This window comes from Histomonas meleagridis, assembly GCF_020186115.1.
Source record: "Histomonas meleagridis strain 2922-C6/04-10x chromosome Unknown contig_9, whole genome shotgun sequence".
NCBI classification, from domain to species: domain Eukaryota; phylum Parabasalia; order Tritrichomonadida; family Dientamoebidae; genus Histomonas; species Histomonas meleagridis.
This window is the reverse complement of record NW_027150923.1, coordinates 584,913-703,412: the sequence shown is the minus strand read 5'-3', so window position 1 is coordinate 703,412 and position 118,500 is coordinate 584,913. Positions and strand designations below refer to the sequence as shown.

General features: G+C 29.2%; 41 protein-coding genes across 41 annotated transcripts; 17 read left to right on the top strand and 24 right to left on the bottom strand.

Moving 5' to 3' along the window:
• Nucleotides 1–3,555: 3,555 nt before the first annotated feature.
• On the top strand, nucleotides 3,556–4,272 carry GO595_009436 (Myb-like DNA-binding domain containing protein; the record flags this gene model as incomplete). The annotated part of the gene is made up of 1 exon (XM_067923121.1): nucleotides 3,556–4,272. The coding sequence occupies one exon, from the start codon at nucleotides 3,556–3,558 to the stop codon at nucleotides 4,270–4,272; it is 717 nt and encodes a 238-aa protein (XP_067770438.1).
• A 1,069-nt stretch (nucleotides 4,273–5,341) lies between these two features.
• Nucleotides 5,342–5,776, top strand: GO595_009435 (uncharacterized protein; the record flags this gene model as incomplete). The annotated part of the gene is made up of 1 exon (XM_067923120.1): nucleotides 5,342–5,776. One exon carries the CDS (start codon nucleotides 5,342–5,344, stop codon nucleotides 5,774–5,776), a length of 435 nt encoding a protein of 144 aa, XP_067770437.1.
• Nucleotides 5,777–10,744: 4,968 nt separating this feature from the next.
• On the bottom strand, nucleotides 10,745–12,664 carry GO595_009434 (Leucine Rich Repeat family protein; the record flags this gene model as incomplete). The annotated part of the gene is made up of 1 exon (XM_067923119.1): nucleotides 10,745–12,664. The coding sequence occupies one exon, from the start codon at nucleotides 12,662–12,664 to the stop codon at nucleotides 10,745–10,747; it is 1,920 nt and encodes a 639-aa protein (XP_067770436.1).
• A 3,491-nt stretch (nucleotides 12,665–16,155) lies between these two features.
• GO595_009433 (proteasome subunit beta type-2) lies at nucleotides 16,156–16,731 on the bottom strand (the record flags this gene model as incomplete). The annotated part of the gene is made up of 1 exon (XM_067923118.1): nucleotides 16,156–16,731. One exon carries the CDS (start codon nucleotides 16,729–16,731, stop codon nucleotides 16,156–16,158), a length of 576 nt encoding a protein of 191 aa, XP_067770435.1.
• A 372-nt stretch (nucleotides 16,732–17,103) lies between these two features.
• GO595_009432 (YjbQ family protein) lies at nucleotides 17,104–17,526 on the bottom strand (the record flags this gene model as incomplete). Its single annotated transcript, XM_067923117.1, has 1 exon — nucleotides 17,104–17,526. One exon carries the CDS (start codon nucleotides 17,524–17,526, stop codon nucleotides 17,104–17,106), a length of 423 nt encoding a protein of 140 aa, XP_067770434.1.
• Nucleotides 17,527–17,594: 68 nt separating this feature from the next.
• Nucleotides 17,595–18,332, top strand: GO595_009431 (uncharacterized protein; the record flags this gene model as incomplete). Its single annotated transcript, XM_067923116.1, has 1 exon — nucleotides 17,595–18,332. The coding sequence occupies one exon, from the start codon at nucleotides 17,595–17,597 to the stop codon at nucleotides 18,330–18,332; it is 738 nt and encodes a 245-aa protein (XP_067770433.1).
• Nucleotides 18,333–19,771: 1,439 nt separating this feature from the next.
• Nucleotides 19,772–20,128, top strand: GO595_009430 (uncharacterized protein; the record flags this gene model as incomplete). Its single annotated transcript, XM_067923115.1, has 1 exon — nucleotides 19,772–20,128. One exon carries the CDS (start codon nucleotides 19,772–19,774, stop codon nucleotides 20,126–20,128), a length of 357 nt encoding a protein of 118 aa, XP_067770432.1.
• Nucleotides 20,129–20,365: 237 nt separating this feature from the next.
• GO595_009429 (cytoplasmic protein) lies at nucleotides 20,366–20,824 on the bottom strand (the record flags this gene model as incomplete). The annotated part of the gene is made up of 1 exon (XM_067923114.1): nucleotides 20,366–20,824. The coding sequence occupies one exon, from the start codon at nucleotides 20,822–20,824 to the stop codon at nucleotides 20,366–20,368; it is 459 nt and encodes a 152-aa protein (XP_067770431.1).
• Nucleotides 20,825–26,483: 5,659 nt separating this feature from the next.
• Nucleotides 26,484–27,467, bottom strand: GO595_009428 (putative serine/threonine protein phosphatase type 5; the record flags this gene model as incomplete). Its single annotated transcript, XM_067923113.1, has 1 exon — nucleotides 26,484–27,467. One exon carries the CDS (start codon nucleotides 27,465–27,467, stop codon nucleotides 26,484–26,486), a length of 984 nt encoding a protein of 327 aa, XP_067770430.1.
• Nucleotides 27,468–27,503: 36 nt separating this feature from the next.
• Nucleotides 27,504–28,301, bottom strand: GO595_009427 (serine/threonine protein phosphatase PPT1; the record flags this gene model as incomplete). Its single annotated transcript, XM_067923111.1, has 1 exon — nucleotides 27,504–28,301. One exon carries the CDS (start codon nucleotides 28,299–28,301, stop codon nucleotides 27,504–27,506), a length of 798 nt encoding a protein of 265 aa, XP_067770429.1.
• Nucleotides 28,302–28,459: 158 nt separating this feature from the next.
• On the top strand, nucleotides 28,460–28,822 carry GO595_009426 (proteasome maturation protein; the record flags this gene model as incomplete). Its single annotated transcript, XM_067923110.1, has 1 exon — nucleotides 28,460–28,822. One exon carries the CDS (start codon nucleotides 28,460–28,462, stop codon nucleotides 28,820–28,822), a length of 363 nt encoding a protein of 120 aa, XP_067770428.1.
• A 1,886-nt stretch (nucleotides 28,823–30,708) lies between these two features.
• Nucleotides 30,709–31,278, top strand: GO595_009425 (uncharacterized protein; the record flags this gene model as incomplete). Its single annotated transcript, XM_067923109.1, has 1 exon — nucleotides 30,709–31,278. One exon carries the CDS (start codon nucleotides 30,709–30,711, stop codon nucleotides 31,276–31,278), a length of 570 nt encoding a protein of 189 aa, XP_067770427.1.
• A 5,640-nt stretch (nucleotides 31,279–36,918) lies between these two features.
• GO595_009424 (uncharacterized protein) lies at nucleotides 36,919–38,055 on the top strand (the record flags this gene model as incomplete). The annotated part of the gene is made up of 1 exon (XM_067923108.1): nucleotides 36,919–38,055. The coding sequence occupies one exon, from the start codon at nucleotides 36,919–36,921 to the stop codon at nucleotides 38,053–38,055; it is 1,137 nt and encodes a 378-aa protein (XP_067770426.1).
• Nucleotides 38,056–40,474: 2,419 nt separating this feature from the next.
• GO595_009423 (Histone H2A) lies at nucleotides 40,475–40,876 on the bottom strand (the record flags this gene model as incomplete). The annotated part of the gene is made up of 1 exon (XM_067923107.1): nucleotides 40,475–40,876. One exon carries the CDS (start codon nucleotides 40,874–40,876, stop codon nucleotides 40,475–40,477), a length of 402 nt encoding a protein of 133 aa, XP_067770425.1.
• Nucleotides 40,877–41,180: 304 nt separating this feature from the next.
• Nucleotides 41,181–41,567, top strand: GO595_009422 (Histone H2B; the record flags this gene model as incomplete). The annotated part of the gene is made up of 1 exon (XM_067923106.1): nucleotides 41,181–41,567. One exon carries the CDS (start codon nucleotides 41,181–41,183, stop codon nucleotides 41,565–41,567), a length of 387 nt encoding a protein of 128 aa, XP_067770424.1.
• A 306-nt stretch (nucleotides 41,568–41,873) lies between these two features.
• On the bottom strand, nucleotides 41,874–42,491 carry GO595_009421 (uncharacterized protein; the record flags this gene model as incomplete). Its single annotated transcript, XM_067923105.1, has 1 exon — nucleotides 41,874–42,491. The coding sequence occupies one exon, from the start codon at nucleotides 42,489–42,491 to the stop codon at nucleotides 41,874–41,876; it is 618 nt and encodes a 205-aa protein (XP_067770423.1).
• Nucleotides 42,492–42,744: 253 nt separating this feature from the next.
• On the bottom strand, nucleotides 42,745–43,872 carry GO595_009420 (Developmentally-regulated GTP-binding protein 1; the record flags this gene model as incomplete). The annotated part of the gene is made up of 1 exon (XM_067923104.1): nucleotides 42,745–43,872. One exon carries the CDS (start codon nucleotides 43,870–43,872, stop codon nucleotides 42,745–42,747), a length of 1,128 nt encoding a protein of 375 aa, XP_067770422.1.
• A 246-nt stretch (nucleotides 43,873–44,118) lies between these two features.
• On the bottom strand, nucleotides 44,119–45,822 carry GO595_009419 (F5/8 type C domain containing protein; the record flags this gene model as incomplete). Its single annotated transcript, XM_067923103.1, has 1 exon — nucleotides 44,119–45,822. One exon carries the CDS (start codon nucleotides 45,820–45,822, stop codon nucleotides 44,119–44,121), a length of 1,704 nt encoding a protein of 567 aa, XP_067770421.1.
• Nucleotides 45,823–46,240: 418 nt separating this feature from the next.
• Nucleotides 46,241–47,134, top strand: GO595_009418 (KH domain containing protein; the record flags this gene model as incomplete). The annotated part of the gene is made up of 1 exon (XM_067923102.1): nucleotides 46,241–47,134. The coding sequence occupies one exon, from the start codon at nucleotides 46,241–46,243 to the stop codon at nucleotides 47,132–47,134; it is 894 nt and encodes a 297-aa protein (XP_067770420.1).
• Nucleotides 47,135–48,612: 1,478 nt separating this feature from the next.
• GO595_009417 (60S ribosomal protein L30) lies at nucleotides 48,613–48,951 on the bottom strand (the record flags this gene model as incomplete). The annotated part of the gene is made up of 1 exon (XM_067923100.1): nucleotides 48,613–48,951. One exon carries the CDS (start codon nucleotides 48,949–48,951, stop codon nucleotides 48,613–48,615), a length of 339 nt encoding a protein of 112 aa, XP_067770419.1.
• Nucleotides 48,952–50,292: 1,341 nt separating this feature from the next.
• Nucleotides 50,293–50,871, bottom strand: GO595_009416 (small GTP-binding protein; the record flags this gene model as incomplete). Its single annotated transcript, XM_067923099.1, has 1 exon — nucleotides 50,293–50,871. One exon carries the CDS (start codon nucleotides 50,869–50,871, stop codon nucleotides 50,293–50,295), a length of 579 nt encoding a protein of 192 aa, XP_067770418.1.
• A 9,728-nt stretch (nucleotides 50,872–60,599) lies between these two features.
• On the top strand, nucleotides 60,600–63,596 carry GO595_009415 (XRN 5'-3' exonuclease N-terminus family protein; the record flags this gene model as incomplete). The annotated part of the gene is made up of 1 exon (XM_067923098.1): nucleotides 60,600–63,596. The coding sequence occupies one exon, from the start codon at nucleotides 60,600–60,602 to the stop codon at nucleotides 63,594–63,596; it is 2,997 nt and encodes a 998-aa protein (XP_067770417.1).
• A 2,457-nt stretch (nucleotides 63,597–66,053) lies between these two features.
• GO595_009414 (WD40 repeat-like protein) lies at nucleotides 66,054–66,746 on the top strand (the record flags this gene model as incomplete). The annotated part of the gene is made up of 1 exon (XM_067923097.1): nucleotides 66,054–66,746. One exon carries the CDS (start codon nucleotides 66,054–66,056, stop codon nucleotides 66,744–66,746), a length of 693 nt encoding a protein of 230 aa, XP_067770416.1.
• Nucleotides 66,747–67,055: 309 nt separating this feature from the next.
• On the top strand, nucleotides 67,056–67,625 carry GO595_009413 (ribosomal protein L6; the record flags this gene model as incomplete). Its single annotated transcript, XM_067923096.1, has 1 exon — nucleotides 67,056–67,625. The coding sequence occupies one exon, from the start codon at nucleotides 67,056–67,058 to the stop codon at nucleotides 67,623–67,625; it is 570 nt and encodes a 189-aa protein (XP_067770415.1).
• A 1,283-nt stretch (nucleotides 67,626–68,908) lies between these two features.
• GO595_009412 (CMGC family protein kinase) lies at nucleotides 68,909–69,946 on the bottom strand (the record flags this gene model as incomplete). Its single annotated transcript, XM_067923095.1, has 1 exon — nucleotides 68,909–69,946. The coding sequence occupies one exon, from the start codon at nucleotides 69,944–69,946 to the stop codon at nucleotides 68,909–68,911; it is 1,038 nt and encodes a 345-aa protein (XP_067770414.1).
• An 80-nt stretch (nucleotides 69,947–70,026) lies between these two features.
• Nucleotides 70,027–72,291, bottom strand: GO595_009411 (Leucine Rich Repeat family protein; the record flags this gene model as incomplete). Its single annotated transcript, XM_067923094.1, has 1 exon — nucleotides 70,027–72,291. One exon carries the CDS (start codon nucleotides 72,289–72,291, stop codon nucleotides 70,027–70,029), a length of 2,265 nt encoding a protein of 754 aa, XP_067770413.1.
• Nucleotides 72,292–72,479: 188 nt separating this feature from the next.
• On the top strand, nucleotides 72,480–73,061 carry GO595_009410 (ras-related protein Rab-22A; the record flags this gene model as incomplete). Its single annotated transcript, XM_067923093.1, has 1 exon — nucleotides 72,480–73,061. One exon carries the CDS (start codon nucleotides 72,480–72,482, stop codon nucleotides 73,059–73,061), a length of 582 nt encoding a protein of 193 aa, XP_067770412.1.
• A 1,088-nt stretch (nucleotides 73,062–74,149) lies between these two features.
• Nucleotides 74,150–74,437, top strand: GO595_009409 (uncharacterized protein; the record flags this gene model as incomplete). Its single annotated transcript, XM_067923092.1, has 1 exon — nucleotides 74,150–74,437. The coding sequence occupies one exon, from the start codon at nucleotides 74,150–74,152 to the stop codon at nucleotides 74,435–74,437; it is 288 nt and encodes a 95-aa protein (XP_067770411.1).
• A 5,586-nt stretch (nucleotides 74,438–80,023) lies between these two features.
• GO595_009408 (bacterial Ig-like domain protein) lies at nucleotides 80,024–81,355 on the bottom strand (the record flags this gene model as incomplete). Its single annotated transcript, XM_067923091.1, has 1 exon — nucleotides 80,024–81,355. The coding sequence occupies one exon, from the start codon at nucleotides 81,353–81,355 to the stop codon at nucleotides 80,024–80,026; it is 1,332 nt and encodes a 443-aa protein (XP_067770410.1).
• A 1,985-nt stretch (nucleotides 81,356–83,340) lies between these two features.
• On the top strand, nucleotides 83,341–83,958 carry GO595_009407 (uncharacterized protein; the record flags this gene model as incomplete). Its single annotated transcript, XM_067923089.1, has 1 exon — nucleotides 83,341–83,958. The coding sequence occupies one exon, from the start codon at nucleotides 83,341–83,343 to the stop codon at nucleotides 83,956–83,958; it is 618 nt and encodes a 205-aa protein (XP_067770409.1).
• Nucleotides 83,959–87,255: 3,297 nt separating this feature from the next.
• Nucleotides 87,256–87,543, bottom strand: GO595_009406 (uncharacterized protein; the record flags this gene model as incomplete). The annotated part of the gene is made up of 1 exon (XM_067923088.1): nucleotides 87,256–87,543. One exon carries the CDS (start codon nucleotides 87,541–87,543, stop codon nucleotides 87,256–87,258), a length of 288 nt encoding a protein of 95 aa, XP_067770408.1.
• Nucleotides 87,544–89,326: 1,783 nt separating this feature from the next.
• GO595_009405 (molecular chaperone Hsp70) lies at nucleotides 89,327–90,871 on the top strand (the record flags this gene model as incomplete). Its single annotated transcript, XM_067923087.1, has 1 exon — nucleotides 89,327–90,871. One exon carries the CDS (start codon nucleotides 89,327–89,329, stop codon nucleotides 90,869–90,871), a length of 1,545 nt encoding a protein of 514 aa, XP_067770407.1.
• A 576-nt stretch (nucleotides 90,872–91,447) lies between these two features.
• GO595_009404 (Adaptin N terminal region family protein) lies at nucleotides 91,448–92,935 on the bottom strand (the record flags this gene model as incomplete). Its single annotated transcript, XM_067923086.1, has 1 exon — nucleotides 91,448–92,935. One exon carries the CDS (start codon nucleotides 92,933–92,935, stop codon nucleotides 91,448–91,450), a length of 1,488 nt encoding a protein of 495 aa, XP_067770406.1.
• A 573-nt stretch (nucleotides 92,936–93,508) lies between these two features.
• Nucleotides 93,509–95,932, bottom strand: GO595_009403 (AAA family ATPase; the record flags this gene model as incomplete). Its single annotated transcript, XM_067923085.1, has 1 exon — nucleotides 93,509–95,932. The coding sequence occupies one exon, from the start codon at nucleotides 95,930–95,932 to the stop codon at nucleotides 93,509–93,511; it is 2,424 nt and encodes an 807-aa protein (XP_067770405.1).
• Nucleotides 95,933–97,302: 1,370 nt separating this feature from the next.
• GO595_009402 (uncharacterized protein) lies at nucleotides 97,303–98,022 on the top strand (the record flags this gene model as incomplete). Its single annotated transcript, XM_067923084.1, has 1 exon — nucleotides 97,303–98,022. The coding sequence occupies one exon, from the start codon at nucleotides 97,303–97,305 to the stop codon at nucleotides 98,020–98,022; it is 720 nt and encodes a 239-aa protein (XP_067770404.1).
• A 232-nt stretch (nucleotides 98,023–98,254) lies between these two features.
• Nucleotides 98,255–98,722, bottom strand: GO595_009401 (RWD domain-containing protein 1; the record flags this gene model as incomplete). The annotated part of the gene is made up of 1 exon (XM_067923083.1): nucleotides 98,255–98,722. One exon carries the CDS (start codon nucleotides 98,720–98,722, stop codon nucleotides 98,255–98,257), a length of 468 nt encoding a protein of 155 aa, XP_067770403.1.
• Nucleotides 98,723–103,985: 5,263 nt separating this feature from the next.
• GO595_009400 (WD40 repeat domain-containing protein) lies at nucleotides 103,986–105,854 on the bottom strand (the record flags this gene model as incomplete). Its single annotated transcript, XM_067923082.1, has 1 exon — nucleotides 103,986–105,854. One exon carries the CDS (start codon nucleotides 105,852–105,854, stop codon nucleotides 103,986–103,988), a length of 1,869 nt encoding a protein of 622 aa, XP_067770402.1.
• A 304-nt stretch (nucleotides 105,855–106,158) lies between these two features.
• Nucleotides 106,159–107,205, bottom strand: GO595_009399 (Thioredoxin family protein; the record flags this gene model as incomplete). Its single annotated transcript, XM_067923081.1, has 1 exon — nucleotides 106,159–107,205. The coding sequence occupies one exon, from the start codon at nucleotides 107,203–107,205 to the stop codon at nucleotides 106,159–106,161; it is 1,047 nt and encodes a 348-aa protein (XP_067770401.1).
• A 198-nt stretch (nucleotides 107,206–107,403) lies between these two features.
• Nucleotides 107,404–108,102, bottom strand: GO595_009398 (HAD family hydrolase; the record flags this gene model as incomplete). The annotated part of the gene is made up of 1 exon (XM_067923080.1): nucleotides 107,404–108,102. One exon carries the CDS (start codon nucleotides 108,100–108,102, stop codon nucleotides 107,404–107,406), a length of 699 nt encoding a protein of 232 aa, XP_067770400.1.
• Nucleotides 108,103–108,302: 200 nt separating this feature from the next.
• GO595_009397 (HAD family hydrolase) lies at nucleotides 108,303–109,139 on the bottom strand (the record flags this gene model as incomplete). Its single annotated transcript, XM_067923078.1, has 1 exon — nucleotides 108,303–109,139. The coding sequence occupies one exon, from the start codon at nucleotides 109,137–109,139 to the stop codon at nucleotides 108,303–108,305; it is 837 nt and encodes a 278-aa protein (XP_067770399.1).
• A 181-nt stretch (nucleotides 109,140–109,320) lies between these two features.
• On the bottom strand, nucleotides 109,321–111,255 carry GO595_009396 (ubiquitin ligase; the record flags this gene model as incomplete). The annotated part of the gene is made up of 1 exon (XM_067923077.1): nucleotides 109,321–111,255. One exon carries the CDS (start codon nucleotides 111,253–111,255, stop codon nucleotides 109,321–109,323), a length of 1,935 nt encoding a protein of 644 aa, XP_067770398.1.
• Nucleotides 111,256–118,500: the final 7,245 nt, after the last annotated feature.

Below are 118,500 nucleotides of genomic sequence, written 5' to 3'. Positions count from 1 at the left end.
AATTTAAATGATATTTCCTTTATAAAAGGATTATATTTCATAACATTTTCATATATAATACAAAATCAGAATGAAAACAATGAAAGTTTATATCAAATTATTATAAATCTTTGTTCGAATATACAAATTTTATCGATTTATATAAAACTTTTAATATATTCATTAACAAAAATATCAAATTCTTTAAAAGATATATTATTTAATAACTTATTAATGAATCTTGAACAGATATTTCTTAAAATAGATTCTGATTCAGCAATTTATTTATTCACAGAAACAATTAATAAGAAAATTAAATTACCAAAAAATTTCATAAATAAATTTTATCCATTAATCCAAAACTTATTTAATAGTAAATATAATGAAGATAAAACATTATTAAGTCGTATTAATGAATCAGGTACATTTGAAGACTTTTTATATTATCAAGAAATTAATTTCGATAAAATTGAAGCATTAAATAATATCAAAAAAGAAATCCAACAATTTAATATCATTGATAAAGAACAACAATTATTAACAACATATTTTTATAATTTAACATTTTCGATATTTGAAATCTCGATTAATTCATCACTTAAATGTTCATATTTCTTACAACAATATTATAATATGGCGAATATTCATTTACGAGAAAATGAACAACGATTTTGTATAATATATCAATATCATTCTAAATATAAAAGTTTTCGAAACAAAGAAATTAATTCATATCGAATATATAAATTAAATCAATTCCAATCAATACCTAATAACATTGTATTTCCGACAACATTTAAACTTCATTCACCTAATGATATAACGTCACCTAAATTAAAGAAATTGGTATATAACACATATAATTTACGAACTAATTCAGTATTACAAAAAGATAAATTTATACCAAATGAATATCCAAATGATTTATTTTATTATTCGACTTTATTACAATGTAATTCTGTTCTTGAGTTATTTAATCATTTATATAATGATTATGATACATATTATAATTGTAATTTCATAAAAATGGAATTAAATGTTCCATCGATATTCTTTAAGAAAGGTTTTAATATCAAAATATTATTAAATTGTAAAATGAATGACAAGAATGAAATTGAATTTCTTGAAGAAGATAATAATAAATTTAATAACTTATTAATCGAATCAATATTATTAAATGAATATGGAAAATATTCAATGTTTTGTGGACATTTTGTTCTTATTATTAAATCAGATGAATTTCTATGTTCACGTCGTTATATATATGCGAATAATCCAAATAGTTATTATATCCAAACATCTAATTCAGGTTCTTTTATACTTGAGTTCTTTACAAATGAAATCATATTACAAAAAACGAATTTCATAAATGAAAACCAACAAATTAATTTCCAATTTAATTGGGTCAATGGTAAATATTCGAATTTCAAATATTTATCTTTAATTAACATATTAGCAAATCGTTCATATGATGACTTAAGTTCATATCCAATATTTCCTCGTTTAATCATCAATTATAAAAAAGAGAAATTCGAATTAAATGAAAATAATATTCGGAACTTAAATAAGCCAATTTTCATGATAGAACAAAATGAGAAATCTTTGGACATATTTAAACAACGATTTCAAATTAATAAATTCCATCAATCTGAAAACATATCAAACCCTTTAAGTGTTTGTACTTTCTTATGTTACTTACCGCCTTTCTGTAATTATTATTGGGCTTTAAATAATGGTTGGGATAAAGGAGAACGAATATTCAAATCAATCCCAAATAACTTTAGTATATATAACGTGACAACATCCGAATTCTCGCCTGAAATGTATTCTTTCCCCGAAATCTTCTTAAACTTAAATAAATTCGATGTGTTGGATGTTAATGGTATGGAATTCCCAAAATGGTCAAAAGATTCTTTCAGGTTTATCGAGTTACAAAGATATGTACTTGAATCTGATGAAATTCGTAATAACTTAAACAAATGGATCGATTTAATATTCGGTGTTAATCAAAAAGGTGTGAATTCAATTGAACATTTTAACGTTTTTAACCCGTTATCTTATTATGAACCTAATGTAAACAACGATACCGACTTTTTGAATCAAAAACACCACTGGATGATTCAATGCGGTCAGGTACCATTACAGGTGTTTACAAATAGCCACCAACCGTCAAACATAATTCAAAAAATTGAAATGAACCAATACAAAATTGTGTTGAATCAAAAAGCCGGTAAAGTAATGAAAATTCAATTCAAACCGTTGTTGTATCAGTCCGCAATTTTATTGGAGTCAACTCAAAATAATAACCAGGCAAAAGTTAGTTCTCCTTATTTCATGTTTATAAAACATTACAAATTCTCGGAGAACTATTCATTTTTGGTGTTGACGACTTCGATTTCCGACGTTTTGGTTTTGAGTATTTTCAGAAATGATAATTCAACATTTAGTGTGAAACTGAAATCAAAGGCTTCTTTCGAATTCCCGAAGTTTTCGATCCTATATGAACGCCATTTACTTTGTTTAACAGCTTGCGTGGACAAAGTTATAATTTGGTCATATGCAAATGAAATGAAAATTTCAACAATCGAAATCCCAAACGTCGGAGATATGGTAATTGATAATGATAACGATGCGCTGTTTATGTTTTCGAATAAGACATTATATCAATATACTTTGAGTGGATTTTTTGTTCGCAAAATTTTAGTTGATTCGAAGATAACTTCAATTGGTTTAACCGGATGTGGATACTCTGTGTTTGATAAGGTAATTGTTGTGGGTTGTGAAGATGGAACTGTGAAATTAATTAAAATTAGTGTCGAAAAAGGAGAATTTGAAATTGCGAAAAATAGAGAAATTAGTCCTTTGGCAATAATAAAAATAGATGCTAATGACAGAAATAATATAATTAATGTATACGATTTCAATTATGATCAGTTGAAATCATGTCAAATTAATAAAACTTAATTATTAGAAAAAAATTTTATTAAAAATCAAAATAATAGAGAAATCAAATCGAATTTCGATGTGAATTAATGAAAAATGAGAGCGACCAAATTATAATGAAAAAGTTACTTGTGTCATATTTTTATAACCATATTTTTATACAAAAAATGTCAGGACTTGACATTATTTTGAATACAACCGCCAAATGAGAAAAATGAATTTTTTTGAGGTTTTTCTCACTATAAGTATGAATATTTTCAGTTACCTGATAATCTCAATCACTCTAGTATCCAAAGTTTTGTCTTTTATCAATTTTACATTCTAAAAATTAAAGTTAATTTCTGATATTGCTTGATTCTTTATTAAAAAAAATATCTTATTTCAATATAGTATACTTGTTTTTTCTAAAAATTGGTCATTCTACTTTAAAAAAGACGTGGAAGCAAAATTTTCCTGCACGCAGACTGAGGATTTTGTAAACGCTTTTTGAATTAACGATAAAACCTGCTTTGCGAAATTGAACTGTTGTCTTCTCAAATTTGAGCTGTAGTCACAAAAAGCACGAAATTGATTGAAATTTTGAATTGTGTGAGGCCGGTTTATCTTCTGGCAACCACGCTTGAATTCAAAAAAATGAAAAGAGAAAGAAACACGTGGAATATTGACATAGGGCCAGAAATACAATTCGTAAATGTTGATGACATATCAAATAAAGTTGTTTGCTGTCGAAGAAGAGTTTTTTCAAATGATGAAGATAGATTATTAATAGAACTCCTCAAAACAAGAGAATACAAGACATGGTATGAAATTGCAAAAATGATGCCTGGGAAGTCACCAAGACAATGTCGAGACAGATGGATAAATTACTTATCACCATCAAATAGATTCGATCCTTGGACAATCGAAGAAGACTCAAAAATTGTTCAGCACGTAAACAACCTTGGAACAAAATGGGGAACGATATCAAAATTAATGGATGGAAGAAGTGAAAATTCCGTGAAAAATAGATGGTATTCCTCATTAAGAGCAAGGTGCTTAGTAGCCTCTGATGGGTCTCTATACCTTCCAGAACAAGGTGCTACACAAGAATCACATGATGAAAAAGAGCTAGAGATTAAAGAAAATAAAACTATTGAGAAAGAAGATAAAATCGAAAAAATAGAGGAAGATCATGCACTTCAACAAGAGTTTCCAACCGATTTAGAAAACACCAAATATGGAAATTCCAAATTTTATAGTTTCGATGATGACTTTTGGACTTATAAAATTGATAGTCAAATGAAAGAAATTGATGAAGACCCTTTTTTAAAAACTCCTCAATTATTTGACGATTGGTTCATAACGTTTTGAAATCTTGAAAAAAACTTAATATAAAAACTCCTTTCCCTATGATTCTTGGAGAGTTGAGGGTGAAATATTTCTTAGAGGAATCAAAACAAAATAAATATCATTTTTGAATATTTATCTTGTAAGTTGGTTGTTATTTACATCTTTAATACAAATATAGGAAACATGTATCTAAATCATAACAATTTGTTGTCTTCCATATTTTCATTTGGATATTAAAACCAAAGAATTAGATGATTTCATATCATTTGATTGTCATGAAGATGTACCTAAAAAAGCTTTGCTTTGAAAATAGAAACAAATAAATTTTTGTTTGGACTGAAACCGCAAATTCATGTAACATGTCATCAAATTCAAAGGGAAAATATTGAAGACTGTACGTTAAAAAAATGGAAGAACTTACAGAAGAGCAACTTGATGAATTATATCAATGGGTTGATACAATACCATTGTCTAGGAGAAAACGAAACTTAGTAAGAGATTTTAGTGATGGAGTTTTAATGGCTGAAGTCGTTTCACATTTTTATCCAAAAATGGTCGATTTATTTAATTATAGTCAAGCCCTCAGAGTTGACTCAAAAATATACAATTGGAAAACTTTAAATACTAAAGTATTAAAAAAAATTTCGATGGGTCTTGATACAGAAACAATTACTAATCTTGCAAATTCAAGACCTGGTGTTATAGAAAAAGTTCTCTGGAAGTTTAAGTTAATAGTTGAATCGGATTATCGCAAAGAAAATAATTATTTTGATGATTTTAATCAAAATGATTCGTACGATCAAAACTTGGCTCCTATTCAAACTATAAAATTACATCAAGCAGAAGATGATAGAAAACTTCTCATTGAAAAAATTAAAGAATGTGAAGAGCAAGAAGAATACATAAAAGCACTCGAAAAAAAAATTTTAAAGCTTGAGCAATTAATGCGCTTAAAAGATGCAAAAATAGCTAAGCTAACAGAAAAACTCAAAAGATAATAGTAAGACGAAATCATCATGATTTGTAATTTTTGTGATTCTTGGGGTGCCCGAATATTTGGGGCACTTCAACGGTTTCGCCGACCAACAAAATGTCTGAAAATACTGAAGGAAGTTCCCAACTTTTAGAGCAGGCAATCAGAAGTGGTGATCAATCACTGATGTCATTTGTTCTTAAAAAACCACAGGAAGAAATTCCTCTTTTGGTCAATCAAATGCAACCAAATTTAATTTCACCATTTCTAAAAACTTTTACACACCAAATACAAAGTTATCCAAACACACTAGAATCTGCTTTATCATGGATTGATGCGTTTATTGATCGTTGGAAAGATGAAATCTCGGCATCTGCAGAATATCAAAGGAAGGTCAGTGATTTACAGAAAGTCCTAAAGGATAGGACCCAACAAATTGGTATTTTGATTGAGATCGATGCATTATCAAATTTTGTTGCACATGAAAAAGAAGGTGCTGGAATTGGTCTACCAATTAATGACCTTCAAGCGCAAACACTCTCTGAAGAATAAATTTATGAATGGAAAATAATAAAATTATTTTTGAAAGTACGTTTATTTTTCGGGTACCCCAAATCCAAAACATTTTGAGCAATTCAGACTCAAATATTTCGATCAACGAAAGTGTAAATTCACTCAAGGAGAGTGATTTTTGCACCTCCGAGTTTGTTCGAAGTATTTCACAATCAATTCCAAATCCAGTCACATCACAAATATCAAAATTAATTTCACCATTTTTAATTTTCCGTCCACTTCCACCAAATGTTAATGTTCCAGGAATAGATTGTAGAAAAAATTCAATCCCAAGATGTATTACTTGTAAGTCATATCTTTCTCCTTTTGTTATAGTTAATTCTCAATTCAAATCCTGGGAATGTCCACTTTGTCACACCACCAATTCCATTATTCACTTTACTCCACCTTATGACATGACCATTAAATATGACAGACCAGAACTTCATCACATTGTTTATGATATAATTCCTCCTCGTTCCAACCATGCTTCCAATGGGAAGCCTCGTTGTTTTCTTTTTGTTGTTGATGAAAACCTTCTTCTTAATAACACCAATTCATCTAAAACATTAATTTCCAACATTACTGAATCTCTTAATAATTCCCGTCCAACCGACGAAATTGGCCTTATTCTTTTTTCTTCCACTGTTTCGGTTGTCAATCTTCGTACCTGTTCAATACAAAGCTTTGTTGAATATGAGTTCACATTGATGCATATCACTGCCGACACTTTTTTTGTAAACTCCTCTGAAGCTAAGTCATCAATTATTCGAGTTCTCTCACATATTCATATAAATAATGAAAGACCCTCATATCCACTTGAATCCTTGAATCTAATAAATGATATATGTAAAGGTATAGGTGGGAGAGTCATATTTTTCACATCTGAATTATGTAATGATTCAAAGTTAAAAAACATTTTTTTCAAAAAACTTCTTCTTGGACGCTCGATTTCACTTAGTGTTTTTAAGCGAGCTCCTGTTCGTGAACTTGAAGAACTTTCCTTAAGCACAAGTGGTGTTATAGCTCCATTTGGTCAATTATTTACATTAATTTCATTATTTAATGAAGATACTGCATGGGATACTACATCATATCTTCGCGTATCCAATGAATTTACAATTGGAAATGTAATGGGCCCATGTACACAACTCGAGAATAATGTTATTGAATATCCGATATTAAACTCATCTCAAAGTGTTATATATGAAATTAAAGGGAAAAACGAAATGATACAAAACGAATATTTTTTCTATCAATTAGCTACTCGATTTTATGATGATGATGGCAATCGAAAAATTCGAATTATAAATGGGAAATTACAAATTACTGATATTATCAAATTACCTATTGATGAATCTGCTTTAGCATTATATTTATTACGGAAAAGAATTAACGAAAAAAACGAATTAATCTTTTATAAAAGAATAGTAATGTTTCGAAATATTTTGCCGAATTTGAGGTTTTTGCCAATTTTATTGCATTGTGGTACATTTAAAGATAAATCTTTTATTAATATGATGTGCGTAGAAAGATTTGCATTGTCTGTGTTTCCTTCTATGATGACAATAAATAAAAAAATGTTTAAAATTATTTGGGCAAAAGAAATGACAATTGTTTTCCCAATGCCATCAAATGAAGAAATCGAAATAATAAATATAGAAATGAAAAAATTGGGTCTGCATTTAATGAAAATATATACACCGCAAACGGAAATTGAATTTGACTCAATGATAGATAACGAAGAAGAAGCGAAAAGATGGTACAATGAAATTAAAGTAATAGAATGATAATAAATATTATTATTGTTAGATATTTTTTAAATTTTATTTGATAAGAATTTTAAATCATTTTTTTTTATATATATCAAAAAAATAAAAAATTATTTATATATAAAATGAGGGGGGGGGGGGGAAAAAAAATTATATTTACTTTCATATGAATATGGTGTATTTTATGATAATTCTTATACATAAAAGAATAAAGAAAAATGAGGTTTACTCTTAAATATCAAAAATTTCATCACTATTATCATTTACAGGTTCCTGATTTTTTGTTTCATTTTTTTGATTGTTTTGAATTGCAGCAAGTGCCTTCTTTCGATTTCTGAAGAATGTTAATAATATTACAGCTACACAGCTTAGTACAATTGTGATGGTTATAACAATAATAACAATTTCTGTTGTGCCGATTTTAACATTTGATTTATTATTATTATTTTGATTAGGTGCGAATGAATATTCATAGAACGTCATTGTAACAAATGTTTCGCCAAAAGTATAATAATACATTTGAGTTTCAATTGGCATATAAGTTTGTTGATTATTTGTATATAAAAAACTAATTGTTTGGGTAGTATATGAACCTATAATTTCAGAATATTTTGTAAGTACAACAGATGTATAAGGAATAGCAGTAAGTTCCCAATTGACTGGTGCTGATGCTGTAAATGGATCAGATGGAGCAAATGTATTTGAATATGAAAATGTTCCAGTTGCAGGAATACATTCCGTCAATGATCCAAAATGAACATTAAATCCGCAAAAAGTATTACTTGTATATTCATTTAAACATTGAATTGTTGAATTTACTAGTTGTGTTACATGTCCAAAAGGATCTTTACCATAAGTTGGTTCTTTTGTACCATAATAAAATAAACATCTTAGAGCTGTACAATAATTAAATGCATAATCACCAATGCTTTGAAGTTTTGAACCTATATATAGTGTATTCATATAATTACAATTTTCAAATGCGTGAGCACCAATGGTTACAATTGAATCAGGAAGTGTAATATTAATGAATCTTGCATTTCTAAAAGCATAATTTTCAATAGTTTTCAAATTTTTACCTCCCGATAATTGTGTCACCCCTTTATTTCCATGAAATGCATGATTTTTAATAATTTTTATTGAATCTGGTATAATACATTCCCCTTGTTTTGATCCAGGATAAGCAATCAATTCTGTTAGTTTTTGATTATATAGTACACCATCATTTAAATAATTACAATAGTATTGGTTAAATGAATCAACTACAATAGATTGCAATGATTCTGTATTAGAAAATGACATATTTCCTATTGACGTTGTTGTACTTGGAATATGAATAGTCGTTAAAGATATGCAATTTTGGAATACACATTCTCCAATTGTTGCAAGTGAATTTCCAATTACACATGTTTTTAATGCTAAACAACAAGAAAATGCATTCTTTGAAATTGTTTTAATATTTGAAATATCAATAGTTGTTAATGATTCACAATGCTCAAACACATTTTCTCCAAGTTGTTCAACATTTTTTACATCTGTTATTGTTATAAGTCCGGCTGAACTAAAAGCATAATTACCAATTTTTTTGACTGTGTTAGGTAATGTAATCTGCGTAAGCTTTTTGCAATTCATAAAAGAATAACCTCGAATTTCATTTATAGAATTTCCTAATGTAACAGAATATAGACTCACGCAATCATAAAATAAACTTGCGGAAATTATTTTAACATCTCCAAGAACTATTTTACTTAAATTTGAACAACTTTCAAATGCATTATCTGAAATAGATGTAAGAGATTTTGGAAATATGATTTCAGTTATTCCTGTATGTGAAAATGCATATTCTCCAACTGATGTTAATTTACTATTTTCTGTGATTGTAAATGTTGAAAGCTCTGAACAAGAACTAAATGCATATTTGCCTATAGATGTTGTTGCTGAAGGAATATTAAATGATTTGATTGCACAATATCGAAATGCATAATTTGATATAGATGTAACTCCTGTTCCAACAGTTATATTTGTTAAAGATGTACATCCATCAAATGCATTTTCTTGAATTGTTTGAATTAAATTCGGAATATTAATGGTTTTTAGTGATGTACAGGAACAAAATAAAGATTGAGCTATTGATGTTAAATTTTCATTCATTATTATTTCATTTAATTTCATACAATGAGAGAAAACAGATGATCCTATTTGAGTCAAATATTTTGGGATATTAAATGAGGTAATGCCAGACCTTGAAAATGCTTGATTTCCGATTTCGGTTACTTCTTCGGGTAATGTAATAGTTTGTAAACTTGAACATGAATAAAACGCTTGACTTCCTATTGATGTTACTTTTGAAGGTATATTAATAGTTGTTAAATTTCCACAACCATAAAAGCAGCTATCTGGTATCGATGTAAGATTTATTTTTTCTTCAAATGTTACGCTTTTTAAACTTATACAAGAACCAAAAGCTGTTCCATCTAATGAAAAAAGACTTGAAGGAATTGTAACATTTGTTAAAGAATAACATTCATTAAATGCATTTGAACCAATCGTGAGATTTTTTTTAGGCAAATCGATGAATTGAAGAGAGTAACATGATTGAAACGCACATGTTAAAATTTCACATAAACCTGTACCAAATTTAATGTTTGTTAAATTTTGGCAATTTCGAAAAGCATTTTCTTGAATTGTTTTTACAGAATCAGATAAATTAATATGTTGAAGTGCTTCAGCATCAGTAAATTGACCACTTGGAATATATGTAACATTATTTCCTTCAATTTCAAGATATTTTATTTGATCCTTAATAGATGTAATATTTGCAAAATCGCTTTGATTGTTTATAGTAAGTTTCTTGGTTCGATTATCCCATTCAAATGCTTGAACATAGTTATGTAATAATATTAGAAATAAAGATATCATGCAAAAGTGCAAATGATTAAAAAAACTTAACAGAAAATTTCTGACTCTTTCGATATTGTAAAAAACAAACGATTCAAATAATATTCTATATGTGTTGAAATACTGAACAAAAAGTTTCAGAATCATAAGTTTTTCATCGCTTAACGTTAAAATTTCGGATCGTTATTCATATCATTTATAGACAAAAATTTTCAGAACGGATATTCATCATAAAATTACAAATAAAGTGATATAATAAAAATTCATTCTCTAAAACTTTATTAACAAATTAAATTAATTACACTCTTTTTCTTGTTCCTAATGAAGTTTTTGGTCTTACTATAGATCTATTATTTACTGGCCTATTTGTTATATATGGCGTTGTAAGCGCGCTGACATTTTCCTTTTTCTTTGTTTTTGTCCCTTTTTTCTTTTTTCTTTTCTTTTTATTTTCCTTTTCCAAAGCCTTTGCCTCTTCCAATTCTCTTTTTTCCTTTTCGATATAAAACTCCTTTGCAGACAGTGCATCTTCTATTTGAGCTCTTAATTGATCTCTTGCGTCATTTAATTTTGCTTTTAATTCATCAATTTTTTGAGCGTTTTCAATTTCTTTTGCTTTTTGTTCACTTTTTAATTGTTTTAATTTATCACTTAAAGCGATTTTTTTAGAAGAAATTTTTTTATATTCAAGAGCTTCTTTTTGATATACGTTCTCAAGTTCCAATTTTTGCGAATTATATTCGTCTTGTTTAACGTTTCTTTCGTTTGTAATCATTTTATATTTTTCTGTAATTTCATCAAGATCATGTTTACATTGTTCTATTTCATTTTCTTTCTTCTTTTTTAATTCTGTGAAATCAATTTTCTTTGAATCTTTTTCATTAATTAATGAGTTAACATTTTCTGTTTGTTTTTGTATTTCGTTTCTAAAATCGAACAATTTCTTTTCTTCTTCTTTTAAGTAATTTATATGTTTCTTAGCAATTTCTTCAACATTTGACTTTAATGAATGTCGATGTTCTTCAATAGATTGTGTTAATTTAACATAACATCGATAACTAAAATCATTATAACTTACATCAATATCAGTAACAGAAGGATTTTGTTGAAGTACTTTTAATAGTTCATTACCTGTTTCATCTTTTAATTCGTTATTTTTTAATGAAATCGATATTAACGTATTATTAACGCCTAAAGATTTAACAATTGGTACTCCGCCAAGATCAGTGATTTTATTGGAACTTAAATAAATTCTTTGTAATGATAAATGCGTTGAAATTGCTCCACTAAGTGCACATGCTCCATCATCACAACAATCAGTACGACTAAGATCTAATGAAATTATTGTATTGTTTCGCTTAAGAGCATCAGATAATTGTATAATCGTATTGTCCTTTAATGAATTCGATGATAAATTCAAATTTTTAATTGAACGAAAATCGCGAATTATGATGTGAAACAAATCGGAACATTCGGGTCCAAACCGATTATTAGAAAGATTAAGAGACTGTACTTGGGTACCTGCTTGAAAGGCAGAATAAAGTCGTGTTAAAAAAGGTTTTCCAAGATCATTTTCACTTAGATCAATAGTCATCAAAGTATTGCTAATTTCAAGTTGATGACAGATACTTTGTGAAGCTTTATTCCCAATTCCGTTTCGTGAAAGATTTAAAGTGGAAAGACATCCGAAAGAACCATCTAAGGCAAATAAATTGTTAGCACCGATCGAGCCAAAACGATTAGAAGAAAGATCTAAAACCATTAAAGATGTGTTTTGAACAAGAGAAGGTCCAATAAAATTGCATCCTTCAGGTGTAATGCCACATGTTGAAAGATTCAAATTAGATAAGGTTTGACTTGATGCAATGACTTCACTAAGTGCTTTGCAACTTTCTGTGCCAACTCTATTAGGATCTATACCATTAACAGCTGATATGTCAAGATGCGTTATATGATAATTTTGTCGAAGTCCAAGAAATAAGTTGGTACAACCAGTAACACCAATACTATTTGATCTAAGATCTAAGTAAATAAGAGATGGGTTGGTCATTAAGTATTGTCCAATTATGTTTGCACCTTCGTTGCCAAATTTATTTAATGATAAATCAATAAATACAATTTTGGGATTTGAATAAAGAATTTCAACAAGACCAGAAATGCATCTTGGACCTAATCCAAGTCCAGTTAAATGAAGAGATTTTTTGGAAATTGAATTCATGAATTGTTCAATAAAACGTTTCTCTCCAGCTTCATTTGGAGCTAACTTTAAATCCACACATTTTTTCTTATATAGATTTAATGCATCATTTTCTGTAATATTTGATATTTCGGAATCAATAGAAAGATTTCCACGTAATTTTTCCTCGCCCCTTTGATTTATTTTATAATTTAATATTAAACTATCAATTTTTTGATCTATTTGTTGTCGATATGAATCAGAAAGAAACCTTTTTATATTCATTTATCTTGTTAACGAACTCACATTCTGTACGTTATAGTAAACGTTTTTTTATTGGGAAAAAGCTCTATAAAAAAATGAAGAATGAAGATTCAAATTACTTTATTGTCACATCCAAAATTTCAAAAATCGAGTATCCTCCTAATAGTGCAAAGCAAAGCAAATTTCATGAGAGATTGATTAAAGTGGAAATTACAAGAAAAGATCAAATACCTTTTAGTCAAACATTTGGAAGTCTACAAAAAGATAGAACTCAAAAAGATGGTGCATCTGATGTAAATCAAAAACTATTAAAAAAATCAATTAATTTAACATCTTCATTTGAGATTCCACAGAAAAAAGATCAAACACAAGATGAACCATACACAAAAATGCAAGTTCACATGAAAAGTAATTTTTACACAAATAACAATTCCCAAAATACAATTAATAAGAAAAAAGTCATTCAAAGTCCAAAAATTAAAAGACAATTGAAACCAGTTGAAGAAATACAAAATAAATCAGAAATTTATGACGAACAAATTTTACCAGTTAATGAATCACCAAAAATCATTTTTCGAAGGAGCCCCAAAAAAGACAACAAATTTCTTCAAAATCGGCCATATTTTTCAACTTCACAAGAAACAGTTGAATCTAATTTTCAAAAAATGAATGAGTATTATCTTCATCTTTCAGGATTGCAATCATCTTCCTCATCATCAGAAGATCCATTACACTCTGATATTGATGAAGAAGAAGAAATTGAAGATTTTGATCAGGATTTAAAGTCAAGTTATTACCAATCAAAATACAATTCACAGTTTTCAAATACTAAAAATAAATATACATTTAGCTCAAGTCAACTTGATACGAATGTGAGTCCTAACAAAAACAAACAAAATAGTTATTATGAAAATAGAAAAAGAAATAAAGCAAAAGAAGAAACAAGAATAAATCAAACAAATAAAGTTTCAAACAATACGCAAAAATATGGAAACAATAAACAAACAAAATCAAATCCACAAGTCAATAAAATAAACAAAACACAGTACATAGAAATCGATTCTACAACAGATAATGAAATTTATTCTTCAGATAACTTCATAAGTAAGACTCCAAATTCAGCACGAAAGAAAATTAATAATCACGAAAAATCATATAAAAATGACACAAAGCAAAATACAAAACAAATAAATAAAAATGTTTATTCACCAGATAATGAAAATTATTCCTCAGATATTATTATTGAAAATAAAGTAATTAACAAACGACAAAATTTACAAATTAGTCCAAGACATTATAAAAGAGATACTAAACAACTGGAAAAAATTGATTCTTCATCAAATGTTTATATAAATAAAACTCCAGATTCAAAACAAAGGAAGATTAATAATAGGGAAAATTTGCAAACAAATATTACAAAGATAAATAAAAAACAATTTTATAAAATTGTTTCTTCATCAGACAATGAAAATTATTCTTCAGATAATATTAATCTAAATAAAGTAAATAATACTCATCAAAGTTCTCATCCAAACACAAAGTATAATATAAAAGAAAACAAACAATTAGAAAAATTTCTTTCTTCTTCGGATAACGAAAATTATTCATCAGATAATTTTACAAATACAAATTCAAATCAAAAGAAAACAAAAAATCGACAAAGTTCACAAAATATTACAAAACCAGCAAAAGAAATTTCATCAGATAACAAAAATTATACATCAGATAACTTCATTCTAAATCTTAGCGATGAACAACAAACTAATACAAAACATAATGAACAATCAGAAAAAAATGATTCTTCTTCAGATGTTTTTATAAATTCAACACAACAGAAAATCATTAATCACCAAAATTTACAAATTCGTCCAAAGCATAAAGAAAGAAATACTAATCAATCAGAGAAAATTGATTCATCATCAGATAATGAAAATTATTCCTCAAATCCAAATTTGAACCAAAAGAAAATAAATATTCAACAAAATTCATATAATGGTAATGATAAACAAGTAAAGCAAATCCTTTCATCAGATAATGAAAATTATTCATCAAATAATTTTATTCCAAAACATAACGAAAATAAAATAATTAAGAATCAACAAAATCCGCAAAAAAATGGTACAAAATTTAAAGAAATACAATTAAATCAAAATGATTATTCATCAGACAATAACAAAGAATATCCAAGTGCCATAACTTTAACTATTGATAATTCAATAAATAAAAATAATAAAAACGAACAACATTTAAATTTAACAGAAAGTGACTTTAATGAACAAGCAACAACAAAGAAAACCAAAAAGAATTATCAATTTAATTCAAACATAGAAAAAAATGAACAAAAAATCGAAAATTCTATAAATCAAAGAACCGAAATAAAAATTAATTCTCCGACAAAACAAGAAAATACATTAACTATATCACCAATTAAACAAATTTATGATGATTATGAAGATGATACACTTGCAGAATTCATTGAATTAGAAGAAAGTGTTAAAAATGAAAGTAAATTAATGTTTATTCCATTCGAAAATGTTAAACCAAGTACGATAAAGAAAGAAAAAAGCATTAGCATATCACCCAATTTCTCTAAAATAATGATTATTATACGATCGTTTATAAAAAAGACAGAAGAAATCAGAGAAATCTCAATGATTTTAACCAAGTACAAACGTAATCATTTTGTGGCACTTTTGGATAAAATTCAGAAACCAAATAATTTGATTGGAATATACACAATGAAAGAAAATAAAAATTTATTGAAATTAATATGGGGAAACACACAAAAACAGATTTTGAAGGATGAAATTGATGGATCCTATTGTTACAATATTGCGAAAGGTCAATATATAGATCTGAAAAATCAATTTGATCAAAAAATTGATGTTGTTACACTAAAATAAATGTTTTTTATTATATTTTTTATGTTAAAATTTCAGTTTCATTCTCATTCATGAAAAATAAAATTTTTGTTTTTTATCTCAGTCTAAAATCTTTGCTGGGAGCACAATTTATTAAAACAAAATATGTGTATATCAACTCAAACAAAACATTAATGGGAATGCATCTTTGGCTTTACAGCTTTTTGGCATCAAAATAATCAATATCAAAAATTTTTTTACATACATAGATATCATAATTTTGTACTTTTATTAAATTTTTATAAAGAAACTTATAGAGACATAGATGGATGAAGCTTTACAAACATTATTTTTTAACAAAGAAAATCGTTGATGTTTAATTTGTCAAAAATTAAAAATCAGTTTTACTCAATTGATTGTAATCTTTTGGATTCCATTCGCATCGATTTGTTTAACAATGAAACCATGTGGGGCGATTGTGAATCTCTGTTTAATTTGATCTAATGCTTTTTTCATAAGTTCTTTTCCTTCATCAAGTGTCATACCCGGTTTATAATACTTGTCGAAAACAGAAAGAACAAAATATGAGCAATAGCCTTGGGCACCAAATGGGATCTTTTGAAGAGTTCCAAGATAATCCATATAATAAAGTGAAGGCTTTCCATCGTATCCTCCAAGAAGCATGTTGACTTCATATGGATTCTTTCTAATGGCTTCTGCCATGATGCTTCGGATATAATGGCTCATTGCTTCTGTACTGAGTTCAATACCATTTCGATATTTGTAAAGTGCTACATTTCCTTGGATATATTCTGATAACTGAAGAGAATCACCTGTTTCTCCTGCCATAGCAAGAGCATTTCGTTTGTCTACTTCGACAATACGATCATATTCTTCGCTCATACAAATGATTGATGATGAAACTGAAGAATCAGCAGCAATTAATACCCAGTCTGGTCCGCAAAGTCCAACAATACTTAGCATACTGTTAAAAGTGACATTTTTCCAAACTGACCAACTATAGATGTCACTTTTGATGTAATTTTTAGCTTAAACAAGAATGATATCCTTAATGACATGAATATATCTTTTATTTAAAAACAAATTTTAATTCCTCTGATGTTATTTTATTTTAATATATGATTTTATTTCAAATCACATCAAGATATCTTTTTGACATATATGTTTCTTGCATAAATAAACATTTTAATTTGAGAAACACAAGCTTTGCTAAACCTAGAAAAAATTTCAAATTTAATATTTTTCACAGTAATGAACATATCAAAAAGCTTACAGAAAAAGACAGTTGGTACTAATACCAAAAAATGTTAAAGACGACAACACTTATAAAAACCTTTATTTAGGTTGGCCTGTTATAGTTATGACAATGCTTCGTGATCCTCCATGATTGCGGTGCTCGTTTAAATAAATTCCTTGCCAAGTACCTAAATTTAATGCACCATCTGTAATGGGAATGCTAAGCGAAACACCCATCATTGAAGATTTTGCGTGTGCTGGCATATCATCTGCTCCTTCAAATCGATGTTCCCAATGATTTCCTTCTGGGACAACGCGATTCATCCACGATTCTAAGTCCGTTCTTACTTCATCGCAACAATTTTCGTTAATTGTTAATGAAGCACTTGTATGTTGGATGAAAAGATTCATTAAACCGACCTTGAACTTTGATATTTCTGGAATATTTTTAATCAAAAGATCAGTGATCAAATGGCATCCTCTTGGGAACTGTGGTAATGAAACTGTTTTTTGGACAAACATTTCCAAGAATTGTCAAAACTTCCTTAACGTCATGAAACCGATAATAATGTTTGGCGGGAAAATAATCAATGCACGCATACAAGAAGATAATTTCACCATATGTTCTTCAAAGTCGACTTTCTGATCTTGAAACAAGCATTCGTGTTGCAGATAATGCTCTTTTTTATTATAAAAATTTACAAAGAGATTTTCCTAATGTTTTACACCCAGGCGCCTGCGTCGGACTTGCACTTTATAAAGAGAATCAAGCTACAGAAGAAAGGCTTCAACGCCTTGCAAATATGTCTGGATTGAGGCTTGATGGATTTATGTCTAAAATTTCAAACATAAGACAACTTTTAAATGTTGAATTCAATCTCACATTTGAACAAATTTCATTAATGGCAAACATTCCTATCCGTTATGCTCATACAGCTTCAAAGATATTTGAGGATATTAAGAATGAATTTCCAAATGATCAAACTTTAAATCGTGCCGCACTTGTCGCTGCTATTTTACTTGTAGTAGCAGTCAAACGCGGTATGAACAAAATCGCCGTATTAGAAAATTTGACAAAGATCACTGTAACAAACCAACAAGATGTTCTCTCAGTTGAGGCCATTGTTCGCGCCACGATTGGAAATCGGTATGGGAAATGCCGTCAAGCACCAATACATCCACATACTTCCACACAGAGTATTGATCCACAACTTAAGCAATCAATTCAAGCAGAAGTTGAACAACTACAGTCAAAGCCAATGAAAAAACAAAAACAAATGATGCTGGATTTTGCCATCATCCCAAAGAAACAGGAAATTAAAGCTTAAGTAATATTTATTCAATAAACATATTTTCATACATTAATTTTCCAATATCAAATTAAGTTAATAAAACTCAAGAAAAATACTTTGAAACAGTTTTAATTAAATTAGAAAGTCATCAAACATTTATTTACATAAATTTTTCAAATCATAAGCCTTCAGGCTCAAACTGTTTATAGAGTTCTTCTGTAGTAAATTCTCCTTGGAAAGTGTTCAGGTCTCCATAAATCTTGAAGCAAAATGAAAATATGACTTCAACAAATTTATCCATGGGTTGCTCCATAAGTATAAATCGTTGATCCCAAAGTACGTTCATTTCACTCTTGAAAGATTCCGTTTGTCTATCCATTATTTTCGAATATTCATCATATTTCATTTGATATTTTTGGATTTCTTCCTCTGGCGAATTAGCTCTAACTTTATTGGCAAGTTTGTCACGGTACGAATAACAGAGGAGCTGTGACTGTCTTTGAGCATCCTTTAATTCTGAAAGTTTATCCAGTCGATTTGAGATTTCTTTAATACTGTCTAAAATTTTTTCTTGCCCTGAACCAACAAAATAATCTTCAGTTAGCTTTTTAAGATCAGTAAAAAATGTTTGATGTGATGCGACAATCTTTGAAGATTGACATCCACTAAGTTTATCAACATTATCAAAAGATTTTGTCATATCTTCTGTGATATAGCAAATACCCTGAAGGGTTTTGACTATCGTGTGCGTGTAATCCTTGAATTTATCAAATCTTTCTTGTAAGATTTTTAATTTTTTAATAGCATTTTCAAACTCTGGATCATCCCATGTTTTTGCTGCTCCTGTTTTCTCCTTAATGAGTTGCATTCCAATTTTTGCACCATTTTTAATGAGTTGAAACACGCCTGACATTTTAATACTTTTATAAAAGTCTTTATTTCAATTCACATGTTTCAAAAATCATGAAAGAATGATTATCACAGAAATAAGTTTATTTCTCCTATTAATAGGATTGGAAAAAAATAAAGAGACGCACACACTTTTCATCTTGTTCAGAAACTAATTTGGTGAAAATAAAATTTGGAAATTTATTCAAAACCAAAGGTGTAAATTTAAAGGAATCCCACTAGATCCACTGGAAATAGCAATTTACTTATTAAATTGGAAAACGATCTAAAATCAAAAATAAAAGTGATTACAGAAAACTTTTTGATTCAAGCTTTATAAAGAATAAAAAGGTACAATGTATTAGATGGTAGTATTGCCCTGGTAGGTTGTAAATGTGGGCTAAACCACAAGAAAGAGGGAATCACCGTTTTTTGTGTAACCTTTTGAAATTTCGTTTAAGACAAACTAAGAACAAAATTTTGTTATTTCTGAGGTTTTCAACACCTAATTGAAAGAGTTGACTGGTTGCACATTCAAATAAACCACTAAAACATGACAGTTGATTTCAATTTGCGTAAAAAAATTTATGTTTGCCTTCTTCTTTTTTTCAATAACTAGTTCACGTACACCAACTGAAACGCTTGACATGAGTTCAGTTGCTGAGCAAGTATTTACAACAATAAAACTTGTTTTTCTGATTGTTGGCATTATTATTGCTGTGGGTATTATAATCACAATTATTGTAGTAATTGTTTTATGCTACTGCGCAGCGAAGCAGCAGGAGGAAAGATCAAGTTCATCTTCTTCAAGTAAAAATGGAAAACAAGAATATATACAATACTCTCCTCCACCAAATACTGGTTATGCTCCATATCCAACCACTCAACAGAACCAAAGCATACCACCTGTTTATCAGGCTCCACCACCACAATATGCAGTATAAACTTATACTTACTAGTAAATATCAACTCTCTACCTATAAAAAATTTTTTCGGCATCGGAGAAATGAAATATTTATGCTTTCTCCATATTAAACTTAAAACTTGATTAATTAATTGATCTGATCAGACATTATAAACTTATTACTTCTGGTACATAAAAAATTAATTTTGTCCAAGATAAAATAAATCGCTGATAACTTTAAATAAAAGTAAAATCAAAAACATATTTGAGAAAGATTTTAGCATTTGAAGTTGTCACATGCCAATTCGAGGAAGTAGAAGACCATCTTACCTTCCTCTTCTCTGGCAAACATTAAGTAGTCATCAGGATCACCAGATTGACCCATGTAAACTTCGAAATCTGCAAAATGTTTGGCAATGAAAGAAACAAATTTCTTAGCGTTTGCCATGAATGTGTCAACAGCTCCTGGGTTTGATTGTTCAAGTTGCTTCTTACGCATTGGCATGAATTGCTTAGCCCAACCCATGAATGCAGCCTTCTTCATGTCATATGGTTGAAGGTTGAAGTTTTCTACAATATCAATAACTTGGTATTTTGAGTTTGGATCTTCTTCATCAGCAAGTTTGTCGATGTAACGAGATTCAAAAACTAAGCATCCAGCTTCTTCGTTTGGCTTTGATGGATAGGCATCATTGATCATTTCATCATGGTTAACTGGTGATTCGTAGAGCCTCATTTATAAAGGTGAAGAGTTCAATGACCACTGCATTCAAAGATCAAATAAATAACGATCGATTTTTCTGTAGCTTGGTTGTCAAAATCCTCACAAAAATTGGAACAAGAAAATGTCACTTTTAAGATCACCAAAACTGTTGAAATAACAATAGACCATGATTTCTTTTCCATAACAGGTTTGTGTCTTTCAACCGGGGGCATGATTGCCATTTTCAAAATCTCTTGCCCTGCCAACAATCATTTTTCATATCAAAATTCCCTCAGAAATACAAAAGTGCTACTTTTGAATGAGTTCTTAAGAATATTCATTTTCTGAATTTTTAAATTATAAAAATTTTAAAAATGCACCACAATCACATTTGGGTGATTGACGCTTTGTTGCTTTGTTTTGGCCACCGAATGTACATGTATATGTTATATGATATCTATAAATTCCTGTTTGAGAAAGGCATACAAAAATTTCTTGTAATTTCATGAACACATGTTCATCATATGATTAATCATATGTTATTTTCAAATCCCATTTAAGGAAAAACTTTCCTTAAAGATAATAAATGGTTTTGTTCCAAGGCTAAAAAACGCAAAATTGACTACTTTACACCTATCATTGTCAGAGAAAACGATTTTTTAAAAATAACATTCTGCTTGAATGATGTGTGTGTGCAGGTGTTTGAAATGAAATTTTGTTCTATCATTTTATCAATTAAACAAAATGCTTCTTGAGATCCAATTTGCATATGTTAAAAATAAATGTATATGGAAAATTTGAATCAAATAATTTCATTGTTTGTTGAACTGATGATTCTAAATTCTTTTCTGTTAAATATAACTATAATTGTTCAATTGTCAAAAGTAATTTCATATAAGCATTTTGACAATTAGGTTCTTCTACCAAAGAATCTGTTGTAGTAATGACTTTATTGGGTTCCTTTTGTTTTTCTTCTGGCTTTCCGCTTGGTCCGCTATCGTTCATATATAGAGTAGTAAAGCTAAGATTAATAAAATTCCTGTAACATTTTGATAATAGTAATTACTAGTTTTCGTATAAGGAGCAACAAGTACATTTATCTTTTCGAGTTTTTGATAAAATATCTTTTTTTACAATGTTATAACTATGTTGTTAATCTGACGAATGTTTTTATTTGTTATATTTTTTCAAATTATATATTTGAAATAAAACATAAATATTTTCATATAAAGATGGAATAACAAAAAAATTTTCATGTAAAAAGAAAAAAAATTTTTATTATTCTGTATAAATTTAGAGCATGAATAAATTTTATCAGGAAATGCGAGTCTTATGGATTTTCTCTACATTGACAAACACCGTGTGCTCTTGCCCCTTACCCTAAAAAGATTTCGGTTTACTGGTACATAAAAATTGGAGTGCGTGACATTAAATAGATAAGGTTAACAAATGCTCGTTAGAATAAGAAACCATTATATAGTTAATGTTAACTTTTATGAATAATTAATGGTTTCAATATTTTATAAAATATTTTTAGCATTAATATCAATTTATTCTTGTTCAAGAAGTAATTTAACTATTTCTGTATGACCATTTGAAGATGCCCAAATAAGTGCTGTTCTAAATAATTTAAATAATTTCCAAATATTATTATGAAATAATAAATTATATAAGTAAATATTATCTTTAGCATTAATATCAATTCCTTTTTGTTCAAGAAGTAATTTAACTATTTCTATATAACCATTTTCAGATGCTAACATAAGTGCTGTTTGAAATAATATAAATAATTTCCAAATATTATTTTGAAATCCCAAATTATTAAAATAAATATTAAATAAAACAAATAAATATCTTTAGCATTAACATCAATTCCTTCTTGTTCAAGAAGTAATTTAACTGTTTCTGTATGACCTTTCCAAGATGCTAAAATAAGTGCTGTCCAAAATAATTTAAATAATTTCCAAATATTATTTTGAAATATTAAATTATTAAAATAAATATATATATTTTTAGCATTAATATCAATTCCTTCTTGTTCAAGAAGTAATTTAACTATTTCTGTATGACCATTTGAAGATGCCCAAATAAGTGCTGTTTTAAATAATTTAAATAATTTCCAAATATTATTTTGAAATCCCAAATTATTAAAATAAATATTAAATAAAACAAATAAATATCTTTAGCATTAACATCAATTCCTTCTTGTTCAAGAAGTAATTTAACTGTTTCTGTATGACCTTTCCAAGATGCTAAAATAAGTGCTGTTTTAAATAATTTAAATAATTTCCAAATATTATTTTGAAATCCCAAATTATTAAAATAAATATTAAATAAAACAAATAAATATCTTTAGCATTAACATCAATTCCTTCTTGTTCAAGAAGTAATTTAACTGTTTCTGTATGACCTTTCCAAGATGCTAAAATAAGTGCTGTTTTAAATAATTTAAATAATTTCCAAATATTATTTTGAAATCCCAAATTATTAAAATAAATATTAAATAAAACAAATAAATATCTTTAGCATTAACATCAATTCCTTCTTGTTCAAGAAGTAATTTAACTATTTCTATATGACCTTCTTTAGATGCCCACATAAGTGCTGTTCTAAATAATTTAAATAATTTCCAAATATTATTATGAAATAATAAATTATATAAGTAAATATTATCTTTAGCATTAATATCAATTCCTTTTTGTTCAAGAAGTAATTTAACTATTTCTGTATGACCATTTGAAGATGCTAATATAAGTGCTGTATTAAATAATTTAAATAATTTCCAAATATTATTATGAAATAATAAATTATATAAGTAAATATTATCTTTAGCATTAATATCAATTCCTTTTTGTTTTAAAACGTATTCAACAAGTTCAATATTTCCTGATCCAGATGAATATACCAATATATCATGCGGAATTGAATGGTTTTTAAGAAAATATTCAACTAAAAAAATATTTCCAATAATTACTGCTTCATTAATAATATCATTATTGATTTCCATTCCTTCATTAAGTAAAAATGAGAATATTTCATAGTTATGATATAAAATACAGAGATTTCCTAATCTTTTTAAACCATTAATTTCTTTTAATTTATTATAATAAAGATATTTAAAGATATCATTTTTATAAAACATAATAGATGTTTCATATGCTTTATCAAATGATGAATGATTTTGTTCACATAAATGAATAATTTCTTCATTTCCACTTACAATTGCATATTTACCTGTATTTTCTACTTTTGCATTGTTCATAAGTAAATATTTGAAACATTTTACTGATCCAAAGAATGCTGCATAATCAATTAATGTAACATTATATTTATTAATAAATGAACATCTTTCATAAACTGATGGTTTAATTTTTTGATTAAAATCAAAATTTGTTTGTGATGATATTTCTTGAAGTTTTTCGATTTCATCATTTCGAATAATTTTCGAAATTTCGTTTGGATTATGTCCTTCTTTAATTAATTTCTTATGTAATTCCCAATCATTCTTTGATAGTTCTTCATAATTTACAGAATCATGTTCCCTGAAATAGTTTGCTAATTTATCTTTAGACATATAATGCGCAAAATAAGCACTCTGGTTGTTTTTTACAATGTTCGGTTCAAGAAAATTATGTTCAATCATAGCTTCAAGAAGATAATATGATTCATTTGTATGATCATTATTAAGAAACCGCCCAAATATTTCAAATATATTGGATTTGATTTTATTACTCTCTTCAAATTCTCTTATATCTTTTATGATATTCAAAAATAAATCTGCATTATTATTTTTAATTACAAAGGAATAATAAATTATTTGAATAATAATTAATTCATAAGAAAAAGGATGATTTTCATCAAAATTATTGATTATTAAAGCTAAAGTTCTAGAGAAATTTTCTTCATTCAAACCAAAAATTGCTTGATTTATTGACAGAAGTGTTTCCCAGTTGCAATGTCCCTTTGGATCCAAATTCATAAGTAAAAATGATCGGTTATTCCATCTCAACTGCTTGTTCAATAAGAACGATACAGTAAACTTTTCTAATTAGGTTCTATCCTATCTTTATTACTGGATTCAGTGTACAATCATCATATCTTTCTTTGCGCATGGAAAGTAAAAACATCATATGATGAAGACTGTGATCCCACCACGAAATATTTCGAACAAAAAATTATCAATCACTTAATGGTGAAGATAAGAAACTTGATGTTACCTTGATAAAGTCGTTACTACAAATAAAGTCAAAATAATTAAAAAAGGTTATAATTTATCCAAAATTAAATTTGTAAATTCGTATTAAGAAGATCTTTGAACTATTTTCGAACCAGCTAGGGTTTATTGCGTTTTCGCAAAATGGTTCAAAGAGCAAATTGTGATCTACATCGAGTCAGTTCTGATGATGTTCAAGGCTACAGGTTACAATTTCTCATCTTATCCGATAATGAAATATTCTATCAAGTATCAAGCTGTTTGGAGAATTAGATTGTTTTAGATCGAGTAAGTACAACAAAAGGCGAAACAGCTTTGTTTGTTGTGAGAACACCACTTAAGTACATAAGATTCTTTAATAAAAATGTGTTAGAAGAAAAGAAGTTGCGATTTAGGATTTCAGTAGGTTATGTGCATCTTTGTGGTGAATACTTTGATAATTAATCATTAATTAACTTTGGATCGTTTTCAAAAGAAGTTCAAATGCGACTTAAGACGATCGCCATGTGCATTACGTTCTATCCGAACATTATCCACATCCACATCTCTTGTTTGTGATTTAATGAAGGCCACAACTTTATGAACAACATTTCGCGTGCAATGCTCGAGAACTTAAATGATGAATTCTTCATATCGACAAAGACTCCAGTTGCACAAGTATTAAGTGGTGCGAACATCCAAGTCAGAGATCTGATATAGTTTTCGTCGGAGGTTCATCACGCTTTCAACAATTATGAATGCTTCAGCCTTGCCGTGGCGTTGATCCGGATGAAGCAGTTGCACATGGCGCAGCAGTACAAGCATCAATTATCAAAGGCGATGCCTCAGACACATGGAAAGATATTTTATTGTTAGATGTTACACCACTTTCATTAGGTATCGAAACAGCCGGCAAATTAATTATAATATTCATGATATATATATATATATATATACTGAATTTACACACATTTCTAAGATAAATTTATCTATAGTGTCTGTATACACTTATAGCAACACATTTAAATAATTAACAAAAAATATTATCTTTTTCATGTTTTTCTACCATGATCAATAACTTTCATTTGTATTCATATGAATTTTTAATTTCATTGTAAAATATATAAATTCCTCAGTTAATGATTCGATCTATTGCATTAAATCAGATGTACCTATAAATTTGTTGGGTCAATATGTTTTGGGAACTCGTAAGTTTATATTTATTTTTTTGAAGCAAAATAAGTTTTTTGCAATACCAAATAAAAATTTTTTAACCACTGACAAGAAAAATCATAAGCATTAACTTATTCAAATAAATTATGTTAAAATCATTATCTAGATTCAAGTTTTTTTGATATGCCAAATTGATAATTTCAACTTTTCTCAGTGCATATAAGATCCAACAGCAACCATTTGGAGGTTAATTTCCTCAATAAAATGTCTCCTTATTTTATCGAAACATCAAATGTAAAATTTCAAATGTTTCACTAATTGAACCATTTACTGAAGTGTTCCAAAGAAGTCAATGTGATTTAAGCATAAGTTCCAGTTCCCTCTGTGGTTCTTCTCGTGTTGTAGAAGGATCAACATCTTATACGGCTTAGGGTCCTTCACTTTGAATGTTGCTGTGGCCAGTGGTCCGTTTAACTCGTTGACATTTGATCGCTCATCGATTACTTCCAATGTTTTCCCGTCATTTGTACCCAACAACTTCCATGTTTTCATGTGGTCATTTCCTTTGTTTAGTGGTGCGCTTTCAATTGTATAAGCTTCGACTGTGATTAATCCTTTAAAGATAAATGCAATGTGCGAATTTCCAGGTGTTGGATATGTCATAAAACCAAAGCTATAAGTAGATGAAACAACTGTTTCGACTGGTGGTATATCTTCAATTGGCGATGAAGATTTTACATAAAATAGATTAAGATCCATTGGATTTTCAATGTCGAAATCGTGGCGTAACTTATAAAATATTCCAGTTAGTCCTGGTGAATCAGTTTCAGCATGAACAGTTATCGGAAACCTTGGGTTGAGGTCATAGGAATTAGGGGTAACCCCATCACCAGTGATAACCGCTACTCCACTTTTGTGGACTCGGGTACCCCCGCGGCCGCTTGAAATATTCAATACTTTCCCATCGTACTCGTATTGAAAACCATCGGCTTTCTTTTGACCAGACCTTATCAAAAGTTCGAATTTGTTGGCAGAAAGGAAATCATTAACAACATCTGGACCAAACGTATAATAAGAAACAGGCGCTTTTCTTTGAATTCCCAAAGTATTCGACGTTTCTCCCCAATATGATTCAGGTGATGCAACAACATTAATATCATTTGATACAGGGATTCCACCATTAATAACAAAATATTTATCATTCACAATCGTACAGAATGGGAAAGAATCAATCGCTTTGTCAAGAGCATCTGCTACTTCTTGTCCATACCATCCTAATGCAGCTGATCTAAATCCAAATATTTTTCTCATGTTAGGTGATTCACTGGGCGTTAGAAAAAAAATATACTATGCCCCTTGGTTGAAGAAAATACAATCTTTTTCAATAAACTTAAAAAGTAGAAGAGATATAACAAGTGGAAGAGAATTGGAATTTTGACCAATGATGTTTCCATTAAAAAGATATTTGTTTTCTGAGCTTGGCCATCCGTTTTGTTCAAATATCTTTGTTAAGTGTCCAACTTTTCCTTCGATTCCACCAACGATATTGATTTTTGGTGTATTTATTTTGGCAATTTTGGTTTCGGTACCAATATTAACAATGGCTCCATTGATGATTTCAAGAATCTTTTTTGGGTTACATTTGATGCCTTCTGTTTCATCTAACATAAATGATTTGACATCTTCAAGTTTCATGGATTGTAGTTCAATATCTCGATTGATAAGTTTCTCGCAGTCAAGAGGTGGACAATTAGTAAGGAGGTTCTTCTTATAATCAATTCTTTTAATTAGATAAAGAATTTGTTTTTCAGATGATATTTGGGAAAGCTCTAAAAGAACATCTTTGGACTCATCAAGGTTTCCACAGTTCTCAAGAATTTTGCTTTTCCATGATAAGCATTGAAGTTCTTGAGGATCAAGTTCGAGGCCTTGGCATGCATCACAATATGAATTATAGTTCATACCCATGTCAGCATATAGTGATGAACGGATTGATAATATTTGTGGCTTTCGAGATGCTGGTAAATCTGATGAATTAATCACATTTGTGAAAGCTTCAAGAGCCAACTCATAATTGCCATCATCTTTTGCATCAAATCCCTTAATAAGTTCTCCTTTGATTGTGTCAGGAAACTCTCCACTCATTTCCTTGTGATGTGACAAATTTTTTTTTACATTCAAAATTTTTGACTTTGTAGTTCCAACTTTTTGCGTATTTTGATATATCTCATAGAAAATATTCAATTAATGATTTGAATAAAGTTTAAATCGACCAATTATAAAAAAGTGCCTAATAGAGAAGAATGTATGAAGAAATGATTCCCCCAATGCCAATTGATGTTATGCGCGAAGGACTTCCAAACCTTCGCCATGGTAAAATTAACGAGCATCCACTCGAAGTTCACTTAAAAAAAATTGCTTCAAATTCAGAAGATCAGGATTTTAAGTCAACAGCTGCTCTCTTTGGCATTGGTTTTGCAAACCATTTGAAAATGGAGCGAAAAATTGTTACATCAACACAGGCTGCATATAATGGATGTAACCTAGGACTTGAACTCCAAACAGGTGACATTGATGATATTGATTTTGCAGATGTTTTCGAACCTCAACAGTCAGCAACAATCAACTATGAACCTCATGAATTCCAAGAAATCAGATTTTTCTAAATAAACGTTTTTTTAGCAATAACATTATCATATATAAATATTTTATTTTATGTCTCTATTATAGGAAACACTTATGCTAATTGTTAAAGTTGGTTGACAGTTAAATTTTATCTATTTAAAAATAAAATTTGAAAAAAAATTCATGATACCTATTATAAAAAACTTAGAGAAACAACCAGTGAGCATTATGCAATTAAACATTTACCTTGTTCACAAATTATGATAATTTACATTTCGAATTATGGATTTAATAATCTATTTTATTTGCTTTTAAAACATGCTAAAAACTTCTTTTAAGTTCGCTTCTTTTGGTTTTATTCATATCTACATATTTAAAATAATTAATTTCTAACAAATCGGTTTACTTCAAGTTAAGTTTCTGTAAGAAAGGAAGCACTGACAGTTTCTTTTTTGTTGCGTACTGCAGCAGGGACTGATTTTCTATTTGTAAATTAAAGTCTGCATTTGCTCGTAGTAGAAGTTCTAGTGCCTGTAAATTCTGGTTCTTTACAGCGCAAACAACAGGAGGATTTTCAGGGAAGTCTACATTTGCACCGTGATGAATTAAAATTTTAATGGCATCGATATAATTATTTTCGATTGCAGTACAAAGTATAGGTGTTTTAGTTTGATGAATGTTTGGGTCTGCTCCAAAGTTTAGAAGAAGTTGTAACGATCTCGTATCATTCTTTTGCAAAGCTATATCGAGTGGATATAAAAAAACATAAAACAAACATTGAAAAAGTGAAAATTAACTTTGGAAATAATTGACAAACTTTGTTCGCTATGTTTGGGTTTGCACCTGCTTGTAGAATAGAAGCTGCTAAATGAATACAACCTGTAGATATAGCAATCTCAAGAGCTGTGGAACCTTCGTTAAAAATTATAAATAAACGTTTTGTAAATTAACATCTGGATGTTTCGATAAGGTAGCTAATAAAAATCTATAGTTGCACCGTAGAGCACACAAGTGAAGGGTGGAATTAAAAATATGTAAAGAACACCAAAAAATTGAAAAAAACATCAAAAAATAAAATTGTACATTATCAACCATATCAATTTTGTCAAAGCTAGAAATTGCATTTGTGAAACCATCGTGATCATCCTGAACTAGAAATTCTTGGAGTTTCTGAAGGATTGATTTGGCATCACTCATTTGGTAGAAATGATATGTGAAAAACGAAATGTGATGTGAAATTTTTTTGATTTTTATTTATATTAGTTTTCAAGGATAAATTGAACAATTCCATTAGTTCCAATAAATTCTTGCTATTATTCAAACGAATGTTTTAATTATAATATTTATTAATTTAGGAACTTACAAAAAATCAGAAATTAATTCAACATTGGAAAATCTCATGAATGAATTTTTGATAGACAACCCATAAATAGAGCCACTTTAAAACAGTTTAATCATATATTGTTTCTTTACCTCAGGAGAACGAAGTTCGATAGTTTTGGTACGTCACTTTTTAGATTTGTGCGCTATTGTATTTATCGTTTATCTTATTGTTTCAGTTAATAAAAGTGACTCCCCAAAAATGGTATCTGAATTCGTTTGCAAATATGCTATGCCAGGAATTGGCTGTAACATACCTGAAATGCTGATACTTGGGATCCTTTTTATCCTTACCTCATTTGTTTGCATATTCTTTCTATGGAAGCAAATCCGTCAGAAGCAAGCTAACAACAAAACTACGGTTTATCATCTCAATATCTGGTTCTGGGTTTTTATGTTTATTTGGATGATGTACCGTGGTCTCATTTTCATCATACCCTTTAATTATACACCACAGTTACTCAGGTTTTTCAATCTTGGTATTAACAATCTCCTCTGTCTTATCCCTGTATCAATCCTAGTTCTTCTCGTTTGTGAACTTTTATTTATGTATACCAATCCCGAGATTCGATCGATATCATTATTCCGAGTTGTCTTTATTATATTCATTTCTGTCTTTCTAGTTGTTGCCATTGCACTTTCCGTTGTTGATACCGATGATGGAGATGATCCAGGCTCTGTTCTTTATCTTTGGCATTCTTGTGCAGATTTAATTGTCTCACTTTTTGTGCTTTTCCCATCACTTAAACTCATCAAAGCCATTTCGTATCCCGTTATACAGCCAGAAGATGCTACTTGCATCCGTTGGTCGAAAGTTGGCGTTTGGTCATTTTGCATCATCTATTTCATCAGGTGTTTATACAACGCGTTGCACTTCTTCGAAGCGAATCCGATCGGGGAATGGATCGATGTTGAGCTTCAAAAGCCTGGAAAGACGCCATCTGCTGGTGTAAGGGCGTATTCGTTCATGTTCTTCATTATTTTCGACTATGCAACAGCGCTGATGTCGATTGCGGGCGTGTTCACATTGTATCAGCACGATTTGAAGTTCGCTGATGACCCATTCTACGCTAAGATACAAAAGATTAACTCTGGGCCAGAGTCATATGAACAATAAAATGTATTTTGTAAGCGAAACAGTTAGTGAACGAATAAATATTTGTTAATTAAAATTGGTATTTCACTTGTATAAATTGTTGTTGTTGTATCAGTGTTTTCCTATTTGATTTAACATTAATTTGTATAGGTGTATATAATAAGTACCGGGAAACTCAGTAAAAATCATACCCATTAATGTATGGGAAAAATAACTAAAATAATTTAAAAATTATACCCATTAATATATGGGGAAAAATAAAATATAACCTTTAGTATAAAGGTGTATTATTTATATAAAAACAAGCACATAAGCAGCCTTACAGACTGCATTATGTACCTACCTAATTGTAATGACAGTTAATGAAAATCAAATTTTATACTGAACACCATAGAATAAAATCTAAGTATGGTAATCATACTCTTAAAGGCGATGGATTATCCAATTCTTCAATTGTTACAGAATTAATTGAACAAAATATTTTTGCATTGATTGAATCTGAAGCACCTTCAATATGGACCAGACTCCAAGGAAGTGACATAAACAGCCATTTCGACTCATTGGAAGATACAGATATCACCATTCAGGACGAGTGAGTTCTTTGAGGTAACGATATCTGAATTTAAAACATTCCAACAATTTGCACTTGAACATTTGATCTATCGTTGGAAATCTGCATCCAGTTTATTAAAAATATCCTAATGCTAAAATGTACATTCTTTTTTTTTACGTCCAATATTATTTTACTATTATTTTTTCAACAGATATGTGAATTTAAATCTTTTATAATGATTTATTTATTATTCACAAATCTTTTATTCTCTTTCTTTTTCAGCATATGATTGTGTAATATTTTTTCATCAAAATCTGACGTTTTGCTCCATCTATTTTTTATCTAACAAATTTAATTACAGCAAAATGACATCTAAAATCTTTTTTTGATATTAAAATTGACAAGGTTTGTCTGTAGCAAAAAACGATTGACAAGAAATTGTCAACAAAAACAATTCATGACCCGCTTAAAATTCCATCGCATTGCAATGTGCTTTGCCCTCGTTTGCACGGTTGCACTTGTTATATTATTTTCTTATTTAAATTTCAATACACTTTCTAAAAATTGTATTAATGGAGCATCTTTATCTTTAGAGAAATTTCTTCAATACTCAGGACTCCCAGTTTTAATCATTGGATTGTTTTCATTAATAGGTATATTTCGAGAATCAATTTACTTTGCCTATGGGACTCTTATTTCGAATATCTTAATTGGCTGTTTTTGTCTCTTCTTGATCTTTTCCATTTTTGCCATGAAGCCGTCCGTAATTGATAGCTTCCAAGATGTATTTTTAGGAGAAGATGTGAGAATTGGAATTAATTTTGGAAATCTTCATGACTGTTGCGGATGGGACAATATTTCGGAACCACTTACACCCACATGCCAATTTCAATTGTCTTGCAAAGATGCTTTGATTAATATATACAATGATTGCATTGGCAGAAATATTGCTATCACTTTAGTTGCATTCGGTCTTACTGTCTTCTTGGTTGTTGAGTCATTTTTCCTTATTAAAGGCATCAAGTTAATGAGTTTGAGAAGATGGGAGTTATTGGACTCACGTAATTAACTCCCAGTATATATACATTTGTGAAATTATGAATTTTCTCATTAAAAATTATAAGTACTTATTATTTTTGGTTTGAAAGCACATTCTTATCTCAACTTGATGAAACATTGAATGTACTTATTGATTAGAATAAAATCATTTTTATTATTTGAATTACATAAATACATAATAATGGTTTTTCTTGTTGAAGCAAACGAATGCATAAATTCATAACGAATGCTTCTTTAATGCACTCAATCCAAGTCTACAGTATACCATCATATGATTCATGAACTTAAAATCCAACATTAACAATTATACAAGCAGAATGTTAAAACCTTCATTTACAAGGCAAAAAGAAGTTGATCAACTAAATTCTTATCTTGAATACTATATCTTAAATATAATTATTTCCACAACTTCAAACTCCTTCTTAAAAAGATAACAATTCAAACAATATTATTTATTAATTAAACAAAATTTTATATTCCTCCTTAAATTTCATTATAGCTTCATTACTACAACATTTCAAAGCATTTTGTAATATTTCATCATAATTTTTTTGTTCTATTGGTGATTTCCATTCCATCTCAAACGATAGAGCCGATAGCTCCACGGGGTACCCCATTTCATCAAACCGTTTTTGCCTTTGAACGAAATTCATTTGCGACAAAATTTTTTCTTCGCTAATTAGTTTTAGTGCTAATGCAACAAACATATCAGCAGACTGCGGAACATTTATAGCCAATTTTAAGAACAGAAAAGCGAACAAATGTTTTTGTGACATTCGAAAGAAGTAATTATTTAAATTTATCATCATTTGAATCAGATTGAAATCAATTTGTAGTAAATCATTCAAATAAATTGCCGCAATAAATTGTAAAGTACACAATTTCAAAGGGAGTTCACTTTCCTCCAAGTTTAAAATTGTAAAAGAAACATTTAAAATCAAATCCAAATTTAAGTTTTTATCGATTAGCAGCAACCACAATATCAAGTCCGAGACATTAAACAAATTATCGGAATATTTTGGGTCAATGAAAAGTTCGATGGCGTATTGAAAAATTATATTTGAAATTCCAAATTTTAAAAAATCGATTGGGAACAAAGAGACAAATACAAAGATTGGCCTACTAATTTTATCGAAATTTTCGGAAAACAAATTTTTATTTTTTTGGAGTGCCTTTAAATATATTTTAAAAAACTCATTAATTAATTGGAAATTTCCACTTTTAATGAAAGAAATGGACAATGGGATTATACATTGAAGTATTTCGATGTCATCCTGATTATAAAAGTATTGTATTAATTCCAATAACAAATGATTATTCACTATAAGAGTTGGAGCGTTATCAATTATTTGAGATATTAATTGAAGATTTTGTTCAATTGCGTTTTGTTTTTGTTGAGAAGTATCCAAATCATCATCACAACTTAAATATTTAATATCATTTATAACTTTCATAATCAAATTATCCAAAACAATATTAATCTCAGGGATAACAATATTCGGATATATTTTTAACATTAAACTTAATGTCTTTGAAACATGTTCTGTTGGACATTCATTTAATAAGGTAATTAAAATCGGAATAATATTAACATTCGGTATAACATTATAATGTAATAATCGTTTGATTAGTCGTGTCGCAAATAATGTGATAACTATCGAATTCGTCACTAAAAAGTTTTGTGCAAATGTTAATATCGAAATTCGTTTTTCATTGTCATAATATTCAACACAACTTCGTAAAATGTCAAGTTTAACTACAACCAAATCAGGAGTTGAGTTTAATGGTAATGAGCGTTCAACATATTCAAGTAATTGTGGAATAAGTTCATATTCGACATATGATCGAATTGAAAATGAGATGCATCGTAAGATATGTTCTTCTGGTGGTAATGTTAACATGTAAAGTGCGAAGTCACGTGACCTCTCGATGAATTTGGAAATGAGTGAACGTGATTGGAGTCGAGGATATGAGTTACAATAAAATTCTTTCGAATAAATTTCTATGTAATAAAGTAACGGATTCTCTGAAAAATTGGCTAGGTCTGTTTGAGTTAACTTTGACGCTGATAAAATTAACTGAAATATATTCAAATCAACGTTAACGTGCTTCTCTATAAGTAAAAAAGTGGCAAGAATGGAACTGATGACATATGAATCTTCTGGGAAATGAGTAATGATGATGGAGAGAAGACGTAAAAGTGTTTGAAAGATAATCGGAATTTGTCCTGATAATAAAATTAAACATTCCTTCTTTTGGATGAATTTTTTGAAGAAATTACAACAATAACCAAGAAAACAAATATCAGAAATTGGAATTTGTTGATTCATATAAGAAACAAGAACATTTTGCACAAAGGATAATGGTGTAATTGCAATATCAAATGATGGTTTGTATCTGAAAAAAATATTGGTAAAAGAAGAGAGAGCCATTTTGATTACTGAGCACCCTTCATTGGTTGTTAGCAGAGCTGAGTCATTGAAAAATGGAAATGTAATATCAACAATTTTCCTGAAAAGTAATGAAACTTCTAATGTTTCAACATCTTTTTTAAACCTATAACGCTTTGCTAAAAATTTAATAATATTCATCATGGAATATAAAGTACATATTGAGTTGGTATTCTGAACATATTTGAAAAATTCAAAAATAATTGGTTCAAATATGAAAGCATCATCACTTTCTCTGAAAGCTACGGTGACGAATATGTTTGAAATGTCTATAGAAGATCGATGATCTTTAAGAATAAAAGTTTTTAATTGTTGGAAAAAAAACGTTTTTTCTTGAATGGAAAATTTGTTCCAATTTTGCATTGCCCATTCTTTTAAAAAACCACAACATATGATAAGAAATTGATCTGAAAGAGTTGATAGTGATAAAGCCTCAAATAAAAGAGGTCCAAAATCAGGAGTTTGCATTTTCTCTGAAATATAATGGAAGATTTGGGTTTGAGTTTCTTGGTTTGAATTTTGTGCTTGAGCAAGGCAGCCAAGAAACTCTTCCATAGGGAAATAGGAAGAAGAATTCCTTGTTTAAAATATACGGGGTGGCCTAAACGCGTGACAAAAGTGCCAGGGGAAAGTGTAAAATTAATTTACAATAATATAAAATTCTTGATTTAATTCGTAACATTTCACCAACTATATTGAAAGCCGAATTGATATTCCGTGATTTAACTTCTCATTCACATTTAGCTGTTCGATTATTTGTATAATTGGTTTTATGCAGAGTTTGAAAAATGTGATGAAATTTAGAAGATACACAATTTCATGGAATTCCAACATATGTTTTTATTATTTGAATTTAATTGCCAATAATGGAGAAGTTGGAATTTCCTACATTAGATAAAATTTCATTGTTTATCCAATTTTTTATAATATTTGATCAATTAATGTTATAATTACCATTAATAATGTTATTTTAAAAAATATTCAATATTTTTAGTCAGATTTTTCTAAGCTAATGGTTCATAACAAAGACAAATTGAATGATCGGGAAACTGTTTTCCACCGAAAAAAATTATCGTCCACAGATATTTTGAACAAAACGGCATTGGAAACAATAACATACACATTACATATTGCGACTAGTCACATTCATATGATACATCGACAATACCACTCACAACACTAAATTTGACAATCACTGTTTACTTTTTTTGAGTGAAATAAACGTTCTCGAATACCAGCAAGGTGATTAATCACAGGCGTCCAAAATTCTATTTGTTTTTCATTGTCTTATATCCTTTAGCATTTATTAAGTTACATCCACCAACAGTGTCACCATTTGTTTCACGGGTTAGGCAAAAAATAGCATATTGCAAAGAAAAGAATCCAACATGTTCAATGTCTATATCTGTTGACATGACTTCTCCAATTAATGTTAATAGCTATGAAGATTTTGATCAAAATATGTGTGATATCCAAAGTAATTTTTTAGCAATTCATAATTCTTCAATATCAAAAGAAAAATTCACTCAAAATGTCATTTATTCTGATTTTCCAGATTCTGGTTATATCCCATTAATTGCGTCATTATACACGCTCACCATGCCCGATTATATTTTTTACGCCAATACATCACAATTCAACTACATGCCCACCACCGAATGGCTTGAAGAAGCCACCTCACACTTATGTGATAATGATTTCGACATTCTATTTGGTGGCAAATCCTCATATCATAATGTTGATGTTGGAATAGGCTTTGCAATAATCCGTTCTACTCTTGTCCGAGAACTTCTTTATTACACCAATTCCACATTTGATTCCATCCCACCACTTTTATCTCTATCGTTACTCAAATCCCGAAACCCTAAAATCCGAAGCTTTTACTATCTCTTTGAAGGCATTAAACCCGATGCAAACTATGATTATTTGGATGCCAAACCCCTCCAAGTTCCGCAACCACAAAAGTGCCCAACTGTTAACGTCCTCTCGCCAACGATAGGGTTATTATTACCACAATTTAAGCGTAAACATATCTACAAGTTCATCACTGATTATGAAAAGCAAACGTTATTACCCGAATTCTATTGTATCCTTCAATGTGAAAATCGGATTACATTAAACATTGACAAAATACGATCGAAATCAACTCGGCCAATTTACCATATTTGGGGTTACAATTGGAGTCCGTTGTTTTTGTTTCCTGTTTATATCTCCGGGTTTTTCCCTGTCGACTTTGTCATGCGGTGGGATGATGACCAATCCCCCATAGACATCAACACGCACTTAAACATGATGAACGAGATCAAAGACATCGACGCGTTAATTGGTATGGGCGGGTTTATATACAACAAAACGAATCGAGTCTGCGGCATTGACCACGTTTCGGTACCATTAATGTACAGGCCGTTCCACGCGAAGTTAACTGCACGACTGAGACCTTACACATTGGCGCAGGGCGAAGATATAACACTCAGCCTGTCGTCGTCTTTGGTGTGTAACTCGACGAAAAAGGCAAAGAAGTTCAAGCACAAGTCGTACCAAAACGATTTGAACAAGCAGGCGTTCGACTTGAAGCTGAATCGACTTGCAGAAAACAGAGACGGAAACTTGTTTAATAATATATATAACTATTTCATGAAGGTCGGCGGGTACGTGCCGACGTGCTACGGAAATATAAGCAAAGACGCATACAAAAATATCGAGTTCGAACATTCTGATTTTTATGGTATTAACTGATTTGGAAATAAATGTGAAGCGATAAACGATAGATAAATGAAACGACCAGAAAAAACTATCGTCGTTTTGAAATTTCTGGCAAAATTTAGAAGTAAAACAATTGTTGGTTTGTGATATGCGGAATTTTTAACGTTTTACGTATGTAATACGACGTAATGCAGACATTGATATCCTTTAAGAGAAGAAAAAACAACTATAAAACATAATTTCATAATGAGATTCAAAAAGATGAAATCAATTAAATACTAACCAGAGTAAAAAAATTATATAGAGTTATATTGATATTTGTTTCAACATTTTCGAGATGCTTCTATATCCAGTTTATATCCCTTAATTCGATAGTTACTTTAATATATATTTCAAATTTGCTTTACCAATTTTAGCTCAATATCGATTCCTTCCTTCATTACATGTGCTTTCGACGTGTTGTATAACATTTCTTTATATCAGTTATACATTTTAGCTTTCTTTGTTTTCATCAACTTCTGGAACATGGCTGATAGTTACTAAATTCACGCGCATGCATTAAACACATTATTTAACATTAACTTTTAGAAATATAAGGCTCAAAACTCAACATTAAATCATTGATGAAGTTTTTCTTCTTCAGATATCCAATGAATTTTCATTTGATATGATTTAATTCATGTTTGAACATTTTAATTTGTTTTAAATCTTATTTGAAGAATTTCGTTTCTATTTTGAGAAAATTTATTAATCATTTTTATTTTCTTTTATTAAAATTTATTAATTTCAGCTATCTAAACATTTATTATACACCCGTCATAAATTTGGTAATATTCTTTTCCTGCAATTTCCTCATCGAAATCATACACATAAACATTTGTTATATCATTATCATTTCCCGTATAAAACAAAAACTTATTTTCTTTAACAACAAACTTATGCAATTCCTTTTGCTCATGTTCTCTCTCAATTAAATATGGAAGTATCACATTTTTAGGAGTACTTAATGCACGCGTTTCAATAAAGTCTTTAGCTATTTTCATTTGCTCAAATAAATACCAAACTTTTGATGTCTTTAAAAAGGTAAACTCAAAATATTTAAACAAAAAAAGAGTTGAAACAAAATTTGTTATACGTGAGTCACAAATGATATATACAAAGAGATGAAATGTTTCATCAGCACCTCCCATGAATCCGTTGATATTGGAAATGATGGAATTTAAAAGATCTGATACACGAATAATAAACATCATCTTAAGTGATAGAGATGAATGGCACGCGACTTTACGAAATTCCATAACAATATGATCAAGACCACTGATTTCATTTCCAAATTTGGTGTTATCGAAAAATTCCAATTTTTTTACATTTTGTGGAGTAAACGGTCGAAGTGGTAAACAATTATTTGAATTTTGTGGTGATGGAAACAATGAAATAGTGTTAGGAGAAATGGAAAGAGATTGAAAGTCTCTGGACATGATGATACGACATCGTTCGTGAAAAAGAAAGTCATCAAAATTATTGATTTTGGAAAAATGGAAATAAGATAGAATTATCTCTGATATAATAATAAATGTGTACTTTTCCGATTGGAATTTGCCAAAAAGTGAAAATATTTTTTTGGTAATTAATTTGTGATCTTGTGGCTTGTAATCTGATATTATTCCCATAAACTGTGAACAAAAATTATAATCTAAAAGCATAGGCAATACTATCTCAAAAGGAAAAAAATTGTGGATTGATTTCAAAATTTTTTCTGCTGAACCTTCATTATTATATAAAGACGAGTTTGTGAGTTCAGAAAGTGCATTCTGATGACCTGCAATTTCGAAAAGAAAAGAATTTATAGATGTTGCTTCAAGTGAAGATATGTGATTCAAAATTGCTTTCTTCAATGACATATTTTTTGAGTACGTTTTCATTAGGTTCGCATAATATATAGAAAGATATTTATGTTTAACATAATCAATATTATATTCTAATAGGTAAGAATTAACATCTAATTCTGATAATCCTGGTGTCACTTCGATTATTGGCAGCTGGCCTTTGATAATATTCATTTCTGTTTCAAGTTGAATAATTAGATTTTCAGCTGCATGCAAAAACAGCTCCATGCAAAGGTTGAACGATAAAATTTTGCTTGGAAACAAAAACACAATTTTTCGTATGCTTCTAAATGGAAAACCAAATAATAACGCTAATAAAATGATCAAGTTTTGGAATCAACTCTTTGTAAGCACGCAAAGTTTATAATTTTTTTGTGTTATTTGAAGAAATTTCTTTCTAAATTATCAAATGAATACGAATATCTCAATCTATAGTTATATATAAAGAAATTTCATAAAAAAAAATCGAAAGTTATTTAAAGTAAATTTATTAATAAAATGTTTTACTAAAACATGCTGTATTTTAATCAAGACTTACGGGATAATTTTACACAATTGTGTATTGCTTATTCTTCCTTCTTCTTTGTTTGACCAAGAAGAACTTTATGAATATGTGGAACAACACCTGCAGATGCAATTGTAATATTAGAAAGAAGTTGGTTCAATTCTTCATCATTACGGATTGCAAGCATGATATGACGTGGTGAAATTCTTGTTTTCTTGTTATCACGAGCTGCATTCCCTGCAAGTTCAAGAACTTCAACTGTAAGATATTCAAGAACTGCTGCCATGAAAACTGGGGCGCCTGCTCCAACACGATCTCCGTAACGACCTTCACGAAGGAAACGATGAAGACGTCCAACTGGGAATTGAAGTCCTGCACGACTTGATCTTGTTTTTGGATGAGCACGTACTCCATCAACTGCTGTCTTTGTAGCTGTTTTCTTAACACCTTTCTTAGCTGGCATATAAAAAAATGATTTTTGGTTTCATCTGAAAATAGGCGCTTTTATTTATCACAAATATTCATGGAACAAAACGACATTTAATCAAGGCGGGATTATTTCAAAAGTATTCATTAGAAATCAATGGATGCAAAACGGCAAAAATATTGTGAGAGAGTTATTCAAAAAAAACAATTTAAAATTATTGGGGTGCAAATCGACAAATTGTATCCTTCAATTTTTTATATTTAAATATTTGAGATGTAAAACGACATCTTCGTTTCTTGAACCTTTTTGGAGGGATTTTTTACACTTTCATTTTAGAAGAATGTCAACAAAGAAACCAGCCTCAAAGACCCCAACAGAAAAGAAGCCAGCTGTTGAAGGAGAAGCTACAGCTGAAACTGAAAAGGAAAAGAAGCAACGCCATAAGAAGAGGAATGAATCTTTCTCATCTTACATTTTCAAAGTTCTCAAACAAGTTCATCCAGATATTGGTATTTCAAACAAGGCAATGTTAGTTATGAACAACTTTGTTACAGATATTTTTGAACGTATTGCAAGAGAAGGTGCTAGACTCGTTGATATGAATGACCGTAACACACTCGGCTCTCGTGAAATTCAAACAGCTGTTCGTCTCGTTCTTCCAGGAGATCTTGCCAAACATGCAGTTTCAGAAGGTGGTAAAGCAGTAGCTAAGTTCAACGCTGAGTAAATATATTAAATATTTATAAATATTCATTAAATTTCACCTTAATATCAATTTTTTTTGTTTGAGAAGTAAATTAGTATTTCAATATGACAACACAATTGCTGCCCATAATTATTTAAATAATCACAAGTAAATTATATGCTTAAGTGTTATAATAAGTTATATAGGGAAATTATTTTTAATTTTGCAAAATTATTATTAAATATTAATATTGATGTTTTATACTGTGTCACAATCATTCCGGTAAGGCACTTATTGACTCATTGCGAATTAGAAAGTTCAAAAAGGAAGTCTAATAATTAATAACATTTATTCATTAAGTTTGCTTCTTAGCTCGTGAACCTCTTTGTTTAACTCCTTTAGCTTTTCCATCGCTGCTTTCATTTCTGGGTATTCTCGAATCGGTAATGTTAATTGCTGTTTTAATCTCTCATTTTCAGCACGGATATATTCAACATCTTTTGAGCTTTTTGGCTCTGGTATACCAGGAGATGCTTCTTCTTTGTTCGCAGTATTCTTCTTGATTGCTTTAGATTCAATAGTTTCTCTATTTGATAAAACAGTTCCACAAAAAGCATTGGCATCATCTGTAACTTCTTCACTGTCGATTTCTGGCACATTCATTTGGATTAACAATCCAGATTGTTGTGCCTGAACAAGAATGTTTTTTAATAAAACAGCAGTAATATCGCGATGCCTCTCAAGCTCACTATCTACTGTCTTATTCAAAAGCTCAGGTAAATTTGATAATGTTTCAAGTATATCTTTTCCACTATAAATTGTCTCTGATTCTATGGATGAATCAAGTAAGTCAGAAAGTTCGCCTGAGATTTCTGTTTTTGTTTCTCGTCTCTTTTGCTGCTCGAAGACAAGATAATCAACAAATTGAGCTAATTGTTCTTGAGTAAACTCTTTCAAACCAGACATTTGTAATTTTATGAAATGTTATGTGAAATTCATATTGTTTGATGAAAATTCTAATTTCAAAAATATAATTTCTGTTTAATTAAGCTATTTCTTTATTATCAACATTACTTTGATTTCTATTTCATAGACAACATATTGTGAATTTCTGAAATTTAATTAATTAAATTTTCAAACGATCTTAAAAGCGACATATGAACAAAAAAAAAACATGGAAATAAATTTTTCTTTTACATATTTTGTTCTGTTAATACTTTTATCCCTTGCAAATAAGCGTTACAATATCCCCATCATGAAGTATATGATTTAATCCACACTTCGCAGGGTAATGATTCACAGACGTACCCGTTACCCATGCAAACTTAAAAGACTCAACCATACTCGTATGAATTTTCTCACACATATCTCGGATCGTACATCTATTTGCAGACAAAACAAGTGGCTCTGGATCAATTTCTTCGCCTCTTGGTTGCGTAAAGACTCTTATTAAGTCCAAATAATCCCAAATTCGTGTGACCAAATTATCGAGATTAATATTATCTTTTGCAGAAACGCACATTGTGTCAGGCATCTTTGAGAACTCTGCGATCTGTTCTGGTGATAATTGATCACATTTGTTAATAACGTAGATCGCAGGAATGTATACACGATTATCCTCAAGAACATCAATAAAATCATCAATGGTGGCGGGTTCATCAAAGTGTATAACTGCGTGGTTGATTCGGTATTGGTTTCGAAGAATTTGAAGAATTACATCATTATCAAGTTCTGGTTGTGGGCATGATGAAGTAATAGCAATTCCATTGCGATCTCTGACATCTATACGGATCTTTGGAGGAGTTTTGTTGAGTTTAATACCATAACCACTTAATTCGGTTTCGAGAATTTTCAGGAGATTGAGAGATTGCATGCCATCAAGAACCATAAGAATAAGTGAACAAGTTCTAGCAACTGCAATAACTTGTTTACCACGACCAACACCATCAGCTGCTCCTTCCAAAATTCCTGGTAAATCTAAAATTTGAATTTTAGCTCCATTGATTGAAATGATTCCAGGGACTGGAGTAAGGGTTGTGAATTCGTAAGCAGCAACTTTTGAACTTGCACCTGTTAATGCGTTCAATAATGTTGATTTACCAACAGATGGAAAACCAAATAAACCAATTCGTGCATCACCACTACGTCTTACTTCAAATCCTGGTCCAGAACTTCCACTTTTCCGTGCAACAATTTCAATTGCTTCTCTTTTTAATCTGGCCAAACGAGCCTTGAGAAGACAAATATGATGCATTGTTGCTTTGTTAATTTGAGTTCTTGAGAGTTCTTCTTCAATTTGAGCAATTTTTTCGGAGACCTTTGCGGTGCCTGGCTCCTTAGCAGCCATTGTGAAAAGTGGAAACTGTGGTCGAATTTTTGTGGCTTTTTTTTTTTTTGTTTAAAAGCGGATTTTAAAGATATTTTTGATAAGAAACCAAGCGCCTTTAAACAACCTTATTTGTATGTTCCAAAAAATTTTATTCAAAGAATTTGATGATCAAAAATTTAATTAATAATGGAAATATGAAACCCAAATATTTGTTTATAAAACATATGTATTATATATAGTTCGATATTTTATTAGATTTTAATTTTATAGATCTTTCTCATTTGGAAGTACTCTTCCAAACAATTCAAAGCTAGCTATCCTAAAGTTATTGTAGCCCATTGTGTTAGACCCTGTTTGTGTTATTTTTATGTACTTATAGAACTCTGTTGGAGGGAATGTAGTTGTAAAAATTGCACCGTAATCGGACAAAGCAGTTGAATTAGTCATTTCATGTATTTTTATCCAATCGTTACCATTGTTAGATCCCGAAACTTCCCAAGATCTTGTATGACCATTTCCGTTAATAGAATGAGTTTTATATGAGTATCCGCTTATACTTACTTGATGGAAATTAAATGTGAATTTAATCCATTGGTTAGGGAAATCTCTTGAAGAAAAGTATGTATTTGAATTATAATTAATAATATCGGCCAAATTCCCGACTTGATTCGATGAAGCCTCAATCGAGACATAACCGTTGGTTTGGGGGTTAGCCTGATAAACCTCTGTCAAATAATTGAATATGCCTTTGAATGGCGAGCCCGCGAAGTTGATGACGATGTACGGGAGCTTATGAGTATGGTTACGATATGCTTGAATGAAGTTTTGCTTGATGGCATTAAGATCTACATGTTTGTCATTCAATAATAATCGGACTTGGATAATGTCAAGATTTTGAAGTTCTGCAAGTTGAACAAAACATGTTTTATCTTCGTCAGATGTAATAAGTGGAATGAGCGCACAAATTTCATCTGAATTCATATCTGCTGCACTTGCAACTTTCATCAATATTGAAATTGGAAGTAATCCAAGTCGTCCATCTTTCCATAACTGTTCAAAGAACCTTACAATGAAGTTAGTGAGAACATTGTTCATTGGTGCTTGATCATCGATATCTTTCATTTGATTTGCCATAATAATTACATTGTTCATATTGATAAAAGACTCAATGTTACAAGCGTTTCGGAGAGACTCCATATCCAAAAATTTACCAACTTTATAGCAAAAGATGACATTTGCCTCATTTATAACAATTTCACCTTGATCAATAAATGTAGCTATTTCACTAAAATCACCTTGAAAAGGAGGTATTTGGCATCCGAAGCCATCATCTATAAGGTTTTTACATAGAATTTCTGCATTAGCTCGATTGCAAATATATCTTTGATTGTTATGGATAAAGACAATTTCGGTTGTAATGTCAACAATACCGAATGTTCTTGTTGTGTGCTTTGTTTCCAATTCTAAAGAAATTGTTTTTTCTGGTATTTCCGGTGGTGGATATAATCTAATAGTGGTTCCAAACTTTGGATGAATTTTTATTGCTGCTAGGTCACGGTGTCTCACTTTATCAAATTCTAAAATTGCTGCTGAGTATTCTTTTGATTCTGATAATATGATTTTTACATTCTTTACACGAAAGCGTTCAAGAGATTGCTTTAAATCCCATTTGTTAGTATTTTTTGGGAGTCCTAAAATGATTAACTTTTTAAGACTTGATTTATCATCATTAACATAAATTGTTTTGTAAGGTTTTACATTGTTTCTAGACTCTACGATAAAATTAGTTGCAGATGAGCTTTGTTGAAATGTGAGATATGCTGAATTTAAATAATAAAATTGATTTTGAAAGTTTAATTTTGGAATTTCTAATTCATAACTTGCGACTGTAAATCTTTTTACTTCATTTTCGAGATTGCTAAGTCCAAAATCAGGCTCTATATCTTGAATGTGGATGATATTGGACATTTTTGTGCCTTAAAATGACAAATTTATTTTCTTTCAATTTTTTGTGTTGCAAAAAAATTATTCCAACAAGAAAATTCATCATTTTCTTATTTTCTTTCATTAGAAAAAGAATTAAGATTTTTCTATGAATTTGATATATCGATTATATAAGGTCTAATCAAATTTTTGCATCATTCAATTTCACAAAAATTTCATTATCGACTTAGTAATCAAAAAATACCTCATAATGGTAATAGTTCACTCATTAAGATTGAAATTAAAATCCGTTTCATCTAATATTTATGAGTTTGAAGAAAATTTGAGACTTATGGCATTTTTTTTTAATATTTATGTGAAAAGTGACATTTATATTCAAACAAATTTTGTCAAGATTTGCACTCAAAATGTGGAGTCCGACTTTTGACTTCACAAAAATTATATGACGAGAAAACTTGATCCTTTATTCGATGACTTCCCCGAAGAAGAAGAAATAGAGCCCGAAGTTTTTACGAACGTTATTGAATTTCCTCGTGTTTTTTCTGATAAAGTACTTGGGGAAAATAATTCAAATATAAAGGATATCCAATCCAAAACTGGTTGTTCAATCACGGTCGAGCAAGACGAAAGCCAGGTATATCTTAAACTTTCATGTCTAATCCAATATAAAGTATTTTCTGCAACAAAGCAAATTGATCAACTTCTCCAAAAGTCTAGAAAAGGTATTGAATGGAACTACTTCATTGCCGTTAATTGTTCTACAGACCCTAATTTTAACAAAGGAATCAAAAAATATCTTGATATGATGAATAGCACAGCACAACTTGAAGAACTTGCATATGACAACATATATCGTCTTCACGTAACGCTTATGGAATTAGTTCTCAGTAATGACAAAGAAATAGAGAAAGTTGGAAATATTCTCAAGAAGACAGTTTCCGAATTTAACTGGCGTGGTGGCGATCATTTTGATGTTACTGGCATCAAAACCTTTGCTGATTTTAAAACTCCTTATCCTAGAATTTATTATGGCGAACCCAAAAAATGTGATACCATGGAAATATTACGTTTTCTCCAAAACGAGCTTGCCAAAAACATGAAGAAGGAACACATCTATATCCATGATGTCACAAATGAGTTCCACATCACTGTTTGCAGAAACACATGGTTCAAAGTAAGAAACAGTTGGGGCACCCCGGAGCAACTTAGAAAAGCAGAAAGTTTTCCTCTTCCTCCTGCGCCAATTAAGACCATTACTTTATGTAAGAGATATGTTTGGAAGCCAAAGCATTATTGGTTTGTTCCTGCTTCACAAGATCTCAATTGCTTATCTTAAAACTCTAATTCTATTTTGGCTTCTCTAAAAAATAAAATAAATGGAAAATATGAACATATTTTTTTTTTTAACAAATAGAAATTAAAAAATATTTTTGTCTTTTTATTTAACTTCAATTATTGATATAAGGATTCTCATCAATATTTTCCAAATCAAATTCTTTCTGTAACAAATCATCAAGTTTTTTGGTTTTATTTTTAGATATTTTGGTTGCAATTATCGTGAATATAATGAAAACTAATAAAACCATTACAATTAAAACAGGAAGTGATTCTGTATGATCTTTTCCCAAATTATTATCTACTAATTCAGAATAAATACAAAAACTTGTAATAGTTATTTCCAATATGGTATTTTTACTATCATCAGGTAATACAAGATTATTCAAATCTTTGATTGTTGGAACTATTAAAGTTTCAACTTGTGATACATCTATTGATAAAATATTTGTAAATATGTTATTTGAAAGATATAAATTTTTTACATTTATACTTGTAGATGCACCGAAAAATAAACAAGCATTTATGATTGAAAGATTATATACATTTATAAATGTTTTAGAATTAATATAAAAATTAATTTCTTTTCTATATGAACTATTATAATAAATTATAGCACTTGAATTATCTATGAAAGTTTTACGAAGTAATCTAATGAAAGAATAGAATTATCAAAAACAAAAAGATATATTGGTTGATATGAAGTATCTGTGATTTCTGTTGTTGCATAGTGATATTTAAATTCATATCCATATTTTTCAAATTGAAATGGTCGATCATTTATAAATTTGGTCTTAAATCCATATGTATTTTCTCCTGTTGTATTAAATGTGTAATCATCATTAAAATATATGGAATGATTATCTATATAATTGGTATCAGTTGTTACATTATCTAATGAAATTTGAGTAAGTTGAAGTGGGAAATATCCCTTTTTGAATGAAAATGTGCAAGGATTTGTTGAAGACACATCTATGTAATACTCATTATTAGGATCTGATAGAGAATTATCTACTCAAGGTAAAGATGGAAATACTTTAGAAACTGTTTTTTCAATAGCACTTTATAATTTCAATAATTTGAATTTTTGTGATTTTTTACTTCAAAAGGTTCAAACATTAATATTTTAGATCCCGAAGGAAATACACAATTAATTATTAAATTATGTGCAGCATAACCATTTCAAAGGGATAAATTTGATTTATTAATCGAACATAAATGTGATATAAATATTAAAAATGAAGGAAAAATTCCGATTTCAATTTTATTACAAAGGAAATTATATAATGAAGCAACAGTTTTATTTGACATGAATTGTATAATTAATTATCCAAATTTAAAATTAAGTGAAATTTAAAATTAAACTTCATTGATTATATGAAAGTACGTTCAGACTTACAATTGGAAATGTCTTTAAAATGAATCTATTTGTGTTGAGGTTAATTAAAAATTTGGAAATTCATTTTTATTTAATGTCATTTACTCATTCTTTTCCTTGATCATTTTAAGTATTTCAGATTCACCTGCATCAATGATTGTGATAACTGATGAACGGAAATACTTACCACAAGCTGTTCCAAGATCGACATTATCGCCATCAAAAGGAAGAATATCGCATTGGCTAAGCATGGCATAGTATTCGATGAGGGATTTTTGTGATGGAGCAATGTTTGATGCGAAGATAACAAGTTTGGCTTGACCTGAACGGAGTGTTCTTAATGTCTGTTCAATGCCAAGGCTGTATTTTCCGGATTTAGTAACGAGACTGAGGCTGCTAATGATTGATTCACGAGCTTTGGTTATATTCTTCCGTCCCATTTTCAGAAAGGTAAGACCATGTCATAACCGTTGTTGAAGATTAAATATTCTACACAAAAGTGACTGATAGGGTAAAATTTACTAAACGATACCTATCGTCAACTTGGTGTGGACAATTCCAATGCTAAATTTTTTGCTTTTTCTTCAGATAAATCCCAATAAAACAATATCAAACACCACGTTACCTATTCTCTCTCTATTCTTCAGTAGCAGCCACACAATAAACAATGATATATTTAATGCTTGGAATAATATTTCGGATCAATATAAAGATATTCCTGAAATATTAATCACCAAAATTGATTGTGATACAAATACAGATTTATGTAATAAATACAATATCCAGTCTTTACCATCCATATTTAAAATAAATAATATTTCAACCACACAAATTAATATTAGCGAAATAAGTTTTCCTCTTCTTAAAATGGAAGCTGAAAATTTGATTTATTTTAACAAAACAAAATGTAAATATTTTTCACCTGAAAATACGAAAATTGATTTCCCTGTTTATGTAATAAATTGGGATAAAAGGCTTTGTAATTACATTGACAACCTACGCATCCAGTTTCCAGGTATGAGAGCACGTTTTTACAGAGGTCAATATTCAAAAAATTTTTCGATGTACGTATATCTTAACCCAAAAACAAAAGTTCGTTACAATGGAGATTCCAACACACGTTTTATGGCTAGGTTTATTTTCGAGTATTCATTTGTAATGTTTGGGAATTGGAATCCAATCGAATATTTGAAAACAATTCATCGCAATATTATTTTTATTGCATACAAAAATGAAAGCATTCTTAATGATTTACGTGATTATCTTTTTGAATTCGAGTCAAACATTGCTTTTGGAAAAATTCACATTGACAAACTCAATGCCGAATTTCCATATTTAAACTTAAACTCGGACTCAATCGGCGTAATAAGTAGAAACAGAGAAAAGTTTAATATTTTCCCATATCAGTCACCTCAAGATTTTGTTGATTTGGTTAATAAGATAAAATTCAATTCTTATCGTGACTTCAAATATAATGTCAAACAAAAAGAAATGGACTATGAGTTAAGGAGATCATTGAATTATCTTGCATTCGCTTGTTTTGTTATTATAATAACATTTTTTGCGATATATGTTGAAGCATCGAAATGTATTAATTATGAATACAAACATCCATATGCGCTTTCATCATTGTAATTTTAAATATATGAATTATGTAAATAAAAATTGTATTTTAAGTTTGTTTTAATCAATTAGAAAAGTATTTATTTCAATTCACATGTCATGTTTTTGAATAGAGACGATTAAAATGAATTGGAAAAAATATTTTTTTAGATTTTGATTTAACAGCACTTAGTTGTGTTCGTTTCTGTTTGGCTTTCTTCAATGGCAATCTCATCTTCAAGTTCACTTTCAAAATGAAGACCTGGAATCATGGCTGCACGTGTAAATAAATCAGTTATACCCATTCCTGTTTTAGCCGAAACCTCAATGTAGAAATCAGCTTCTATTTCCAGAGCGTATCTCTCTCCTTCTTCTTCGGAAACAGCTCTTTCGCTTGTAAGATCTGATTTATTTCCGATAAGAATAAACTTTACATAATCTGGTGCTCGATCTTGAAGGAGCTTAACAAAATTTCCAATCTGTTTTAAGGATTCTTCGCTAGTTATATCAAATACAAGGAAGGCGAGAGCAGCACCTGCAAAATACATTGGAGCCAGCGAGCGGTATCTTTCTTGTCCAGCTGTATCCCATACATTAAAATCAACTTTACCTTCTCCTGTATCAATTTCAATTCTGCAATTGGCAGCACCAACTGTTGCCTCCTCACCCTCAATAAAAGTATCGTCTACAATTCGAGAAATAATACTTGTTTTACCTACGCCTGCGTCACCAGCAAAAACTGCCTTTACTTTCCTCATTTGGATTTTTCTGTTCACATTTTGAATGATAAAAACGGTTTAAATTTAGCCGAACATTTGAAAAAAATGCATTTTATAAAAAAATAAAGTCTTCTTCCAATTTACCTAACTGTATAAAATTTTAAATCTGTATCAGTGTTTCTGGGTATAAAAATTTATCTATGTAGTTAGCATACATTTTTTAGAAAAATTAATTTATGCATTTGATTTCAAAAATATTGTTCAAAAATTAGATAATTTTTATGAAACATATAAAGGAATACCAAAACAAAAATTTATTGAAAATAGCACCAAAAAAATTCGTATTATATAAACATTTATTTTCAAGAACCGATTTGTATGTACATATTTTCTTTACCTTTTCGATACATATGTAAAGAGAAAGCTAAACATGCTAAATAAATATAGTTTCGCAAAAAAATTTGAGTTTCTGAATAAATATATTCTCCGCTAAATAAACAAAATACACCTGAATACATTGTAGCATAAAAAGTAAAAACAACTTCTATCCCCAAAAAAACCAATAACCTAACTTCTTGTTCTTTGCAAAATTCGGGAATTTCTCTGATGAAGACCGTTAAGATAACGATGGAATAAAAAGTGTCAAAAAGAAAGAGGAAAAATTCTGAAACCAGAAATGGTGTTTCGAAATCAGTTGTTCTCATATATGAAGATCTTTTATGAGATGAGTCAAACAGGGCTAAGCCGTATAAAAAGAAAAACGTATAAATAATAATCTTAATCGATTTCGAAAAATACTTCTTTTTAAAAAGAGAAATAAGCTCACTCAGTACGAGCAAACGAAAGCCAGTCAGGAAAGCACTGTTTGCAAGTTCGTTTAAAGCATGTATTTTTGAAATATCATTCCATGGAATCAAAGAAAGAACTCCACAAACGCCCAAAGCAAACAAAAAAGGCTGGGATTTTATCTTGAAGTTGTATGAAATTAAAAAACTAAAAAACGAATATAATGTCACAATTAATACTAATATTCTACAGGATGAATAGTGTGTTTCAGAGTCTAAGTTGACGTGGTACGAAAAGAATTCGATTTCCGAAATTTTTTTCAATGGGCCATTAATTTTGATGTCGAGATTAATTGATTGAATGTCTTTTTCATTTGTATAAAATATTGTAAATGGTGTTGTTTTATCAAAGAAATTAAATTCTTTGCTGAACTTTATGATTTCCTTTTTATTTTCATTATTAGTTGATGATATAGAAAATAGAAATTTTAAAGATTCGATCGTTTTGTAAATATCGGCTTTAGCTAAAACACATTTTGTATAGATAAAGCGATGACCTTGAACATATACATAAGATAGATTTAATACAATATTATTTTTGTTAAATGAAGGTTCAATTTCAAAAAAATCCTTCTCTCGAGAGACTGTTGATGGAGTAGTATAATATGAAAAAATATGGAAAGAGACTAATAAAAAGAATTGAAATAATGTTGAAACATAATTGCAAGTAGAAGTCGTATCCATTAGAAAATTGTGTGTTTCTGTTTGAGTATTTCTGATTCTTAATAATCCTTTCCTTGAAAACATAAAGAATTTGCAGAACCAGAAATGAATTTAAAACCGTTTTATTTCTGATGTTAGCAAAAAGTGTCAGGTGGATTCACAACATTTTTTATTAAACGAAACCATGGAAAACAGTTCTAATGAAGAAAACTCGACAAATACCGAAAAAGAAGTTGATAGCTTTAATTCCGCATATACAAAATTACTTATTTCACTTGAACAAATCATATTTAAATTATCTGAAGAAAATCTTGAAACTTCAATTCAAGAAATATTGAATTTATATGATACGAATTTTCCATGTTCATTTAATATTGTCATTGTTCATATGGTTTACACTGCATTTTATTCACAAAAGAATGTAAATAATTTTTATATAAATTTTTTAGAAATTATTCAATCCAAAGAAGAAGAAATTGACAAAAACAATGTAAATATATTTAAGATATTTGAGAAATTCTTATATCGAAACACAACGCAAGAAGCATATTATTTAATATTTAAAATGCTTCAACATAATTTAATTAGTCCTGATATTATTAAAAACAATGAATCGTTATATTTTGCATATTTAAAACCTAATTTAAATATTAATCGAATGTATTATACCTTAATAGTGAATGACTTTCAAAAGAACTATGAAGAACTTAAAAAGAATGATTGGGAACTCCATAAAAAACTCATTGAAGAAGGAGTTAATCCGAATGAAATTGCGACAATAATTCGAAATGATGACATCGAAAAACTTCAAGAAATATCAACACAACATGATTTTAATTTTAATCAAACAATTGCACCATCACTTTATGAAAGATATTCTTTTATTCAATATGATACTACACTAATTAATTATGCAGCATTTTTTTCTTCAATAAAATGTTTTAAATATTTACTTATGAATAATTCAAATGTAAATAATACGGGTAAATATGCTATCGCAGGTGGAAACATTGAAATCATTCATTTATGTGAACAAAATCATTCATCATTTGATGGTACATATGAAACAGCAATTAAATTCCATCGAAATGATATCTTTAAATATCTTTATGAAAATAAAATCGTTGAAATTGACGATTTAGAAAATTTCGGAAAGAAATGTATCTCATTTTATAACTATGAAATCTTTATATATTTACTCGAAAAAGGTATGAAAATCAATGATAATATCATTAACTATTCAGCAAAAATCGGAAATTTATATCTTGTTAAACATTTCCTACAAAATCATAAAATACCAAAAGATTTATTATTAAATTCTGTGCAATTTGATAATTTCGAACTTACTAAATACGTTCTAAAACAAGATGGAATTGATATTAATGCTAAAGATATCTTTTTGTTATATATAATATTTAATTTAATGATTTTATATTTTAAGTTTTTGTTTGGAAATCTTTTTAAGTATTTGAAACAGCACTTATTTGTGCATCTAGAAATAATAACATGAAAGTTGTTCAATTACTTCTTAAACAAGATGGAATTGATATTAATGCTAAGTCTATTTATTTATTTTGTTTAATATTTATAGTAATGATTTAATAATTCAAAATAATATTTAAAAATTATTTATATTATTTGAAACACCATTAATTGTTGCATCTGAAAATGGTCATTTGGAAATAGTTAAAATACTTCTCGAGCAAAAAGGAATTAACATTAATGCTAAAGGTATTGTTTATTTGGAATATAATTTGGAGATAATTTATATTATTTAGAACTGCATTAATATTAGCAACTGATAATAATCATCTAAATGTAGTTAAGTTACTTCTTGAACAAGAAGGAATTAATGTTAATGATAAAGCAGCTTTTTTATATAATTTAATTTTGGTTAATAATATTTGGAAATCATTTTTTTTATTATTTTCAGCACTTATAATTGCAATTAGAAATAAAAACATTAATATAGTTAAATTACTTCTTGAACATAAAGGAATTAAAGTTAATAGTAAAGATATATGTTCTGATTCATTTCTTGTTTATTTTAATTATTTTGGGTTTTGAAATGATATTTGGAAATTCTTTAAATCATTTAATCCAATAATTTCTCTTGCAGCTGAGAGTGGAAAAATCGAAATATTTAAGTTAATTCTTAATTATCCTGGAATTAATATTAATATTAGAGGTGTTTATTTGTTTTATTTCGTGATTTTTTAGATAAATTGAAGTTTTATTGTAATATTTGGAAATTATTTTAATTATTTTATACAACGCTTATGTATGTAACAAATATTGAAGTATTAAATTTACTTCTTGAACAAAAAGGTATTGATATAAATGCTAAAAATGTATATATATTTTGTATAAAATTTGTTTAAATATTTTGAAATTTCATAGTAATATATGGAAATTATTTAAAGTATTTGATACAGCACTTATGAGATTTATTAATTATGGAAGAATTAATTTCGTTAAAATACTTCTTCAACAAGAAGGAATTGATGTTAATATTAAAAACATTTATTTATTTTATACAAAATTTATTTAAATATTTTAAAATTTAAAAATAAAATTTGGAAATTATTTTATTTGTTTGCAACAGCACTTATATTTGCCGTTAAATTGAAGCGATTGGATGTAATTGAGTTACTTCTTAATAAAGAAGGAATTGATGTTAATGCTAAAACTATTTATTTGTTATATATAAAATTTATTCAAAAGTTTTGGAATACCAAAATAAAATTTGGAAATTATTTACATTATTTAAAACTGCACTTATGTTTGCAGCTGAAGAAAATTTGGTTGAAATCTTCAAACTACTTCTTGAACAAGAAAGTATTTCTATTAATTCTAAATCAGTTTATTTATTATATAAATTATTTATATTAATTATTTCATATTTCAAAAAAATATTTGGAAATTACTTTAAATATTTAACACAGCACTTATTTATGCATCAGAAAAAGGTAACATAGAAATAGTCAAATTACTTCTCGAAAGAGAAAGAATTAATATCAATGCAAAAGGTGTTTGTTTTAACTGTTTGAAAGCATTTCAATATAACATTTGGAATTTGTATAAATTATTGTATACAGCACTTATTTTAGCAGCGAAAAATGGTCATAATGAAATAGTTAAAATGCTTCTTGAAAAAGAAGGAATTGAAGTTAATGCAAAAGATATTTATATGTTTTACATAAAATTTGTTATAATGATTTTATATTTCAAAATAATATTCGGAAATTACTTCAAATATTTGATACAGCACTTATTTATGCAACTGAAAATTCGAATGTTGAAGTTGTTGATTTACTTCTTAAACAAAAAGGAATTGATGTTAATATAAAAGATATTTATATATTACATATGAAATTTATTTTAATGTTTTGAAGTTTTAATTTAATATTTGGAATTGATTTAATGTATTTAACACAGCATTTTTGTGCGCTGTTGAAAAAGGTAATACAGAAATAATCAAATTACTTGCTGAACAAGGAGGAATTGATGAGATTTCGAATGAAATATATTAAAATAATTTAAAATTTATTTTGATAATTTATTATTTCAAAATAATAATTAAAGTATTTAAAAATTATTTGAAGCTGAATTTATATATGAATCTTCAAAAGGTCATCTTGACAAAGTTAAATCAATTCTTGAAAGCGAAAGTATTAATATCAATGCAAAAGGAGTAAATTCATCAAATTTAAAATTAAATTTAATAATTTGATATTTCAACTTAATATTTGGAAATTATATAAATTATTTAAAACAGCACTTATGTTAGCATCAAGAAATAATAGAAAAGAAATTGTTAAATTACTTCTTGAACAAGAAGGAATTGAAATTAATGCTATAGATGTTTAAATGTTTTGTTTAATATTTATTTTGATATTTTGGAATTAATATAAAATATTTGGAATTAATTAAATTGATTTCGAACTGCACTTATGTATGCAGCTGAAAATGGTGGGAAAGAAATAGTAAATATATTACTTGAACAAGAAGGAATTGATATTAATGCACAAGATATTTATATATTTTATACGATATATATTTCATTGATATAATATTTCGAAATAATATTTGGAAATTATTTATATTATTTTATACAGCACTTATAAATGCATCTGAAAAGAGTTATATTGATATAGTTAAATTACTTCTTGAACAAGAAGGAATTGATATTAATGCTAAAGATGTTTAAATGTTTTGTTTAATGTTTGTTTTGATAATTTGATATTTATATTAAAAATTTGGAATTTTTTTCGATTATTTTATACAGCACTTATGTGGGCAATTGAAAGTAACAATGATAATTTAGTTAAATTACTTCTTGGACAAGAAGAAATTGATGTTAATGCGAAAGATAAAATTTATTTATATCATTTGAAATTTATGAAAAACATTTGGAAATCATTTAAAATATTTAACACTGCACTTATTATAGCATGTATATATAGATTTTATTCTATTGCTGAATTACTTGTTGAAAAAGAAGGAATTGATATTAACGCACAAAATTTTTGTTGTTTTTGTTTAAAATTTATTTTAAGAATTCAAAATTTCAAAACATAATTTGGTGATTATTAAATATATTTAAAACAGCACTTATGATCGCATCAGAAAATAGCTATTCTGATATTATAGATTTACTTCTTAAACAAAAAGATATCGATGTAAATATTAAAGATATTTATTAGTTTTGTTTAAAATTTATTATTGTTATTTTGGGTTTAATTTAAACATTTGGAATTTATTTAAATTATTTAATGTTGCAATTATATCCATATATGAAAATTAGTAATGAGGATTAATTAATGAAAAATCCCAAAAAGTTAATGATAAACCTTAATAAAAAATAAATATTAATTTTGTTTTTATTTAAACTAAATTCAATGATAGCAATTCATTTATTCAGCACATTTAAAAAAAAACAACATATAGAGTAATGTCTAAAAGAACTTGAATAACCCATAAGATAAAATTGAGAGATTAGTTCATTATTTATGAGTCAAATATAATGTTTTTTATAGATGCTAAATTTTATCAGATTTTGAAAAATATTATATATGCCAATGAAAAAATATTATAAATGCTGGTATTGACGCCATATGTCCTTTTGACATAAGAATTGCAATAAATTAAATTTCAATTTACTATAATATAAACATTTTTAATATATAATTTCTTAGAATACATCTCAAAATTCGCTTTTCGCAAAGAAAGTGGTAAAACTGATGTAGGTGCAGTAATTTCACACCATTGCCTCAAGATAAAAAGAAAATGATGGTAAGAAAAATCCTGCTGTGTTAACATATTCTTCAATTCTTCCATAATCATTAACAATAACATCATCTGTTGGTTCAAAAGAAAAATCACAAGATGAATCATCACCAATAGTTAACTCACCATCATCATCAAAGTAATCAGATATGAAAATTTTGGAAAAAAATCTTTTCAATTAATGATCGTTTTCTATTCAAAAAAAATCACTTTTAATAAAAACTTTTATTACTCTTTCTTCTTGATTAATGTTCATTAAGATTAATAAATTATTAAATCCCAATCTTTTTTTAGTGTATTGATATCTTTGATGTGATGCAAAAAGTTAAATTTTCTAAATTGATAATATAATGTTAAAAACTTTTTTATTTGAAATAATGTCACACATTAACCAATTGATGCAGATTACACATATGTTGAGTATTTATATGTTCTCAATCAATACATGAATGGAATTTATTTTGATTTTTGAACACATTGTCAATCTCAAGTAAATAGTTTGAATTCTTTGTTATTGAAGATATCCATGAACGAAAAATTTGATGATAAGATTTCTATTAGAAGTAACATCGTTTTTAATGCATTTTCATCACCAAAGTGTGTATTTGATATTTACTTAAATTTTTTAAAAACACTTCAAACGAAACGATCGTTAAACTCATACCAATTTTTAATTTTTAATCTTACGAGAAAATTTTAACATTTTCAACATGTCTATGCAGTGATGCAATTGCAAGTGTTGTTTCACCAAAAATTTTCTTCTAAGAAAATAAATGGATGTGATTTTAAAAAAAATGTTGCTTTATGCCAAAGGATTTTTTTCAAAAAAAACTATCTAAAAGTTTTCTTATAAAAATTATGCTGGTTATAGAATTAAATCACTTGTTAATAAAAGCACCAAAATTTTTATTGATAACTTATTTGATTACTTGGAACTGTGAAGAAATCAAACATATTTTTGATGCAGAACAAAAATGTAGTTACAAGCCATAATCAGGAGCATGCAATGCGATTGGAGGGCAACTTCCATAAGCTTCACCTTTAAATACAGTTATTCCAGCAAATGTATCTCCTTGGTATGATTTCAATGTGATTATTTTTAGAAATGAGCTTCTATAAAATATGTCTCTTTCTATAATTGGCTCAATATCTCCATAATACATTATACATCTTATTGAAATACATTCAGAAAAAGCGAATTCTTCAATCATATTAAGATTTCTCCCAATAAAAACTAATTTTAATTTTGTGCATCTTAAAAAAGCGTATCCAGAAATAAAATTTAATGAATTTGGAAGTAACAATTCCAGTAAACCATTGCAACATTGAAAAGAATAACGACAAATTGATAATAACTTTTGATTCATATGAAAGTATTTGATGTGTTTACAATTAGTAAAAGCATTTTCCCAAACAACAGATATATTTGGAGGGAAAACATATTCATTGATAACTTTTCTGGACAACATACTATTATTGTTATTTGTTTACTGTATACAATTCCATCGTTATAATAATTGGAAAAATATTTATTATTTGGATCAATAGTAATATTTTCTAATGAATAACATGCACTAACTGCTAAAGTTGTTAAAAAAGACAATGCATCTCAAAAATAATCTTTTTTAAATTTATGCAATTGGAGAAAGAATAATATGAAACAATGTGTACGTATTTAAGTTCAATTTCTACTAATCCATGACAATGAACAAATGCATGTATAGGAATCGTTCGAAGATTCTTTCCAAATGTAATTGTTTCTAACCTTTCGCAGCCTATGAAAGAACCATCACCTATATGAATTAGAGAATTTGGAAAAACTAAGCTTTTAAATGATTTACAAAAACAAAATGCAGTGTTATCTATTCTTATTATTCCTTCACCTAAATTAATTATTTTTGCACTAGAAGAACTACCAAATGCACTTGCACCAATAGATTTTAATGAATTAGGAAGAATAATACTTTCAAGTGAATTACATTTTGAAAATGCATGATGTCCAATTTCTGTGACATTGTTTCCAAAAAATACTTTTCGAAGTTGACTGCAACTTTCAAATGCAGAATTCCCAATATAAGAAGTTGAATGCCAAATTATAACTTCTTTTAGTGATTCCCATGAGTTAAAAGTACTTTCTCCTATTTTATAGACACCATCCCAAAAAATTATTTTTTCTATTTTGGTATCATAAGGTATATAATGTACAACTTCTACATGAGAAATATTAAGCTCTATTGAATAGGAATTTGGCAATGTAAAATAAAATACAAAATAAGGAAACATTGCTTTAAAATAAATGATATAATAAAAAACTATTATTACATATTTAAAAAGCTAAATCATTCCTGAAATTATAACAAAAGTAATTACTTTTAATTTTTTTCATATCCAATAATTTTATTTATCTTAAGATATATCATGATTATAACAAACTTTCTTTTAAAAAAAATTCTTGAGTATATTTTAATGTTTAAGTAATAATATTTAGATTCATCTGTTGATATGAGTTTTGATTTTTAAAAAAGTTAAATTTCGTAGAATAATGAATTTTTATATATTTAAAATTGAATTATATATGTATCAAAGTTTCATCATATACATGATTTATTAAATATTTCATATAATAATATTTTTCAAAATTGAATATTATATAATAACCTCAAACAATTGTTTTAGTTATCGTTTAATCATAAAGTGTATTGCCTTAAACATAAACTATGTTATCAAAAATGAATGTAAAAATGATATTTATTTTAAGGTGCTTTCTATTTAGTAATTAGATAATACAATTAATCATTTTTCACAAATTTTTAAAATAAATCAAGTAAACTGAATAATAATATTTTTGTAACTCTCACATGTAGTTTGGACTAAGAAAACTATGTATTGTTAGCTTATTTTCAAAGTTTGCTCATGTGGCATCATTTTGTCGTCAAAAGTGCCACTCCAAACGTAATTTCATAAGCAAATATGGGAGTTCCAGGTTTATATAGATGGCTTGTTCAAAGGTACCCACTAATCCGCAGAAAAGCCAGTGATCCATGCAAACCAGTTTTTACTCATTTTTATATTGATTTCAATTGTATCATATATAATGCTTTTCCACTAGTTAAAGTTTATGAAGGGAAATATGACGCGCTTTTCCATGAAGTGTGCCGTTACTTAGATGTTCTTGTCCAAGTAATTCGTCCACAAGAAGTTTTATACATTGCTGTAGATGGACCAGCTCCATTTGCTAAATGTGCACAACAAAGATCTCGCCGATTCGTTTCAGCTCGTGACCACAAACCAGAAGAATTTGACAAGACAGCAATTTCCGTTGGTACCGAATTTATGGAAGAACTTCACAACTTTCTCCTCGATTTTTTCAAAACAAAAACACAATCAGACCCAGTCTGGCAGAAGCCTCAACTCATATATAGCTCACACCGTGTTCCTGGAGAAGGTGAACACAAATTCTTTAATTTCATGCGTGAAGCTAGAAAGCTTGAATATCTCAACCATGACAAAGTTCACTGTGTATATTCACCAGACGCTGATTTAATTTTCTTATGCTTACAAACTCGCGAACCTAATTTCTACATCATGAAAGAATATGATTCTTGGGTTGGACCGAATGAAAACGTCGGTAATGGAAAGATCAACAAACTTCGTTCATCAGCATCTGATTACGAACTTCTTTCGTTTTCATTAGCTCGCGAATATTTGAAAATCGATTTTAAAATTAAGGATGTTGATCGACTTGTTGATGAATTTTCAACCATTTCATTTCTCCTTGGTAATGATTTCATTCCACATTTTCCTGATGTAATTATTGCCGATGGCGATTTTGAAATTATTGTAAGAACTTACCAAGAAACGATGATGACCAAGAAGCTTTTTCTTGTAGAAAATAGGAAAATCAATAAGAGCAACCTCCAGTACTTCCTTCAAAACATTATCATATCTATGCAGAAGCACAAAAGCAGCAAAAAAGGACAAGAATTTGACTTCTCTCAAAATCCAAACGCACCCTCTCAATATTTGGCAAAGAAATACGGTGACACTTTTCTCAAGAATCCTGCTGAATTCGAAAAAGAACTTGCTTATGCAGTTTTAGATAGCTTTGATTGGGTTTTCGAATATTACACAAATGGTTGTTGTTCATGGAATTGGTGCTTTAAGTACTTTTTCGCTCCTCCTTTATCAATTGTAGCAAAATATTGTCCTGAACATACATCTCATTTCGATTTAGATCGTCCTCCATATCCTCTTGAACAACTTTTATGTATTTTACCTCCACAAAGTAGTAAATTATTACCTGATCAAGTCTCACAATTAATGTTTGAACCATCTCCACTTGCCAAGTATTATCCTCTAAAGTTTGAAATCGACCTAAATGGACGTCGTTTTGAACATGAAGGTGTTGTTAAAGTTCCAATAATTAATATCAATGAAGTTCGAGAAGAATTCGCAAAAGTAGCACCTTTAATTTCGGAACAAGAAAAAATCAGAAACCAAATTGATGAATGTGTTACTTTTCATAATGGTGAAATCACTCGCTTCGACATCAAAACCGGTTACATTCAAAAAACCTCCGCCAAACCGTTAGGGGTACCCTCATTTTATTCAATTCCAATCCCATTCACATCAAACATCGAGAACATTCATGTTTATCTTTTCTCTCGCCCATCATTTTTTAACTCTATTGCCATCAAGCCATCCATCAAACCAGAACTTCTTCTCCCACCTGAAAAGCTTCAGAAACTTGTTGGCACTGTTTTGATGGTCAATTGGCCATATCTCATTCCTGCATATGTTTGTAGTGTCATTAATCCGAAAGAATTTCCACTTGACATCATCAAAGAATACAAACAACGTTATGGAATCATTTTGACCCCAGACAAGAATCAAGTTTTTCTTAAAGTAAATCCATTAGGTTACACAAACAGTAACGAAACACGTTACCGCTTTCACTCAAACACAATTATCGTCCCTTATATCCTTTCTTCTTCAGTAAGTCACGTTCCAATGTTTACGAAATTTGACAAAACGATATGTTATCGTATTCAAAAACCTCAAAAAGTTATCGTAAAAACAGATGACGGTTATTCTATTGGAAAAGTGGTATCGTTGGACGATGAAAATGTAACAGTTCAATTATCTAAGTTCAGTGAGATACCTTCGCTAAATGAAATTTTCGAAGATGAAGACATCCAATGGGTTACGAACAGGTACCTGGAAAGGAAGCTACAAGTAATTTGGGGTGCTTTGAGTATGCTTTTGTCGAAATTTTCTGTTGATGATCAATGCGTTGCTTTTACTGCATTCAATAGTGACCCATCTAACAAAGAGTATGACCGTGTTTTAGATGGAAGCTGTAAGAAAAACGCGCAAGGCAAATACATCTTCACCAAAGATTTCTGCCATAAATTTTTGGAATATCTTGATTCGCCACTTGTTTCAAATCTTCTTGAATTCGCTCAGAACTACGATGATGAGTCAATGCGCTTTTCAATTATCGGGAAAGAGCTTTGGGGAAAGGATGCATTTCAATCCAAACAGAAGCTCGCCCAATACTTTAGCAAGGAAGCCTACTGCCACAAGTACTTCCTCATCGACAAGAACATTGACATTATCTCGCAGCACTCGCTTGAGATGATCGAGTCGAAACTTGTGGAGTTAAAACCGCTGGAAACCGAAACCGCCGAGACCGTTAATGTTCAGATTCAACAAGTGATATTCCCAGGAATGGGGAAGCCCAAATGGGAAAACATAGCGATAGGAAATCGAGTTGCAGTGATATCTTCGTCAGGAGCAATACCATTTGGTGAAACAGGTACAGTTGTTGGTGTTGATGAAACAACGTATCAAGCGCATGTTATATTAGACAGAGAACAGGAATACGCCAACAGCCTAAGGAACAGACTGAGCACAAATCGTGGAATTGTTGCGATGTATGATGACTTACTCGTTTTGGATAAGTGAATAAACTCATATTAATTTTGGAATTTTTTATTTGTTTAAGGGAAATCACCGCAACGTCTGAAGTGCGAAATCGCATCTGATCCAAATTTGAAGTTTTAATGATTGGAGAAATCGCTGATGAAGCAAGAAATGTAAAGTGAATAAATTTATGGATTAAAGAAACACAATTGTAACGGCATCTCATTTTCCTTAAAGCTGTTTTAAATGGAAATGATATGAATATGTACTAATTTAAAAAAAATTGATTTTCATGTATGGATGAATTAATAAAAAACATCAGAAGAATATAAAATTATATTTGTTGCATTTTAAGATAAAATAGTTTTTTTTAGATTTAGTGTAAGATATTGGTTTTTTTATAAAATTGCAATTCATAATGTTTAAAAAGAAATATATCAAAACAAAAATAATACTTGAAAATGTAAGATTAGAGCATATGGCTCCTTCCTTTAATAGAGTTTTTTTAAAGTTAAAGCAAGGCAAAAATTCATGTACTTCAAAATCATATCCAGTTTCTCATGGTCAAGTTAACTTCATCGAATCAATTAACTTTGAATATAAAATTGGAATGAAAAGACAAAATTTAATGTATCTTTTTATTCGAATTGAAAAGAATTCAGGTTATTCTAAATATGGTGAATTAAAAATCGATGTGTATAAATTAATGAGAGAAAGAACACATTTTATTAAAGCTTTACTTGCAAGATGTAAATACAACACATATTTATCATGTACCATAATGTATGAAGATGATGAAGATGAGTCAAGCATGTCAGAGACATCAATAAGCGAAAGCACAATGGAACAAACATCTGAAATGGAAACACGTTTCATACCACAACCTCGAAATAAAAGACCAATATTTAAAAAGAAATTTCAACAAACCTCACCCTGTCAATTTCAAGTAAAAATTAGTCCTAAAAGACTTCGTGAACTTGAAGAGCAAATAAATTACCTTATCGAAAGTGTGAAATATGATATAATTTTAAATGGAGAACTTTTATAAAATATGTTTTCATTATTTTTGTTCTTAATTATAATGCAGATATTTGGGGCGGTGCATTAAGAACGTTTAAAAAAAACGTTATTGAGATGGAGAGTTTTCCCCTTGAGCGTGAAACAGGGGAATGCAGCATGTCAATCCAAAAATCTGTATACCTTACAATTGGGAAACATCCATCCAGTCAAAAGATAAATGCATTTAATGCAACTGCTTTTGTTCCACCAAATTTTATTGTAGCAGGATCTAACTCTGGAACAATTTACCGATGGATCATTCCAGAAAAAATCACAGACGCTGTTTTATATCCTTCCTTTAAAATTACTAAACATAGTGGAGCTGTTCAAACATTAGTTTGGTCTGATACTCATCAACTCTTATTTTCAGGGAGTTCTGATTGTACTATTTTAGTTTGGCACATTGATTCCAGGGCGCCACCACAAGAACCCATTCAAACTATTCGATGTTTTGAAAGCACACCAATCCAAATCATCACATACATGAAATATGTTTTTGTCTTAGAAAAGCGTGGAATTACAATTCTCCTTCAACAGACAATTAAGAAGTCACTCAAGAAGCATATAATTTTTCGAAAAGTTCATTTCATATCAAATGACAAAATCACCAAAAACGAGTTTACATCCATTTGTTTTTCACCTAATCCAACTGTTGACAATAGTGGCCATCTTTATGCAGGGTTTCAAAACGGGAGTATTTTACAAATTGATGTTCAACTTAATGAGAAGCCGACACTTTCCACATCAAATCCACTTAAAAAGCTCAGCGACAATGCTATTTTTAATATGTTTTATGTACCGAAAGAAAGCTTTATCTTAATATTTTCTTATGACCATAATATACGAGTATTTAATTTACGTAATTATCGAATTTTATGTACATTTAATAATCCCCAAAATGGGTATTTTTTATCATCATGTTATGATCCTGACACGATGCAATATTTATTAGCTGATACTAATGGATATTTATATGTTTGTGAAATCCAAGAAACAGCACGAGTATTATTTCAAACACGAATTCATAAACAATGTATTGGATTAAGTCAAGGTCCAAATGATTCATTTTTATTTTTACAAAACGAAGGTGTATCACTTGTAAAAATCAACAGAGGGAATGTTAAAACATCATATCGAGTTCATAATGGAAATATCTTTTATATATCATCGATTGTTGATAATGGCAAACGACTTATTGTTACAGCGGCAGATGATAAATATATTCGTTTTTGGGATACTGTAAATTTTGGAATGAGAATTGAACATAAATGTGAAACGCATTTATCAATATTATCTGTTTATGTTGATATTAAAGAAAGATATCCAACAAATATAATATATATTATCACTGGTCATGATGAAGGGAAAATATTTTTTTATAATATAACAGAGAATAAACATATCGAATTACCTTCGAAACATAAAAACTCAATTTCCACTATGAGTGTTATAAAAGTTGAGGCTAAAATCATTTTGTTGTCTTGTGATTATGATGGCGTTGTAGCACTTTGGTCAATTGATTCCATTCTTGAAAATATTTCATACGCACAATTTTCTTTGATTAAAACTTGGAAAGCAAGTGAAAAAGAAATTTTAACTTCTTCTTCTCAATGGGTTTTACATGAGCCGATTTATGCTACTGGTGGAAATGATAATATAATTCATCTTTGGCATGAAGTTAATGGAAATTATATCGATGAACCTTTAAAAGGTCATAACGATTCTATAACAGCAATTGTCTTCGATGGTTTGTTCTTAATTAGTGGAAGTGAAGATTTAACAATTAGAATTTGGGATATTGTTAATAAGGTACAATTGTTGGTTATCACAAATTTACATACAAAAGCAATTAGATCAATTTCTTTGTTTCATAATGAATCAAAATTCGCTTCATGCGACGCAAGTGGTGTTATCGCTATTTATGATTACATAAAGAAAAAAGAAATTTGGAAAGTGAAACATTTGTCGGATTGCAGATGCATTTGGGTAGACCCTGATAACCCGAAAAGAATGTACGCGTGCATAAAGTTCGAACTTGTGCCGCATGATATACCGGATGAATCACCTAAAGGTTTACCGCCTCTTGTCGGAATTAGATCTGGAAATATACCGACGATTCGGAAAACTGTTTGATAATTTAATAAATTTAGAAATAGTGAAAATGTTTATTCATTTTTTAATGAAGAAGAGAAATAATATTTTTTATTTTCGAAAAAAGTCATTGCAATTGGAAGTTAAGCAGCAAAATATAATATTTTTCAATATTTTAAAAAGATCTGATAAATGTGATTAGAATTTAAAACTTTATGAAATTCAATAAATTTTGGAAGAAAATTATAACGGAATAGAACAATATATTTCCAATTAGAAATAGTATAAATTTTTTATTTTAAGAGAAATAGAAGAAAAAAAAATTTTTTGGCGGTTTTGGTCGGCCTCTCGATGCCACGCCCAGTTCTCCATCAAGATCACCTCAAAATTGAGGATGATGTTACAATCACAATTAAATCTGGTGTTGTAACAGTTACAGGACCACGCGGAACCTTAACTCGCGATCTTTCTCATCTTAAACTCGACATTGAATATAATGCTGAAGAAAAGACTGTTTTAGCTCGCTGCTGGTTTGGAAACCGTAAGCTTGTTGCTCGCATTGGCACACTTTTTGGTCATATTAAGAATATGGTTACAGGTGTTACAAAAGGATATCGCTACAAGATGAGATTTGTAACAGCTCACTTCCCAATCAAACACTCCATTGGTGACAATAAAGACTCATTCAGCTTCACTCACTTCATGGGTCAACGTGAAAAGAAATCTGTAATAGCTCCAGAAGGTGTCAAGATCATGGACAGCCCTAACCAAAAAGAAGAAATTTGGATCGAAGGCAATGATATTGATAAGGTTTCATTAGTATGCGCCCAAATCCACCAACACACACATATCCACAACAAAGATCTTCGTAAGTTCCTTGATGGTATCTACATTTCTGAAAAGACACACATCGTTGAGTAAAAGAGAATTACATTTTTAATCTATTTGGTTGTATAATTGATCTATTAATACTACAAAGTATGCTTCTTAAAATCAAAAAAAGAAGCAATGATAAGCATCATCTTGTTTTTGTTTTTTAAAGTTCTTTATCTTTTATTGATTTAATATATTAAATAAAATAATTTATTTTTTTAACACATGTTTATTTATGTCTGACTTATAAATTTGTCTTCTTTAAAATAGTCTGTGAATGTTTCTTATTCAATATTTGAATAATTAATTCCTATTGAAAAAATATATTCTGTTTCATTTATATTACTTTCATCACAAACTTTCAGTTTCTGATTCATTTTGTTTTCGCATATTATCATGAAATTTAATTATAACAATTAATTTCCTTTTAAACACCATAAATACTATTACAATAGTTATTATATAATGATAATGAGTGTATTATTATTATCAAGGTTTATTTTTTCTTTATTCTATATAAGAAATACAGGAAAAATTTGAATAATAAGTAAAAATAATTACATAACTAAAATGCATGTTATCAAAATAAATATACTTGCTTTCAGATTCAAAAAATGTAATCTAATATGACCTAATAATTGCAAAGTGATAATGTTTGCATAAATGATAAAGAATAAGTTAACATATACGATTTAATATATGCAAAACTATTCAAAAATGTGTCATCATAAGTATTTGAACCCAGATTACTTTTTGATTTAGTAAATGAATTGCTATGTGTGAAGGTGATAGATTTAGAAAATGCATTAGAATCAGTAAATGTGTGTGTTAATTAAAGACATTTTTCGGGTGTAGTTCCTTTGGTTATAGTCATATTTCCAAATGTTTCATTTTGATATGTTGCTAATGTCTTAACTAATGTAAAATTTACATCATCAAATGCATAATTTCGCAATTCAGGTGAAATTTCTCCATTATAATGAATGCATTTGAGAGAAGTACAAATACTAAATGCATTGATTTTGAATAAAAAAATATTTTTTATTATAAAAATAACACCATTCCACAGAGTCTGTCTCTTATTACTATATTCAACCTTATCAAAAAACGAGCTATTACCAAATCTTTTTTAAAGTTTCCATCTTTTTTTTTTTATAAGCATTGATCAAGTTTGATAATGATAAAACAATTGACTCATCTTGCGAATTTGTTTCATTTATAACCTATGAACATTTTGCACTTGGAAATGGATACACTTTAATAAATAAATAAAAGACGAAATAACGATATTTATTTACAAAACAAATACAATATTTTATCATATAACATAGTCACATATCTCTAACAGAGTCGAAGAATGGATGCGCCAAAGTTTCTTCTGCAGTCAATCTCTTCTTGTGATCTGCTACGAGAAGCTTATACACCAAATCCATTCCGTCGGGATCCATAAACTCTTTTCTGCTCTTCGGGAACAATGATTCGAATGGAACCTTCTTCATCGAAGATATTCTGTCGACTTTTCTCATGCTAATTTTCACGTTATATTTTGCTCCCCAATCCAAAATTTCTTTTCCGCCCAAAATATTTGCGATTGAATCGAATACATCGTTTGAACTTTCTTCAAACACATGGATGCGACCTGAAAGTGCTTCTAATAATGAGACTCCGACTGCCCACATATCAATTGAATAATCATATAAAGGATATCCTAAGCATACTTCAGGCGCTTTATAATAAACTGTGCCTACATGGTAACTATATTTATGTAATGGATGATAGAATTCAGCAAGTCCCCAATCTGCCAACTTAACGGTCCTCGTTTTCATATCACATAACACATTCAGCGGTTTTACATCACGGTGCATAACACCAACGCTGTGAGCGTGCGCTAGTGCTTTAACTATTGAATATATGTAGAACTTAATGTCCTCAAGAGAGAATTTGCTAAATAAATCTCTCCAATCAGAATTATCAACGGCTTCGGTGACCATTCCTGGAATACCATATTTACCATCAATGATTATATCCCATAATTCTAATATATTTTTGTTTCCTTGTACTTCATGTAATATTTTAAGTTCTCGTCGTACACGATCTGGATTTACTGGTTTTAATAATTTGATGGCACATTTTTTTGTGTCATCTTGAAGTGAAATAAAAACATCTGAATATCTACCTGAGCCAACCCATTTGCATAGTTTGTATCTTGAAATATCCCCAAATTGAGGATTCCATATTTTAAAATCGTAATGAGATGGACCAAGATCTAAATTCACATTTGCAAAAACTCTCGAAACATATGGATGATTTGGATCAAAGCGGCCATCCTTTACTGCTTTTTCTGGTGCGAATTGGCCCAAATCGGCCATAAATGAAATGTGATATGAAACATCAAAACATTTTTTATTTAAACAAACTTACAAGATTTCTTCAAAACAATTTTTTTTTCTCAATTAGACAACAGTGTACTCTTATCTAACAATTCTTGTATCAATTTATGACTTGAAGTTTCTTCTTCTAATCTGGAATAATCTATGTCAGAAGGCATTTCTGGTACAACACCATATACTATTTCCCATTGACGATCAGATATATATTCTTCATTGACCTTTTGTATCAATCCTTTCATCTCATTTGGAATTCCCATTATCATTTCTGCTTTATATGGGAAATATGAATCATCAGATTGAAACATTATTTGATTTGGTGAACTACCTGATCCGAACGAATCCACAATTTCTTGTTGTTCAATCGAATCAATTTTTTCCGAATTTATTTGAGTGTTTTGTGGATCGAACACAGCCATAGAACTTAAGTTATCCAACTTAGAAATCATTTTATTTTCAAGAATTTTTATCAATCCTTGAATTTCTAATGCCAGATTTTTATCGACATTACTATTATGCATATCAATCCTTGGGATATGGATTTTGGCGTAACTACCTTGTTCTTTCATATTTATTAAGAACTGTTTAAGTGTCTGTGGGTGAATATCATTTTCGTCCATGTAAACCTCAGAAAGTGTTTTATTTGTTTTTAGCATTGTAAGTAAAGATGTGCATAAAGAATTCCCTGCATGGTTTTTTGTGATATCTAATAACTTAATTGATTTGTTTTGTGAAAGTTTTTCAAGTATAGGATTTAATGATGTTGATAAAAAATGATTTAAATCTCCTGAAATACATAGTTCTTCAATCGATGAATTTGCTGCAAAAGCATTACTTAAATTCCGAATGAATGTAGTGTTTTGATCTAAACAACCATGTAATGATAAGATTTGAATTGTTGTGGAATTCCGAATAAATTCACAAAACGGTTCTTGTAACGGATTTTTGTCAAAAAAGAACTTTTTCAATGGATTACAAACGAAGTCCGAAATGAACGAATAGAATTTATCCCATTGAAGTGCAGTTTGATGTGCTTTCGACATAGACAATGTAAAGAAAGATGTTTTTCCATAGCTGCTTGCAATTGCTTTGAGTATTTTTTCCATTACTCCAGCAATGAATTCAACGTTGTCCATATGAAGTGCGGCTAAATTTTTTGGCAAGATTATATCATCATTTAATGTAGAAATAAATCTATTCCCGGACAATCTAAGCTCAACAAGAGATTGATTAGGATCATTTGTGAAATATTCAAACACTTTTGTTAGATCAATTGAACAATTCTCTGCAATTAATGTCTGTAAGTCAGGCAAAGAATCTAAAATTTCAGGGATTTGTATGAATTTACAACCACATAGTGAAAGTGTATGTAATGATTGGAATCCATTATTCGAACACATTAAAGAATGTAATGTTTGATACCCCTTAAGAGTGAGGCCATTAGATATTGCGAGGCTTTGGAAAACACCTTTTTCGATTGTATGTGAAATTGAGAAAACAAAATCTTCATTAAAAGTATTTTCATAAAAGCCAATGTTTCGGAGTTTAGACGATTTAAGTTCATAAAGAGCGTTAATAAAAGTTTTAAATTTTGGAGTAATGGCTTCGTAAGTTTCGAGTGTAGATATCGTTTGATTGATAGAAAGAAAGTCAATAAGATAGCCCCAATATTCTCTGTCATCATTAGCATGTGGAATTATGATACGATTAATGCTTGGGAGAAAACAAAGAGCATCTAAAATCATATCTGTGTATTCAAAATATTCAATAAAATATCGGAAGTTGATGTAATGCTTCGCAGAAGAAACGCCTTGGATAAGTTTTGTAATCTTAGTAATAAGTTTTTGTGGAACTTTTCGAGATGATATATAACCATTGAATTTGATTCGTTTAAGCATGGCATCTTTCGGAACTCGATAGCCATCAAGATATGATTTTTCGAAGTCAAAAGTGGGAAGTTCTGATCGAGGAATAATAGATTTGATGTGATGAGCAAGTAATACTAGAATTTCAACAGAATGGGGATCTTTAAACACAACATTACGTCCATTACTAGCCTGAAGTTGAAATGAATTTGGGTCATCTGATTTTATTGAATTTATTTCGTCCCATCTTAATTGAAGAATTAACTTAATAGATTTTTTAAAAGGAGAAAATGGACTATTTTTGAAAATGTTTAAATGATAAAGAGTTCCAACAATTGCACAATCTGATATATTTGTGTTCATATAAATTGATTTTACTTTTTGAGCAAAAAAAGCAGTATCAGCCCCAAATATACAATTTAGATCCGTAACTTGACGAATCAAAGAAGATGACACTTGCATATTTGGCTTCTTAAGATGTTTTTATTCTTTTTCCTATTAGATTTTAAGTTTTTTGTAAAGCATAAAAACGTTTTTTAACGTATTTTACTGTTGAGCCAATTGACAACCACTGCATAAACCATTGAACGCTGATGCTACAGAAACATTTTGGCTATTGATTTTTGAATAAAACCGTTTTATTTCTAGTAATGACATCAATCGAAGCCAAAGTTGTTCTTCTTGGTGCAACAAATGTAGGGAAAACATGCCTTGTAACCCGCGCTACATCCGATTTGTTCGATTCTGAGCAAGCTTCAACAGTAGGTGCATCATTTTTCGCAAAAACTATTCAAACCGAACAAGCTCGTGTTACCCTTCGTATTTGGGATACAGCAGGTCAAGAAAGGTTTAGGTCACTTGCTCCAATGTACTATCAAGGTTCACAAGCAGCAATTATTGTTTTTTCATTAACTGAGCCTGAATCTTTAGATGCTGCCTTCGAATGGTATGATGAAGTTCGATCGCACTTCGAAGTCCTCCCATTAATTTACCTTGTCGGAAACAAATCTGATCTTGCTGACGAAAGAAAAGTCACAAACGAAGAAGCAAGCACTAAAGCCGAAAAAATCAAGGCATTTTACTTTGAAACATCAGCCAAAAACGGCCAAAATATTGACGAGTTATTTGAAGATATTGCTGACCGTGTTCAATCAATTGATGTTAAAAAGGATGCGGTTGATATCGGCGGAAACGAAAACGAAAACCCGGATAAAAAGAAGCCATGTTGCTAAGTTTCAACTAAAATATTTTCATTGGATTTTCACTTTTTTACACAATAAACGTTCTCGTTATTCTCAAAAAATAACGCATAATTCATTCAATTTCTCTGTGTGTCAAACTCCGGTTAAGTAAACTTATCAAAAACGTGTAAAAAAAATGAATTTCACGATTTTTGGGCTCACCGCGATTCATATGTCAACATCACCAATGTTTACAAAACCATCTTTAACTATTAAGCGCTGTGAGTTTCATAAATTTTTTAATAATATTTATTTTGGACCAAAAATCGAAGTTATTCAAAGTAAGTTTCAAAAAGGAATTTCATCAGCCATTCATGTTGAAAGTGTTATTTATACAGAACCATATAATTCTACCGGTATTTCACTTGACGAAGTTCAATTTTTATCTGTTCGTTCAAGTAATTCACCCATTGTTTATGCCAACAATCAAGGTAATGTTTATTCATCGATTTCACAATGTATTTTTTATCAATGTTCCACGAACTCAAATTCTCTTGTTGAAATTGTGTCCAGTCCTATAGTTCAAATTAACGGCACATGTTTTTATGAATGTTCATCTGAAACAGTTTCTACTATTTTTATTAATAGTACATCTACACGATCTAATATTATTCAATTTGTTACAACAGTTTCATGTTCATCCAAATTTAGTGTTTATTCGTTTATAGGGACGACATTTAATCTTCGGAACATTAACACGACCAAAGAAGACGGGAACATGCACTGTTATTACTTTTTCGAGTCTCAGCAACACGATTTCGTATTCGGACATTAGTTACGATTCATTCAGCGAAAGCTTTTTTTTGTATGGTGACTGCGAAAGTAATCACATCATAACATATAATAACATTTACAATGTCACGAGTTCGTATTATATTGTTAGCGATTCGTCTGAAAAGATTGGAATTACGATTACGTTGACATCGCTCATTGACAATTACATCAGCGACGAAACTTTTTTCTGCATTAGTAACAATACGATTATTACATTTAGCGAAAGTTTAATTAGTGACGAAATTCAGCGACTAAACAGTTCGCGAATTATCATTAACAATTGTAAATTCGAAGACAGCGAAAATATGCGAACGAATTACTTCCTGAACACGATTTACTGCGAAGCGCCGATTGAAGTCATCGACGAAAATGTTCTCTTAAATCGTCTGAGCAACGAAGAAGTTATCCTTTTGATTGTTGTTTGCGTTGCAGTTGTTGCAGAACTTGCGGAAGTGCTTTTGTATCTGTACCGAAAGAGCAACGAAAACGAAAGCGAAGAAGTGAGCGAATACGAAGAAGAGTGCGACGAATACTCCGACTTTTACTATGAAACATTCGATATGAATCCGCTGCAGAACACAGAGTACATCTGAGTGCGAATGCGAATGTGAATGCGAATTATTTGTAAATAAAATGTTTCGTAACTTTCAATTGCGAATTAGTGAAATGTTTGGAATTAATAAATAAATTTAATTTACGTAATCAGCGCAGCAGCGAAACAACTTAAGAAATGTGCGACGCGATGCACAGATAACGTGCAAATAAGTGAAATGTTTGGAATTAATAAATAAATTTAATTTACGTAATCAGCGCAGCAGCGAAACAACTTAAGAAATGTGCGACGCGATGCACAGATAACGTGCAAATAAGTGAAATGTTTGGAATTAATAAATAAATTTAATTTACGTAATCAGCGCAGCAGCGAAACAACTTAAGAAATGTGCGACGCGATGCACAGATAACGTGCAAATAAGTGAAATGTTTGGAATTAATAAATAAATTTAATTTACGTAATCAGCGCAGCAGCGAAACAACTTAAGAAATGTGCGACGCGATGCACAGATAACGTGCAAATAAGTGAAATGTTTGGAATTAATAAATAAATTTAATTTACGTAATCAGCGCAGCAGCGAAACAACTTAAGAAATGTGCGACGCGATGCACAGATAACGTGCAAATAAGTGAAATGTTTGGAATTAATAAATAAATTTAATTTACGTAATCAGCGCAGCAGCGAAACAACTTAAGAAATGTGCGACGCGATGCACAGATAACGTGCAAATAAGTGAAATGTTTGGAATTAATAAATAAATTTAATTTACGTAATCAGCGCAGCAGCGAAACAACTTAAGAAATGTGCGACGCGATGCACAGATAACGTGCAAATAAGTGAAATGTTTGGAATTAATAAATAAATTTAATTTACGTAATCAGCGCAGCAGCGAAACAACTTAAGAAATGTGCGACGCGATGCACAGATAACGTGCAAATAAGTGAAATGTTTGGAATTAATAAATAAATTTAATTTACGTAATCAGCGCAGCAGCGAAACAACTTAAGAAATGTGCGACGCGATGCACAGATAACGTGCAAATAAGTGAAATGTTTGGAATTAATAAATAAATTTAATTTACGTAATCAGCGCAGCAGCGAAACAACTTAAGAAATGTGCGACGCGATGCACAGATAACGTGCAAATAAGTGAAATGTTTGGAATTAATAAATAAATTTAATTTACGTAATCAGCGCAGCAGCGAAACAACTTAAGAAATGTGCGACGCGATGCACAGATAACGTGCAAATAAGTGAAATGTTTGGAATTAATAAATAAATTTAATTTACGTAATCAGCGCAGCAGCGAAACAACTTAAGAAGTGTGCGACGCGATGCACAGATAACGTGCAAATAAGTGAAATGTTTGGAATTAATAAATAAATTTAATTTACGTAATCAGCGCAGCAGCGAAACAACTTAAGAAATGTGCGACGCGATGCACAGATAACGTGCAAATAAGTGAAATGTTTGGAATTAATAAATAAATTTAATTTACGTAATCAGCGCAGCAGCGAAACAACTTAAGAAATGTGCGACGCGATGCACAGATAACGTGCAAATAAGTGAAATGTTTGGAATTAATAAATAAATTTAATTTACGTAATCAGCGCAGCAGCGAAACAACTTAAGAAATGTGCGACGCGATGCACAGATAACGTGCAAATAAGTGAAATGTTTGGAATTAATAAATAAATTTAATTTACGTAATCAGCGCAGCAGCGAAACAACTTAAGAAGTGTGCGACGCGATGCACAGATAACGTGCAAATAAGTGAAATGTTTGGAATTAATAAATAAATTTAATTTACGTAATCAGCGCAGCAGCGAAACAACTTAAGAAATGTGCGACGCGATGCACAGATAACGTGCAAATAAGTGAAATGTTTGGAATTAATAAATAAATTTAATTTACGTAATCAGCGCATTGTTGAACCATTATAAGAAGTTTATAATGTTATGCCATCGCCAACAAACGACATTTAGAATGTTAAATTTCGGCAAATTATACACTTTAGTAACATATCTTTAAGTTGTTTGATCATGATATAAAATTTCGAATTCGAAATATTCGCTTTCGGTAATATTTAAATTACATTCGTTACAGTAAACATTATGATTTTGTTGCTGTTGTTGTTGTTGATAATTATTGTTCAGTTCGAATTGTTCGTTCCAATTCTCGATCTCTGTAAGTAAACTGACGTTTTCTTTGGACTTTTTCGTTAAGTTTTTAATAGTGTCCAAAACATTCTCTAACTCATTAACAATTTCCGTTTTCGATAAATTCTCAGTGTTAAGCGTTTCTTCTTTAGTTTTACTTCGATATAACATTTTATGATAAAATTCTTGAATTTGATTTTCATATTCTTTCGATATTTTAGAATTAATATCTTTCGTGGTTTGATACGCTTCGTAATAAAGTCCAATTTGCGATGAGAAATATGAAGACGTCAAATAAAATTTGGATTTCTTTAACGCATTAATTAAGATAAATGGTTCTGAAATACTTAAACTATTAATGTTACTTAATTGTTCATAAATATTTGAATCATATTCTTGTGATCCTTGATTATGACTTAAATGAAGTAAAAATTCAAATATCATTTTGTTGTTATGGATTTGAATCGATTGTTGTAAATTATTATAAAGAATTTCATTGTTTAAATATTCACTTAAAAATGGTAAAATTTGTGTTAATGTTTTATAATCAATTAAATTATTCGAAATAAATGGTATAAATGATTTCGGTGATCGAATAGAAATACTTGGAATTAAATAATAATATTCGGAATTTTGATAAACTTGTTCAATAAATTCTGAATAACGCTCTTGATAAATTAATTCTAAAAAAATCGATTTCGTTTTCGGTGTATTAGTAAAAAATTCTTGATTATGAATCGATTCAAATATATTAGAAAACGCACGCATTTTAATTAAATGCATAGCAATATTATAAATATCAATTTCATTAGTAGAAATTAAACTATGAATTTTAAAATTGTCATTTTTGTTTTTATTACTTTGTTCTGATAAATAATATATCTCAAATTCAAATATTAAAAATTGTAATAATATTTGTGATTTAGAATCGCGAATTTGTGTAATTAAATTACTTAAAAATTTATTAACTAAATCCCATTGATTATTATGAATTAATCGAAATAACACTTCACATGGTTGACATTTATCACTCGATTTAACTTCTCGAATATGTTGTTCACGAATAAATTTCGTAGTTAATACTTTAGCTGGTGAACTTTCATTTTCATATGAAATTCGAAAAAATATATTGTTGTGATAATACATTAAAATAATCACCTGAATAATCGGGATTCATAGATAATACTTGATAACCAAGAAATGGATAACGAAATGCAAGTTTACCATTATCTAAACAAATGGCTATAATATAATTATTAGATAATAAAATACTATGATAATGCGTTAATAATATTCGTGGTGATGTATCCATTTTACCAACTAAACTCGTAACTTCATCTTCTAATACATTAGAAATCTTTTGTGTAGAAAGTCGAAGAATATTTTTATGTTCTTCTTTAAAATTAAATAATTCTTTAATAGGAATTATAAATAAATTAAATTCTGTTAACCATGTTAAATGTGTTTCATTACAAACAATATATGATGGAAATTTATGCCCATTTAAATTTTCGTTTTCATTAAATATTTTCGTAATGTTCTTACATTGAATATTTTGTTGCATAATTTCTTGAATTGAAAGATAATATAAATCTAAATAAATAGAAATAATTAAATATGCATTATTATTATAATAAAATATGGATAAACTTGAAATTGGTTCATTTTGTTTTTGAACTTTAAATTGTGTAACTAAATGAAATGAAATATTATATTGTTGTTGTGAAAATTCAATAACATGAATCTCACCATTATTAGTGCCTGCTATAATATAATGTGAATTATTATATGTAATACTTTGAATAGCTGACCAATGAAATGACCGATCTTGTGAAACTGGATGAACTCGTCCATTAGGTGTGACTAAAAAATAAATGATATCGTTCAGCTACTACTATAAATAAATTACCTTCTTTAACTGGAATAATGTTTTGAATACGATCTTTAAACTCGTGTGTAAACTCTTGACGTTTAAGTGGATTTTCTGGATTATAACGCCATAATAAAATATTACCATTTAATGATCGTAATGAATATGGACCTTTTTGAACATAATGTGAAATACTTGAAAAATTACTGGTCTTATTAATCTTTTTCTAAACGTCGAACTGTAAATGGTGGTGATTTCTCCCCAAAAACCCATCGGCGTTTGGCACTAATATTTTCTTTTTCAATCGTTTCATTGTTAGTAAATGCTGAATCAAATCCAAAATCCATTTTTTTTTGTTACTTTTACTGGCAGTGACCGTTTAATATATTAAGAATACGTTAATAATCATTCTTTGTTTTATTTTGTTTATTTGTTTGAAAATTGTGACTGATGCATTGATCAATGTTATTATTCTTCATTTGACAATTGATATCCATTTGATATTTCAAATAATGTACATTAATATAAATTTAATATAATTTCGGATTCTGCAATTACATAATACATATTTAAGAACATAATTGGGGTAAGCGGTCAATATTTAAAGTATAATCAAAATTTCCTGGTCGTCCAGCAGTGGAAATGAATCGCTCTATGCTTTTTTTTATGAATCTGCAATATAAATATAGAATTATAAGAAAATCTGTCGAAAAATTTTTGTGCGTGATTGGTAAACCCATTTCACAACATGCTCCAGTGAGTGATATAAAAATTCTTTTTTACATTACCGCTTGAATTTGTAACTGAATATTTAGATCACTGTAAAGACAAAAATAAATGTAAATTCTTAATAATTTGATCATTTTAATGTAACTATATTTTTTCAATGATGAATATTATAAATATTGTTTAATTTTTCTAAATATAAATATGTCATTTTGCCTTTAAAGCAAATATCAATTGTTTTTCACTCGGCAAATATTTGCACATATGTCATTGCAAGAGACTAAGCATTAAAAATATGGATTTTCATCAATAATATCTTTTTTAAAGAAAAATGTTGAAGGTAAAGCTTCTATATGATGTAAATTTTAAAAAAATTTAAAATTTCTCACACATTGATTAATAATAAGTATTCTCCAAATACACAACAAAAATGTTCATTCGAATTCAAATATAATAAAAAAATTATATACTCTACGAATTCATCAAGTTTTTTTTATAAATTTTATAAAATGCTTTGACTGAAATCATTAGAAAACATATTATCCAAACCTCTTTCATCTTCATAGTTATAATTAATAAAATTTGTGTTTTTCTTGTAATTATCTCAATATTTTCATATAATATAATTTTTCCTTGATCAAAATATATATTTTTCTCAATTATTACATTTCCTCATATGAGTATTATGTCTAAAATTTTGTTTTGTACTGCATACAAAAAAGTCATAATGAACCCACTAAATTTAATGAAAATGGTCAAGTACAAAGAACAAATAAGCGCTAAAATCAAAATATCATTTTGTAACATCTTCCAAATCTTCCAATATTGTATAGATTCATATATTTATTGATTTTGATGTTTATTCATTTCAATTAATTCTCTTGTTTATCATTTTCAAAAGGATCTTTCTCATTTTTATCAAATAATGGTGCTACATCTTCTTTTTCAAACTTATTTAATATATCCACTTTTTTCTTATGACTTATTATAAATATTAATGCAATTACAGCACATAAGACAATCAATGCAATTGCAATAAAAAGAACTGCTGTTGTTACTTTTGATATCTTTTTTCCTTCGGAATTAATTGAAATGTTTGATATAGATTCGTTAATATTTGGTGATTGTGTTGGAATTGGTGGTATTGCACATGTTTGAGTTTTACCAAAATTTCCTGCGTTATCAACTGGGCATATGTGGAAATATCTTCCAAAATCGAATTTATTTAAAGGAATTTCTTTCTTTGTAGTTACTTTATATTTCTTTAAATATTCAGTAATTTCGGTATTTTCGACAGAATCGATAATATAAAGATATTCTTTGATATCTGTTATAACGTTAATAGTTTTTTCTTTTGTTTCTGCTATATTTTTACCAGCTTCATCGTGTGCAACTACTTTATACGTATATTCGGTTCCTTTATCAACACCTTCCCAAGTAACATGATATGGTTTCGAATAACAATCAACTTTAACATCTGGTGGATTTGCATCGACTGCTGTTAAATCAATAAAATTTTCATCTGTAGTTTTTTGTATAAGATATGTTAATGTATTTGCTAAAATTTTTAATTCAATTTCATTAACATTCATTTCAAAAGATCCCATTTGTATTATAGCCGTATTATCTTTTGTAACTAAATAAAAAGTTTCATCATTTTTGTCGGCTTTATACCATAAATCTCCATCAGTAACTTTTCCTTCTGAAATCCATTGCTGAGTAAAAATATAAGAATTTTCTGATAATTGGATTTCATAAGGATAAGTTGAAGTAATTCCATCAATATTTGGCGTTATCTGGTTATATTGTGAAGTTGCTGGTCTATCTACTTTTAATCCAAACTTTTCTTGTATTAAATTAAACCCTTTTCCTTGAAAAACTGATGAAATTGCATTATTACATAGAAGAACACCATTACACATTTCAATATATGGTATAACTAATGAATTAATTTCATGATCAGCAAGTGTTAAATATCCATTATATTCCCACATACCAAACACAATTATATCATAACCTTTAAGATCTTCTAATGTAAGGTGATTAAATGTATCAAAATTGTATTGCTCAACATGAACTTTTCCATCAAGAAGTGGCGAAAATTTTTGAGGGACATTCGTATCTAAAACGCCACCTTCTAACCATAACCTGAAAACTTGTGATGCAACATATAATCTAGAAGTTGTATCAGAACTCATTTTCATATTCCATTCTGGTATTGAATAACCTCCAGTTGAAACATTTATAACATTAACTGATTTAGTATCATATGGATAAAAATTTATAATTTTTATTTGTTTGTCTTTTGTATATGTACTGATTCGTCTCCATTTTCCAGATGTCTTTTTAGATATTGTATAAAAATTTTTGTTTGGCTCTTTCTCCCAACTTAATTCAACACTTCCTTTTATATTTTGGGTATTTACACTTAAACTTAATTCAAATTCACACTTTACAAAAATAATAAATATCGTAATCATTATAAATAATGTTTTTATAAGTTTCTATTTCTTGAAAACCATAAATAAACAAATAAACTTTTGTTAATTAACCACATAAATTGTTTATATCATAAATGGAAAAATTAATTGATTTAGACCAATTAAAAACAAGAATCAAAAATTCAATTTATCCAAATAATAAAATGTTTTGAGACTTGACATTTCTTGAAGTCTTTTTGTTATTCAAAAATTAACTATTTCTGAAGTGATAACTGAAAAAATTATAACCTGCTTTCGTCAACATTAAAAGAGTAAAAACAGCATTTTTTCAATTTTAAATAAAACCAGATTGAAAAAACATTTTTGGAGTTTACGCCCTTTATATGTTGCTTTAAGGTTGTCAAATTTGTGTAAAAATAAAAAATTATAAATATAAAATGTTGAAAAATTTAACAGAGCAAAAAAAAAAATACATTTAAAACTTGAAAGCTTTCAAACTTGAAAACATTTTATTTTAAAATTTTAAAAGTTCGAAACATAATGGAAAGCTCGTTTCTCTTCTCGAGAACGAAACATTTGTAAGACAAGGAAACACTATTCAAGGAAAGCCATTTGTATGAGCATATTATTTAAAAGATAAGGCTAAAAACGATATTCGCTGCTGCAAAAATATTTAACGGTCTCTACGAAAATGAACCCAAAAAAGAACATATTTGATTATAATTCTGCAATCGAAAAGCTCCCTGAGGAATGGATGTCTGACATGGCCATTGTTTTTAGAGAGTTTGACGAAGATGAAGATGGTAAAATTTCAATTAGCACAGCTAGACATATTTTTGATATTTTCAGACTTCCAGCAAAGGATGCATTTAAAGAATGCGAATTTGTGACATTTAAAAGATTTCTTGATGAAGCTGGAATTCAACGAGATACAATTTTTCTTAATTCTAGAAAAAGATATGCTTATTACTTCCAAATGATTGCTGGAATTGGTAGTAAGTCAATTAACGCAGTTGATATACAACATTTTATGGCAGTAAATGGAGATAATATTGCATCTCGATTTTGCGAAGATTTTATTGATGAATTTGACCGAAAACATTTGAGTAAGGATTCGATTTCTCTGGAAGAATTTTGTGCGTTTTGTTCACAGAAGAAGATTCCAATTTAAAAGTTGTATTAATTATAAATGTTTTTAAATTAACTAACAAATTTGTTGTTTCAAATAAATATTGGTATAAAATATATATTTAAGATATCATTTATATCTATATTGTGCCAAATCACATACTACAACAAGCAGCTCTATTTATGGGATGTAAGCTTTGCAGTTAATTTGAATTGATGTAGTGGTAGTATCATTTTCATTATATCATCGAAAGCTTTTTTTAGAATGCAATATTTTCTCATTCTTAAAATAAAAAGTCTATAATAAATAAAAAGGGAAACAAAAAAAGGAGGATCCTCAGACAACAAACCATTAAGAGAACTTAAAGATTTACCAAAAAATGAAGCATTGGAATTTACGAAGAAGTTACCAAGACCTGGAGGCATGGCTTTCTATCCGTTGGTTAAATCATGGGAATTAGAAAGATGGATGAGCCTTAAACTATTAGAACAATTGCGTAAGGAAGTCGTAGAAGTTTATGCTGCATTCAAAAAATATTCAATTCAACCACCAAATTATCTGAGTGCAATGTTTGCTAACATTAAAAAGAAAATAAGCTAAGTTCAAGAAGAGGTGAAAAATGCAAGACACCCTGCCTATTTTAAATAAATTATATGATCAAATTCAAGCAGACCAAAAAGAAATAAAATCAAGAGACATCAATGCAGTGGAAACAAAGCAGCTGCAACGTAGATGTAATGTTATGATAGAGGAATATAATGAGTTGGTCAATGAAGAAAAAAGGACATATAGAAACATTGAAGATTTGAAACCAAATGAATATGAAGAAATCAAAATGAAATTACCCAAACCTGGTGGTTTAGAATTTTATTTAATGGGACAAGATGAGTTAGGAAGATGGATTAGCATGCGTCTGATAAGAACTCTAATGAAAGAAACACTTGATAGATTACATGGATATGATAAATATCGAGATAATGCTCCAAAAGAACTTCAAACACTTCTTAAAATTCTCACAGAAAAATGGGAAGAAGTCAGTCAAGAAAGCAAAGATGGATCCGCCTATTTAAAGAAAATTCTGAAACAAGTAGAAGATGATACAAAACAAGCAGAAGCAATCGGAGTCAGTACAATCAAAGGAAAACAGTTAATAAGGAGAGCGACTATCATGAAAGATGAATATCTTGATCTTGTAAATGAAGATGATGAAGAGGAAGAAGAGGAAGAAGGAGAATGAAATAAACGAAATTTTTTAACAATTCGGTAATTCTTTTGAATTTAACGAGTAATTTATTTACATGAGAGAAAATAATGCATTAAAATGAATACTTGATTGTTTTCAAAAGAAAATGTTAATTCTGAATTATTCTCATTATACAAGCATGACATTATACGTGATTAATGAAAATACAATAACATTTGATATTTATACATTTTCCTTAATAGTATTTAGAATTTGATGTATGTATTCAATATTGGTTTTAATTACGTAATTGCAGAATCCGAAATTATATTAAATTTATATGAATGAACATTATTTGAAATATCAAATGGATATCAATTGTCAAATGAAGAATAATAACATTGATCAATGCATCAGTCACAATTTTCAAACAAATAAACAAAATAAAACAAAGAATGATTATTAACGTATTCTTAATATATTAAACGGTCACTGCCAGTAAAAGTAACAAAAAAAAATGGATTTTGGATTTGATTCAGCATTTACTAACAATGAAACGATTGAAAAAGAAAATATTAGTGCCAAACGCCGATGGGTTTTTGGGGAGAAATCACCACCATTTACAGTTCGACGTTTAGAAAAGATTAATAAGACCAGTAATTTTTCAAGTATTTCACATTATGTTCAAAAAGGTCCATATTCATTACGATCATTAAATGGTAATATTTTATTATGGCGTTATAATCCAGAAAATCCACTTAAACGTCAAGAGTTTACACACGAGTTTAAAGATCGTATTCAAAACATTATTCCAGTTAAAGAAGGTAATTTATTTATAGTAGTAGCTGAACGATATCATTTATTTTTAGTCACACCTAATGGACGAGTTCATCCAGTTTCACAAGATCGGTCATTTCATTGGTCAGCTATTCAAAGTATTACATATAATAATTCACATTATATTATAGCAGGCACTAATAATGGTGAGATTCATGTTATTGAATTTTCACAACAACAATATAATATTTCATTTCATTTAGTTACACAATTTAAAGTTCAAAAACAAAATGAACCAATTTCAAGTTTATCCATATTTTATTATAATAATAATGCATATTTAATTATTTCTATTTATTTAGATTTATATTATCTTTCAATTCAAGAAATTATGCAACAAAATATTCAATGTAAGAACATTACGAAAATATTTAATGAAAACGAAAATTTAAATGGGCATAAATTTCCATCATATATTGTTTGTAATGAAACACATTTAACATGGTTAACAGAATTTAATTTATTTATAATTCCTATTAAAGAATTATTTAATTTTAAAGAAGAACATAAAAAATATTCTTCGACTTTCTACACAAAAGATTTCTAATGTATTAGAAGATGAAGTTACGAGTTTAGTTGGTAAAATGGATACATCACCACGAATATTATTAACGCATTATCATAGTATTTTATTATCTAATAATTATATTATAGCCATTTGTTTAGATAATGGTAAACTTGCATTTCGTTATCCATTTCTTGGTTATCAAGTATTATCTATGAATCCCGATTATTCAGGTGATTATTTTAATGTATTATCACAACAATATATTTTTCGAATTTCATATGAAAATGAAAGTTCACCAGCTAAAGTATTAACTACGAAATTTATTCGTGAACAACATATTCGAGAAGTTAAATCGAGTGATAAATGTCAACCATGTGAAGTGTTATTTCGATTAATTCATAATAATCAATGGGATTTAGTTAATAAATTTTTTAAGTAATTTAATTACACAAATTCATGATTCTAAATCACAAATATTATTACAATTTTTAATATTTGAATTTGAGATATATTATTTATCAGAACAAAGTAATAAAAACAAAAATGACAATTTTAAAATTCATAGTTTAATTTCTACTAATGAAATTGATATTTATAATATTGCTATGCATTTAATTAAAATGCGTGCGTTTTCTAATATATTTGAATCGATTCATAATCAAGAATTTTTTACTAATACACCGAAAACGAAATCGATTTTTTTAGAATTAATTTATCAAGAGCGTTATTCAGAATTTATTGAACAAGTTTATCAAAATTCCGAATATTATTATTTAATTCCAAGTATTTCTATTCGATCACCGAAATCATTTATACCATTTATTTCGAATAATTTAATTGATTATAAAACATTAACACAAATTTTACCATTTTTAAGTGAATATTTAAACAATGAAATTCTTTATAATAATTTACAACAATCGATTCAAATCCATAACAACAAAATGATATTTGAATTTTTACTTCATTTAAGTCATAATCAAGGATCACAAGAATATGATTCAAATATTTATGAACAATTAAGTAACATTAATAGTTTAAGTATTTCAGAACCATTTATCTTAATTAATGCGTTAAAGAAATCCAAATTTTTATTTGACGTCTTCATATTTCTCATCGCAAATTGGACTTTATTACGAAGCGTATCAAACCACGAAAGATATTAATTCTAAAATATCGAAAGAATATGAAAATCAAATTCAAGAATTTTATCATAAAATGTTATATCGAAGTAAAACTAAAGAAGAAACGCTTAACACTGAGAATTTATCGAAAACGGAAATTGTTAATGAGTTAGAGAATGTTTTGGACACTATTAAAAACTTAACGAAAAAGTCCAAAGAAAACGTCAGTTTACTTACAGAGATCGAGAATTGGAACGAACAATTCGAACTGAACAATAATTATCAACAACAACAACAGCAACAAAATCATAATGTTTACTGTAACGAATGTAATTTAAATATTACCGAAAGCGAATATTTCGAATTCGAATGCGGACACGTGTTTCATCGCAAGTGTTTAATCAATAATTATATTTCCATTTACAAGAATAAGAAATTGGAAATCATCGAACTCGAGAACCAATCAATGAATGACGAAAATCAGCGTCAGAAACTTTACGAAATCATTGGCAGCGACTGCCCTTTGTGTGGAACTATATCAACAGAACTACTGAATGTTCCGATTGTGAATGAAACAGGCGAATGGAACTTAACGCTCTCTAATTAGTGAAATAATAAATAAAAAGTTTTTATTTTTATTTTATATCATGATCAAACAACTTAAAGATATGTTACTAAAGTGTATAATTTGCCGAAATTTAACATTCTAAATGTCGTTTGTTGGCGATGGCATAACATTATAAACTTCTTATAATGGTTCAACAATGCGCTGATTACGTAATTTAAATTTATTTATTAATTCAAAACATTTCACTAATTCGCAATTGAAAGTTACGAAACATTTTATTTACAAATAATTCGCATTCACATTCGCATTCGCACTCAGATGTACTCTGTGTTCTGCAGCGGATTCATATCGAATGTTTCATAGTAAAAGTCGGAGTATTCGTCGCACTCTTCTTCGTATTCGCTCACTTCTTCGCTTTCGTTTTCGTTACTCTTTCGGTACAGATACAAAAGCACTTCCGCAAGTTCTGCAACAACTGCAACGCAAACAACAATCAAAAGGATAACTTCTTCGTTGCTCAGACGATTTAAGAGAACATTTTCGTCGATGACTTCAATCGGCGCTTCGCAGTAAATCGTGTTCAGGAAGTAATTCGTTCGCATATTTTCGCTGTCTTCGAATTTACAATTGTTAATGATAATTCGCGAACTGTTTAGTCGCTGAATTTCGTCACTAATTAAACTTTCGCTAAATGTAATAATCGTATTGTTACTAATGCAGAAAAAAAGTTTCGTCGCTGATGTAATTGTCAATGAGCGATGTCAACGTAATCGTAATTCCAATCTTTTCAGACGAATCGCTAACAATATAATACGAACTCGTGACATTGTAAATGTTATTATATGTTATGATGTGATTACTTTCGCAGTCACCATACAAAAAAATGCTTTCGCTGAATGAATCGTAACTAATGTCCGAATACGAAATCGTGTTGCTGAGACTCGAAAAGTAATAACAGTGCATGTTCCCGTCTTCTTTGGTCGTGTTAATGTTCCGAAGATTAAATGTCGTCCCTATAAACGAATAAACACTAAATTTGGATGAACATGAAACTGTTGTAACAAATTGAATAATATTAGATCGTGTAGATGTACTATTAATAAAAATAGTAGAAACTGTTTCAGATGAACATTCATAAAAACATGTGCCGTTAATTTGAACTATAGGACTGGACACAATTTCAACAAGAGAATTTGAGTTCGTGGAACATTGATAAAAAATACATTGTGAAATCGATGAATAAACATTACCTTGATTGTTGGCATAAACAATGGGTGAATTACTTGAACGAACAGATAAAAATTGAACTTCGTCAAGTGAAATACCGGTAGAATTATATGGTTCTGTATAAATAACACTTTCAACATGAATGGCTGATGAAATTCCTTTTTGAAACTTACTTTGAATAACTTCGATTTTTGGTCCAAAATAAATATTATTAAAAAATTTATGAAACTCACAGCGCTTAATAGTTAAAGATGGTTTTGTAAACATTGGTGATGTTGACATATGAATCGCGGTGAGCCCAAAAATCGTGAAATTCATTTTTTTTACACGTTTTTGATAAGTTTACCCACAAAATAACGTTATCAAAAACATCGAAAACTGAAAAGGCACCCCAAACCAAAAGTTTAGTTCTTTACATTCAAAATTTAACAACCATGTGAATAACTAAAATGAAAAATCATTTGATATAAAAAACTTAGAAGGTCGAAACCGAAATCACCATTTTTTAAACATTTAAAAAACAATAAAAAATTTAATTTCATGATATCATGAAAAAAGACAAATTAATTTTCTTTTGTGACGGGTAAAATATTTGGAAAGAAGCAACTTCAATCTTTTAATTCATCACTTTGATTATTAGTCATTTTGATTTTCAATATGATAAATAATGAGAAGTCACTTCATCTACGTTTATGCACATAAAATTTTCATATTAATAACAATTGTTTCCACAGTCAGCAATACAAAATCGTTTAAAAAAATTGACGAATTTCATTAAGATTGATAATTAAAGTTTCATTTCCACTTTTTTAATAAAGTCATAGATGGTACTTTGGCCGAGTGGTCTAAGGCGTTGGATTTAAGCCCCAATACCGAGAGGTGCGTGGGTTCGAACCCCACAGGTACCATTTTTTTCTGCATTTTTCCATGCAGATATGAGATATGAGCAGTAGCATTTGAGTGAATTTTGATCGTATTTAATTTTTGACAGAGATTTTCTTTTATCCCTAATTCTATTTTGATTGAAATATGATATTTATTCAAAAGTGCTGTTCTTAATTTCCAATTTTTTGAATTTATTTTAATCGATTATAATAATCGAAAAATTTGCCAACCGAACATTGTTTCAATTTTGACTTCACACTCCAAAAATATCCAATGATACCTCAAAACAACAAATATGTTCTCGGTATTGATCTTGGGACAACATATAGCTCTGTTGCGGTTTTTAAAGCTGACGGTGTTGGGGTTATCAGTAATAATTCTTCTAATTTTTCAACCCCTTCATTTGTTACATTCACAGATGATGAGGTATATGTTGGTGAAGAAGCTAAAACCCAAGCATTAGTGGACTTGAAAAGAATTGTTTTTGATGTCAAGCGTATGATTGGAAAAAAATTTAATGATCTATCCATCCAAGAAGGCATGAAATTATGGCCATTCAAGGTTGTATCAGATGGTGTAGGTGACCCACTTATTGAAATTAATATAAACGATCAAATAAAGCATTTTTCACCAGAAGAAATTTCCTCCTATATTCTCAAGGAAATGAAAACTATTGCAGTTGATCATCTTGGCCAAGATGTAAAGGATGCAATCATTTCTGTTCCTGCAGGCTTTGACTGTAATCAGCGTTTAAGCACCCGAAAAGCAGGTGAACTAGCAGGTCTTAATGTTTTACGTATCGTTGACGAGCCTACTGCTGCTGCCATTGGTTATGGTATAAATGCAAAAATAGATACAAATATGAAAATTCTTGTATTTGATTTTGGCGGTGGGACTCTTGACGTATCACTTCTTTCTACCGAAAAAAACAATTTTGATGTAATTGCGACTGCTTGTGACCCACATCTTGGAGGTCAAGATATTGATAATAATATCATGAAACACCTTGCAGATATTTGCAGAACAAAGTACGGAACTGACTTTCTTGTTAAGCCGCGCTCGGTTTTTACTATTCAACAAAAGATCGAGCAAGCCAAGATAACTCTTTCCAAAAACATGAAATACAATATTTTTTGTCCAAACTTATGTGATGGGAAAGATTTTGAATACACGCTCACTAGAGAAGAGTTTGAAAAAATTAATCAAGATTTATTTGATCGAATTTTAGACCCTGTAAAACGTGTTTTGCATGATTCCGAACTGCCCAAGGAAAGCATTGATGAAATAATATTGGTAGGCGGCTCTAGTAAGATACCTCGAGTGAAAGATATATTGTCAGAATATTTCGGAAAATCGCCAAAACATGGCGTAGACCCCTACTTAGCTGTTGCGATTGGCGCAGCGATATTAGGGCACGATATAATACGTAATGGAGGAAACATTATTCGTTACCAATCTGTCATACCACATGACATCGGCGTCGAAACGTCCGGCGGCAATATGTTTGTGTTGATCCATAAGAACACAAGGATCCCTACACAAAAAAGTGAGATATTTACCACTGCTTCACATTATCAGGAACAAGTGAAAATCAAAGTGTTCATGGGCGATGACAAGAAAACTGAAAACAATACACTTTTGGGTGAGTTTCTGCTGGGTAACATAAAGAAGGCCGAGTTGGGCGATCCGCAAATTAATGTGATATTTAAGATTGACCAGGAGGGAATACTGGAGGTGTCGGCAAAGGACATAGAAACGGGAGCGAATGAAAAGGAAACAATGAAAATAATGGGAAATGATGATGCTGAAAGGAAATAATTCGAATATGTTAGAAAAGCACTTTTTAATAAGATCATTGAAATCATTTGAATATAATAAAAAATCAGATTTTACCGAATTCTTATAAGCAAATGAAATGAATCTTATGTACACATCATCAATAAATTTTAACGTAGCTTGCGCTGATTTTATTATCCTATTTTTTACTCTCTTTGCCTGAGCTTATCAGAGCACAATGCTAAATTTTTATGTAGAAAAATATCTGGGATTTTTTATTTTTTGAAAGTACTAACATGTAATTCATTGTAGTGTTTATTGACAATTTATTTTTGGGTAATGATATTACTGATATTTTCATTAATAGAATCTATTCCAACCATAATGGAATGAGCATTATAAAAAATCAGTGTACCATTTAGTAAAAACTTTTATTTGGGAAATGATCAACATGTATAAAATTATTATTTTTTTCAATAGAAAATTTATATAAATTTAAAAGAACTAATTAAAAATGGATTTCAGTCATTCTCAAAAAAGTATTTTTAATTGAAGCGCATTAAGTATAACTTCGATAACATATAAAAACAATTTTTTACTCACCAATTTAATAAATCTTCATTCCATCTTTGGCATGCGCGCTTCCCCCTCCACAGGTTTCGGCGGTTCTCTCGTCTGCCACACCGCGTTTTTGATTTTCATCATTTTGCGCAAAGCGTTTGCTCTTCTTGCGACGCCATCGCATTTATCCATTTCGCACAATTCCAAAACTTTTTTTGCGCATTTATTCCCATTATCACAGTCCAAAGTTCTTACTGCCAACAGCGCGGCTTCATTTTTTGTGTCTTCATTCATAACATCGAACTTGTCGATGATTACATTTAACATAGTCACTGCGGCATCGATGTTATCTTTACATGTATCAGTTATCACCGAAATAATCGAAGAGTTCGTTGGACCCATTTCGATTATGTTTGCGAGTAATTCGTTGTCGATGAATTTAGTCAAATAAAAAGCAGAAATTTCAGAAATAGTTAAATTCGATTTCCGTAATAATAATAAAAGTTTTTCTTTGTCACCGAATTCACCTAAACAATGAACTGCTTGTTGATTATTATAATAAAGCGCCCATTTTAATAATATTTCTGAACTTAACTCAGTTTGAACATTTCGTAATATGTTAATACATAAAGTTGTAAATGATGACGATGTTTGTGGTGGAGAAAAATGTGTTAAATAAGGCTTAAATAATTGCGGATTTGTGCGAGTGATTTGTTCTATGAGTTGTAATGAATGTAAAGAAATGATATCTGGGCAATATAAGAGACGAAGAAGTGGTAATACAATTGGCTCGGGATCATCTTGGAAATATTTACTGGCGGATATGACAACATTGGCATTGGGCGAGTGGAGGAGTGTCTTCAAAATTGGTTTATACTGTGGTTGTGAGGTACTAATTAAATGTTTAAGAGCAATACTTTGTGTAAATGGATCTAGAGATAATAAGATGGACCAAAGGCGTTCGTGAGAATCAGCAATAAGAGATGTAAGGTTAAGAATGTCACAGGCATAGATGGCACCTGAGATATATATTTGATCATCATTGGCAAAAGCAGTTTTAATATGGTTTTCTAGAACAGGCTTGAGAACCTCTTTCTCTGTGGCCATATGCGCAAGACTAACAATTGCTGCTTTTTTGACATATGATGATTCATCATTCAAAACATTGAGTAATTTGGAACTGATGACATCAATAAGGCCTGCATCGGCAAGGCTACCAAGAGTCTTAGTCGCTCTGATTCTTCTACTTTCTTTTGGCGAATTTAAGGATTGAAAAAGTAAATTATTTGCTTGGGAATAAGAACTTTTATTGGTTTGTACAAGGTAAACCATAAGCATTTGTGATAGGATTTCGATGCTGTCTTTGTCATTTACGACATGTTCGGAAATTAATCGATCAAATTCAGTAATTGAATATCCTTTAGATAATAATGCACATAAATCATAAAATCCAGTTTTTATTGTTGACTTGTCTTTTGATTTTAATGCCTTTTGAATGCGTGTATAATATTGTTTAATTACTTCATCTTCTGCTTTGCTTGACATTTTCTTCACAAACGATACAACTGTTTCCAAACGGTTAAAATCGCATTCAAAATTTTAAACGGTCGTTTATTTATATCGAATACATGTCGGATAAATAAACGGTCTGGAATTGTACGTTAATTTCAAAAAATGCAATAATTCATACTCTACACTATAACAGAGGGATAGACATTTATTTATATTAAAATTTGTTAGAGAGCTTTGATATGGACATATCCTGATAAAATATCTGTGAGTATACCAAAGTGATAAATGTCACGAGGATTTTGATTTCGAATTTATATCTCTAAAACTATAAAATGCTAACATTTGATTTCAAACGGGGATATCATTGCTTATTATAGATTGATTCCTAAAGATATGAATTAACATCGGAGCTTCGATAAATTAAATTTCATGAAAATCAGCCTGTAATCCATAAGATAATTTGATTAGAAATTAAATTTCATATTATCATCAACCAAAATGTTCGCTGAACTTCAACAAATAAATCTGTAAAAAGAAATTTTAATTTCGCTAATCAATTTATAAAATGTACAATTCGAACAACTTTATTATTTTCTTTTATGGATATTAAACCTCAACCAAATCCTTTTTGTTATTTTCATATTTGACATTTGAAGCCATCAAATTTGTCGATTTCGATATACACAACGCCGCGTCGCCAAAGTCCTTAAACTGTGTATCTGTGACAGTCAGCTTGCCGCCATCTGCCTGTATTCCCACCATTCCCTTCCCAAATATCAATGAGTTATTAATTATCGCTGTTGAGTTTTGGTCGATTGATATACCAATTTCGTTACAGTTATACAAACTCGACGACATGAACTCGAGATATCCTCCTCTTGAGCATAGTATAGCGCATTTTTTCTCGTCATGAATCATTGATTGTATCAAATGTAAGAATCCACCGCTATGTACTTGACAACCATTTCCAAGTAACGAATGTGACAAATAACATTTCGTTAATGCTATAGCAGCTCCTTGTCTAACTTCGCAATGTGCAGAACGCGAACCTTCGAATGTACAATTCGTACACATTATAGCGCCGCCACCTACGGCTATGATTGCGCAAGACTTTAAATGATCTTTGAACTTAGAGTTATTAATGATCACTAAAGTTTTCGACTCATGGACACTACATCCGGCCATGTTATTTTCGGAGAATGTACATTGTTCGATTGTTACTTGTGAACCTTTAAATGCGGTAATACCATTTCCATTATTTTTGGTGATAGTTACCGCAGCTAATGTCGCAGATGAATTCTCGACGTTAATTCCGGAGACATTATTATTACGTATGATACAGTTCTTAATTGTTGCCTTACAGCCATCGATTAAGTTCAAGCCAACTTCATAATGATCTTCAAAGATACATCCATTAAATGTTGGTCTAGGTAATGGACCTGTGATTGCTACACCCGTTTTATTGTTTTTAGCAAAGATACATCGATCGAATGTAACATTTGCTTCTTCTTCGAATACGAATCCGCAATTGTTTTCAATGAATTCACATTCTTCAAATGAGAATGATTGGACATTACGTATGTTACCACCTGCTTCTTTACCATTTTTAACATATACTTTTTTGAAGGTACCAATTGCATTATTAATGATAACAAATCCGACATCTTGTGGCTCTTCAATTGTTACATTTTCTAATTCCATACGCGCATGATTCTCAGCTTGAATAGCGATATCTTTGATACAACGAATTGTTGAATTAGTACAACATAATAATGATGAATCATCTTCGGCATATAATACTGTGCCATTAGTATCTTCCGCATGTAAATCATCGATAAATGCTTGTCCTCCTTCACATGTCGCGATTCCTGCATCCATATCGCCTTCAAGTGTATCATGATTACTTGTAAATGATCCAGTAGAGCGAGTCAAGATCATTATCGAGTTACCACTATCATCAAATTTATTATTCGTCGATATAACACTTGCTGCGTTTTGCGCATGAATTGATACCGCCGAATTTTCTTTAAATGTACAATTAGTTATATGAACTGATGTACATCCTGCTACAAATAATGCAGATGACTTTCGATTATTCGCAAATGTCGTTTCAGTGATTTGTATCGAGCCAATTGATACAACTTCAACTCCTTTACCAACGTTATTAATGATTTGGCACTTATGTATATTAATTGATGCTGTTCCACCAATTAATATGCCGCCTTGATCATTGCGTTGGATTTTGCTGTCAATGAGCTCAATGAAACATTTGTCAACTGCTAATATGCCTAAGAACTCGGAGCCTTCGAATGTACTATTTGTAAAATGTGCATATGATTCTTTGTTGATATAAAGACATGGGTGATTTACTCCAGTAAGCGAAACATTGTCTGCTTCAAGCCTTGATTTAGCTGTTAATTGGATGGCTGAAGCTTTAGCAGAATGAATGTGGCAATTGGAAAGTTTCGTATATCCGCATTCAATAAAAATACCACTGTTGTCACTAATGGGACTATGATCAAAATCAATAGATTCAATGCATAGATATGGAGATTTGGATTTGATGCCTTCGATTTGAACTCGCCCATCTTTAGATGATAAAGTAATCTCTTTGTCAATAGAAAGATACTCATTGTAAACACCAGATGGAATAACAAGCTGTGATGAACTTGGTGATGCATCAATCGCTTCTTGAAGTGTCTTAAATTTATCTGATGAAAAAATTATGGTTTGAACAATTTGACGTGGTTTATCAGGAATATCATTTGGCTTCTTGGGCGACTTTTCGGTCTCGGCAGGTTTAGTTAATGGTACTTGTAAAGATTGAATAAGATCTTTTTCTTCGCTGAATAATTTAGAAAAATCAAATGTAAGTGGATTGGATAAATCTTTCTTGGTTGATTTTGTACCTTTTGGGGTTTCTTGGCTTTTCATTTGTACATTCTGTAATAAGGATGTAAGATTTGTTGCACTTTCAGTGGGTTTTTTATCAACCACTTGTTGTTCGTTTGTATGGTTTTGAGAAGACATTTGTTTTAATAAGTTTTCAAGTGATTGAGCGCTGCTTGAAGACATGACGATTTAGAAATGATAATTGTTTCAAAGCACTTTTTGAATATCGTTGGGTGGTTTTGATAGAGCCACAATCATTATTGTGAGTGCTGATTCAAATTTATGTGCTTTATTACGAAAAAAACACAAATTGTTTGGCAGTGAACCGCCTTCTCAAAATGTGTTAAAGAACTTTTCTTTCTCCAACAGTCAAGTAAAAGAACAGAATTATGTATTTCAGTTGATAAAATAAAGAATATATCGATAATATTAGAAATGTAATGATGATAAAACATATAATTTTGATTAGATAATGAGATATTCTTGAATCAAATACACACGATTATTTATAACGTACGTTAAGGAGAAACTTTTAAATACTCAATTGAACATCCTATTCAAATTCTGAACGTGGCGGCTTTTTTTGTCTCATCTGGCGAAACAATAAAAATTGAACGAAAATTGGTTAACTTATGGTTAATTAGTTACAGTATACGTTTTTCGGGATGCTTGAAATCTTATTGTATGATTTGTTTTTTTAACAAGCTTTTAAAATTTTAGAGATATGTTATGAAAGGAGAAAGAAAAAATATAAGGAATCGTTTTTACTACAGACAGACCTTGTCAATTTTGAGCAAAAAACCTAAGAAAAAGTTGGCTAATTCCCCGGGGGTTTTGGAAAAGTAATCTAAAAAATTCTTATGACGATTAGAGCATGCTTTTTTAATAAAAAACTGACGTTTTGCTCCATCTATTTTTTATATATCAAATTTAATCGTAGCAAAATGACATTTGATTTTTTTGCTGCTGAAATTGACAATGTCTGTCTGGTACAGAAGAACATTTACTGTTACCTCAAACTGTGAAATTAAAATAAACGTACGTTTTCAATATTGAATACCCACTTTTTAAAATGAATACAACATATTTGAAAACAACCAAATTTTTTATTAGAAATTTTCAAACGCTTGAAATGTCTGACATAAATTATTCAAAAAGTAATTTTGGCGCCAAAATTTATTCAAAGTTTAAAAATTAAATTTCCTGTGTAAAAATGATAGTTTTGGACGTAATTAACATATTAATTAAAATTTTAAAATACAAACTTTAGGATTAAATCTTAGATCACGAATAAAAGCTGATGAAATTCTCGAATTTAAATATGTTTATAGAATATAGAATAGAATTATTATTTGCTATTGATATTTGATGTTAAAACCAAACATATACGAAAATTATTTCTTTTAACTTTTGATGCTTGAAGATAATCTTATCACTTTTTTTGCCGCCAAAAATTGAATACAACATAAACTTTTTGATAAAATCAGTTAAAAAGTGACCACTTTTTGATGTCGAACCCACCACCAACTCATGACATCTTACAAGCTTTAGATCTCAATATGCAATTAATGAAAGAACAAGCAAATCAACAATCACAACTAATTCAAAATACTCTTCCAACAAAATTAAGGAAAAAACAAAAATCTTTGTCTAAACAAACTCCTCCAAAACAAAAATCTCTCCCAGCTATTCTAGAAGGAAATTTCCCAGAATCAAATGGAAACTACACAAAAATGCTTCAGGATAATTCAATTCTAATTTCTCCGAGTGAAATGGGATTTGTTCCAATTGGCTTTTGGACAAATAACACAGAAACATTTGGTGGTATTGTTCAAAATTTCTTCCATAAGAAAAATAATTCAAATTGCAGATTTCCTCATAAGCTTTATAATGCCTTACAATTAGTAGAAAAAAAACCAGAGTTTTGGCCTTACGTTGGAGTAAAATGGATGGGAGATACCGTGTTCAAAGTTGATAAATATGTTTTTGGAAGGCTTCTAGGAATTACTGCATTTGATGGAGGGTTGTTCCATAGTCAAGGAAACTTTCCATCTCATGGATTCCAAGAAATTACATGTGAAGTTGCTACTAAGTGGGTCTCACAAGATGATCTTAATGGAATTGATTTTGATCGAATCCGTTTGATGACACATCGCACAGGTTTCAAAAAAGGCGTTGAGGAGAGTGTTATCAACCAGCTAAAATGGATAAGTGATCAGGCAAAATAATGATTTTGTTTTGGTGAACGAAACCAAATGTCTTCAAAATAAATTACAAAATAATAACGATCATTTTCTTTTGAATTTGTGCGTCAACCGTTTCTTGAAATTTTTGGTTTTGGAAAACAAAGAAACACGACAATAATTCTATATGTGATATCACAAAAAAAAAAGAAGCAAAATCCTTTTGTTTTATAAGAAAATGCTGATTTTATGAAAGAACATTATCAAGATATTCTAATTATTTAGCCTTTTGAAGTTGTTCAAAATACTGACGCCCTGTCATAGGCTTTTCTGTGTTGCCTTCCAGCTCCATTTGTTCTTTCTTGAACTTCTCAAGCCAAAGCAAAAATGCTTCGCGTGAGAAGGGAGTTGCTGTAACGTGTTCTTGCTGCTCAACAATTTCTTTATCTGATATTCCAGATAAGTAATCCATAGCTTCGCCAACCAAATATCCTATCATTGATAAACCAATCATTGTTTGTGCGGCTGAATTCAAGAATTTTTCTAAGCCTTCACCTGATATTCCTTCAAGTTCTGCATGAATAGAAGGAACTTCATTTGGATAATTTTCTGGAACTGTAAATGTTAATGTGGCATGTTTCATTCCTATTGAGGGCTTAATAACAACAACATTTTGGCTTTTACATATGTAATTATTTTCATAGATTAAAGATAACTCTTCTTTTTCGATTTCGAATGAGTTCATGTTTTGGTTTGGCTCGGTTAAATTAACAAGCTTTGTTCGACGCCACTTTTTGAAATTAAATTTCCGGTTTATTTACACTTGACTTAACTTTCAATCGAACGATAGTATTTTCTGTATAACGATGGAAGCCAGGAAAATTTTATAAAAATGTCTTTTTTGAAAATATTTTTGTAAAATTTAGGGATCTATTCTAGAAATTCATGAATGTCCTATCGCTAGTGGGAGTACTCCCTAATTCATAATGTTAGATGGGACATTATTTCTACATTTCATGATATTAAAAAGATCTAAATTTAGAATATAGAACATACATAATATTACATTTATTAAATATCGTTTTCATGTTTTTTAAAAATGAGTTGGAAATCAAAAGATTCATTTTCGATTTTTTTCAAATTTCTCAGCGATAAACGTAATATTAAAAAAATAATTTTTATTTTTAATTTTCAATATCAAAAAAATAGCCGAAAAGATTTTTTTGCCGAAATATTAAATTGTGATATACAAAATGCATACATATCATACTTTTTTTTAGAATTCCCGATTTCCCGAAAGATTTTTAATTTTTTTCGGGAAGAGATCCCGAGTAAACTTATACATAGTTATAAGCAAATTTATATTTTTATTCACATATTTCATCATCAGTCCTCTTTTTTAGCTCTGCATCTATTTTTGATAAAAGTACTGTTGCTTTTCTGTTGGTGTTTTCTATTGCATGAAGCGCATTCATTGCATCTTCGTTTTCAAATATTTGGATTGCTGTTTCAGCAACTGGTGATTCCATTAATCTAATAAAAGCGTCAATAAAAATTTTCGTTTTATCATAATCTGTTTCATCAATAAACAATTCCATTAACACATTTAATCTTTCAATTTTAGACACAAAAGATTCCAAAAACGAAGTATCTCCATGAACAATTAGATGTGCAATTACTTGACCAGCTAACATTCTAGCTTCATAAAATGAATTAAATGCAACATTAACAATCTCATCATAATTCTTTTCTGACCGTAAGAGCACATCAGTGTATTGCTGCATTCCAGGTACAGCTATCATTACAAAACGTAAGCTTTCGAAAACGATACGTTGACTTTGATGCGAAAAAAGTGACGGATAAAAAGTGATGTAACGAATCGGCGTTAACTTATTAAGATCTCCATCTGGGCCTGAAGAAGCAATAAAATTTATTAGCTTGGTACATAAATAAACAATTCTTTCGGCATCGCTTCGTATGTTATCATCGATTTCTTCATCGAATGTATTTTGTGCAATTAATTGAGAATGCTCTACAAGTTTACACAAGTTATGTTTAATAAAAAATTGATAATGTGGATGTTGATAATTTCCTGTTGATGTTGAAAGCTTATAAATTCCATGAATAATATTTTTTAGATAGAAAAAAGAGGTTGAAAAATACTCAAAAGTTTTCATAATATGTTTAAGAGTTTTTTCGTCATAACACAATTGGAAAGATTTGGAGGTAAGAACCTTAATAACAATATTTGATGCAATAGGCCTATTGGTGTTTTTACAAAAATCGCATAGGAATGAAACAAAACCTTTGTCGAAAGATGTTTGCTCTTTGATAAAACCATGTTTGGCAAATAAGTAAAGAGAGGTAAGTGATTCATATACAATATCATCAGAGTCTTGTTGAATAAAGTTGGTAAAAAGCTGAAGAACAACCTCTTCTGGAAAATGATGGAAATATTGACTAGAAGATCTCATTATTACAAAGCATGCATGTAAGTATAGTGGCAGGCGTTCGTCATCTGGAGATAAAGCTAATGTGTTTCGAAATAAATTGTCAGGAAATGTTGTTTTAAATAATTCATCAACATCCAAAAAAAAATCGTTTCTTGTAGCCTTCACAAACAAGTTAACAACATCGGGTGTTAAATCGTATGTATGATATGCTGAAATCCATTCATTTATTAATTGTATTTTTTCCTCGTTTAAAACCAATTCGCTCAAATCGACATCTGCTTGTGAAATAATCCTAAATTTTGCGTTTTTGTCCTTTTTTCTAGACGGAACTTTGTAATTACTCTGCATTTTTCATTTAACGGTCTCTTCTAAGTCACCACATAGCCAAAACAACTTAAATTTAAGCATTAGATGTTATTTTATGAAGCATTCACAGCTTGTAGCAAAACAGCTGTTACACTATGATAGAAATATTTAGTTAATGAATTTTTTATTAAATTTTATTATTGAAGAAATGCAAATGTTAGCAAACAATCATTAAACTAAAAGTAGTGCCCATTTTATATTTACTGTTTCCCCTATTTTATAAGTCAAGATTGAGAATTGAATCATTTACATGTTTTCAAATAAGAGAAAATGATTCATCTCTGTTAGCAGTTGAGTTTAAATAATTCTTGTCTCAAAGTTTTGGGAATAACTAGTTTGATCTATGTTTGCCCAACAACATGACCACAAACGTCTTATTCAAAACGATGATTTGTTTCAAAATGACACACAAAATTCAATTGAATGCATTCAATATTTTGACTGTAAATAACAGTGAACCGCTTATTCCAATCAAAAACCATTTTGATTTTTTCAATAAATAGCTTTTTCTATCATGTGAATTGGTTGTATGCTCAGAAATCATGCATTGGTCATGAATACAGTAAATTACATTTATCTTACACTCTAATATGCTTTCTCTTGGATAAACATGTATACATGTAAATAGAGAATCCACTTAATTGATATACTTGGATCATAATAATAATTTTCAAAATTTGATGGTAACATATAAGACGAAATGCAACGGTGTTTTCACTTTTCCAATTAATATCGTTTTCTGATGTAATTTTACTTTTGAAAACAACAGCATTTCAAAACTTCGCAAAGAAAGCAATGTTCTTTATCATTATCCTTTTTATTCTATCAAATCAATCATCCTTTATTGCTAACAATGAGACCCTTCTATTAAATAATGGTAGCTCTAATTTATTACCTTATAAAAATATCACAAAATATATTTTCGTTAATACAAATTATTCTATTGACAATTATGCTTTTTCACATTGGGATTCACTCATCGAAGTTCATATTCTCTCAGTTAAGTCAATTGGATGTTATGCTTTTTCTTTTTGTTTTGATTTAAAAGTTGCGATTTTTTACAGCGATATTACAACGATTGGAGATTATGCATTTTCATCATGTTTAAATTTATGTCAAGTTTGTTTTTTTGGGGAAGTTAAGTATTGCAGTAATTTTACTTTTTCTAATTGTTCGAATCTTAATCTTGATGGAATCACTAATCAGAGTGCTAAAAACCATTTTTTGAAACATATTCAATCTAATCAGAGGAAAACGCCGAAATCAATAATTTTTCAAGGAAATGCAGAAGTCATTTCAGTCACAAAAGTTTCTTCGTTATCTCAAACACATTCATTTACATTAGTTTCATCATTATCAAAAACAGATTCATTTACAAATGTTGAATCATATACCAACACATCATACAATACACAAACATATTCAGAAACATTTTCTATATTAAACACAATGGTTCCATCATATACAGAAACATCATCAGCATCTATTACATTATCAGCAACATTAACATCATCAAATACATTAAGTCGAACATATACAAGTCAATACTCAAATACGATTATATCATCATCTTCATATACACAAGTGAGCACAAGTATTAGAATTACAACTACGATGTATACAAGTTCGCTCAAATATGTTGCTTCTTATTCATATATCGACACAAGAATTTCCACATTAACAAATTCAGTAATAACAACAGGTACTATTATACAAACTAAATGTTCCCCTGATGATGATTTTAGTATGTGTACAGTCATTGATTTTGATTATAAAGTCACAACTGAAATATCAACATATGTAAATTCAAAAATTCAAACACAAATAAATTCTCCTTCTTATACTGCAAGTCCATATCAAACTATTGTCACAAAGGAGTCTTCAACTTCAATACTTATATATAAACAAGCAACAACACGAATTTTAACAAATATGCCATCTTCAACATATTCTATCACATTTTCCAAAACAATAATACCAAAAACAGTATTTGTATCATCAACAACATTCACCAAATCTAGTTATTTTACTATATATTCAGAATTTACCTTATCAAATTCGTTGATTATTTCGAGTTTATTAACATTATCAAAGTCGCTAACCATATCATCCATTCCTACTTTATCTAATTCATTAACATTATCAGCTATTCCTACTATATCTAATTCATTAACAATCTCAAATTCATTATTAATAGAATCAAATTCACAAATCGAAGGATCAGGAACATTTTCATATACATTGATTTATTTCTTATCATTTACTGTGACGATTACCATAAATTCATTAATTTCAAATTCATTTATTTTGTCACTATTAAATTCTGAATATACCATAACGCACTCGAAATATATTTTTTATAATTATTCAGTCATTAAGTATCCTACTTATTTTAGTCTTTATACAGGATTCTTTGTTCCTTATATGCAGAATGAAATAAATGATGTGAGAAATGCAATTAGCAAAAGCCTATTGATTGGAATCATATGTGGTGCTATAGCAATTGTTCTTATCTTAATTGGAATTATAATTTTCCTTAAAAGAAAGAGAAATATCAAAACAGAAGAACAATCATCAAAAAGTATTAGAGATGATAATGAATTTGTTGTAGAAAGTATTGAAAAACCAGATAAAGTAATTGGTGAATTATTAGAAAACGAAGAAGACCTATGGATCTAACATAACATATTTGGGAGGAAAAAATTTTTCTAGACACTTTAGTATTCATGAATATTAAAAAATTCTCAAAAAATAAACTTCAATATATTGTATTTTGTATCAACTTAACATGACATAAAAATTTCATTTTGAGATTTCTTTCTTAATATTAATTTATTTCCAATTACTACAATATGGAGATGTTCTATTATAAGGTTACAACCTTTGGGTAGACTAAACTATACCCCCGGAAAAAATACGTTATTTACGATAGAGGACGATAGAGATTTTATGATAAAAATGATCGTTCGAAAAAATTTCAAAGAAATGATCCCCTGGGGGTATAGTTTAGCATAGCCCAACCTTTTTTTCTGGATAATACACTTGATACAAAACAAATTCTTGAAACAAATTAATTATTTCAAAAAAAATTCACGTGATTTCTCATAAATTAATTCCTCTTCGAAATTTTGCTCAAATATGGCTTTGATGAATTATTAAAGAACAAAATTACAACACATCAAACAACATTTACTGCGAATCTTCTTGCCACTGCGAGTCCTGCGTAGAGTTATTATCCTCTGATTCCAAGTCACTTTTACTACTTTTCGCCAGGTACCTATTCTGCGCCGCCAATTCTCTGTCTTCCTTATTCTTCTTTATCCACACTTCCTCGTTTACGAAAGCGTACTTCAGCTTCGGCGGGATTATTGCCTTCATCTTCAATTCCGCCAAAGACATTGGCTTATAGTTCATGAAAATCACAACTTTGTCGGCGTCGGTCAGCAAAGATCGGTCATTTAAAGCTGTCGGCTTTCGAGTTGACTCTTCGATTTGACCTTTGCCTTCGATCCACTCGGAAACGGTGAAATCCGTTGGGAAGAACTGCGGCGTTATTCTGCACTCGGGGCCATCCGCTATTCGGAATATGAATATGCCGCCTGTTGCGTCCGATGATATTATTGATAATCCATCAGATGTCCAATGCGCATCATGAATACGTGGTGTTTCGACTGGAATGATTAATGTATGAAGTGGCTCACTCGATTTATATATGTCCCATATCGTGATATATGATTTGGATACAACTAAAAAAACACTAGGCAAGAATGGATGCGATTCGATTTTCTCTAATTCTTTCATGTATATGTTGTCTTCAACATGGATCATGGGCGTGGTATCTTCAATCTTCCAACAAAAAAGTGATTGTGATGTGATAGCACATAATATGTTTTCGGTGCACCCCAAAGAAACACCGATAATGTATCGGCGGGAGACGTTTACGCGAACTGAAAAAGTGGAAACACATTGAATTTTGTCTTTAAGTTGCCAAATTTTAATGTCGCCGCCTTTAGATGACCAACTAAAAATATGATTAAAAGAATATTTCATAAAACATGCATAATCGACTGGTGCATTATGTGCACGAACAGTCCATTTATGATTTGATGGAATATGAACAACTGTAATGGAACCAGTATCTTGTGATGCGACTCCAAAGTTACCACCCGGGGAAAAAGAAAAATGAAGAACACCGCCTTTGAGTTGTAAAGGCTTTTTAAGCTTTGGAGGACTCGAAATGAATTTGTGTGTGTCGATGTCAGGAAAATATGTAACTTTTTCACAGGAACTAAAAATGTCATTCACGAGTGAATTGCACTCGTATTGACTGAGTTCGTTTGATATGACACTCTGAACATTTGATAGAACATCGGGAAGTTTAGAAACATTGTATATCCGAAGACTACCAAATGAAGTAGCGATGGCTAAATAACGACCACATGGTGAAAATGCAACAGAATTGATACTTCCAAGATTGGGGTTTGGTAAAACGGAAACTGCAAAACCATCTTCAAGAGACCAAAGCCGAACACAGTGGTCTTCTTTACCAAAAGAAGCAAGAAGTTTTTTATCAGGAGACATAGAAAGTCCGGAAATGGCATCAATATGACCTTTGAGTGTGTGCATAAGAGTAAGAGATGGAATGTGCCAAACTTTGATATTGGAATCATCTGAACCAGTAATAAAAAATGTACCATTTGGATCAATAAGAATGTGCTGTACAAGTCTTGTGTGACCAATAATTCTGTGAGTAAGGGCTATGCGTTTAAGACAATTATATATTAGATTTAAACGCCTTTGTGAAACATTTGTGCATTTTTGAGGAAAAACTGTTGAATTATGTATAAGAGATGGATAGTTTGTCTTAGGGAGACTAGTAACAAGCAAATTATGAAAGAAGTTTGGTGGTAATGAATTTGTAATTGTTTCAGCATTTTCTTTTGTTTGTTGATGTTGAAATGCTTGTTCTGCATAATGTTCTGATATTTGTGGATCAAACTCTTTTAAAAAAGCATATGTTAGTGTTGACGCCTCAAACGCTGCATTTTGATTTTCCATTAGCCAATTTGAAGGATGCCCCTGATTAAAAGTAAACGGTTTCAGCTTAACGTTCTCATTTAAAAGTAAATTTTTCTTTTGCAAAATCAACACCAAATATTTGTTATTTCCACTTTATTAACTTACCTCTATTTTGATTCCAATTGTATAAATTAATCTTATTTATTATAATCTGATTATCACCAAATCATTTTAAACCATTTCCAAAAAAAGTTCCAAAGATATAATAAATTAATTAAATTACAAAAAAATTTATATGTTTGAAATTGTATATTTAAAATAAGATACGAATTATTATTATTGTTTAGAGTTCAGTTTTTTCTTCTTCCTTTTCTTCTTTAGCTGGTTCTTCTTCTACTTCTTTTGGAACAAATTGTTGGAAGACATTGAGACGCTTCTTCATTCCGTCGAGAGAAGCGAATGATCCTTTACGAGCTTCAAGGAGATTATTCATTGTTTCAATATCCTTTTCTATTTGTTCTTGTCCTTTTGCAATATAACGTTCCATTACTTTAACATAGAATTCGGCACCTTTGATTGCTTTCATCTTCTCTACAATTGGTTCCTTCTCAGTTGAGCTTAAGAACTCAGTAACAATTGGTGCAGCTTCTTCTATAAGACCTGCTTTGTCATTGAGGAGACCGTTAACGGCACGTTCTGTTCCGCACTTATCGTTGATGAAGTTCACAACCGCTTCAGCAGTACGTTTACCTGTGTACTTTTCGAATTCGCCATCTTTGAACAATCTGATTGTTGGGAATCCGGGAATATCATTCTTTTCACAAAAATCGTTATATTCATCGCAGTTAAGCCTAGAAATAACAATTTGAGGATCTGCTTGGAAAGCATTAGCTGCAATCTTTGCTTGAGGAAGAAAATGTTTACAATGACCACACCATGGTGCAAAAAATGTGTTTAAAACACATTTGTGGTTGCTAACAGTGGTATTAAAATTGGATGGATTTAAATCAATGAGATTATTGGGTGGAAGTTTTGCTTTGATGTTTGTTTGGTTTTCAACAAATTTACAAAAATCTTCAGACTTACGTTTGCCTTCGTATTCAACACCTGTTGTTTCCTTAGCTTTGTAAAACATGATTGTTGGGTAACCGTCGATCTTATACTTTTCGCAAAGTTCTGTTTCTTCAATACAATTTAATCCACCAAAAGTAACTTCTGTAAAAGCAGTTGCTGCTTCAGCAAAATCTTCTGCCATTGCTTCACAATGTGGACATTTTGTACTATAAAACTTAATAAAAGCTGGGCGATTACCCCCAATGATATTGTCTATGTTTTTTGATGTTAATTCAACATAAGCTGATGATATGAACTGAGTGAGAACAAAAAACATTTGGCAATTTGGCTTGTCAACGCGGTTTTGGCGGCCAATTAAAAACGGTTTCAAGAAATAATAAACGGGTTCCGAAGTTAAAAAAGCTTTTCACTAAGGAATGTAAAAACAAATAATTAGTTTTTCAAACTCTTATTTAAAAAAAGGTGTGCGTTATTCAAGGATAAAAAATTTCGAAAAATCATAAATTGAATTTAATTAAAGCTCGTCATTAAGTTGTGGAAGATAATTAATGACTTCTGTAAGATTATGGACTTCGATCTGTGGATCGTAAATTGTTGCGGACTTCATATTACCCCTATTGACCCAAATCTTATTTGGCCATTTCATTTCAGCTGCTGGAAATATATCCCACCAGTATCCAGCAGCAACATGTGTATGGTTATTATGGTCGAAATCAAGTTTTTCATGGACATATTTGAAAAATTCTAAGCGTGGTTTGTAATTTTTAACCTCATCAGCTAAATAAGCAATTTCAAATAAATCGCCAAGTGCTTTTCTGTTATTGTCCATAATTGCTTTCATACTATTTGACATCATAGCTATTGTATATCCGCGATTTTTGATTTCAGTAAGGGCCTCAACAACTTCTGGGAATGGCTTGAGATTATTATATGCATCAATAACACGATCATATGCTTTTTCAAAGCAGTTTGTGTTTAAGTAAATATCTGTCCAAAAGAGTGCCCTCTGGATTTTGACATCCAAGTCAGCATACTCTTCTCCATACATAACTTCATCTTCAGATGAGGAATATGTATTGGCGGCATTTACTGGATCGACATTATTTTCTTTAGCAATTTCCTTGATTCGATCAGTAATTGAACTCATATCAAGGAGTGTTCCATAGACATCAAATGTAACATAATGAATAGCAAGAAATGAGAAAATTATCATTGAATTAAAAATTTTAATGGTTCGTTACCGATATTAAAGTCAAGTGACTTAACGTCTTTTTTCGGTTAATGATATTATTTTTTTTAGAAAAAGATTACAGTAAAAATATGATTCTAATTAACTTTTAATGTTTAACCAAATACCTTTTTCTTCTTTTGAGAACAAAAACCTTTTTTTAAGACTTTACATTCTTTAATTATTTAAACATCTCTTGAGACGAGTGCACTTGTATTTAAGGACTCATATCCTTGCTTTCTCTTTCGCAACATAACAACTAATACAATGACCACAATAATGATTACGACAGCACCAATGCATAAGCCAACTAATAACCATGGGAAAGATTTTGGATTTTCCAACTCTGGAAGGAATTCAAGTGCCGCAGTTAGATTGGAGACGACATGGTAAGGCTCGAAACGTGATGAGACACCTTCACCTGCACGATTAACCCAAATCTTTGTCCAGTTCATTTCGTTAGCAGGAAATATATCTGCCCAAATACCTTGAGCAATGTGTGTATGACCGTTGTGATCAAAGTCAAGTTTTTGATGTACATATCTGAAAAATTGGAGATTTGGCTTGAAAGCTTTAGATTCGTCTGCTAAAACAGCCATATCAAGGACATCACCAAGAGCTTTTCTGTTGAAATCCATAAGTGAGGTAACAGAATTTGACATGGCAACAAGTGTATATCCTCTCCTTTTCATTTCTTTAAGGGCATCAATGACTTCTGGGAATGGCTTGTATTCATTGTATGTTTGTATTATTCGATCATAAGATTTTTCGAAACAATCAGAATTCATGTTTAAATCTGTCCAGAAAAGAGCTTTTTTAAGTTTTTGATCCCAATCTGCATATTCTTCACCCCATACAACGCGTCCTTCACAATTTGAATATGTTGTTGCGGCTAATTCAGGATCCAAACCATTTTCACGTGCAATTGCTTTAATTGTTTGACTTTTTGTGCTAATGTTTAAAAGCGTTCCATATATATCAAATGTGACATAATGAATAAGTAAAAAGGAGAAGATAATCATCGAAAATGGTTAATGTTTACTTTCAATACATCAGTTAAGGAGAATAACCGTTTCATGGCGACCGTTACACCTTAGAAATCATTCAATGCCAAGCCGTTAGTTTTATCTGAAAAGTTTTTATTGCCCTACTGAAAATCGTATCGGATATTTCAAAAATTTGAGTAAATTTGAGATGGTCTTGCTAGATGAATCCGAAGCCTTCAGTATGGGTAATAGCAATTAAAACCTTCTTTTTCATTTCTGCTTTAGTTCTATAGCAAGGCAAGGTGAAGATACTAAAGCACGTATGAGAAGTTGGCAACAATTTTGTATTTGTTGATTTTTGTATTGTAATTATAACATTTGCCAAACCACCCAAAGGAACTCCATCAGTACCAGTTGTAAACTGCAGGAACTTTGATTTCATTTCATCGTTTAATTCATCAAATATTTCCCAAAACCAAATAACTTGCTTTGATTTAGGCGTATATCCATCACTATACTTTGCGTTTTGCTTTAATGCGTTCCAATCCAAAACTTTTTCTCCACTTGCCAATATATCTATTTCATCTGGAGTAAACATTTCGAAGAATTTTCCATGGCATAACTTAGTAAACCCATCATAGAACGCATTAAACGAAGATTCTATTGATTTGTTTGTATACCAATCCAAATATTTTTCGATATAAATTTCTACGTTTTCATTTGTCACATCGATATTATCTCCATTTTCGATCAAATTTACTTCTTTTTTATTCCCGAACACGTCAATTGTTGCTGTAAAGTTCAACATCAAGTCAGAAATATCTTCACCATCTTCTTTCATCTTTAACATTTGTTGAAAACTCTTTACTACACTTTCATTAATTTCCATCATATCATTTAAAGTTATTTTATAATGTAATATTTTCTTATATAAAAGTAATGGGAATCTAATTGGTAATATAATACTATTATATATTGCAATTGATATAACTTTCCCAAGTGTTTGGAATGTTCGTTGATCTTCATACGAAACTGGATTAAACCAATAATACTTATTATTAATCAATGTAAACATTCCATAGTCTGGAGAAAATAATTTCCCCATTAATAAATGGAAATATTCACGTGATACTCCTCCTGCATCATAACCTGATTCACCTCGAAATTGTACCATTAATTTACGTGCTAAATGTGACTCCGGAATACTTTCGAGTTGTCGAATAGTATCTTCAACAATATGATCTCTTCGAACTTCAATGTTTAAATGAAGCTGTCGAACAAAATCATCCGAAACTCGTCCGCCGTTCATGAAAAATGTGTTTAAGTTCTCAAAGACTGCTCGCGTCATGTTTTGTTCTTGTAAACTTTCTTGATATATATGGAAAAGTTCGTTTTTAAGTTTCATGGATAACACTGCTGGATATGTAAAAAATGGTGAGTTGCTTTGACTAAATAAACTTTTGGCATCAAAACATTCGGAAAAAACATCGTTAATAAAGTCAATGGAATGAAATGGTGGCGTGCATTGGAATGCTGATTTGTTGCGAAGATTCGTGAAAAACTCTGAAAAAGTGAAGAAAAGTGACGCGTTCGGATTGATGGGCTCGTTTTGGAGAATGTACAACGTTAAAAGGTTTTGGCTGATATTGATAATGTGACGAATGACGCGTGGAAGCTTTTGAAGTGAGGCGTAAAATATATCTTGAATTTCTTTAGATAATCGATTGATATGTGCTAAGATTGATATAAAAGTCGTTTCAAATTGTTCATATTCATAAAAATTACCAAAAATAAGAAGGAGAATTAAACCTCGGATATGAAGAAATGTGTCTGTTGGGGATGAAAGAAATGATTTGACCATGTGAAGAAAAGATTGTTGAACAAATGAAAAGAGTGATGCCTCATGTTGCATTGCTATGACAAAATCATCAATAGTTTCGTCATCTATTGCAATGTTGAGATGAGATAATCGATCTTTATTTGAACGAAGGATATGAGGAAAGAGTTTATAATCAGAAAGAACTTCATTAATAAATACGATAGTGCAATCCTTAGATTGGTGTAGTTGTTGTCTTCTAATAAGTGCCATTATTGTATCATCAAATCTTTTGATATGACCTAGAAGAATTGGATCATACACGAAATTTTTCATGCCATCACAAAGTGTTGGATTTATATTATAATTTAAAACAGATATAATTGCTTGTTTTGCAGCTTCATCTGGATTTTTAAATTTTTTTGCAAAAGATGGACAAGATCTGCAATCACCATTCTGACAATAAATGCGACCACAACCTTCTGTATATTGATAAAAGTATAAAGCAATAAGTTTTTCTACATTTTTTTCATCCATTCAACAGATTTTGGTGATAAAATAAACTGTAGAAAAAGTGGGAACTGACTCAACAAATTCTCCAAAAAAATGTTTAAAAAAAAATAAAGGAAAAAACATGTTTAAATTTATTTATACATTATATCCATGAGTACGCATAAGGTAACTCATTATGCGAATTTTCAGCGCAATCGATTATATGTTCAAGTAACGCGAACGGGAAAGGGTCATCAGTTTTATCTGTTTCTTCTGCCTCGATTGGAGCCATTAATTCAATTCTATTTATTATTTTTCCTATTATTTCATTCTCATTCAATAGAGAACCCAATAATACTCTAATATAATCGATATTTCTTTCAAATGCTAATGGTATCACGTTCCAAGTTGTCGAGAAAGTTCCATTTAATATATATTTCGGCGTCAATTTCATCAAAGCCTTTGTTACGGGGATTTGAGGTATTTTATTAAAATCGGATTTTATGAAACCAGGAACGCATGTTTTCATACAATCATCGAAGAAGCAAAGATTTGGTAACACATTTAATGACGAATTAAAAACGAATCTTAAAACAGAAAATAAACCCAAATTAGACATAAAACTTTGTCTCATGAAAAGGAAATTTGCTTTTGATCCATCACATCTATTTAAGAAGAAGTTAACAATATAATTTCGATCAGTTTTAATTTTAATTTTATTCTTTGTTGATAAAGGAGAAGAATCTTTATGAATATCTTTTTTATATGCCTTTAAAAATAATAAAGAAATGTTATCATTTATCATTGTGATTTGAGTTCGTAAAGAAGAAGAATGTACTAATGAAAGAAAAGGATGTATTAAATAAGTCATTGGATAAAACATAAAATGACTTCTTAACTTTGATGATTGACATTTCTCAATATATTTAGTAATTCCTAATATAAACAAATATTCTCGATAAGTTAATTGATATAAACGTGATGAAACAAGCATTATTTGTTTTAATTCGCCACGAACAGTAATGAATTTTAATTGCGTTTCATTAACTCCATCACTTTGTACATATGCATGTATAATATTACTATTAATAGCCGGGAATTTTAATCCTGCTTGATAAGATAATTGGATTTTAGTATTATTTGTCTTTAATATTGGTTGATTATCTTTAAGGAAAATTGCCTTTTGTTTAAGTTCATTATAATTATTAATATCATATTTATTTTTATAAAGTGACTTATAGAACTTAATATGATTTATTGCATTATTATCTAATGTTTTAATATCTTCTTCAATGTCATCAATCCAATTAAATATCTTTTGTAAATCAGATTGCGTATGATTTTCTTTACTATTCTTTATACGTAATAAGAATTCATCAATTTGATGAAATTCAGTATTTAAATTACTATTTTTTATATGTTTTATTGTGATCAAAAATAAAGAAGGATGACTTTTATATAACAAAAACAAAAATTCCGATGGAATCGCTTTACATATTTCAAAAATAGGTTGTAACCAACGTAAAAAGAATGGCAAAAATGGATCTGTTATAAAGTTATTTAAAAAATCTGTTTCGAAAAACTTATGATAAGCATTATTTTGTTTTACAATACTTATAGCTAACGTTATAAAAAGAGTAGCAGAATCTGTTGATAATATTAATTGTCCTTGAATTGTCTTAAAAATAGTTTTAATATTAATACATTGAGGGAATTTACGTATCAAATTAATAACAACAAAATACCATTGTTTACTAAGTTTACCATTTTTATAAAATGTTGGAAAACTTTGATAATTACCTAAAATTAAATTACATTGACTTTGTAAGTTTTGAAACCATTTTGTTTGTGCATATACTAAGGAGTTCTGTAAAAATAATAATATCGATGGAAGAATATGTTTTTTTACATGTAAAGGTTTATTTTGTGATATATTTCGATATTGTTTTAAAGCAGAATGTGTTGCGCCAGATTTAAGTAATAAACGAATAAATACATTTAAATTATTAATTAAAACTTCTTGAGATTGTTGTTTAATGTTTTGAGTTGATGAAGGATCATTAGGAATATTACCACCAATGTTCCCAATATTAGTAATATTACTCCCTTCAATACGTTGACAAAATGAAATTCTTAATGATAACATCGAAGATAATGCAGTTTGCATATCTAAAGCTTTCATCCAGAAATATTTTGATTTAGTAGATATTGTTGCACTATTCGGAAGACTTCTTTGTTGTAATATTTGTAAAGCAACATTAAATTCATCATTTAAAGCAATATATAATATATAAGGTAAATAAGTTTGTGATAAATATGTAGTTAAATCTGGAGGATTATTTGTTTGATTTGGTAATATAGTTGGGATATTTAATGAAGATTGTTGAAAAAATAATGAAAATGGTAATTTAAATTCATTATTATTACTATTAGGTTTTCGTGTTACAAATTTCTCATATAAATCAGTAGTAAATGGTAATGATAAATTAATTGATATCTTCATTAACTCGATTAAAGAATAAAAATATGTATTATAATCTTTATCCATTTCATTTAAAAAATATGACTTAGCTGCACGATAATGTGTTAATTGTAAATATGATGAAGCTATATAAAGATTTTTAAACTTAGTCTTTAATAACCCTAATGAATCATCAATATAATTTCTGGAGTTTAAATATTCCATATTTTTAATTAATGTGTTTTGACATAAAGGTAAACCTAAAATTCGTGATTTAGTTTGCCAGATACAATATGATAAACCTGTATTAGGATAAACATTAATATAATATTCAAAAAATCGATTAATTTTAGATCGTTCATTTAAATTAGATATGACAATTGAAACAGTTTCTATTAAATCTGTTTCATGAAATGTTAATATATGTTCAACTAAATTATTAGGTAATAAAAGTCGCAAGAAAATTACCAAATGATAAAATTCATTATATTGTCCCCAATTAAAATTCCAACAATCATTTATAAAGTCATTACTTTGTGTGATAAATATATTTGAAATTGCTAAATTATTTCGACAAAACATTTCTTCATCTTGATTTTCAAATTGGAACTCATTAAGAATTAAATTTTTTATATAAGTTAATACATAATTATTCACTGGTACTTTTAATGAATAAATCATTGTTCTAAACTGAGTTTTAGTCATAGGTTTAAATGCCTTAAGAAATGATTTTAATTGGAAAAGTGTTTGTAAATTAGTAATTTCTGATATCCATTGTGATATTGTAGTGAATGGTGTACCAAAAGGTTCTGATATTGGTTCATTTTTATTTTTATTTAATATTAATTGATATAATTCTTCAAAAATCTTATTTTCAATTGTAAATTCTTGATATAAATTAATCGATTGAACTGCTTTTTGATAAAATGGTAATAAATCTTTAAAATGATTCGATGCTAAAATCGCTTTAGGTGATAATGTCTTTAATACTGTTGGCGTTGATTCATTTTGTATTATTAATAATCGTGCTAATGATGATATTAATTGATAAAAAAACTTTAGAAGTTGTATGTTTTTAGTTTGATTTTCTTTAAGTTCATTTGATAAAATATTTTTAATCCTTGCAATTAAATCAAATTCAATTGGATTTATTTCTAAATCTACATTTTTCACATATTCTTCAATCGTTTCATGATCAAATCCAACTGAAAATACTTGATCAGGAAATCGTTCATATACTGTTAAAATCATTTGAAGATTTACTTCAAATAAACGATTAGAAAAATTTTTATTTAGATGTAAACGTTTACATGCGTAAGTTAAAAAATATAATGAACGTTCAAATACATTAATTTTATTAAATATATTAAATGTAATATTAGTTAATATTAAGTTACAATATTGATCATTATTATAATCAGCGAAATGTGTAATTTGAAATATTTTATTAAATTTATTGGGAACTGTTTTATAAAACATTTGTGTACGAGTTAAATAATGAATCATTAAATTCGTAAATTCTTCTGATGATATTATTTCATTTTTTGTATTTAAAAGTATATTACATACATGTAACATATGTGAAAATGAATGAAATTTTTTATCATTGATACCATAGATAATAGATAATGCATAAGATGAAGGACATGAATAAATAAATGGACATTTTTGAAAATCAGGAATATTAACATTTTTAATAAAACCTGCAGAAGTTATAATCGTATTTAAAAAATATGCTTGAAATGCTGTAAGATTATTTAAATCATCAAAATTAACATTAAATTGATATTCTGTTTCAAAAGGAAATGTTTTAAATTTATCAATCATTAAATGATAAATAAATGCTTTTTCATATGCATTATTATATTGTAATGTTGGAATTATATTATAAATAATTTTTTGGACATTTGGTTCAAGTTTTTTAACAAATCCTAAAAAATATATCAAAAAAATCGGATGATGAAATATATTTGTACATGAAATTATTAATGGTAAAATATTATATAATAAATTATTTAATAATTCTGAATCAATTGTATAAAAATTTATGAAATTCATTGGTAAAAATATTTTTTGGAATCCTAATAATACAGAAGGTGTATAAGTTAAAATTTTATCATTAGATTGTGTTAACTTTTTTATTAATTCAATGGAAATATTTTGTAACAATAAAATATTTATATCATCTTCTTTAAATTTATCAATAGAATTACTAATAATAGATAAACATCTTGATTTTAAATAATTTAAATCAATTTTTGGTATTTTCTTAATAAAATCGATAAAATTATCCAAATTTTTATATAACTTGTTTAAACATATATCTCTAAATTTAGGTAATTTAATATCAAAAATTAAATTAAATAATAAAATTATATATTCGAAATTATTTGATTTCTTTAAATATATAATAAATATATTTAATACCATTTCAGGCATTGAATCAACAAATATATTAATCGGTAAACTTAAAGGTATTCTAGAAGATTGTGGTGAAATAGTTAAATCAATAGAAGCTGAGATACAACTTGTTAAATTAATTTTTTCATCTTTTTCATGAATATTTTTAATGAACAAAAACAATTCTGTTGATAAAGATTTGATAAAATTTGAATTTTGTTGTGATAATTTACATAAAAAAGCTTGAATCCATAAAACAATTTCATGTGTAGGTATAACTTTAGAATGTGAAAACAAAAATCGAAATATTATTATATCATCACATTGACAAGGATTTTGTGGCATTCTATTCGAAGTACCGAAAATATTTAATATTTCATTTGGTAAAGATTGAATTATTTTATTTTCATCAAGTAATTTATCAATAACTTTAATAAAATAATTAATAAAAGATCTAAATTTCTCTGATTTTAATGTTTTAAATAATTTCTCCCAGATTAAAGTTGATTGATTATTCGAAGGCATTTTAATTAAAAATCGAGCTAATAATTTTAAGATGAATTTAGCATTATTAATCGGTATTAATGAAGGTTCTTGATACGTAATATCTTTAAATAATATTGATATTTCTTTTGGTATCTTTTCTATCTTTAAATTAGTAAATGTATTTATTAATTTCTCACAAATTTCATATGAATTAGGTATGTTACTATAATCTTGATATAACATAAATTGAAATCGATGATAATATTTATAAGTTTGTTCATTCTTAAAAAATTCTGTAAAAAAGCGATTAAATTGATTTTGATTTACATATTCGATATGAAGTTCTTTTAAGCCCCAAATTGCTAATTTACGAATTTTCCCAATAAATTGTGTAACTCTCGAATGGAAATGTGAAACAATTTCACGGAAAATTTCATCATTTTTTGATAAATGTTCAATTTTACTAAATATCTTTGTTTGAATAACATCTTTCACATGCTCAAAATCATACATTGAAGCTTGAAACAATGAAGGAATTATAGAACTATATATAGAAGATAAAGGAATTATAGGTAAAATATCATTAATTAATGAAACACTTGTTGATATTAATTTACGATAACTACATATCATTTTACAATGTTCTAAAAAATCAACATAATCATCAATATAATTAATAGGATTTGATTTTTCCCTTAAGTAATGATGTTTTAAAACTAAATATATGTATAAAACATTTTGATTTAATTGTGTTTCAATATTATCATCAAATAAATCAGGTGAATTCTTTACTAAATATTCAGTAATATCATGTACTAAATTACATGTTAAAGCAGGATAAAATGTTAATTTATTAATTAATTTTAATAAACATGAAAATAATAATTTATAATCTTCAGTAACAACATTTTCTTTTTTCTTTATCGAATTAAATAAACTATCACAATTAATATAATATCCATCGATTTCTATACTTTGATGTTTAAGTTTTGGCTCGCTTAAAACTAATGAATAACATGAAGTAGAATCAGGAATTTTATTTAAAAGGACATTTGTATATCTTAAATCTTCTTTATTAAGTTTTAATATTGAAGAAGAAATCTTCGCAATTAATTGGAATTGATTTGTTCTTTTAATGTTATTAATCCATTGTGGTAAATTAGAAGATTCATGTCTATAAAATGATTGTAATGAAGTTTTCATATGTTCATTAGATTCTAAAGCAGGAAAAAATAATTGTGTCCATTGATCATAAATTCCAGATTTTTCTTGTTCTTGAATTTTTACAAAAGGAAATATAATAATTGATAATAATGAAGTTAATTCTTCTAATTTCGGTTCTTCTTGTAATACACGTAAAACAGAATGAAATGAAAATTTTGTTGTTCCTAAATTACTATAAAAATATGATAACTTTTGTGGCTTATTATTTTGATGTATTATAAAAAATATATTTAAAACTAACTCAATTAAAACATGATCTTTCGATACCATTGCTTTTAATATAAATCGATATAATGCATTACATAATTGATTATTTTGATTAATTTGTAATGATAATTTATTATCAATAAAAGTCTTAATAAAAACTTGTCGTGTAAATAAAAACAAACTCGTATGTGATACTGGTTGATAAATTTTATCGAATTTTGTTGAAATCGTATTAAAAAATGCCAAATAATATGGAGTAGGATCCTTTAATTCCATTAATAACTTTTGATTTACACTTATATGATAACTAT